At 38.8% G+C, this 106,712-nt stretch overlaps 1 protein-coding gene across 1 annotated transcript; it reads right to left on the bottom strand.

Annotated features, from left to right (window-relative positions):
* Window positions 1–26,820: 26,820 nt before the first annotated feature.
* LOC139732307 (uncharacterized) lies at window positions 26,821–69,539 on the bottom strand. The gene is made up of 12 exons (XM_071643177.1): window positions 69,165–69,539; window positions 53,651–53,702; window positions 40,702–40,773; window positions 39,847–39,882; window positions 39,059–39,112; window positions 33,267–33,842; window positions 32,207–32,677; window positions 31,710–31,820; window positions 31,342–31,470; window positions 30,967–31,113; window positions 28,567–28,739; window positions 26,821–27,452 (listed from the first exon to the last, which is right to left on the bottom strand). The coding sequence occupies exons 1-12, from the start codon at window positions 69,537–69,539 to the stop codon at window positions 26,991–26,993; spliced, it is 2,658 nt and encodes an 885-aa protein (XP_071499278.1). The 3' UTR covers window positions 26,821–26,990.
* Window positions 69,540–106,712: the final 37,173 nt, after the last annotated feature.

Raw genomic sequence — 106,712 nt, 5'->3', positions numbered from 1 at the left:
GTTTGCATGAGACAGCAATGTCAGACAAAGGTAACAATGTGTTTGAGATCACATAATGCCAACAGGAGCAAGAAATCCAATTCATCATGATAACATTAAAACGTCACTAAGAATTTTAGTGTCATTGTATCCTTAGTTTAGACCAGTTCGTAATTTCACTTTGCGCATGAGCAGAAAAAGGTCATTTGTACCAACAGGCATTTTGGTTTATTAATTCACTGAGATAAGCATCTGTAATGTGATGATTATTCATGTGATCCTTATTTAAATGGTGCTTGCCAGCACATCCACCTGACAGCAAGAATGGTATTTCGCAATATAAAAGGAAATAGGCTGTTATTGCATTCAACGTAAAACAATGAAATGGATGCCTGCTAAATTGTCAACTGATGGAGTATTCTAATCACCTGATCTAAACGCAAGTTTATTCTATGTTTGAACATGAATTCCATAAATTGTTACGTCAGGCAAGCTTATGCATTATGCCGCTTTAAAAACGAGTGAAGTGCCTAACCGACTTAGAAAAAAGAAAGGTCATGTATACCAATGTGTACATGCATGAGCTAATTACGAACTGGCTTATTAAAGAGACATTTTACTGTATTCTCAATATCATTCCCACGCACGCGAAAGGTGTATATACACTGCGATCTCTACGTGTGTGACCCTACTGACGAGTCGTCGACTTGTAGAGAGGCCTGTGAGCGCAGCTACTTACCCTCCTCTCGAAGACGGCGTGATGTCGCAGAGGACTCCGTTCCTGAGACCAAACGATTGACTCGAGGACCAATCCTGTTCCGACGCGCTCCAGAAAACTACCCCACAGTCGGAAACAACGGTAACCAATGGTTCACATAATCTCAGCAATATTCGTTGCTCCCTCAAATTAGATTATTTCAGAAATACGTTGTATTTCCACTTTATTTGTTTATATCGTGACTCGCAGAGCCTTTTTAAAAGATTTAGCCTTGCTACAAAGATTTTCCATCATTTTGATAACTGAGAAGTACGACTGACGTAATACTCGAAATGATTGAAAAAGAGGTAACATTTTAAAAAGAATAACAGTGTACTTTCAATTTCTTCCTGGTATCAGCGATCAAAACGGTCTCTCAGCGAGATATACACTGCTTTCCAAAGCTTAAATAGATTTTTTTTTTTATCAAGCACAAAAATCTTGTTTATTTCTTGATGTCCCCATGTTGTAGTAACCTATATAACAAGGCTTATTCCTGATGGGGAAAAGGCTCGTATGTGGTGTGCAAGACATATCATTAATGGAAACTGAAATTTAAAAAAAAAGTAGAACTGATTAGAGACTGACTTGAAAGGTTCGTTAGTTCTCCAAAGTGAGTAGATTCGTTAATTTCAGTCGGGTGATAAATACATCTCATTATAAAGTCTACCAATGTATCTAACTCTCTGATACCAGACCACTTCGAGGGGAATAAAGTCCTTAACCCTCTGGTCCTGATTGCCGTTCTGATGGCCATCACCATCGTGGTCCTTCTTGCTTCGTTGGCGTCGGTCGTCACCTTCAGAACAACTGCGACAAGAAAGGAGACACCAAACATGAAAACGGAAGAATCCGTCGAGCTTCTACAGGACTGGAATGACGACTAAGTGCTATTGATTTGACCTCGCCAGGACATTTCATTTTGTTGTTGTTGTTGTTGCTTGCGTCAGTTTTGATTTTTTTTTTTTTATTCATTGCATTTTTATTTCAATATGTGATAGTTTGTAAGTAATCTGTTAGGAACTATTTCCTGTCTCAATCGTTTTGAAGGGGCCCCCACGCCATTACCTAATAAGTCATGATTTGGATCATTATCAACGGCATCAACAAAGGCAGAAAATAATCATATCAAAACAGCTTGATAGGTTTAAAGGAGACCTACGAATGATTTTTAGATTTTAACATTTGAACAACGATAAATTACTTATACTGAGTACAGAGTTTCAAAATTTATTGTGATTGGGATGAGGAATGAGAATGTTTTCAAAATTTATAACAAATTGCAATGAACAAGGATGATGACATGGCAGCCTCACCATAAGAATGCATTAGTTAGGGCTCAATTAAACAGAACCAAAGAAGAAGTTATGCTTACTTTCTACACAGGTGAACTTGTCAATCAAGCAGTATTGTAATGGAATTACAGTGCTACATTTCTAAAATACGTGAGGCTCTATGTAATCAAGACTGCTCAGTGTGATTTGTTTAAGATTTTTCAGAGTATTGGTTTGTCTGCTCAAAGACCACAATAAATTCCAAAAATCTATACACGGAACTGTTGATTTCATGACTATGCGAAATTATAGATATCGTCTGGGATGCCCCTTTGATTAAATAGTTGTCGCACCGTTTACAATATCTGTGTAGTCCCCAGTCTTTCCAGACGTTTAATCCGGTTGTCAAAGAGTGTCGGTTTGAAAAATGCTTGACTGATTAAACGGACGGTATAGTATTGGTAGAGATGATGATTGAGCTTTTAATATTTTGCCCCATACTAAGAACCACTTATGAAATGTTACAAGCCATACCATTCTTAGAGGAATTCAAAGTTTATTTGATGTAAATCGGTTTTGAATTGGCTGAGATATTTAAAAAAAATAGCAAAGCGATCCCAATAAAAAGTGGGTCCAAACTTTTAGGATTGCTTTATTTTGAATATCTTAGCCATTTCAAAAACAACTTTCATCAAATAGACGCTGAATGCCACTTTGCATTACACGCTCTGTCATATTTCATAAGAGGTTTCTCATTATCTCACCAAAAGAGTTAGAAATCTGGAGCTAGGTTTTAACCAGTAGTATCCCATCCCTTTAGATTGTCATGTGTCTTCTCATCTCTTCTTCGTCATTGGTTTTATTGTAGATTAGCTTATTTTGCTTTTTCTGCATTGTTCCCTAAACACTGACCTGGGAAACGTCAATAATGTTGCGTATTACCCAATGACGTCAAAGCGGAACAGGGACAAATAATTATGGTATATATTATGCAGTATGTTGTACTGGAGGGCGTTTACAAGACTGTTGGCCAAAGGTCGAGTTTATTCTCGGTCATATAACGTAGAAGCCATTATTGCCAATGAGTTACTAGTGATTATGGACTACGTGTGTGCATGTATAGTAGTTATGTTAGTGTAAATGTAAGCAGAGGGAGTTGTAAATAATAGAAGAATATAAAGTAATATGAAACCAATTCTTTACGAGCATGAGGGCCATCCTACCCCCGCCCCCTAAACACACACACGCACACACACACACACACACACACACACACACACACACACAAAAGATAGGTGCTGCAGCCTTGTAAGAATATGCAGATTTAAATTTTCTGCAAGTCCCATGAAGAAGAGAGAAAAATCGAAGTTATTTATTCATTAATATTCATTAATTCCATTTCAATGAATTATTTTGTTTCATTTTCAACCAAAAGCAATTAAAGCAAAACATAATTAATTGCACAAAATCAGCACAACGTTGGACTACACCTTCACTATACTGACATTAAACCGATATATCAATGTTGTTCGAAATTCAGGGTTTATCATCTATCTTACATATATTATTATTCTTACACAAACGTCATAGCAGTGTCTAAGCTCATCTCCTACATTTCCACAACTGCCAGCTTGATGCTATAGTCTTTTCATTTCATTGGCGTCATTTTAAGTCATAAATTATGTTAACAGTGAGTTTGATTGTCTTTCCGTTTGTTTTTTGCCTATTGGAAATAAAGCATGCAGTTTACTCCTACTCTTTGTTTCTTTTATTCAGAAAGTATGTTGATCATTTTGATAAAAACAATTTTTCTTACTAATGGTAGAATTGATCACGTGACATACATTTTTACAACATAAGCTAGCATCATCCCCAAATGTCAAAGACACTATATACGACTATCGGGATACCGGGTGATGTTCGTTATTTCGAAGTTGCATTAATCTGAAAATGAAATAACTTCGTTATTCCGAAAGTTCATTAAGGCGAGAATGAAGCTTCACACTTATGAAGATGAAATAAGCTTCTTAGGAACGAAGATACGTGAATTCGGAAATGAGTAAAGTTTCCTTAACCTAAACAGAAAAGCACGTGCTTATGAATCTTCGGAATTATAAATCTTATCAAACTTTATTTTCGGATCGACAAATCTTCTATTTTTTTTTTTGACAACGTCATGTCATTGCATGTGGGTGCAGATTGTTGTATCATCTCCTTTTTACCTAACAAACAAACAAAGAAACAAAAACAAAACAAAACACCAGAGTACAACAAGTGGCAGTGGATACCCAAATGACATTTCCAAGAATTACAACTGGAAAAAAGGAAGGCATACAGAAATGATTATCAGAACAAATGTGTTAGTGTTCCTCAGTTCCACTTCATTGCATTAAATGGTTTCCGTATGGTACAAATAATCAACTATGATCACTTTCAGAAATATACACAGTGGTTCATAATAATTCATGGCTGTCATTTTGCACATGAAAGGTAAGCAAATCATTGTGACAGAGAACGGGGACATAATAAAAGAAAAAAGTCAAGGCACCATACAGGAGGATCCCCAGTAAGCCGAGCTTAGTATTGGGGTCTCATGCACAAACAGTTTTAACCAACTAGGCCTATCGACTTACTTAACTACAACAAAAACAAACTATTTCATACAACAAAACATACACCATCATGTACATAGGTGATGCTAAGACAGAAAAACAAAGAAGAAATGGATAGCGATAATTAAACCAAAAAAAAAAAAAGAGAGAAAGAAATAGAAAGACTCCTCGTTCACTGTACAATAATACGCTGTGCAAATACAATACTATTGCAGGTGCATTCACCCTGTTGCCAGGTAACGGCTGGGTGAAGCAACGTACACACCAGTTACTTACATCTGTACATGAAAATAGAAAAAACATTCCATGGCATGCCTACGACAGAAGGCAGAGTAACACATAGAATGAAGGTGCTTCAAGTAATAAAAGAATTCATATTCTGAATATGTGAATTAGGTCACTGATATTTGGCAATTACAAGCATGTGTTTAAAGAATCTTTTACAGGAACCAATTATTATTCAGCGAATTGCACGGGACTGAGATGGTAAAGAATTCCATACACGGTGTACGTCTGGACCGCTGTGCCGAATTGATTTTTATCTAAACAAGTTCTGGGGTATAGGGTATGGTAGGGTAGGAGTGGATTTGTTTATTGAGTTGCTTCAGTATTGTGAGTATGAGCATTTTGTGTATGTGTCCATTCCAGTGGTGGATAAATGGCCAAAGAGGACTTTGATATCATTACCAAAAAATCTTATCAAAAGTAAATTGGGAGAATATAGTTTTTAGGTCATAAACGAAATGCGTTCACACTGACCTTGAAGTCTTGAGACCAACGCGGTGGAAACAGAATTTTCGAACTTCTCAGTCGAAATCTTAAATAAACTCACGATAAAATGAAGTTTCCTACTTTTTTTGTGAATGAACTATCAAAATAATGTCAAATGGACCATGAACAAATTATATTCACTCAATCAATAGTGAGATGATAATAATCTCGCCATTCATGTGACAGTGTCCTCTTTCGTGTAAGTGAAATCACCTTGGTATCGATTTGAATAAACGACGTCTGAACAGACCCACACAAATTGCGAGAAAATGTAAATGGTGCAACGGTAATGAGGCCCAAAGGACACCAAATCGCTACTTTGATGGACATAGTTTATACACACGCCAGTCCTCGATTAAACTCAAAACTCGACAGATTGAAAAACATGGAATCATGGTTGTTGGAAATCTTGCCTTTTTTCTGTTACTTTCTACTGGTAAGTGTCCAACATCAATGCATTCTTCTGATTGGTTTCTCACTATATATATCCATTATAACAATTAGTGAAGTTTGGGCCGAAGTCGGAGACTGAATTCCTGCATAGAAATCATTGCAAATGTACGGAAATATCGGCATCTGATAGTCAAACATTTACTGTCTTTTCTTTAGTTCTACTTTCAGACTCTAATAAGCTGTGGCATATCTATAATATTCCATGTTACTTTTAGTTTATGGAAGATTGTAGTTGTAAAGGTTTACTTCTTACATTTAGTCATAATGTCTTGAGACATTACAGTGGTGCGGACTAAAATGATATATCGACTAATTTATGTTTATTGCAAATTATCTTTATCTTTATATTTCACATATTTGATAACTTTGTGGATGAGTTTGGTATCCACGTGTGATGTTCGTCTGCTCAAAAGTGATTTTATTTAGAGCACCCAGTCATAGTATAATTACTTCTGTTTCTGTTTATACAATGTGACAACCGGATACTAATTCAGAAAATATACCAGGAAGAGACACGGTCATGATGTTGAGCGAATGATCCATTCAATACAATTTATTGTCTAGTCTTTCCTGCTCATTTATAAAAATGCATTATCGCCTTTCGACGCCAATGAAGCCACTGAAAAATTAAGGAATTGTGTGTTGTTGTTTTTTTGTCACAGATTTAACGGTGAGCAGGTCTACACTGTTTTGTTCTGCCAAAGTAAAGAAAAAGCAGCGATGATGGAAAGATCATAATATTGTTGGTGTGTAAGACTGTCTGTTATTCAATAGTTTAGACTGGATTGAGGAATGTATTGCCATATATCCTATTTTCCCAATTCTTCCTGTCCACAGGTGCACTCGCACAAGGTATGTTAACTGAATTCTTTTACTTCTCATTGTATTTCCATATCGCATAACAAAATGTGCCAAGTCAATTGATATTGATCGCGAGACAACATCAATAAAAATTGACAAAGTATGAAAGCTGCACGTCTACAAAACAATAATATTTTATTATGAGGTGCCCGTAATACGTGCTTTGGGAAGAATTAATATTTGTACAAATGAAAAACAAACACTCAAGTCTTTGAGATTGGGAGAACTATTAACACATTTTTTGTTGTTGTGTGATGAAAGTAGGTTCAAATTCAACGTGATGGTTCTCTCTTTTTTTTTTTCCTTTTCTTTTTTGGCTCCACAAAAAAAAAAGAAAGTGAGCAGTATGCATTTGACTTTTGAGTCAATATCAAAATAACTGCGTGACCAAACGGTGTGTAAAATAAGGCTACTACCAAACAGCCTGCTCCAAGTCAGCCCCGAAGGCGTGCATCTTAAGAATGGAAATTTCCATTCAAATCTATACTAAATGTCATGCTTGAAGTCATATCGGCTGAACTGTTTGATACCTGCTCGAGTGTGGGTGGGGACCCTGTGGCAAAGTGGATAAAACACCCAACTCCCAATAAGAAGACGCGAAATGGGTACCTAGTAACGCTATGGTAATAATAATACGAGGGTTGAATGGCAAAAATATAAACAAGATAAATTGTGGAATTGTGCTAAAGTTAAAGCAAGGAGTTAAGCTATTGCCTTTGTCTTATTCGAAAACAGCGTTAATAATGATAATGGCAAGACCCTCTAGTAGAGGAGTGCCAAAACTAAAGAGGCTACTCTGGATACCTAAAGGAAGACCTTATTATTAACGCTGTTTTCGAATAAGACAAAGGCAATAGCTTAACTCCTTGCTTTAACTTAAGCACAATTCCACAATTTGTCATGTTTATAATCTTGCCATTCATAATGTCTTTAGTTATTTGATAGTACGGAGTTTTATTTCTATTATTTTGTTGATGTCTGCATGTAAATGTAACATAGATTAATATCCCGGATACAGAACTATGATAATCAATGAAATTTGCACCTTTCACTTAATACTAACACCCTCTGACGTCTACATAAAGTGTCAATACTGCGATAAGATTATTTTGCAACAAAAGAGCTCACAACAGATCAATTTGTTGTCAATAAAAGGTGGATGACCAAAGTAACAGCAGTGTTACTTTATTGCATATGTAGGGGAAAAAACGGTCAAGAGAAAAAGAGTCCTGATTCCTGGTATTTGAATAGCCATGTATCAAAACATATCAATGTAAATGACATTTTGAAATATATATTGATACCTGTGTGTGAACCACTTCCTCCTATTCCGTTACTCCGCCAAATTAAAAACAATATGATTGAGATGAAGATAAAACAAATGCACAAGAAAGTGAAAAGAAGAAAAAACGCATGAGGAGGAAAATTATGGAGATAAACCGGAGAAAGGAGGAAAGAAAAAAAAGGGATAGCAGGAAAATGAATGATTGGTGTTTTTTTTTTCCAAACAGCTAAGAGTTCACTGCATAGATCAAGACTTCGTGTGCCATATACTTTCTTTATACCAGTATTTGGAGCCGCACAAGTATATGGCAGAAAACACACCAAAAAGGAGGTATGCCTTCCTGCTCATTTATAAAAATACATTATCGCTTTTCGACACCAATGAAGCCGCTGAAAAATCAAGAAATTGCTTCTTCTTTTTTTTTGTCACAGATTTAAGGGTGAGCAGGTCTACACTGTTTTGTTCTGCCAAAGTAAAGAAAAAAGCAGCAATGGTAGAAAGATCGTAATATTGACAGTGTGTAAGACTCTGTCTGTTATTCAATAGTTTAGAGATTGAGGAATGTATTAATGTATTGGTTTATATCCTATTTTCCCCTTCTTCCTTTCAGCAGGTGCACTCGCACAGGGTAGGTTAATTGAACTTTTTTAGTTCTCAATGTATTTCAAAATCGCATAACAAATTGTGCCAAGTCAATTGATACCGATCGTGAGACAACATCAATAAAAGTTGACAAAGTACGGAAGGTACACGTCTACAAAACAATAATATTTTATTACGAGGCACCCAGAATACGTGTTTTTGGAAGAATCAATATTTGTACAAATGGAAAACAAACACTCGAGTCATTGCAAGCTTCTGAGATTGAGAGAACTACGAAATTTTGTTGTTGTTGCTGTTGTGTGTTGAAAGTAGGTTTCGACGTGATGGTTCCCTTTTTTTTTCTTTCTTTTTTGCTCCATAAAATAAAGTGAGCAGTATGCATTTGACTTTTGACTCAATATTACGTGACCACGTGTGTTAAATTTTACGTGTGTAAAATCAGGCTACTACCAAACAGCCTGCTACAAGTCAGACCCGAAGGCGCGTATCTTAAGAATGGAAATTTTAATTCTAAGCTATTTTTTCTTATAATAGTATGCTTTAAGTCATATCGGCTGAACTGCTTGATAGCTGCTTCATTGTGGGGACGCTGTGGCAAAGTGGATAAAACACCCGATACGACTCCCAATCGAAAGACGCGAAATGGGTACCTGGTACCGCTGGGGTAATGATAATGACCGGACCCTCTGACAGAGCAGTGGCAACACTGACGAGGCTACTCTCTTCATGGATACCTGAAGGAAGACCTTATTATTAACGATGTTTTCGAATTGCCGACAAAAGCAACAGTTTAACCCCTTGCTTTAACTTTAGCACAATTCCACTAATTGCCATGATTATAATCTGGCCATGCAACCCTCGTATATAATTATGAACAGTATGTTTTTCATATTTCTTTCATTTGGTCGTTTCGTTAATAACTGGCAACGACTGAGATGGAATATACTCATAATGTCTTTATTTGATAGTTTTGGTGGGTTTTTTTTTCTATTTGTTCATGCCTTCATGTAAATGAAACACAGATTAATACATAATAGGTATTCCGGATACAAAACTATGATAATCAAATAAACTTGCGCCTTCTCTTAAGTACTAAAAACCTTCTGCCGCCAACATAAAGTGACAATACTGCGATACGATAACTGCAATAAAACAGCTCACAACAGATCAATTTATTGTCAATAAAAGGTGGATGATCAAAGTAACAGCGTTATTATTTTATTTGCATAATTAAGCCTGTGTAGAAAAAAAAAAGTTGAAGAGAAAAGGGAATCCGAATTCCTGGTATTAGAATAACCTGGTATCCAAACGCGTCAACGTTAGTGACATTTTAAAATTAATAGACGAATGAGAACCATTTCCTCTAATTTCGTTACTCAGCCATAATTAAAACAATATGATTCAGATGAAGAAAAAAATAATTCAGAAGAAAGTGAACAGAAGAAAAAACGCATGAGAAGGGAAATTATGGAGATAAACAGTAGAAAGGAGGAAAGAATGAAAGGGATGGCAGGAAAATGACTGATTTTTTTTTCAAACAGCTAATAGTTCACTGCATAGATCAAGACTTCGTGTGCCATAAAGTTTTGTTTTTTTTTTTTTGTTCTATACCAGCAATAATTGGAGCCGCACAAGGATATGGCAGAAAAATGCAACAAAAAAGGAGATATGCCTTTGGTTCCATTTTTTTTTCCTACAAACTCCCTTTTTTTAGTGGCAGAAATAATGTAAACAAGACAATGTGCATTGAACAGAGTACACAGCAATAACTGGAAGCTTATACAGTAACGATACACTGTATATAATAAGTACTGAAGTAATTAAAGTGAAACATCTCCATACATTTCGCGAAAAAGGAGGGATCCACAGGAAAATAAAATGATTGAAGAATGTGGGCCTCTCGATGATAAAAATTCTTTCATGCTTGACCAAATCACTCGAGTTTCTACGATCTCTCCATAGACTGTACTCTGTCTATTTCCTTATTATCTTATTGTATCTTACCACATTCAAAATCGTGTGTTGTATAAGTAGTCCCTTGTAGTGAGCCACCTGTGATTCCGAACGCTCATCGCATTAGCCAGGAAAATGGAACCGAGTACTACGCCATCTACGAGTGCTATCCGGGCTACGAGTTGCCTCAGGAAATGAGTGTAGCGGTACTGGTCTGTGATGTTCCCTCTGGAAATTGGACAGGGAACGTTTTGTCCTGTGACGGTGAGACTCGAGATCTAACAACGTCTGAATTTAACCCCATGCTTTGGCAGTCTATCTGTTTATAACATACGTTAATGATATGCTTGTGTGATATGATACGACACCATCGAAACACAAGATTATGGCCATAACGCAGGAAAATCGCAGTTCGAAGATTTGTTCATGGCTTAGATACCGATGTAGCGTAAATTTTTATCCTCAATGAGGGGTGAGCAAATTGATGATAAAAAGAATGATGCAGAAGGTCAATGAAGGTATGGCTCTGTAATCATAGCAATGGAGCCCAAACATTTTAAGGTATCACAACTATTGATGACAAAGGGATAATGATCATGTCTTCATAATGTATATCTTAATCTAAGGACTGATATTGGTATGAAAATAACTTGAGTCAACGACAAACTGGTGCAAATTTTTTTGATAGAACATACAGTGTATCTATTCTGCATACTTTATATAGTGAAGTGATTATTCTCTGTCTTTGCAGTACGACTAAAATCCCTCCAGACTTTTTAAACAAGTTTGTTGTGTTATCATTGTGGTTGGAAGATTTTATAACATTGGCAGTTTGAACTTGTATTTATACTTTAGATAGTGTATTACTTTATTTATTGTCCATTTGCAGTCATCGCAATACGCTCCATATCAAATATCTGTTTTCTGTTCCTGAAGCTCTCGAGTGTCCAGAGCCAGCCAAACCGAACCATGGATCAGTTCAAGGAAGTGGGCGTAGATATCTTGACGTCATCACTTTCTCCTGTGACGTAAACTACCGTTTGTCAAACTCGATGGCATCTAGGACGTGCGGCCAAGACGGGGAATGGACAGACGATACTCCTGTTTGTATACGTGAGCATGGATTCATTTGAATTGAAATCATTCTAATTTCCGTTTCGTTCCATTTGCTTCTTTTACCTTTTTTTAACATACACATTCATAGACAATAAATTAAATAAACGAAAGGAGAAAATACTCATTTGAATTATGAAACAAAAGTATGCATTGAATTGACACTAAAAGAAAGAATATCATGTATCTTCAAGCACATTAAAGACGCCTTTACATTACCACTGTTAGTCTGCAGTAGTGGCTGTGAATGGGTAACGCTTTTTTTGGAAAGCATGCGACAATGGAAAATTGCCTGAGCTGATTTATATTCTGTCAGAGGGAACTTGAAAATGGTCAGGATTTTCACTCTAAATGCGTACATTTAGTACTTTCTTAGCAATTAGAGACTATATGAATTTCAATGTGCTGGTTATGATAATTAAGATATTTGTACCTATGTATTCTTTGAAAATCGAAAATGCCGTATGATACGAAGGGACTGTCAGAGTAATGAAAATTTAAATACAACAAATTTCGTTGCGACTGGCCGGATGAAAATGAAAGTCAGGGTTTTGCTCCGTTCATGGAAAGCCCGTTTTAAGAAAGGAGATGTGGAGGGGACGTGGGTGAAAACTACTGTAATGGAAATGAATGTAATGGAAATGTCAGGTAAAACGGATGTTTACATGGAACGACTGGCAGTATAAGTCATTACAATCGAGATTCATTGACAAGGTGAAACGTCGTTAAAAAAATGGCACAAACATGATGTATAGATATCATTTTTTTTTTTTTAATGGTAAGATATTGCAAAAGTGTATCATTACTCTATACAGCTGATGTTCGTAGTACCGAAGTATGTCCTTCTGGAAGCTGGATCTACAACAATAGGACTTGTTTCCTGGCTTCCGACAATCGCGGTACTTGGGGCGCTGCAAACTACGCTTGTGGAAATGCCGCCCCCATCGGCAAGCTGGCCGTCATTCCCGATCGGAGAGTGCAGATCTTCCTTGAGGACAGATTGCTGGAGAGCCAGTCAGGTTTGTCTTACTGGATAGGAGCGTCGAACGGATTCAGCTGGAGATGGGTTGGCTGTGAGTATGTCTCTTATCCGAAGCATCATGATAGAACGTATCACTCGGGAGGAATACAAGAATGTATGATTCAGAGAAATTTGCTTTATCAAGTTGTCTTTTCAATGCCGCACCACCATTCCCCAGGGTGCTGTTGTTGTTTTAAAGAAAAAGGAAGAGAGAGAAAAAAAATTGGGGCCCTATACAAATAATTTGCCCCAGACAATACTAACATAAAACAAACATTATAAATCTTAGCGATATTAAACAAGAATATTGAATATACCATGTCTCCACGAGGGAGGTCATTATTATCGTCTCCAAAAGGGAGCTCATAATGGACGTCTCTGCAAAGGAGCTCATTAAGTCTCCCCGAGGGAGCTCATAATATTATAGAAAATACAACTATCAAAATATCAATCATCCCTTGGTGCACAAAGGCCTGAAATAACAAGTACATGCAAAGTAACTTCCTTTTACATTATTGGTCTTCCACCACCATGTCGTAATGTGTAACGCAATGGAAGTTTCGCAGGTCTTGCTTTTTCTATCTTTCTTCCTTTCTTTCCTTCGTCATAAGTTAGTTTTTGTTTGATTTCAGACAGTTATGAGTACATGGCGTGGGATACACACGAAAGAATGGTCCTACTATAATTTCCCTCGTGTAGATGGATAACTATTTTAATCTATGAACTCCTAAGTTGGATTCCTTAGGATGATTTGTTCACTGTTTCCCTGTTTTTTTTTTTTCCTTTTTTTATATATAATGACAGCTGGAGACGTTATTTCGTTCTTCTCCTGGGCTCCCGGAGAACCAAACAGCATGACTGACCAAGAATTTTGTCTGCAGCTAAGCAGCTTCAGTCACATTCCGACTTCAGCAGCACACAATTACTCCTGGAATGACGAGTCGTGCTTCTCCACGAATGACCCACGAAATAACTACTACATCTGCGAGTTCGGTAGGTTCGCTGACAATTTTAGCAAGTGAGTTAAAGTGTGGGTAATGTACTCAAATAAATACCAATAGGTTCAGATTCAGGTTATTATAGCACCTCCACCCCTCCCAACATATCCACACACCAACGCACTCATACACCCAAGAGAAAAATCTGGAAAAAATGAAAGAAAAAAAATATTACCGCTTCCATGAGTTCCTGTCAGAGATTTTACCCGTTAAAATGGAAGGGAAGAGGAAGAGGTGACGAAGCATCATCACCCAACCACGAGCACTATCCTTTGATCCCTGTGTTTTATTTTTTATGTTCAATTCACTCCGAACGTAAGTCCTGGGCCCCGTTTCATAAAACTTGTTATCAGTGACAGCTGCCATATTTCTGGACAAATTTGCACTCAGCCAATCAAATGCGGGAATTTCAGTAGCGTACAACAATTATGACAACTCGTCACTGATCACAGGTTTTATGAAACGGGCCCCTGATTTCTCCAAGAAGACCATTCCAGCCTAACGAGTATTCATTCCATTCCTTGGCTCTGCAGACACAACGTGCCCGACTGCGTTCAGTGGGTCTACTCAGGTGTTCTTCGATGGCAGGTGCATGGCCTTTGTGGAGCAAGCAAATAGCTGGTATAACTCAAGGGACTCTTGCTCGGGGAACGGGGGCTGGCTGGTGAGGATCGAAGACCAGGTGAAGCAGCAGCTACTGGTGGACACGGCCAACGCCCTCAACGAGGGGATTAATCCAGGCTCGGAACCGAACTGGTGGATCGGGGGCAGCCGCGATACGTCAACGCAACGGGACTGGATATGGTCTGATGGAGGTACTGTCGGCATGCAAGTTCAAGCTTTTGCAGAATGCATATGTTTCCACACAATACGTTACACCTGATGGACGTCATAATTTCCTTTAATAATTTAATTCGAAACGGAAAATCATTATCAAAAATATTCTAAAAAGAAAGAATTATATCAAAATATCAATCTGTGATGTAGAATACATGTTTTAACATAACCTACAGAGTATCAAATATCAAACATGCCACAAAATGATAAGATCACAATAGACTATCAAATAAAATCTAAAATACTCTGTTTCTGTGCAATATTGATCACAAAAATAGAAACAATGATCATGACAAAGACAGAGAAATGATAAGGTTTTTCAATCCCGATTGCATTTTGACAGATCTTGTTGGCAACAACACATTTTGGGGCCCAGACGAACCAAGCTCAGTCAGTGAGCACTGCGTGGACTTACTCATTAATTTCAACTATTTGTGGAACGACGAGAATTGTGAAAGGACAGACAATTCTCCCGGCCATATCTGCCAATACCGTAAGAAAAGGGGAATGGGATTAGTTAGCTCTTCCATTCAAAGTTGATAATGGTAGTCCCACTTAGAAGTACTCTCTGCGTAAGACAATCTTACAATTTTTACTGCCGTTGTTATCACCATAATAATGTGCATCGTTTGACTTGTATCCTGTCAAATATTTGTCAATTGCACAATCGGAATATGAATAAAAGAAAATAGTAATAGCAGTTGAAATGTTAACCGTAGGATTAAAATATATTGAAGAATGTTTGTAGAGCGGCTATCTCTCATAATTATGATTATGACAATGTTCATTGATGTTAGATGGTATAGGTTCTCAGGATAGTGTCATATTTTATATAGGCCTACTTGCATTGTTCTTCCGTTCGTAAAGATTTGTTAACTAACATGGATGAAGTTGATGATACAATCAATTTGAGCCACACAATATTGCAAGATGTGTTGGATTCGAAAGATCAGGAACAATATCATGCCATAATTCATAAAAGAAAACAAGGTCAATGTCAGTAATAAATAGCACACTTCGTTATCCATTCTTCACGGCCCTATCGTACCAGCGGTCAACAGAGTTCCTATCCAGTGTAGTGACCCTGGAACCCCTCGACACGGAAGTTATACCTCAACTCATCCGGATCGGCTGTTTGGTTCCACCTTGACCTTCTCTTGTGACGTCGGTTTCGATCTGATAGGGGAAGATCAACTGGAATGCATGCTGGATGGAACTTACGACCTTCCCGCACCAACTTGTACTCGTATGTATCCCAGAGTTCTGTCCTCTGCGAGGGCGCGTTCGTCTTCGAGAGTGTCCTCTCAGGATACTATCTCATGGGATGCAGGGGACAATACTTGGATGGCAAAATATTTCGTCAAGCTGTAATCAACTCGTTTAATATGTTGAACAGTACGAGCCCACGAAGATGTACCCCCACTGGTCAATGTGCATTAACGTTATTTGTATATCTATTTATTTATTTATTTATCTATTTATTCATTTATTCATTTATTTATTCATTTATTTATTTATTCATTTATTTATCTATCTATCTATCTATCTATCTATCTATCTATCTATCTATTTGGAGGTGGTGGTGGTGGTGGTGGTCGGGGGGGGGGGGGTAATCAGTCCTGCTCTCTCTTCGAGAATAAGCAACATCAACCAAAAACCCAAGAAAACTGGGTAATATGTATTTTCGTGTCATCTCTTACATGTCTTATGTCATCGAAAGGGTGGGAGAAGGAGCTCTAATTGAAGTGATGTTTATTTATAGGGCGTATGTGACAGATATTCGTCGATTTCATTTTGGCGTGCTTATAGATCAAAAAGGATTTCGCCATTCATCTACATTTGTGACAAAAAGTTGTCAGTGTATTTGTTTAGTTAAAGGCCGTGTCTCACATTTCCGGCAAAGCTACGCGGGCTTGTTGCGGGTAGGGATTTTGCAGTTCGCAGGAGAATTTTCCCCGGGCGGACAAGAATGTTTGCGACTTTCGCACTTGTGCCTTACCTGCTAGACGCGCGCTACTTACCTTCTAATTGAGTGTATCCCGTGTGACCTGCGTGAGAGCTGTTGAAACCGATCCGTTTTCTTTTACGAGCGACTTACGGGTACTGCGAAGTACCTGCGTTGGAGTTGCCTGCGAAGTGCTGCCGGTAAGGGTCTCCTACTGGTGTTCTGCGTGTACCTCTGCGAGCAAACCCCCACGGCTCACGGAACCTCTGCGAGCAAACCCCCACGGCTCACTCGGAACAAGTTTAGAGCATGCTCAAGGCCTTGTCATACCGTATCTGGGGAAGTTTTGCGGGTTGACTTGCTGGGAAACAAATTTGCTACCCGGAGCTCTCCGCAGTTGGTCCGCACCTGACAGTACCTAGCGCGTATCTCGCCCGTAGTTGCCCGGAGGTGCGCACGCAAGTCCGATTTATCCGCAGCCAGGTTTTGAGCATGACCAAAATCTTTTCCGGGTGAGTCGCGGGGATTGCCCGCAGAGGTCCATGCAGAACGCTAGTAGAAGGCCCCTTAGCGGCAGCACCTCGCAGGCAACTCCCACGCAGGTACGTACTTCGCAGTCTCCGTATGCGGCCGAGATAATGACATTCTGTGGGACTTCTGCCATTCCTTCAGAGGAATTCCTTCTCTGAGTTGTCAGTCCCCACGAGCCTGGCACACAGGTCACACAGAATACCCGCAAGTAGAACTTAAGTAGAGCGCGTCCATCAAGTAAGACGCATGCACTGACTCGCCCAAATCCTAGTCCGCTCTCAGAAATTGTCCGGTATGTTGGAAAATCCCCACAAGCAAAAAGCCCGCGTAGCTTACCCGGAAAGATGTGACAGGGCCTAAACAGGGTTGCGGGTAAAAAGATCTGCGTGCGCACCTCCGGGCGACTACGGGTGAGATACGTGCGAGGTACTGTCATGTGCGGGTCATCTGCGGGGATCTCCGGATAGTAAAAATTATTCTTCGCAAGTCGCATGCAAGGCTTGCCCGGAAGGTGTGACACGGCCTTTAATGTCAATTTTTGTTCATCTCTTCGGAGTCCTATGTGTCAATTACATATATTTTTTTTTTTTTTCACTGCGGAGGATAATAATGTTTGTTTCATTTTTTGGTTACTTTTCCCCAAAGCTATAACGTGCGGATCGGACATACCTCACGTGAACAATTCTGAGCCTGTGCTCATTGACGGAAACTATTACGGCTCGCATGTAGTCTATGTGTGCAACGAGGGATATTACCCAAGTGGTGACGTCACGTCAGTTTGCCAAGCAAACGGAGATTTCACCACGCCCACTGGTACCTGCGAAGGTAAGAGGGCGTCCTGCCTGATACCACGGGACCTCTCTTATCATCAGACTTGCAGGTCTAGTACTTCAAAAGGGAGTTGCTTTTTAATATAATTTTATTATAATTCAGTTTCATTTAAAATAAAGCATTCTGAATCAGTTTTGAGAGTAAAACATCATTGTTTATAATAGTCGTTGTATATGGCTTTCATGAAGTGCTGATGTATGTCAGTATCACTATCAGTTTATCATACAAGTATGTAGTTAGTCGAAGTTGGGAAAAGAAGAAGAGGATATAGGAAAATCTGGTAGAACAGCAAAGAAGTAATGTTTGGAAGAGGGAGAAGAGAAGGAAAAGAAGTCAACTGGAAGATTATTGGAAACTAGAATGTCTCAATCATAGTTTTTCCTCAGTCGGATTGAATACTTTAAAGTTTCCTACCATCACAACGTGAGTGCAATAATAAATCCAAACATTCCTATCATACCGCTTTCAACAAGCTAATCTTATTTTGAAATTCACAAATAGCCAGAATAAAATAACTATCACTTACCGCATTTTGTGCAGTTTTCTCTGAACAAAACTTCTTGTCTGCAACGATAGCATTGCCAATGAGATATACTGTACACAGAGGATGTTTATGGTTGCCAATAAGAAACTGTCAGTAGTAAGCTTGTCCGAATAATATTCAAAGTTATTTCGATAACGAATTTATCTACAAACAGAAGTGTCTTTTCCGATTTGTCCCGATGAAGGGATAACGTAACATCACTGTCAGAGATCGCTATTGATCAAGTTTGCTTCCTTCATATTATTCTCGCACAGTGTTACCCTCGGCGGCATCGACAAATTCCCCAGGTAAGGCTTTCACCACAATGCAGTGTTGGTTTAACACTGTACTCGCGTGGCACCATTCTTACGGAATGTTCATGGGAGGTTGATTTGTTGGCGAAGCAAATTTGCACCTTTAGGCACATAAATACGGCTGACATCTTGTTACCATGTTACCATGGTGTCATGATTCGTTGGGAAACTGTTCAACTAAATTATCTTCTTGAGTTTCTCCATTTAAGAAGACAATTAACCAAAATGAGATCTAGCCAGCACTAATAATGGACTAGTTTTCTTGTCTGTTTTCTCGGAACAAGGTTCTTCTTTTCTTTTTTGTTTCCCTTTACAATTTTACCAACAAGAGGATTATAAATACATTTAAACATTATAATATGTCACCTATATGGGTACATGCAGACACGCATATTGTGAGGGGGGTTGACAACAAAGTTAAACGTATGCTTACAAGATTCAAACCATTGCTTGGCAAATTGTTTCGTCTATACGGAGAAAAGAAGTGAATAATTTTGGAACGCTTTGTGAAGAGCACAATGAAACAACTGCGAATCTTATTCATCCCTTGATTAATTTTCAAAATGTCTCTGCTTCTGTTCCACAGGCACCAGTAACTATCAGACAGCATCTCCACGCGGTACAACCGATAGAGGGATGACATCGCCCGTCACAACAACAGTTTCAAACCCGCCAAGTAAGGACAGTCTTAATCTTTATCATGTAATTGGTTTGTGCCTTTGACTATCAAAAAAGGACAGCGGTAATTATCTTCTCTTTGTTCGGCGTTCAATCTAAAACACATTGTGTTTCCACTTTGAAAATCCCACGCTGCATGGTCATACATGCCAGGGCCGGCGCAGTGTTTTCAAAAGTGTGGGGGCCCACTTCCGGGTTTCATGAGCTAACAAGCAAGAAAATAAAGAAATAAAAAAAAAGGTTCTCAGCTCATCTCTTCCCGTCCACTTTCGGGTTTCTTCAGCTGACAAGCAAGTGGAAAAAAAAAAGGTCCTCAGCTCATCCTCTCCCCTCCCATTTCTGGGTGTTAAAAAAAAAAAAAAAAAAAAAAAAGGTCTTCAGAGAAAACACATGACCTTATCGCCGCCATACTTCAAGATCTCTATCTATTTCTGTTTTAGTGCCACTTACGTACTTCCGGGTTGAAAAAAGTGTGGGGGCCCAAAGTGATGACACCTTATGTATTCCTTTGTATGGTGCACAAAAAGTGTGGGGGCCCGAGCCCCCACGACCCCCACGGCTGCGCCGGCCCTGCATGCTACCAGATGTTTTGTTTCCGTGTAAGTCAAAAGGTGCAAATCTATGAAAGACCAGGTCTGTGAGAGACCGATTTACTACATGCATAATTAATTTTTTAAAAACCAAAGAAAAAGAGTATCGTTGAAATAAACTTATCTGCGATAGCTTTATTAGCATGCTGATATTTGTTTATGATATCTTTACGCCGGCCGCATAAACCTCACTATTTTGTAAGTCGATGTATTTGTGCTTGCATTTAACATCAGAGTACAACTCGGTATAAAGTAAAGTTGAATAATGCCTGTTTAATATCCCAGAAATCAAGTACACAAAGCGTATTTTCCCAACAATGCAGCTTACGCCAGAGCAATGTTATTATATATAAGGGAGGTTAATTCCTTCTACAGTTCGTAATTTCGAAACACTCAAATTCCGTATATAGCTAGATATTTGTTGGTCCGAAAATGAAAATAGAGTTCGACTAGCAAATCGTATTTCATTTTCGGACTGTAGAATCTTCGCAAGATTTTTTTTTTTAATTGTCGGACACACAAAGAAATCTTCGGCACGTTCGTAATCACGAACCTTTCGCATAATGAACTGTAATCGTATTTACCTCGGACAAGACCCACGACAAAACGTTTAAAAATGCATTTTCTCACATAGGTACTAGGGGGAGCCAAACATCACATCAAAATACCACGACCAGTGGAAGAGGGACAACGCCCATGGTAACAACCCCTTCAAGCCAAACATCACCTCAAAATACCACGACCGATGGAAGAGGGACAACGCCCATCGTAACAACCTCTTCAAAGAAGCCAAGTAAGAGCGTTTCGAGATTGGTTTTAAAGCTCGTCCCTTCTGTGATGTTTTCAGATGAATAAGCAGGAGCTTTCGTGGCTTACACGATGGGCTTATGCACACGTGATGCTCGAGTCCCGGCCTGGCAGTAGTGTCCTCTGACAAAGGAGCTTCATTTCTTAGTTGCCAGCTCTTTTGGAGTAGACTGAAAAGGATTATATAGTTTCATGACAATTGGAAACTAATGGTGAAGCGCGAAATTGTTTTAGAGATTGCGAAATTATACACGCTGTCATGAAACACTGATGGCGACGGCAATAATACTTGCAGATTAGATCAGTCACTGCCAGGTGCAAGATGTTACCTCCTGGAAAGTCTGCAGTGGACCTACACACGAATAATCACTAGATATCCCTTTTTTGGAACAAGACTGAAGGAGAAAGAGAATGATTACAACTTTCGCATCAAATCATTGTAATGTGGTGGGAACCTGATACCAGGGGCTCCAGGAGTGATGATTTGCTATTAAGAAATATGATTGCTATCATGAATGCTCTTTATGAATGTTCTCTGTTTCAAACCAATAGGCCAGGGATGAGGAAACCTCAAGTGTGCTGTATACGGTTGCAACCATTTCATTCTCTCGTGTAAATGTGAATGTGATCACATGAATTCTTCAAATTCCATATGTCACGTTTAATGTTGGATTGCGAGAATGCTTCTTCCACTCTATTTGAATGATTTTACTTGTATTCGTTCAGGCAACTTGAACATAGAGTGGCATTATACTTTCGGATTTCTCAACCTCCTTTCCACAGGTACCAGCGAATACCAAACATCAACTCCCAAAGACACCATGACAGCCGGTGGAGGGACCTCAGTCTTCCCAATTACAGTTACAAATCCACCCGGTAGATATGATATCAATCAACAATTTTTTGAGAGTCAAATTAAGTGCATTTAGGTGATAACTGTTGACGTAACACAGTGGAACACTTTATTTTCATCTTTCTTCAAAAAAAATCAGGAATATACTATTTGAAATATCACAATACTGTTATTTCTGTCAGCTGATTACAATAAAATCTTGCTCAGGATATCCTACCTTCGAATTCATAAACCAAATGTTTAGCTCACTATGTCCCTCTCTGATCGAGGTTTAAGAATCGGAGCAAATAATGGCAGGGCCGTCAGGAAGGTCGACTGGTAACAATGAATAGGCTGCCATCCCTATGCTGGAAAGAACAATATTCCCACATTGTGTTCACAGTGTGATCACAATTGTCGACTGTGTGAAAACGGTCGAGATGATTTCACACTGTGGTTTGGTTTTCACAAAGGATTCACATGGTAATGTTTTGCGTCACACTGTGAATTGATAATTCATGATGTGTTCAAACTGTTACAGCTCAAATCTAACAGTGTGAAGACTGTGTTCACACTGTGTTCACAATGTGTTCACATCTTATCAGTGTCATGCAAAGCTTGACAATGATAAAAATAATGTGTGAATTTCATTAATGTTAGGAGTCATGTGGTGGCTTTAATTTAACAGTGCTGATGTCATGTATATTACGGTGTCCGTACTGTCACGCAAAGTCTTAGCTTGACAGTATGGACACCGTAATATACATGACATCGGCACTGCTAAATTAAAGCCACCTCATGACTACTAACACTAATGAAATTGACATTTTATATTTCTTTGATGGAAAGCTTAGGAACATTTCACATTGAGGCATTATTCAAACATGACAATCCAGATTACCGACCACATCTGCAGATTTTAAATATGTGAAAAAAAGGATGCCATACCTCCTTTCACTTTGTATGTACATAATGGAACACAGATAACGAAACTCTGAAATGAGAAAGAGAATAAAAAGAGCAAAAGAGGGTGCTAGTATCAGTGCAATCCATATTTCAGACTTAATTCAAACATTCATTAATTCGTAAACCAAAACTGAATCCAAAGAAACTTAAATAAGTTTTCGCATCAATGTTTTTCACAAATCTACAGTTTCAAAGTAACACCAGCAAATGAATAAAGCAAGATGATCAGTATTGCCCGTCATTGTCCGTCATGCTTGCTTTGCTTTTATCTCAGAGACCTCTCTTCGCATCAACCCGTGGATGTTGGTTTCGGTTGCCCTGGCAACAACTGTCCTCATCCTGCTCGCTGCTTTTGCAGTGGTCCTACACAAGATGGCGCCTCTGCTTGCTCCTCGACGCAGCAAAGACTCCTCGGAAGTACTTCTTCTGGAGGACCGTGACGTCAAACATAAATGTTAAGCGTCCATTGCATTTTAGAGAATGGGGAGGAGCTTTCAAAATTCTCCTCGAGATTTCCAATCCATGGTTTGCACACATATGGTACGAATGCTTTTAGTATCAGCAACGCTCCATAGTCTTTACTGATCTTGACTGATTGTTCTGATGCTATGATGCACCTTTGATTTCACGTAACGGATTGATAAGTCGTCATTTTTGAGAAGCGTGCACTCATTTTTTTCCCTGCTAACGCGAACTAAGTACAATAATACCCTATCAGAGAATGTCGTTTTCATCGGCTTATTTCTATTTGAAAAAAAGTGTTACTTTGAAACATAAGGAAAGCAGTAAGAAAAATAAAGTATAATTGTTCAACCAACTACTTTTGTAAAAGGCTACGTTTTAATGTTTTGTAGTGCATTGTAGATTGTACAAAAAAAAGGTAGCAAACTTTCAATTTCCCGGTTTGTATTCAACATTATAATTGTCGACACATACGAATGCAAAAATATAATAGTCCACGAGTGACCAGTGGTTTTAATAATGGTAATATAACAGACAGAGATATAGTCTTCACCGGTTCTGTAGACAGTGACCTTTTTATGTAAAAATACGTAAGTAGAAATAGAAGTTACATTTCTGTAGCAGGTGCAATGCCAGCAATCATCTCACTAGTCGTGAAGGATTGCCCTTTATAAAACAGCAGCAAAAGTTGTTTAATCCCCAGCTGGTTGTTGCAGCCAATCACTTCGCTGACGATGTTCTGCAGCACACTGGACTCACATTTGGCTACTGAGAATAACCTTGCAAAGGCTATTTTCCTCCCGGTACAAAGGATCTCCATGAATGTTTAGTTAAAAGGGAGGTGTTAATTGAAATGATAATGCACAATAACATTTGAATCACCACAGTTTATTAAAAGTTTGATAACTTGTTGTTTTCTTCATTCTTTGCAATGGATATTATCACCAGAATGACAAAGGGCGTGTGTGATACCTCCTTGGAAATGTCAAAGAGGTATCCTCATCAGCCGCAATGTGCCGAGAAATCGCGCCTGAAATTATACCATTAGATATATACGGGTGTTGTTCGTTATTCCGAAGGTTCGCTATTCCGATGGGTCGTTAATCCGAAACACACAAATTCCCTATATACCTAGATGTTCGTTAATCCGAAAATGAAAAAGGGTTCGTTAATCCGAACATTTGTGGCGATATTCCGAAGGTTCTTTATTCCGAAGATTCGTTAATCTGAAAATGAAATTCGGAACAATGAACCTTCGGAATAACGAATCCTCGGACTAAAGAGCCTTCGGACTAACGAACCTTCGGAATAGCGAACCTTCGGAATAACGAACTGTAACCATATATACACATTATATATGCATACATACTATTATGTGCATATACTGAGTATATATGCATACATACCCACACACAAAAAAAAAAAACCACTATGTGTTGATTTGGGTGACCTCAGGTAAATAACTTTCATTCAACAAAATCGATACATGTTTTCTAACTTTAAAGACTGACACAGATATCACATAGCGAAGTGAAAACTTGTTAGAATAATTTTGTGGCGATTTTATTTGTGAATATTATTATCTCCTAGAGATAAACCATATACAAGCATACACACCTTCTATCACATTATGCTAAGAGAATAATAAACGTGTCTACACATTATCTTTCTTTTCTTTTTACATTATCTCTGTATGAATACACCATGCTGAATACTGAATTATGATACTAGCCAGCAGTATTACATTCATGACCAAACTGCAAAATATTTACACTCTATCGTAAGAGTAAATTTCTTATTGTCAATTTGGAGAACAAAGTAGCTTTACATGTAACATCAGGTATATACATGAAACAAAAAATGTGAAGAGTGTTTGCAGGTTATACGACAGCTGACATGTCATGTACTGTCTATTCAAGAGAACATACAAAATATGAAAAATCGAACACAGCCGGGCAGTGATAGTTATTGGGATAAAAAGTAAGTGCATAACAAAGATACGGTGCAGATTAGTATACTTACATAATGATAGGATCCTTAGGCCAGCAATGTAATGTGCAGTATCATGTCACTGCCCAATGCCAGTCACAAGATTGACTTATAAGACGCTAACTCTTTCAGACCCGTAGGCGACATTACTGTGCAATGTCAATAGGATTCTACAATGGCAGATCTGAGAGGATTAAACTGCGCACTACATGTAGTGCCACCTTGAAGTCCCCTGCACTGGCTGACAACTCCGCTGGAAGAAGAAACGAGATATCGTTCTACGAGCTAGAAACCCAAGAGTCATACGTCTCATACGATCTATGAGTAGGCCTATATCCATGAGACATACACAGCCCACGGGTCATACAGCCTACGAGCAAGACACCAAGTGCAACAGGACCCTAAGATAGACACAAACTATGGCAAATAAGGCCCACAAGCCCGACACTACGTAAGAAAAAAGGTCCACTAGTTCGAAACTACGTATATCAAACTCATTCATGTGTAAGGTCGAGTTCATCGGACTTTCTTGCCTAATGTCGAGCTCGTGGGTCTTGTTCGTCTTGTAACTAGCTCGTGGACTGTATAGCTAGTGAGCTTTTTTGAATCGACATAGAACTCGAGGTGTGAATTGTTCCCCATAGTGTCTAGCTCACGGGCTGTATGACTCATGAGCTGTATGACTCGTGGGCAGTATGGCTCGTGGGCTGTATGACTCTTGGGTGTCCCGCTTGTGATGTGCACCAGAAGAAATGATGTACCAGCAATGTGCTATCACATCTTCATATTTCTGTCTCTTTGATTTGATAAGTCTCCATAGAGTCAACAAATAGCACACCAAGTTTCATTTTCAAAGCGTTAATCACGATTAAAACATGTTCTTCCTAAATACTGATGAGACAGACGCAAATTTGATAAGTCTTGATTTTGATGATTATGTTACCCGTAGAGTAAACACGTGACAAACAGTCCCAATATGCTAATGGCTATGGGAAATCATAGTGAATTTGCTCGATAGGAAGATGCATTGTTATCATTTCATTGTTTTCAGTCACCGAGGGGGTATAATAATTGGCGTTATGACAAACTCACTCCTATAATCTCGATCTGTTGTATCATGGCATTACTGTGTTTGAGATCATGTCGTTACTAGCTAATAAACAGTCCGTTCTACTCGTAGCAGGGTACCAGTTTTTTGACCAATATTAACAAAACAACAAATGGAGCAGTATACTACCATGTAGAACTTCACGCATGCAATGATGACACATTCTGCCAAGTAAAGAAATCCTTATTACAAACGGAACAGATTAATTCTTTTTGCAAGTAATAGTTTAGTAACAGAATGTCTCAAAACCCTTTTGAGGCAAACATGCATACGCGCATTGCTTGTAGTCATTGACCCTTGACCGCTGACTGTAATTCCCACTCCATACACTGCACAGTTCGAGAGGTGACGTGAGGAAATGTGTCAATATTTAATGAACTATGTCTCCCTCTATAATAGTGACGCCCCTGTCGCTGATAACTATTGGTTAAACTCCAGTGAGCATACGGATGATCGAAGAGGTGCTGCAAAAACTTTACATAATTATACGAGTATATTATGACAACCATGGTTTGCTGCGAGATAGATTATGACATGTTACTTCAGTACGAGAAATATGTGGAAAAATTGAGATCCAGACAATTAACAATGATAAATACATTGTATGACATAAAGATATAGCAGCTGGAGAATTGGGCAATTTGGAGTTCAGCCCAAAGAAGTTACGGTATACAACCATGTCTGTTGACGACACCATAACTTTGCTTTCTTTACATTAGTCCATTACTTCACAAAGCATCAGCTCGGCAACATTGGTATCCATCACAAACTTCGGAAACCTCTATCTGTCCTTAACAATTAAAGTGCATGATTTACATGTACATGTACATTCAACTTTTAATATGACGACGCCACTACCAAATTTTTCACCGTGCAGTTCAAATGTTCTTGTAGGGATCAGCGTTCTTGTTCATTAAAGTGCAGCTGAAAAGTGACCATGCGACCTTTATCCCACCCATACAGGAGTCCATCCCGTGGGTTGTATGATAGCATCACTGTCTTGCGGTACCTGTTGGCGACTACCAACCCCGTATTCTGGAGCTCAACTTCTCTCAGTAGGTCGTATGCAAAATCGATCTTGGACGGTCGGCTGTTCGGCCCTTTGCTGGTGTAGAGAACGCCACATATGATGAAGGCATTTGCCGTCGATTGGAAGTTGTGATCTGTTGTCACGGTGGTAATAATCTGTAGGGTGTCTGGGTCCAGCTTTGAGACGGCAAGCTTCCCAACCTGTCCGCCGCGCGCGAGTGGGTACACCGCCCAGAGGCCGTTTTGGTCCACAGAGAAGTCTACGTTCGTATGCCCTGAAGACATCTGGAATGGCCCTTCTAGATGATAGCCTAAGTTTGGTATCACCCTCTGCAAACGTATCAAAAAACAGAAGTATACTCACTGGCCGCACAGAAATTCACCAAGTTGCACTTACACCAAACGCGTAACCAACAAGAATATTAACTCATCGGCCTATACGCAGGCCGATGTATTATCATCGTCATCGTTATCATAATTTGATTCATATTCACGAATGATGAAGACAAAATGTTCTGTTATGATTTGATGAAGGAATAGTCAAATTTGATTTTGTGCGTGTATGTGTGTGTGTGTCTTCTTTTATCTCTGTCATGTCTGTATTTCAACCAATCCAGAATGCTATATGGAGCATTATTGGAAAATGCGTGCGTTTCGACTTTTGCGACAGATAATGCAAATATTATACATTATAAAATGGGTTCAAGAATGTAGCCAATTGGAAGCGCTGAAATGAGTCACGTGTGCGTGCATTATTTTCTTCAGGTATGCACTAAGAAGAGTCTCTCTTCCACCTCCCTGGCCTGACGTACGTCACAATGTTTTACACTAGCAGTGCGCACTCAATCAGTTGTTACAAGTGCGTCACGCGCTACTATACGCGCTGTCAATCCTGTAAACAACTTCTAGTTCGGGCCGCGGGCTGCCACAACAGCCGGCGGCCTTTCTTGTGCATAACAGTACGTGGCGTACGTATACTCTTATACGTACGTACAGTACTTATGTGCGGGATTTCCGAGTGTGCGACGTGCGTAAATGTTTGGACATGTTTGGACAAATCTTCGGACATCTTGACTTTTGAGCGAGTGCTACATGTAGCTGACTGGTATTGACCCACAAAGGTACGTGAATAATGCTGTTAGTTTTCGACCCATTTTATAAAACAAATCATGCACAGGATTATTTCGTGGCGTTAGTGAAGGTGCGGCTCACTCTCGAGTATTGACAACGGTTGCAAACATGCACTCGGCTGCGCCTCGTGCATGTCGCACCATTGTCAATACTCTCGAGCGCGCCGCACCTTCACTAACACACTCTATCCTGTGCATCATTAGTATAGTAATACTTCCAATGTTCGAAATTTATGTTGCAGTCAAAGTCTAAGTCGAAGTTTACATCGCAGTATAGGGGAGGGGGTCGCGGGGATGTGGGGTATTTTTCTTACCCGTGTGGCAACAACACCATTAAACAGGTTGTACTTGACCATGTAGGCTGTGTCTCGCTGGTGGTAGAAGAGCGAGCCGTTGTAGACCACGTGGCCGTTGCCGTCCCATGGGAAGGGAAGTGAGAAGGTGGCGAACGGGCGACTGGCTTTCACATCAGCCAGTCTTTTGTATTCTAGCAAGAAAAATGGAATTCGGTATGCTGTAATATCATTTTCATTTTCTCTTTTTCACGTCGTTAATATGCTGTCGTAACCTCAGTGAAGTTTTTTCTTATATCGGACCATTTTGCGAAACAAAAAAAAAACACGCATCTATTGTCAGATAAAAAAAAAAAACCACACATTTAGAAAAAAATGGAGTCTATCTGCTAAAACGCCCTTGTACCCATTTCGGAGGGAAAAATATTTTTTCTGGTAAAATATATGTTACAACGATATTTTCATGAAATGAAAGGGCTGTTAACTTTTTTTTTTTTAGAAGGTCTGGTCGAACTTATAGCTGAACACGACGAAAGAGAATTGACACATAGAAATGACACAGAAAAGCTAACAGACAAGGAGGAAAAGAAGAATGAAGAAGGAGAAACCATCATAATCATAAAGATTAGTGAGACAGACGGTGATGTGGGAGTTCATTCTGTTCAAACCGTCTTTAAAAGACTATGACATTCGCGGTGTTCTTTAACAAAGAAAACATTACCGCGCGGCTTTAAACTCATGCAACGAAAATTTTAGAAATCAAGTAGAGAGAAAGAGAGATATAAGAAAAAAAAAAGACAGACCAATATAGGTCTAAAGTCATGGATAACAGATCATCTGTACAGAAACAACTTGAAGTTTACTAAATATATATATGTTTTTTTGCCAAGTGTAGTTGTTGATATACAAGTCCATGAGCATATGGTTGAAAAGTTATTTCCCAGCAGGCGACCAAACATTTTCATGATAAGATTTGCATCATAAAGTCATCAATTTCACGGTTGTGAGTGTACGTCCTTAGCAATACACGTGATGTCAATCTTGCTATAGGAATTGTTACTAGATTATAATGATAACGCACAACACAAGCACTGTAATGTTAATCTGTATTTCGAAACATAATAGACATTCACGTTTTAAGTCGCAAAATATTGCAACCTACAAATGTTATATTTCCCTAGAGTGGTGTGATTTGGAATGTGAAGGGGCACAGCGGGTCGAAAGGTGAGTCAAACACACGCCCACCATGCGTCTAAGATGGAATCTTGTGCGGAGATAATCGCTGGGATAAGGAAGGGCGGCATGGTTTCCTTCCATTTCAAATCTATGACAGATTGCTTTGATCTTTATCTCCGAAATGCTATACAGCAACAACAATCAAACCCATGTGTATGTATATTCCTCTTGTATCATAAATCTATTGATAGACGAACAACAGGACTGGCATTCCTTGGTGCTGAATAAGGGGGGTGAACGTTAAGTTTAAGAAAGTGTTATTCGTGACGTATAAAAATAATGATGGAGAATTTGAAATGCGCCAACTCCACAAAGTTAGATGCTCAGGGAACATTGACTAGATTAAGTAGATTATTGTGTAAATTATGTCTTCTGAGCAAGCATGCCTATCTCTTCGCTTACGACATGTACGACGAATAGGTAAACAGCAGAACAAAAGAAAATATATTCAATGCAAATTAAGGAAGCAGTTAAATCAATACCTAGGAAATTATTCATTTATTATTTGCGATCTCAGTTTCCCTGGCTGAGATGCAGGTAGTGAAATGAGACAAAAGATTCTGCAGTTAAGTTGAAGCAAAATCAAATGTGCCGATATTTTCGAAAGTACCCTCAAATCTTTAAGTTGCGTTTAGACCCCTTGTAAACTGGTAAGATTGTCCATTCAAATCCAGGTAGTTGTATAACTATATCATTTTCGCCCAAATGTGTGTAATATCAGCACGAAATAAACAGAGATGTCAATGTGAAATAAGGAAAAGGAAATAACTATGCACTGATATTTTTCTGTAATCTCCTAAAAAATGAATGCAGTAATTTATAATAAATTGACAATCTAACATTCGACATTCCTGTTTCAAAAGAATAACACGGAGTCAGGTTGCCGACTTATGAATTACCTTTAGCGTGTTGTCGATAGTAAGTGAAATTGGGCGGGGCATGATCAAACGCATGCGCATAGCTCACATATCTAACCTATGATTATGACGCTATGTTCAGATTCAGATTCAGATTCATTTATTGTCCATTTAGAAAATTCTTCTTGGTGGCATGTGGGTGTACAATGTATATACAGTTCATTACGCTTACCTAACAACCTTACTGACCGGACAATCGTGAAAACTTTCCTTTCGGTGTGATAAGTACCAAGCTATTTCTTTGATAAGTAACGGTGTATATACTTACCAAGTACTACAGCTCCCTTGTGGTGCATGGTTACCCATATCTTGTCCGGTTGCGTGGTGTTGACAAACGTATCTTTCATCCATGTCCCGTAGAACTGCACCATCGTATGGATCTCGTTCGGTTCTGATATTTGCGTCAAGTGGCATTCTGTGTATCAAAAGTACTCATTTTACGAAATCGAAGCATACCAATATGGGGAAAAGAAAGCACCACATGCAGTCAATGACACAAATTCATAACTCAACGTTCCACTGACATACGTAATCAAAGTAACATAGTCATATTAGCATGCTTGCATTCTACAGGCAATACGAAAAAATGCACAATGTATAACACCGCAACAGTTGCCGGCCGTCAGATATCACGGGAACTCACGTGACTTCACAAATGGTTCGTCGATTTTCAACATCTTTTCCGTTGGATCTATGATCGTTGGTTTTGTCGTAAGACTTGCAGCAGGTGGCATCCCCATGGTCACCGACGGTGTAGCAGTAGTTCCTTGTACTAACGAGAAATATGAAAAGGAGAAAATATTAGTTTAGGGAAAATTTATTCTGGGAATGCGTAATGCACAAGCATGAAAAGGTGAATACAAAGGTGGACCACAATAAAAAAAAAAATCACAGAGCTCTACGTGTTCACAGGTTCACGATACATTGTCCAATCACCATTAGTTCTCTTTGAAAACGATGCTGAAGTCACGTCAACTTGTTAAGCTGTCATGGCTTTGTTTCACCACTTACCGATTCTGCCCCGGTCATCCTGTCCCATATTGACTGTCAACCGTTCCCCGGGTGAATCGTGCGAGCATGGTTCCCCAGGAGGGCCACGTGGGCCAGTTTTGCCGATCCTTCCTACCGGGAAACACAAATGAGGATGATTTTGTTGTTATCCAAGTTACGAGTGGCACACGCAGAACGCATGGAAACTACACTGTACTTGTTTCCACAACAACAACAACAACAACAAAGAAGAGTATAAGAAGAATACGATTCAGTTATACATTTCGTTCCCTACGAACAGTATCAATATTTGATGTATTAGAAGTTGCCTACGCGATGGATTTAAGTGTATTCTCCATGTGACAAGGGTTGTCGGGACAGCTGTTGTTTCACGTTTCATAATTATCATAGACTTGTCAATGATACATTCATAAGTAACAAAGAAACAACAAACATCAGTGAATTACATGTATTACATCTATTTATATCTTGATGATTTCACGAATAAGACTCTTTACCAGGCTCTCCTCGTGGCCCAAACGGTCCCGTTGGACCGGGCGAACCTTTTGGTCCCATGACGCCGGACTCTCCTTTTGGTCCTTTGGGTCCAATGAAGCCCTGTTCACCCATCGGCCCCACTAGCCCCATCTCCCCGTCATCTCCCTTCATACCCTCAGGTCCCATTTCTCCAGGCTCTCCTTTCAACCCCCGCATCCCAGGTAACCCAGATGTGCCCGGGGCCCCACTGCGTCCTTGTGGCCCTGGTCTTCCAGCAGCACCTTTCAGACCATTCTCACCAGTGTCACCCTTGTCACCCTTCAGGCCAGGTATCCCTGCTGGCCCAGGACGGCCTCGCGGTCCTGGCGGGCAGGGACACCCACAATGGCCCCTGGAGGAAATGGACATGTGCACGAGGTTGATAAGGGATTCCATACTTCTGTTGGCAGTCAGCTCGGTGAGGCGTTCAAGAAGCGTGGATATATTGATTGCTGCAAGGAAGTAGATACAGTAAGGACGATTAAGATGGTGACACCTCAAGACATCATGTTCTCACTTGCAGTATCATACAATTGTATCTTTTGGTTGTGTTTTACCTCCATGGTCCAACGTTTTAGATTCATCTATCTGTCATTATCTTATGGAGCTACATATTAAGCCGACACCTTTTACCCTTTTAACCAGGTCAACTTATTTCTAACATATTTATGTTTGACGCATGACTCCCTTGTAAAGCAGAACTTTGTGGCTATGATGGGACTACCGTGCCTTTCAAAGAAAGACGACGGAATATATAGATAAAATTGTTGAATCTAACTTTGGTGCCGCTTTCTTTACACATGTGTTTGAACTACTGCAAGCACAAGAAAATTATGCTCGATGTTGCTAAACCTATCTAGTCTTGATTAATGAGATTTTGGTAGTTGATTGATGATCAGGTGCAAATGTACTAGAACTGTACCTTTCGTTAGATGACATGAGTATTAAAAAAAAATCGTGGTGATAATGCTCACAATAATTGCGATCTCAGATTAGTCGACTACTCGAGCCAATCATACACCTCAACTACACGCTTCTTACATCTTTGCTCGTCGCTTTCCATATGAGTCCCGCCAGAGAGTCGGTGTAGTAATTGCGTGGGTCTCGACGTCGCGTTTGTAAAATGCATCTTGGTTTCTTCGGTTGTGTCATCCTCACTGTCGGCGCTGAGGGCACCCCACTGGGAGATTGAAGCAATGTTTAGATCATTTGGGTCTCTACGGATAAACCCTTCCTCTTCCTCCGTTATACCTGGAGAGACATCCGACATAGCCGTTGGAGCCGAGAGTAAAATTCCTCCAGACGAAAAGGAGTCATTCATCTGTATCTTCCCCACGTCGTCCGGTGAGCCACGGCCTCTCGCGTTGTTAGGATTACTGCGATGATGATGGTGGCGGTGGCGGTGTTGGTGGTTAGGTGGACGGTCGGTGGTTCTCGAAACGTTCAAGTTGGGCAACTGTTTCATACCCGAGTTACCGTCATCATGCAGTCTGGAGTACTCGTGATTCGCAGCATCCCTTGATTCATCTCCATCCCGTTCAAGTCGGGATTGATCTCCCCTCGATCCAGGCAAGACGAAATCAGACTGCGTGGTAGATCTTGAGTCAACATCATCTCCTTTTGGGTCAGATGATGCTGGATCCCCTGGTACCTGAGTGTTCTGCCTCCCACACTTCTTACAGTCATCAATCAGAACCTTTGTGTCTTCGGAGGAATGATTGGCAACCACTGTGCAAGAGATGGCTGACTGGAGAAGCAGTTTTCGCATCTTCTTTTCCAGCTCGCCCAGGCTGATGTGGCCCTTTTCCTGTTGAGGTGTATATGCCCTTCGCTCTAGTCCTGAAAACACAACAATAATACATTGTAATAGGACCGATCTGAATGACACACTGCAATCGTCACATAAAAAGCTTGATGAAAGCGTATCTGTGCCGACTGCGTTAATGAGCTTGTCCTCCTCATCACACATGATATATATATATATATATATATATATATATATATATATATATCACAGAGACTCGCTTGTGTTATCAAGTCAAATAAGACAAAAATTCAATGATTATCGACATAGATGGTATTCCATTTCACACGTAGGAGAATCATCATCTAGAACAAAGTTGAAATCAGCGTAAAACGACAACTTTAGCACTACAGTCAAAATGGAAGGATGCAATGATAAGTTCTGCCATGGTAGTAATCATTGTATAGGGCTCGAAAGTTTTTTCCTTTATTTTTCCTTGTGTGGACAGTGGCAAAAAGAAGAGATACTTATGATGTCTTATTATAATTGAATCCACATGATAGTACAAATAACAGTATTTGGTTTACTCAGCAATATTGAGAAAATGTCTAGTCAACCAACAGTGCTACAAGTAGAGATTATATTGTGACAAATTCAGATAAATGCTATCAGAAAGGGCCTGAGCTATAGGATCAAAAAATCAGACTCCCTTTTGACTCCTTTGTACTCTACTGACTCGCCACCCTTATAGATAAGCAATTTTCAGCAGTTTTACCCCCTCCGTTTAGATTTAGATGGTGTGACATGACGACAGCTCGACGTTTATTATCACAGACGAGTTAAGCCTGCGAATACAAATGGAAACGTTAGAACAAAAATAGAAAAGCCTTGACAGGTAAAATTGCAACGTTATAGTTTGCTTTTGTTTTCGATGTCGGTTGTTATTCAGTGATTTGTTTCGTTTTTTCCCTTATTGCGGGGAGAGGAGAATGGACTGTGGGGTTATGCTGCAAATTTTGACGGAAAAATATCGGCGTACCAGCACATGAACAGTTGTGCACCCCGCTGGGCCCGGGCGGGCCGGGAGATCCGGGTGGACCCTGAGATCCTTGTAGACCCATGTCTCCTGTCAAAATGTAATCAGAAATAAAACGAATGTCACAACAACAAAAACAACAACAATAGATCCTCAACCAACCTTAATATATGACTGACTATCTTTCGGCTACTACTGTGGACTTTCTCGAGGCAAATGATTCTTGTCACATCTTCGCCGCCAATCTGGTATAATCTTTTGTATTCACTGGAGCATAGATGGGTGACAATACGCACCCAGCATATCCAGAGCCCTTATTCAAATCTTCGACTTCCCTTGGTCAAAAGTAGGATTCTGCGTCAATTTATGTGATTTTGTTTTAGTAATTTTGCTAGTGATTATTGTCTAAAAAAGTTGTTTTAAGACAGTAAACCGAGAACGAATCTTAAAAAAGAAAAAAAAAATCTTCTCATTTAGTCAGCTTTTGAATCAGTCTTTCCTACGAAAAACAAAGATGGAAAACAAATTAGTTACATAATATTATGTTAGTTACATATTATACTCTAACGTTGCTAAATTTACGGAAGTCGAAATGTATGTTGAACCAAATGCTTTAACTTTGTGGGAAAGATATTCGGTAATAAAAAAATATGAGTATTAGTCCATAATGAACAGAAGGTGTGAGCGGCTGGTTTCTCGCACGGATATCACAGAGTTAATTTTGCGTATACCATTCATCGTAATGCTTTACATCACGCAAACAAGCTTTATAGAGAGACAGAGTTCTGAGGATCTATAACTATGTTATTCCTTTTAAAAGTCCAAACACAGTAAGCGTTACTATAATTTTGACTTATTTTTCTTTTATTCAATGATTACGCTTCGATTGTAAAAACAGATAAAAAGATAAATATATAAAAAGTGTCTTTGATTCTGCTGTGCACTAAATTTTGGATAAATCATACTTATTGAACAACGTATTCATAACCAACGAACTATCTGTAACACTATCGACTTCTCCTTATGTGATACTTAACCCTTGAAGAAAACCAAAACCCAAAGAGAAATGCGAATTGTGAGTGAAAGCAGCAACATTAGTACAGCACACCAGTAAAAGTTTGAGGAAAATTGGACAATCGATGCAAAAGTTACGAATCTTAAAAGTTTTGATATTGGAATCACTGTAGGAGACTATTTGAGTTTATGACATCATGTGTGGACAACAGTATACAGAAAATAAAAGAAAATTCAACATGTTTTCACTTTTTTAGCGTAATGAAAGAGCACTTCACTAACCGCTTTCAGAGAGCAAGGGGAACAATTACTATAATACCCTTAATATAAGAATGTCAGTATCAAGTTGAAGGAATGTGAAATTTTCAGGGAAAAAAAGATTTGTTTAATTCTCTTTTGAACTCTTGTAGTCTCCTTATCCAGTCATTACAACACGAAAACTTTGAAAAAAAAATCATAACTTTTCATAGATCGTCCGATTTTCCTCAAACTTTCACTGATGTGTTTTACTAATGTCGCTGGTTTCACTCAATCCACATTGCTATTTGGATTTCTTTAATAACCAGCTGCAAGGCTATTGTCGAACTGAATCATAGCACTTAACAAAGAGTAATATCGTCAACCGATTTCAACCGTACAATGCTTCTACAATTCTTAAAAAAAAGTAACTCCTGCAATGAAGACTAATAGAAGTGTCAGGAGCCGACCATCTATCACATCGATATACAAACAAAAGTACCGTAATAAGCAACGAGTTGTCTTTTGTCATGAGGCGTTCAGGGGGAACAGAAGACAGAATTTGGTCTTCCTCACTTACCAGGAGTAAACGTATACTCACATTCCAAACTTTGGGTTTCGAATATACATCTTCTTCACAAGACACTTTAATTCATTCACATAGTAATGTATGTCACTCATATCTACCTTGATTTTTTTTCGCAGAGTGTATTTAGAATGTATGTATCTTTTTTTGTACTGATCACGTAGACATGAACATTTTGTTAATCCTGTCTGGTTATGTGCTGCATTTTGTTACTCCCATGTCAAACTCATAATATTGTTTCTTGGACATGCTGTTGGAAAAAAAAAGTGAACATAAAGTTTGAATTTAAATTTGAATTTGAATTTGATATTTTCATTGACAATGGTTGAAGGATGTTGACTTGACAGGGAAAGATACATGTAAATTGCTAGCTGAAGACTGTGACTTCCGGAAAATTAACGTACCCAGTACTGGTCTTCGTATTGTTCGGTAACGAGGAATTAAACCGATTTCTTTCCTAAACCTCACACGCTGTTGAACTTTTCCTTCTCTGAAAGTAAAGATTCTAGATAGGCCTACAGCGCTTTGTAGTAGAATACTGCCTGTAAGAAACCACGACAATAACATATCATTTAGAAAGTAACTCTGTTTTCGGCCCTTGTTTTGATCTTATTTTTTGGCTGTTTTTTGTGTCGCCCATGATCAACAAGAAGAAACTCAAACTGCAATGTGTAGAGTGTCGTTTTGCTGAAGAAAAAAAAATGATACTTTAAGAGGCTTTCATTCAAACATGCGAATTGCTGTTGAACCAAATTAAGAGAAGACGAGTGTCCAGGGAGCGCAGGTATGTAGGTAAGGAGCTTCTGATCGCCTGGTCGTTGAACGGATTCTTCCAGCAAACATGGCGGAGTGTTTGCATTTAAACCTGGGTCATGGCGGAGGAAAGTCACACAAAAAACTGTTTTCACAATCAGTAAAAACCCAGAATGCCTACAGGCCAACTTTTGTTGTATATTTTCGTAAGAATATCAGCTTGCAGGTCTGGTGCCTTTGGAACAACACTGACGTCACCGGAGAGCAAATTGCTTTCAGTAAGAACTAAAACAGAATAAACTGGCACCAATAAAGTTGACCAATTCCCTCGTTTACACGGCCTTTGCACATCGCAGCTTTTGTAGGGAGCGAGAGAACATGATGTACGTATATACTGGTTGTGCATAGGGAAGGTGAGATTGACCAAGAGAAAGAGAAAAGCAGATTAAAATGACAAGAAATAGAAACACCTGGAATTTAATGGCACAAATTAGTACAAATTTGTACAGAGATATCTAATTATTCGATTAAGTACCTTGTTTGGTGCGATAAATTGAATTTTGATTAATACAGAGGGCAAGACTATTGCAGGCATCATTGGTTGATGCGATATCATCCCTTACCCCCTCATTCCAAACTGTTTTATGATGAGCTTTGTCAGTCAGTATAATTATTACGAGGTTGTTCCCTTCGGCAACAAAGTCTGATATTATTGGAGCATTTAAGCTTTGTTATCAGGTCAATACAGCAAAAGTAAGAATTGTGACCAAAAAGATCCTTCGCATCTATTGTATATTTTTTGTTTGCCAAAAGACAAAATGATTCTCTGAGTAGGCAGAAGTTCCAGCTCGTTCCCGATACCATGAAGGAACCTGTCACCCGGTCTGATTCCAATGATCTAAATCTCCACTTATACGCGAGCCTTTTGTTTGACAAGACATATTCTATTTCATCGAAACCAGACAACGGACGACATTTTATGATGCACTGGAGCTTTCGAATGCAATGGATTTGGAAAAGTGTTTCATGATAATACGTAGGCTTACTGCGACAGTTTCAAAATATCCTAATGCGATAAGAAGTTCAGACAGCCAGGCCATCAATGACATATTTCGCACGCTAAACCTTTCAAAACCGTCAGCCCTCTTTTGCTTCCTCTACATTTCTACACACGAACAAAGCAGAAACAGGAACACTTGTTGGCAAAAGTTTGAAAAGCAATCATATATATAACTGTCGTGATGTACATTGTTTGTTTGCTTTTTAGACAGCTTCCTTGCTTCCAAGTGCTTTTTACATGTAGTAATTGTTCGATACAAACAGGTCGTGTTGAACCCGCACGAACAGCGCACTGACGGGAGACACATTTCGCGCAAGACCCTTGGGGCCCGTAATAATAGCAGCTTCTGCTACAGTCGCTATTTCTTAAAAGATTCTGAGCGCAAGACTGAAGCCACGTTTACCTTTTTCACCTCGATCTCCGCTGTCACCACGCGCACCTGGATGGCCCATGGGTCCTGCGGCAAAAGAAGAGGTATGGAAAGTTGATGAAACGAAATCTCAAGAAACTGAGGAAGCCGTTGATAATAAAAAAGAAAAAAAATGGCAAATTTTTCGACAAAAGAGAGACGGGGAGTGATGTTTATAGACCGAGTCGTTAGAGTATTATAGTTCGTTTTAGTCACTTTGGCTGTTTGGCTATAGGATTAGACTCCATACACGAAAGGAAGCACGTTTCATGAAGTTGACAAAAACCGCTAGAATCTGGCTAGAATCTGGCAGGAATTTAGGAGCAAAATTGGAAGACTAAGTACTTTAAAGGACAAGTAATTTTATACGACTTGCAAGTATATTCATAAAGAGTATTGATATATCGAAACAAACTCACAAGAAGACACATAAATACAAGTTTATCTATAGAAACTAAACTTGTGTTTTGAAAGTGTCCCAGCAATTTCTTAGAAATGTCGGCAGCTTTGCATGAAAACCCATAGAACTATCAAAGCTAAAACATCACAGCATTTAATCTAAATATAGGTTGCGATATGCGATAGAATAGCAATCTCATGCCAAAAGTGTTAGACTTTTTAGTGTTTTTTCTTACAACCAAAAAAAAAAATGGTAGTGGTAAGACAATGGTGTAATTGAGACTGAGTATGCGTTGTACCCGATAGTGACGTACCACATTGCAAACAGAGCATTGAAAAAGTTATATTAAACAGTGAAAAAGGCAGGTGGTACATTTACTAACCTCTCTCGCCTCTTCTTCCTTTAGCACCCGTTTCACCTGGTGGTTTGAAACAAAACAGACAATACATCATTATCACATATGGAATATAAAGTGACTAAAAGATAAATATATTTGAGTGTGAGAAGTGTGATTTGTGTGTGCGTACGTAAGTATCGTGACGACACGGGGAGACTACACGCTGAATTGCATAGAATGAATGCAAATATAAAATAAATGAATGAAGAGAAATGAATGTTAAATGATGACAATGCACGCTCACATCATAGATACCCTACTACGTACAGATTGTCCAATGCGGTCGTGAAACAGGTACGCTCATTATTTCTAAAGAGGTGTTCGCAGAGATGAACGTTCTTTGCTTACGTCACACTCACAGCCCTGCTGGTTGAATCGAAAGGAAAGCCATGAACCTGGGTAGGACATAAGTTTGTGAAAAGCTTTGCAACAGCCTGAAATGGCTGGTCAATGTTGTCGAAGTCAGAAAATAAGGGCATCATCGCCAAACATTTTTACTTTGCGAGTTAATTTTCCCCCTTTTTTCCCTGTGTCATAATATTCAGTTCGTTTCACTCCACACATAGAAAATCATAAAGTAATCAAGTGTTCGATGATTACTCGCCGCTGTCCGGTTCTTAACTGGAGAAAAGTGTTTCTTTTTTCTTCGCTTTGTTTTCTATTTTTATCAAGCAAAGACGCGCAGGCTAAATGAGTACAGTTTAGAACCATAATATTGCAACTCTTAGCATTCTCCAACTAAGATAGGACCAATTCCAGAATCAACGAATAAAAAAAATTGACAGGTCCCTGTCTATTATGGATGGAAACAATATGCCGTTTTGATGGGCTGAACTTTACCTTTTTGTCCAGGAAGACCCCTGTGTCCAGGTAGTCCTTGTCGACCCGGTGGTCCTGGTTCACCCTGTGGTCCTGTAATTTGAAGATTAGAAAAAATTATGTCTGCAATTTATCGCACAAGTTCAGCTACGAGTTGCAGTGTACATTCAATCACAAGTTTACGAGTCGCTCGTTTGGTTCATGGCAATGACCTCGGCATTCCTCTGCAGTACCTGACGGTCGCATTTCTGCATCAGATTGAACTTTGCCAAAAGCTGAAAAGTGCAACCTGTGGCATCTTTCAGTGAACTGTCAATCATTTCATTCGAAATGCAAACTTTTTTTTTGTAAGGCGAATATAACTTAATTGTAAGAACATTTTTTGTCCAACATGCACTTAAATCAACTGCTTGCTTCATATATATACACGTATATATATATATATATATATATATATATATATATATATATATGATGCATTGGACAAGTTTTTGTGGACTTAATTTTGTAACTAAATTAACAGACATGGTAGATAACTAGAAATAATTTGTTAAATTTTGACTCTTATTTTCCAGTTAAACGTAATGATACAGAATCCCTAAACTCCATGCAGTATCCTCTTCGCAGATCATGTAACGTTTTGAATTAAGTAAGGAAACCGCTCCAAAGTTCTTGTTTGTTCAGCTGCATATGTACGACGAGCATTCGTTTCATTCAGATCTTTATACAATGATTTACCCTGTTCCTGCCTCATAAAATTGTAATCTAAATTCAACGTTAATCTGATTGTCTCTAAACACCCTGATATTCCGCCAAAATTACATATCTTCCTCGGAGGCTTCTGGAGATATGTTGTTTCCGACCTGACAATCAAATTTTGAAGTATTCACAATTTTATAGTAATGCCGCAATATCCCATATTCGTCAAGTAACTCAGGTAGTGAGGTGGTACCTCGGGGTAGTTGGGAACCCGTGCAGTGTGCATCGATATACACATTCAAACAAAGACGTCGAGGAATGTCTCTGACCGCACAACGACGGTCACGGTGCAGGTACAGAGACTCCAACTCTCCCGTTTTCGACGGGAGATCTCCCGCCGAAAACCTATTTTTGCAAAATCTCCCGTTCTCCCGTTTGAGATTTAATTCCTCCCGCCCTGGCTCTGTATCTCCCGTTGGAAAGGATTTCTTACTTATTGCTATTGTATGTTGAAATAAAATAGCCTTAGATAGCACCAGAGAGCATCTAGAACCCTAGGAACTTCGCGCTTCGCACACATCGACTTGGAGTCTCCCGTTTGCTAGGGGTTTCAGGCGGGAGAATCTCCAGATCAGAAGGTGCTTTGGGTTGGAGTCTCTGCAGGTATGAAGAGAACTCAGCCATACACACGCATGACCCAACACTTAACGGAAACTGAAGAAAAAAAATGAATAAAAATATGGAAAGGTGGCATGGATTTCCAAGGAATTGCACCAGATATTTACCCAAGAATGTGTGGATGGAGAAGGACTTCTAACGATTATATTCTTTGGTTTCTCCGCTAAAATCTGTGTCAATCAAAGTGTACGTCAATTGTGTGTCTACAAACGGCTTCTAATTAGCTGCTCTGGGCTACACTCCACTTTAAGGAGTTAAGTGGTCTCGTTGACCACTTCCCTCCTGCAGGTCAAGAAGAATACATTGTAATAGACCATGGAGTAGTACTGTTGAAGGCACAAATGGCGATTAAATAGATGGAGTGTGAGAAAAGCTGGTGATTAACCATGGCTGTCCAAGAAAATTAACGGTTTGAGAGCTTCTGTATCAACTCATCGCAGTTAGTACATAACAATCTAATTTAAACCCAATTAGAAGCAATTAGTTCCACATTAACCCCATCATGGTGCACTGAGCTGAATGAATCTTCGCTCCTCCAATAATGACGTTACCGAAAAATTTCTTTCGGTCGTGTTTGTGATTGGCAAACACAAAGTTCATTCTTGTCTACGGTTGGCGCAGGGAGGTGGGAATTCTTCCCATCTCCCTGGTTGGCGGCAACGATTCACCCTTTAGCTTCTGCGCATTACAGTTTTAATAAGGTCTACATTACGATTGATCTTACTCGAGGGATTTCTAACTTGCTCTGAAATAAGTGGCTTAATAATGCCAATTCATTACATTCAGCGAAGACAAACATTCTTAAAAAGGGAACGCAAACCTAAAGAGCAATGTGGATTGACTGAAAGCAGTAACATCAGTAGAACACATTAGTGAAAGTTTGAGGAAAATCGGGCAATCGATGCAAAAGTTATGAATTTTCAAAGTTTTGGTGTTGGAACTGCTGGGTAAGGAGACTACCAGAGGTTATGACGTATGAGTGGACTACAATATAAAGAAAATATAAAGGGAATTTTAAAAAAAAAAATCATTTTTCATGAAAATTACACATTTCATCAACTTGATACTGACATATGTTAGGGGTAGCACTTATTCCCCCTGCTTTCTGAAAGTGGATAGTCAAGTACTCTTTCATTTTGCTAGAAATGTGAATTTTTGTGGAATTCCTTTTATATTTTCGTTATATTGTTTTCCGCTCATACGTCATAACCTCTAGTAGTCTCTTCATCCAGCGGTTCCAACAACAAAACTTTAAAAATTCATAACTTTTGCATCGATTGTCCGATTTTCAATTTTTACTCAATCCACATTGCTCTTTTGGTTTGCGTTCCCTTTAAGGAATAACCTTCATTAGCTGACTTTCTGGGTACGAAAGTTATTTCCAGTTGAACAATCTGCTTGTAATCTGAGAAGAGCAATATCAAAATTAGACGTACCATATCCGAGGACAGACTTGAAGGAAACAAAGTGTAAAATATCGCGTTGCCAAACTATGGGACAGTCTTCCACATGATGTAAAGTGAAATATTTCTTTGTCTGCTTTTAAAAACATGATAAATGGATCATACTTGTTTTAATGTTATGTATTGAACTATACGACAATCATTTTTTTTCTCTTTACTTTATTCCGTTTAGTAGTCTTAACTCATAATTGGTGGCATTTTTTGTTTGCTCGTTACGTAATTCTGTATTTGTGTGGGTGTGTTTTTTGTTTTGTTTTGTTTGCTCTACCATTGTAGGAATGACTTTTTAAAGGACAAGTTCACCTTCACAGACATGTGGGTTGAGTGAAAGCAGCAATATTAGTAGAGTACATCATTGAGAGTTTGAGGAAAATCGAACAATCCGTTCAAAAGTTATGAATTTTTGAAGTTTCTGCTCACTCAAGGCTGGATGAGAAGACTAATATAGCTTGTGATGTCACATGAGTACAACGATATAAAGAAAGAATAAAGAAAATTCAATATATTCTCACTTTTCTCGCATAACAAAAGAACACTTGACTTCTCTCTTTCAGAAGGCAGGGGGAATAATATTACCCTTAACATAATCTATGTCAGTAACAAGTCGAAGAAATGTTCACTAAATTCAAAAAGTAAAGTTTTGTGAAATTCTCTTTTTATTTTCCTTATTATAGTTGTACGCATGTGACATCATACACTGTAGTAGTCTTCTCTTCCAGCAGTGACTGCGCAGATACTTAAAATATTCGTAACTTTTGAACGAATTGTCCGATTTTCCCCAAAACTCTCACTGATGTGTTCTACTGATATAGCTGCATTCACTCAATCCACATGTATATGAAGGTGGACTTGTCCTTTAACTACAATGACTCACATATGAACAGCCATTGGCTGAAGCGAGTGAACCAAAATGGTTATACAAAAAAGAAAATACTAAACTAAAGCTCAAACTCTGAGGGCTGACGAAACCATGGAGATAAACAGATGAAAAACATTCTTGACAAAATATTCGACTCTCGTGTGACAACTACAAGCGTAAACACATGCCCGAGTCAGGCCTGGTATATTGCAGACGTGAAGGTCTCGAAAAGTTGGCAATATCTTCAAGAAGAGGTATGTGACCGGTTTTGTGACTACATCTCATGTCGCTGCGCCAGCTCATATAAAATGTGTTTAAAATCTGAAAGCAGAAATGTCTTTGTGAGGAGAAAACATTCTTGGGCTGAAAGGTAGCATCTGCTAAAAAAAGTGAGAACAAAAAGATAAGAGGAATATAATTCTTTACAGAGCATTTTACATGTTTTGAACTCTCTCCCCTTCTCTCTCCCTCTATCTTTCTTTAGTGTTCTACGAAGAAAGACACTCAAGCAACGGAATGTTTGACTATTTTCTTCTCCATAAAGAAAAACAAAATGGCCCAATGATAGTGCACTTGCACCAGCAATATCTATTTCATAACGTAATTTTCCAGACAACACTACCTGTGCAACTCCAGCGAAAGCGGGTACAAGCAGGGTGGTGGATGAGAGAGTGAATCTAATAAGTCGAACAAACATCTGCTAGGATTCGTGAAAATGTGTCTACCTGTCATATGCCTATTAATGCTTCTGTTCTAAGGACAGACCATATCGAGAGCAAGGGGGGGGGGGGGCAACATACCTTACTCTGACGTTTGATCATGACATCGTGCTTCCTGAAGGTCCACATCAACCTTCCAATGATTGTCAGAACTGAGCTCTTTTATTGCCACTGATTAACATATTGCCCTACACGACGTAAATAAGGCAAATTTCATGAATTTGAACTGTGCTCTTAATTGTTGTATCTATCTTGGCTCTTTTTTGCTGTTGCCTTCTTTTTGTTTTTTAATGAATGGCGAAATGAATCTAACTAAACCTGAATGAAATCAATACAAATCTTATAAAAACACGCAATTCGGTAATTATTTTAGACTACAAGTCTTCATGCAAGCAAGTTTTTAATTCAATCTCGTTAGAGGTTAAATACGCTGACGGAAAAATTTAACGATTGGATGCGAGACTACAATAGTTTATCATCCTGGTCTTGATATATTATTTCCTGAAACCATTGTCATGATAAGGGCCAAAAATTATTTGGTTCCTGTCATGCCCCTTGAACCGATTTGACGTCTAGAGAGATTTACGGTTTGTCTATCAGAGCAAGAAAAACAAAATGTGATTCTTGATGTTATCATCCGCTCGGCAGTTGTTATTTCGACGAAAATTAGAGGGAGAATAAAGGCCACTAGCTTTCTGTCATATTCTGTAAAAGATATATGCATACACACACACACACACACACACACACATATATATATATATATATATATATATATATATATATATATACATAATATATATATATATATATATATTATGTATATATATGCATATATACATAACGGTGAAAGCGGTATTACTATTAGCGAGAAATGAAAAAAAACACAACAACAGCAAACAAAAGCAAAATGGGGCAATTAGGTAAAAAATAAAAGGGTGAAATGTTTATCAGATTAATTAACAGTTTCGTGAATTAAGCAATCATGAAATCAATATCAAGGGACTTGACATAATACATTATCGTTTGATACCCTTTAATACATTACAATAACCCCATGTCCAATGACGAAGAAATTATCTTTCATTAAGTATTCAAAACAGAGGCTTTTGCATTCGCGCGAGTTAAAGGACAAGTCCACCTTCATATACATAAGGATTGAGAGAATGCAGCAATATTAGTAGAACACATCAGTGAAAGTTTGAGGAAAATTGGACAATCCGTTCAAAAGTTATGAATATTTTAAGTATCTGCGCAGTCACTGCTGGAAGAGAAGACTACTACAGTGTATGATGTCACATGCGTACAACTATATAAGGAAAATAAAAAGAGAATTTCACAAAACTTTACTTTTTGAATAAAGTGCACATTTCTTCGACTTGCTACTGACGTATGTTAAGGGTAATATCATTTCCCCTGCCTTCTGAAAGAGAGAAGTCGAGTGTTCTTTTGTTATGCGAGAAAAATGGAAATATGTTGAATTTTCTTTATTCTTTCTTTATATCGTTGTACTCATGTGACATCACAAGCTATAGTAGTCTTTTCATCCAGCCGTGACTGAGCAGAAACTTTAAAAATTCATAACTTTTTAACGGATTGTCCGATTTTGCTCAAACTCTCACTGATGTGTTCTACTAATATTGCTGCATTCACTCAACCCACATGTCTATGAAGGTGAACTTGTCCTTTAACAACCTCTCGCAGTTTGACTAGATGTATACAGGGAAAACAAACCATTAAAAAAGAGAAAAAAATAGCATGTAAATAAGGTCATGCATGCTGTGATTTTTCTTTCTTCGCACAATAGTAATCTTTATTCTATGCTACTCCTCGAATAGCGTGGAATCTGAATTATTTAGTTTCCAACGAAGCAGTTATTTCTTCGTCTTTTCGTATAGGCTGGCACGGCTCAATGATTGTTTTCATACATGTTTCAGAGGCCAGATAATTGCATGGATACACTCGAAAAGGTCAACGTCACATCTTTGCACACATGTGCGATGTTTGCTTGTTTTAGAAATAATAAATCCAATATTTTAGGTGAGTGAGTTAGTCAAAGGTACATACTGAGGGACCTTTGCGTGCACTGGAATAAACTTTCATTAGCTGCCCTGCATGGTAGAAATATAAATCAGAGTTACTCATTAGTGGCGCTTGCAAGTATAGCTGCTCACTGGCGTGATCTGGCGTGTATGGTGAGTGGTGGTAGCTTTTGCACAGCGGGATTCCGATCGTCACGTTAATACACGCATCTAAAAGTATCTGTCACAAATATTCGTGATCTAATAAATGGAATGGACGGATACCATTAGTGCGGACTCTCCGTAACCCAATTTCTAAGTGGTGAAGCCAAGATTCTCGCTCAAAGGAAACTAAAAAATATAATAATTCCCTGTAACCCGATTTGCAGGTCACATGACGACGTCCTTCGCTTGACTAAAAACCAAGGAAGATCCTTCTGATATTCAAAATTCTCGATATCATAATAAGACAGAGAGAGGCTGTTAACACGATATCTAGATAACAGAAAGAAAAAAAGTGCTTCCACTTGGAGATATCCATATAAATGTGGAGGACCACACAGTAACGGTGATTGTGATTGATATGAAAAATGGGAGATGTATCATTTTATTATGGAAAATTTTGCCATGTTTGAACCAAAGCTTTCTCACAGAAGCCGACCGTCAAAAAAAAAAGAGGTGCAGTTTAAAATAGAAACAGAATCAACGGCATAGTGTTAAAATAATACCAAATGTATATCAAATCTTCGTCATCATTGTTGTTGCTTCTGTCAAAATTGCTGCCAGTGCCACAGATAGTAAGAAAATTATAAGTATGAGCCATGATAACCGTACTTTGACTGGCAACTGACAACAGTCCATCACTTCAGGGAAAGGCGTGGCCTCCTCCTCGATGTCAGAATTTATTGATTTTAAGAAGAAGGCCATGGCAACATTTTTTTTTTCTTGGCTGATGAATATACAGATAAGTAGGAAGTGCAGAATTAACGTACCGAGCACCAAAAACGATGGAGAAATAAGAAAAGCTGTGATCACCCATAAACGAAGAGAACATGATTCAGGAATGACGAAGAGAAAGCGAGGTACCATGATATAGGCCCTATATCTTTGGATGTCACCTTTATACAAAGAGAGAGTTTGTTTCTCCTTAATGTTTCAGATACAGTGTCATCTATATAATCTTTACACACACACATATCGCACATATAAGAAAGAGAGATGAAAGAGCGAGAGAGGGAGGGAGGGAGAACGCTCTCGTCAGATTTTGTCGGATTCTATCGAGACCGATCGTTACAAAACGTTTTCAGGCCATTGTATGCTTGAGGGCCATGATAAGAAATTGCGATCGGATTTCGTTCTTCTTCGAGTCGCCAACGACAAACGCCCCTTCCCCTCACAGGTTTTCGCAGGCGCTGTCAATTAGCTAGAGCAGACACACATACAAAGAAATGACTAAAATGAAAGGAGCCAAGTATCATATACACGCGTCACGTTTGTTCGCCTAGAGCTTTAGATCGCGAGTGGCATCACAAACGCTGCAAGCACTTGACCTTAACGGGTTGCGTACCAAGAGGAATTCCAGTCTGATTTTACGCTTAAAGGTTCAGACCTACCAATTGCCTACGTGATGATGAAGCATGAAGCATGCAGCATGATGAAGCATGCAGTCTTACCAAGGAGGTATTATAAAATGGGTTCAAGAATGTAGCCAATAGGAAGCGCTGAAATGAGTCGCATGTGCTTCCTTTATTCTAGTCTCATTGCACTGCGTGTTAAATCCTATTGCCGATCGTCTGTGCGCGCGGCGGCTCCTTTGAATTGCATGCATACGCGCTGTCAATCCTAGTATGATCCTGTAAACAACTTCTAGTTCGGGCTGCCGGCCGGCCGGCCTTTCTTCCTTTGTGCATAACATGTGTGGCGTACGTATACTCTACTACAGTATGATTACGTACACTTTGTACAGTACAGTATAGACCAAGCGTTGTGGGACCGGACGCGTACATGGAGTCACTTTGAAGGGTAAATCCAACGATTTAGCAGGTTAATTCTCACGCCGTTTTCAGAGTATGTTGTCTAGTAGGCCTATATGAGGAGTCTATCTCAAGTCTTTAAGGTAAAGGGTGCATATTCTATGTAAAATAAGTAAGTTTTCATGCGGGAACTTAAGTGTCCGGAAACCCAACCCCCATCATACTTATACTGTATGTGCGGGATTTCCGAGTGCGACGTGCGTAAATGTTTGGGACGAACATCTTCGGACGTCTTGACCCACAAAGGTACGTGAAAAACGCTGAAAAATGTTGTTAGTTTTCGAATTTTCGACTCATTTTATAAAACAAATGATGCACAGGATTATTTCGTGGCGTTAGTGGAGGCGTAGCTCACTCTCGGGTATTTACAATGTAGTGCAACATGCACAATAATTGTGCATGTTGCACTACATTGTAAATACCCTCGAGTGCACTATACGCCTACACTAACGCACTCTATCCTGTGCATTATTTGTATACTATACATAGGAATGCATAGGGTGTCACCACTTTGCCCCCCCCCCCTCACTTTTTTTTTTTACCTCGGAAATGCATGGCATTAGAAATAGAACGAAACCTTGACGTATGAGCGCGCCAAGGTCTTGAAGAAACCCGGAAGTGGCATCACAAGTTGCGCTGAAAACCTTTAAGCAAAATCTAAACGTTATTTGTTTTTTAATCCTATATTTAATTACTTGCCGTGATTATTTGATAAATCTGTGCTTATTCACAATGATGCCTCGCTCGGATGACTACATTTGTTTGATCAATATTGCAACTTTATATAACATTGAAACCTTGAGTTTTATCATGAACATTATAAACTATTGAATTCTGTACATTCCGTACATTTTTATTATAATCTCGACATATTGAATTTCGCATGTGTTTCATCATTTTCGTAATTTGCATGTTGTACTAAACGCTTATATTATTACTTTGGAACCGAAACCTTACAAGCATTGCTTTTTGCTATAGTAGGTTCCTCCTATTACACATCATTATAATATGTGTCCTTATACATTTGTGAAATCATGTCTAAAATTGACTGCTGTGTTAAACATATTTCACTTCGAAATCAAATGTAATATGAAACCTGAATATGAAATGTGGAATATGGAACATAAAAAAAAAAAATGTGTACTCACTAAAGATGAAATAATGAAGTTTCAAACGTCACAAGAGTCAGTTCGGGGAGTCTGTGAAACGACGTGAAACAAGTTTAGTTTTGTGCTTAAATCAACAAATTGAATCACTAAATAAAGCATGATTGAAATTTCATGTCATATTAATAATATATCTTTGTATGTCTTGCTTCATCTTTAAAGTGTGCTTTGTAATACTCAACAACGAATAACGACTAAGTCGTATAACATTCACATGCTGTTCCATGATGATAGCAATATCTGATGTCATTTCTTTCAATAACCTGAACGACATTTTGCGATTTTAAGACAATAAAATACAGCCATTCCCCCTTAAAGTTATGCTTACTTTATAAAGAGTTTAAAAACAAAGAGAGAAGGTATCAGAAATATATTTGGGGATCAACCAATTGAAAGTAAGACAACAACAGCACGTGAATTATAATACTAAAAAAACAAATTTTTCACAATGTTATTTCACAGCCCCCCTGATCCCCCATAACTCTTGTGTCTTTTGAAATGTGACCATTCTTATTATTTAATGTGTGCCAACTCATGCATAAATTTACAGATCATTCTCATTTTTACATAAAAAAGTCAGTCAATGAGTGTAGAAACACCCCTGCAATTAAATATCTTTTTTTTAAAAATAACACTATTTTTTTCATATTGGACAGTTCTTATTTGTTGTATGAGCAAATCTTATGGTATTTGTGCATGTATATATATATACGCATACATTCTGGGCTTTTATAATGATTATCATAGGATTATCTTACAAAACCTTGAAATAAAATCCATGTATATATATATATATATATATATATATATATATATATATATATATATAGAGGCATACATTCTGGGGTATTATGATGATTATCATAGGACTATCTTACAAAAGCTTGAAATAAAATCCAAGTACCTCTCCACCGCTCGCGATAATGCGAAATCGGCCAGTTTGTGGACGATTCGTATTCGTCGAACGATGTAGAATCATGACGCTCATCAGGATCTGTGTGATTCTCTACACTGTATAAGAGGTGAATAATAATAATATGCCACGTTGTGTTATCACACTCGCGCCACAAAGCGCGAAGAAATACGAACCATGGCACAGATTTTAATTTCACTCCACGTTAATATCAAGAGTCAAAGTTTAGGGCTTCTTGACTGCGATCGACGTAACGGAGCCAAACCTTATCTGCACCCACTTTCCAGGCTCATTCATTTCCCTCTGTACTTTGGAGAAGATAAGATAGATACGTGCAGGCAGGAATAATGTGAGTGAAATGGGTAAAGCCCCTTCGCACACATCGGTACATCCGTTTCGCTGCGAGTCGTGTTCGGTAATACAACTCGACACGACGCCTTAACCTGGTAATGAAATAGGCATTGCTGGGAGATAAGCCCCGTTCAGAGGATCAAGACGCTCGACCTACCTACCATAAGAGCGTCTAATTTGGACGGAAGAGATTTCCAAATTGGGTTTGAAGAGGATGGCCTCTTCTGGACGATAGAAATCAGGCAGTGACGCGTAAATTCCCGAAAAATGAGATGTCTTGTTCCAAAGATAAATGCGATCTCCATGTGTTGTTCAGGGTAACGCCCGCAGGAGGACTCGCACGAAATCCCGAACGTCATTTTTTTTCCGTCAAGCAAAGGATGAACTCGCTCAACGATTCCCTATTTTTCTCGCAAGTGGAATATTAGTACCAAGTCTATGACAACACCATTCTATGGACCTGCGGATGACAAGATATTTTGGAAACAACGTTTGAAGCTTGATTAAATCATGCTTTAGTTTTACCTACCAATGATACTATGATAGATGCAAATCCATATAAACCTCGTTATATTTTGGCGTTGAATAACGAAATGCTAAGTCAGCCAACTTTCCATAATATCTCAAAGATGTCGGATTTTCACACCCGTACATAAATATATGACGTCAAACAATGACGGAGGTCAGGACAAAGATAGTAATTACGGCGGGATGAGGCATCGCCAATGTTGGTTTTACTGATATTCTTTGATTGGTGACGTATAGGGGAAACGAAAGTTCAATAAAATTTGGTTTACATTTTATTGCATATACATTACAAAAACCTACACAAGCCTTTCTGGAAACTGTGTGGCACTGACAATGCTCAGAGGCAGCCTTGTTTGTTTGTTTGTTTGTTTATTTGTTTGTTTGTTTGTTTGTTTGTTTGTTTGTTTGTTTATGTGTTTATTTCCATCTGAGAAGATGGCTTGATAGCCCATATTCAGCTATGCTAAGCTGGTCTTCCATGGGGTCCAGTTGGATGTGGGGTGGGACCACTTCACCGGGTTAAAGGACAAGTTCACCTTCATAAACATAAGGATTGAGAAAATGCAACAATATCAGTAGAACACATCAGTGAAAGTTTGAGGAAAATCGGACAATCGATGCAAAAGTTATGAATTTTTTAAATTTTTGTGTTGGAACCGCTGGATGAGGAGACTACTTCAGCTTGTGAGTCATATGCGTACAACAGTATAAAGAATATGTAAAAGAAAATTCAACATATTTTCACTTTTTTCGCATAATAAAAGAGCACTTGACTTGCCTCTTTCTAAAGGCAGGGGGAATGATATTACCCATAACATTTGTCGGTAAGGAGTCAGGGGAATCCATCAAAAGATGGAATTTTGTGAAATTCTCTTTATATTTTCCTTATATTGTTGTACGCATGTGACATCTAAGTTATTCATGCGTTGCAGTAGTCTTCTCATCCAGCGGGTACTGCACAAAAACTTCAAAAATTCATAACTTTTGAACCGATGGTCTGATTTTCCTCAAACTTCCAATGATGTGTTCTACTAATGTTGCTACATTCTCTCAATCCTTATGTTTATAAAGGTGAACTGGTCCTTTAAACACCCTGCTCTTTGCGATGAATGAATGAAGCGGGATCTTTTACGTGCATGAGTTGTGACTCTCTCATACACGGGACCTCCATTTTATGTTTTATCCGAGGGACAGAGTGTTTTGCCTCTTGCTATAGAGGGGACGGTATGATTACAAACAACATTGCTCAGTCCAGACTAAGGTTCGAACCCGGCTCCTCAGGCACTGTTAGGATCGTGAGGCAGAAGAGCTACCGACTGAGCCAACTCACCGCCTTGAAGAACAATCGCACTTTTTACACTACTAAAATCAAACTCATGAGTCAATTAAACAAGTGGATAAAAAAGTCCTTTTATCTTCACTAACCTTTGTCATTACCGACCTTTTCAGTTTATTTACTGACTTTTTCATTTTAAGTCACAGGGAACACACATGCACTCCCAAACACTCGACGGCCCGAAGAATTTTAAGATCATCTTACCACTGGGGCATCCCTCATTCGTCCAGTTACACACGTTTGCAATGGAGGAGAGCTGGGCAAAATAGACAGAAAAGAAAAAGGAAAAATATTACAAACACATCTGAAACGGTGTCGGACTACATCATGTCTATTGTGCTAACGATCTTACAAATTGTGTGTGAACTTAGGAAAATGGATACGTTCAGCCTGAAAGAGAGATGTCTTCCCTTCGGCAATATGATATTACCACTTGTGAAATAGAAGTCCGTCTCCCGCAGGATATGTGCATAGGATGCCAACAAATTGATTGATATAGAGTTGCCAAGACATTTGGACAAACATGTAATGCCAGGATAGTTTTCTTGTCAATAGATCACTCTGACACTTCTGCTCTTATAAAGGTTAGCATACAGTGAGAGAGAGAGAGAGAGAGAGAGAGAGAGAAAGTCAGAAAGGGAGACACTCTTTCATGGATACGAATTCATGAAAAGAGAGCTCTACAATACTAAATGTTGAAGACTATTATAAATCAAACTAACAAACAAACAAACAAAATGCTTAAAAGGATGAAATAGTGATGAAATCAATTCTAAAGTAGTCGCTGCTGTCGTTTATTATGGGCCTCCTGTTGGTGTTATCAAAGTTTTAAACGTTACTTTTCAACACTATATCATTTTCCAAATTCGTGACTGTGCCCGCAAAACCAATTATCATATTATAATCATCATTATCATGGGCCTTATGTAAGTGTTGATCGAATTGATATAAATGTGCATGTATGTATGAGTGTGTGTGTATGCGTGTGTGTATGTGTGTTTTTGTACGTTCATTCGTGTTTCATCAGTCGTGTTTGAATATGGTAGATTTAAGGTTTACCGCAGGAACTGTTTACAGCAATGCCTCACATTTCACTTTAAAATACATGATATAATTATGAACTACATGTGAAAATCCACGTTGCGCACTAACTCTCTCAAGAAATTTTAGACATAATGCAACTGCAAATATTAAAGAGGAACTTTCACCAAAACCATGAATTCAGTGTATTTCAGGATATTGGAAGGATAAATTTAAATTCAAATTTAAATTGATTGCTTGGAAAATTATTTCATTAAAGCTGGCGTCATGCGGTCCCGAAATAGGAACATAATACGGATATCGAATATTCAATTTCGCGCGGAGTTGGTTCTGAACCTAGTTAATAGCTGATCAATTATACCCAGAGCAAGTACGGCTTTTTGCTGTAGCAGCCCGAGAAACTCTACCAGCAGTTATACCAAGGAGGTACTAGCTCATTGGTTATACGATGTAGTTAAGATGCCCTCACGAATAAGACGATGTTTATACGCTCAGAGCCGAACTGGACCATTTCCTTTATCATGTGTCCATGTATGCTCAACTTCGGGACAGTAGACAATGGTAGACGGGGCTTGCGTTTAACTCATCCTTAGCAGCGCGCAGGCTGAATTGAGGACCTTTTTTTTTTCTTTTTTTTTTCTTTTTTTCTTTTTGCAAAAACCAGTTTGAACACATAGAAATGTGTATGAAGCTCAATAAAAGATAAATACAATGAAAAGATCTTTAAAAGTTCATCTTAGATATTGCGCAATAATACATGTAGTGAGCCTTTACTGAAGGGGAGTTTTAGGAGAAAAATAGACAATCCGTTTAAGATGCATGACTTTGTATAATGCTTTGGTTAGGGTTTATCAAGGTTTTTATTGATACAGAATATAAAGTAATGTCCAGTGGTTTCATAAAAATGCTTACCCAGTTGCGCTTTCATTTCAACATTTCAAATAATCATGCCGGGTGATGTGTACGCGCTGTGACGTATAAGGATCACAGTGGTTGACAAACTGGTTGATTGACGAAGTTCTCTCGAGCGACATGTCCATGTACCAGGCACTGCATTCATTGATTCATGTTTGTATATAATTGCGCCACGCAATCATCTGGAGGTCTCCTTTTTAATCAACATGCTATAGCTTCTGAATCGTTTTCTTGCAGCATTCATTTTTTTTTACTGTATAATAGCGGCTTATCGGAGTATCCAAATGATATATCACAAATTCACAACTTACGAACAGCTTGTAAACGAACCTGGAGCTTCATTGATTTTTTTATTTTGTCGAAATCGATATTTTAACAGAGGAAGATAAAATCGTACACTTTTTGCTACGAAGATTATAATAATAACTGTGATTTATTAAGCGTATGATAATTGATCATTCTTCATTTTCTTTCTACCTTTTTGCGGTCTAGAGTGAGAGGGAGAAAAAAAAAATCTTCGAAAGACCCGACATTCGCTAGCAATATCGACCTAATTTTTGTGACGTCAAAATGTTGAACACGCTCTCTGCCACCTAACTGCGCTGTCACACACACATACATACACACACACACACACACACACACTTACACACACACACACACATCACACACACGCACATCGTATTTATATATAATAATAATGTATATATATATATATATATATATATATATATATATATGATTATAATATGCATAATTTATATACATGTTTACTAAAGGTAATATCAGACAGACACATAGAGAGGGGGAGGGGTAACGTATATACCGCAGGCTAATTAAATAGCACAAGCTGTGCATCTATCAAATCTAGGTACGAAGAAACATCTCTGATTTCCATACTGTGATTGAGTATAAACAATATAGGCCTGAAGCATCTTTTTTTTTTTCTGCCAGCCCCAAAACCAGATATAAGTGCGTGAATTCAGCATCTACTAGGTAAACACACACACACTCACACACTCACACACACAAACACACACACACATACACACACACACACACACACACACACACACACACACACACACACACACACACACACACAAGCAAGCACACCTGTGATATAAAACGTAGTAAGCCCAAAGCAAAATGTCTGAATAAGAGGCCTGTTTCATAAAAAACGAAGTGTTGCAATTCATAGTTTCCCTCTGGGGAAAGACAAGCGTTTTCTGGCGGAAATTGTTTGACAGTGACAGATTGTATATGAATAGTACACATCAGATTGTTCCCTGCGTCGGAAGTGGTCATGTAAGATTCATGGCTTCTACAGCGTTGATTAAGGTAAAAAGACACGACTCAAAGGGATTCGAGTTTACACCTTAATTTCTGGTGATCCGAAGCTGCCTGCCCGCTTGTTGCGTTGTTCGATGGCAATAAAGAAAAGCACCAACAAACACTGTCCGAAGTTCCGTAGACTCTAATGGTGGACTTGTTGGCAAAGGTGCTTGATTACTGGTACAGTGTATTTCCTAATGCTTTACAGCAGCTGCACCATCTACTCAGTAATCCGAATGCTGGCGCCTCTGTCTCAGTGGAGAGCCTAATACAGTGCATTTCCCTTCATATTGTTAGCAAGCGGGTCTTATGCCTGTGCATACTATATGTGTACAAAAGTTGACGATCTCAGTACGCTCCTTTGACAGTATAAGAACTCTATGCAACGTATCCCTGTGATCATAATAGGTATATATATGCACTGTAAAATAATGTATAAACATAATCATGAGTAATTTATGCACGATAATAGGAGTTACATAAGTTCTCAATCATCGTACGTTTCTCAAAGTACAATAGAATAAGGTCTCCTTGCAGCTACTCAATACTGAGACACAGCGCGAGTTTTCCCCACTCCTCTTGCATAATGCATATCTGTACCTCCAGAGACAGGAGAAGAAATTCATTTTCCCCACACAGATTCTCTTTAATTTACCCTCGATTCGACTATTTTTATCAAACCTGATCATTATAGATGTGTTTCATCGGGGTCATATCCCACGAGGCCGACACTCACGAGTTATACGGCCCACGAGCACAACATTAAAAAAGCAAGCAAACAAACAAACAAACAAATCCTTGAGTCACACAGCCCACGAGTCATACAGTCTATGAGTCATGAAGCCCAAGAGCTCAACACCAGGCAAATAAGGTCCATGAGTCAAAGGAGGTGCTACCTCCCTAATGAGTCCGACACTAGGTAAACAATTAAGGCCCACGAGTCCGACACTAGATAAGAAAGGCCAAGGAGACCGACAATGCTTATTTTTAGCCCCGCGATGTAATGTCGGTCTGGCTCGTGTCGGACTCGTGGGCCTTTTTTTTTTTCGTTAAGCGTCGGACTCATTGGCCTTGTTTGCCTACTGTCGGACTCTCGGGCCTTACTTGCGTTGTGTCGAACTCGTGTAGGCTGTTTGACCGCGACAGTGAGCTGTATGCCTTGTCGGACTCGTGACGTGCACCCGTTACAGCGACGCTCCTCTGTGCAGATAATGTTTGTATAGAGCAAAAGCAGATACGGAAGGCTGCAAGATGTCATAAAAAAAGTTATATTGATGACAATAGAAGCTAACAATGATGTCCGAATAGATGCTGTTTTACCACCAAATGTCAGTGTAATTGGCCTCTTCCCCCTCCTTCTTGGATGGATGTCATAAAACACATTGATGTGTATATTCAATAGCAGATATTATGGATATTGATGTAACAGCTTTGATGTAGCTCACAATTAGAGTGCGACGTTGGTTTCAGTTGAGCCATGATAGGAACGACAGTTAGTTGTATGTGGTTCTTGAATACTTATTTTATTTGTGGGTTGTTAAGTCTAAAAGGAACGACAAAATGTTTTAACTACGATCCAATTTGAATGTTAGATCTCGTCTGTATTAACAAAATGCGTTAGATCAGAAAGCCGAGAAAGGAAAGTCAGTTACTATTAGTGGACCATGGCAGACCAGATGGCATGCAGGAGAAGGCCTCTCTCAGCATATCTGAATTATGTATGGTATGTTGATATTGGTCCCAAAACCTGCCCATCATATTCACAGTCACAAACCCACGTATCATAACTTCCTCGTCGTCATGGCAACGCGTAGAGATCATGTTCAGTGCCCTTCATGCATGAATGCTACGAGTGAGTGGACTTCACTCCTCGCTTCCGAGGCTCCGGAGGGCTGCGGGGGGAAATTGAGTCGGGACCTCTATTTCTCTTGACCCTGTACGTGTCCCGCAACAGTTCTAGCTCCCGAATGTTAAACCTGGCTGTATGCAGCTTCAGCAAAATGTCTTGTTTTATCTAATTTACACAAACAAAATCATGGTTTGACTTTATAAAGAGAGTTACAGAGGACATACTTATACGTACCCTTAAAGGGGTATATCTCACTGAGCGGCGAATGCTTACGAACGTTGCGAATTTTTGATTCGCCAATTTTCTGACGAATGTTGGCGAAAATTAGAGACATTAAGCGACTTTTGGCGATTTTTAACAACAACTAGCATAATTTGAGCGAATGTTTCTGAAAGTGTACGCAAAAGTCAGTTGGCCACTATTAGCGACCGTAATCAAATGTTAGCGACGGCTTTTGCTGAGATAAGCAGCTATTTGCCACTATAAATTGTAAACGTTTGGGAACTTCTGCTTGTAAGATTTGCTTGTAAGATTTACTAACCCCTGGAAAAGTCCCAAGCGAATCTATGAACCCAACCTCATACAAAGGGTGAGCAAACCTTCCCCATCATTCCAATTTCTTCTGACTGTAATCGAAGAATATTTTCAAAATGGATTTCCAGAATCCGAAAGGAAGTTCTGCCACGAAGCGGCCCTCCGTGCTGCCCTTGAAGACCCGCTTTGCCTAGCTCCTGCTGCTAAAAGATGAGGAAAAATAACAGAAAAGACGAAGTACGAGGAAAAGAAATCCTGTTTGGGCCAGAGAGTGGTTGCTGCAGAGAACAGACTTCGGTTAATTATGAAAGGCTCCTGCAGCAACTACATGATCTTGACCTACAGCAAAATTTCTCTCAATGGGTAGATTTTATACCGTAACCATAATTATGGTCACGTGTCGGTAGCATTTTGACGAAGCAGAAGAACTTCAGCGAAACCGTCTTAAACCATTTGCAAAGACTGTCTTGCAAACGCTTGCAACTGTTTTCTGAAAATGTTCAAAATTTATTTGCGATAAGAAAAACTGTTTGCGACAAGGAAATATGTTTGCGAATTTTCTTGCAACTTTTAACGAACCTTTTGCAACTTTTTACGAACCCTGGCGAAATCCCAAAGTCGCTATAAGTTCACAAGTTCACAAGCATCAGCCGTTCCGTGAGATACCCCTTTAGCTGAAGACATGAACACGAGAAAGAGAGATGAAGGGATAGAGGAAACAGAAAACGCGAAAAAAAAACACAATTAGTTTACGAAGTGAGAGGATCTGTGTAACAGTTTGTAAGGTAGGTATGGGTCTTCCTTTTAGTTTTCATTCGAGGCAAGAACTTTGGCTTCAGACACAGACGAATACTGCATACACGATTTCAATGTGTCGCGGAAATCTTTTGTCTTATGCCTCGAAGGCAAAAGTTACGAACGATAACCCGGGGTAGGTTTGTTGTGGTTGTTGTTGTTCTGGGTTTTTGTTTGAGTGTGCGTGCGTGCATGTGTGTGCTGTAATGACTGACAATCTGCACCTACTGTAACAAAGAAACAATAGGAAACACTGGTCCATTGATAATGAGCTCTAATCTGATCCGACTCAAAAGGGCGTTCTTGCAATTTGTTCGCTAAGCCACATGAATGGCAAAACAATTTGTCGAATTTGAAGTGACCATGTAGTATACCTAAAATGTTCTTATTTATATCTTGTTATATCTCCAATCGACAACTGCAGACACGTCCTTTGACATTCATGATGATTATATTTCAGGGATAGAAATTTCTGACAATTCTGCTTTGCCCCTTCCCACCTGCATTCATCCCTGTCTTGAAATCTCGCATCTAACACCAGCCTACTGACCTGCAATCTCTTTCGTTTCAAGGGGTCTACGGCAATTACCCCCTGGGCAATTACCCCGGACCCTTCCCCTGGCCCTAATCCTAATCCTGAACCTAACCCTAACCCTAACCCTTACCCTAACCCTAACCCAAACTCCTAACCCTAAACCTAACCCTAATCGTTACTCTAACCTAACCATCAACCAGTATTTAGCCGGGGGGGGGGGGGGGGAATTGCCCTCTGGGGGTACACTGCCCTCTGGGGGTAATTGCTCGGATACGAGTTTGCAGACCTCTGTCTTTTATCTCAAGCAACTGTTTATATGCCAAATTCTTTAGTTCCAATCTCCCTCTTTGTCGCCAAAAGAGACAGAGCGAGAAAGCCTTTCAACGAAGCTAAATGTTATAGGTTTGTGAATTTGCAAAATCATATTTGCTTTGTTGTATCTATTATCTAATGCTACAAAGCGATACGTAATCGACTTACCATTACAATTGTAACAAAACAAGAATAATAATTATAGGATCATTAATACATCTCATCATTAAAGCGCCAAAACTCGTACGCATTATGACATTGCATATGAATCGTATACATCATTTTGTCTACTTACCAGTTATCGAAATACCAAGCTCCATGTAACCAAATTGCGCAGTTACTTTATTTACTGACAGTGTAAAAATTATCAGCTTACACTGAACACGAAGACGGGGTAAAATAACGAACTTGTAAGAAATCAAGAAAGATCTCGTAGTACTCGTTTGCTCTTACTCTGTCTAGCAAAGGGAAGCACATGACAAATCAAGAAAATCTGAGATATAAATGTTTTTAGATTTCTGTACTTTTAATGCTGGGTGTTTGTTTGCTTGTTTTTTGCGATAGTCGAATCACTGAACATTGCACAGATGTCAATACAAACATATGGGATACCCAATTGCTCATTTATAGCAATTACAGTACTACTTTTGGCGCATGTAACTTGCTTCCCTTCGACAAACTAAAACAGTACTCACTCAAACTTCAAACCTCCGTCACAGCAAACGTGTTGTACAGGATATGTCCTCTGCACTCTGCGCCGGGTGTTGGTTTTTACATCATTCCAGGAGCACCATCCTTTGGTGTGGGGAATGTTAATTGGATCCGCTAGTATGGTGGCTGGATTTACAGGAGCCACTCCGTGTTTGCTCACCTTACGCCTCGAATAAATATCGGATGAGTAGAGGATGCTTAACCTAACTAACACTATAACCAGCTTGTGGGAAGAGAGAAGGGGCGGAGCTATAACAAGAGGTCTGCATCGTGACTTAAAAAGAAGAAGTAGAAAGGAATATACAGTTGTGTTACTGTGAGACAAGATGTTATAAAACAAGGGTCGTGGTTCAATTTAGGATGAACATTTGGATCAAAAAACGCGGAAAAGATACGTCAAATACATTGTCAGAGCTGAACTAAGAATTTAACCTCTTTGTTTCTTTCTTGTCATTGACATTTCATGACGTTTATTCTTGACAATGTACATGAACTTATAATTTCACAGGAACAGCAGCTCATTATTTCTTACAACAAATTCAGTTTATTTTCTTAGCCACCGAACGATTTCGCAGCACTACTCTACAGACGAGAATACAGCCATCATCAATCCAATAGGAGAGAACAATATGTATGATTTTCCTGTTCAGTTTTTAATGGAAATTGAAAGGTTAAAACATGACACGGAATCTTAGAAGAGGACAAAATATTGGTTTCAAATGTTAAAAGTAAGCCGTTCCTCTCCGTTGCTTAAGTTCACAGGACGCTTATCTCGGGACTAGACAATTGCTGTAATCAGTTTAGGAATAAAACGAATGTATGAGCGTAGAATTCGGACAAGATTAATAACCGTGTCATTTCACATTTTCGCATACATCCTCCTCCAATGAAGACTAGAGAAAATGTGGATAAAGAATGTATCTTCACAATGACCATGTCACTTTTGGTTTGTCCATTGACCATCAAAGACTTGGTAATTACAGGCTCTTGAATAGCTAAGGATAACAGCATGTGAAGTGTCACCGAAAGAATTGGCTTTATCCCCACATATCGCACTGGCTGGGCACACATATTCTTTCTGCAAAGTATCTAATGCTGCTAAAAAGAAGGAATGACAAATTAGGACACAGATTTCTATCATCACCCATCGCTGCATAATTCGCGTGTTGACGTATCTTCTCTAAGTAACTTATAAAAACGGTCATTTGAAGACACAGAGAATTGTATACCTGCTGAAGTGTTAGGGTTATTTGCTGCCAATTTAATGTGATTTCCGCAATTCATCATCCTTATTTCAGGAAAACAACATTGATGTGATCATGGCAGAAGTTTTAATGGAGATCATACATGTTTTCTTCTATTTACTGTATGAACTCCATTGCAAAGTCAGATCAAGAAGGTCATTCAGGAAAGCCTACCTTGACACTCTTTTAGCACTTTGCAAGGTAAGAGAAAATAATGGATTCACTCTATAGTTAGATTTTCCGATGCTCATTCAAAATAGATCAATGGATGTGAGTTATGATGTAACGTAATTCTTAACTCTTTAGAAACGCCGATGTGCTTACAAGTCATTTGAAATAAACCAGATTACAAACGTCTATGAACACTGGGAGTAAAATATATACATGAATACGGATGTAGGAATGTTTTCCCCCTCGGGGTAAAAAAAAAAAAAAAAAGGAAGGCCGTGTACGCCATGAACGTGGTGATTTTGGCCGTCGTAGAAACGTTAACATGTCGACTACTGAGTACTCGTGTGAAGTATATCAGTACCACGACGGCGAGTCGATCACTGTTTACGTTAAACTCTTTATCGAGACATTGCACTTGATGTATTTCCTCCATGCAAGGTGGGTGGCTGGAGGAAAATCGTAAACAGAGATGCCCTTTGTGCGTTCCCTTTGAGAAGATGGTACGGAGGAAGGTTCATCTCACCTCCCAGTGATGATACCATCGTGTCACCTTGGCCCACTGCTTATCACCATCTCTTTTAGGTTTGCACATATCCTTTAACTCGTGCAGGAATAAAGGTTGATAAGACATTATACTTAAATTTGTACACGTATCCACTGGGTCTTAAACAGAAAATGTATCATTGGCAACTGTTGTCGTCTGTGTATGAGATTTCTCTTCCACATCTTTCTCCATGATAGGCAATGATATGTTATCGAGTCGAGAGATACAAACAAGTCAGAATGTTGCTTGCAAAGTATGCTCAAAATTTCAAATGAAAGATCTTCATCATAGGTCTGTAATGATTCTCCAAACCTATTTATGATTTCTCCTTCTCTGCGTCATGTCTTTTTTTCCAGATCCATTTCTTGGTCCGCCTTCAGTGTCATCCGTATTTCCAATGTGTAACTTAAACATACTGACATCAGTTGAACATGTTCAACAATTCATGTGTTATGAGGAAAAAATATTACCTTAAAGGGAAAGCCATTTACAAAGGAACAAAATATGAAAAAATTAACATATACAAACATTTTTCATTTTCTAAATGAAAGACCATGCTTGACTTACCTCTTCGAGAAAGCAATAATTATAATAATCACAATAATTAGCAACAATAATTATTATTCTATATATGTGTGTGTTTGTACGTTTGTTTGTTTGTTTTTGAGAAGATGGCTGCATAGCCCATTATTCAGGTGCACTTGCTGGTCTTCCATGAGGGCCAGATGTGTTTGTATACTGACAAGGGAATGTCTTTTTCATAAAAAAGCGTAAAGTCTCCTTATAATTTTTGTTATAAAATGAATTCAAGAATGTAGCCAATTGGAAGCGCTGAAATGAGTCACGTGTGCGTGCATTAATTTCTCACTAACATGAACGGCCTGACGTCACAATGTTTACACTAGCAGTGCGCACTCAATCATTTGTTACAAGTGCGTCGCGCGCTACTATACGCGCTGTCAATCCTGTAAACAACTTCTAGTTCGGGCTGCCGGCCGGCCTTTCTTGTGCATAACATGTGGCGTACGTATACTCTTATAGGTACAGTACTTATATGTGCGGGATTTCTGAGTGCGACGTGCGTTTATAATGTTTGGGACGAACATCTTCCGACATCTTGACTTTTTGACTTGAGCGAGTGCTACATGTAACTGACTGGTATTGACCCACAAAGATACGTGAAAAATGCTATTAGTTTTCGACCCATTTTATAAAACAAATGATGCACAGGATTTTTTCGTGGCGTTAACGCACTCTATCCTGTGCATCATTTGTATATTTCTGTATCGTGTCCTGGAGTGACGTCACAAACCGCTGTAGTCTCATAATCCAGCGATGAAAGAAAAGTCCTCGGCTGTCATATCTTGTCAGTCTAGTAGGTGTGCATCAAATTTCGTTGCGTACAAAAGCTTGGATATCAAGCAACTATCTCATTGTTATCAAAAGGTAGATACTGACGTGAGGAAGGTTTATTGTGAATGAGGAAAACAAGAAAGATTCTGAGTATGAGGAAAGGTTACTGTTGTCAATTTATTTATTTTTTTTTCAAACAACCATAGTTGTCTTCTTCGTTTGTAATGGTGCAATGACCGGGCACCCTAGAATGATTATGTGTGTACGTGTTTTTACTGCTTGTATAATGTTGAGTATTTTCGAAGAACCGAAGGTCCGTTTTATAATCTGAAATTGAAATAAGGTTTGTTATTTCGAAGGATCCATACCAAAATGAAATGGGATTCGTTATCCCGAATGTTCCTTAGTAAGCATTTTTTTAATTGCTTTAGGATGAACGAACCTTAATCCATTTTCGCATAAACGAACCTTAATTCATTCTTGGATTAACTGATCTTCGGAATAACGCCACAAATGTTCGGATTTCTGAATTTTTCTTTATTTTTGCATTTAAAGCAAATATCTATAGGTACAGGAAATTTGTGCGTTTCGGAATAACGAACTTTCGGAGCAACGAACATCACCCATGTTGTATGTACTGCGACTTCCCACCTCACGTTGTATTATATCGCATGTGACTGGCAAGGTTTTTTTTTTCTGTTTTGTATAGTTTGTGTGTACGTGGGAAGGCCCATCTGAACTACCTCTGTCCTGTAAGCTCAAAAAAAAAAAATCTCATTGGAAAGGCTAATTTCGGGAAAATACATTAATGGTACGCCATTTGTCATTGTGCTGTTGAAATACATCAAACGCTAATGACATGAATTGCAAACGTTAACAAATAAATAAATAAATAAATAAACTCATGCTTTCATCAATAGGCGTATACACAACAATTAGTATACAATGTAATAGTGTGCAATGTAGTCACATGTAGTATGTATTACGTAGAATCTATTTCAGAGTGGAGCGTGTTGAACTTGCTCAACTTTAATGAACATAAAAAAGACAATCTAGACTTAATAGGCCCTACCATTTGGTCCTTTTGAAGAAAAAAAACTACACGTACGCTACGCATCACTTTTTCTGTGAAAACAGAACACATACACTCAGCAAAAAAGAAAGAAAGAAAGTTTATACTTCATATTTGGTTATATATTGATGTTATTATACAATGCTAAAGGTGATTTTAATTGGCTATCAACCTGGTAGATCAATAAAAAATGAAGTTTTTATACGTATGAGTGAACACATTCGTTTTTCTCTTCCAAGGAACACAAGTAAAAATTGCAAATATGGCAAGTTCTCATTCATGCATACATGCTTTTCCATTTAACAATGAGAACCAAAAACAAATTTAACATTAGAAGAAACACAACTTAGTTTGCAAAAATTACCCACTGATTACTATCATGTCTTTGTATCCCCCAATAATAAAAAAGGAAAAATAATGGAGTATGTCTTCTGTCAAATCCAGATTCAAATGACATTAGAAAAGAGGCAATATTTAAAAAAGAAATGGCAGAAATTTGTTTTTTTTTAATAAAAAATATAGTACTCGGTTTTTAAATTTGTCTCATGAATTCTAAAATTTATCAGTTGAAAGAATGAAATACAGAAATTCTGTCCATTTCATGACTTTTGCTGCTACATTTGAAATTGAGTTGACAGAGAATTCTTATTTTCCCCCTTTACTTCCCACTTTCTTTTTGTTTAAGGATATAAAGAGATTACAAGGAAATGAAAACTTATACTTGTCAGTCATTCATGTCTTCTATTGGTCTAGCTTGGTCTTATGTTATCGTTGCTATCTTGAAAGGCATTTGCAAATGAATGACAAAATGTCAATTTCTGCAATTTTTTGTCACTTTCCTGCCTTGGAGGACAAGAACGAATGTGTTCAGTCTAACATTCATAAGATATCTCTTTGTATTAATCTACCAGATTGCTAAGCAATTAGATAACCTTTCATATGCAGATATGGTATATGACACAAAAGATTTTTATCAAAATCTGCTACGAAAAATATGTACTGAAAAAGCATTTACTTCTTCTTTTTTCTTTTTTTTTTTGTCGAGGGTAAAACATAACTAGTACTTCCATAATCTCACCATCACAAAGATGTGCACATGAACCAACTCTGAATTGACTACTGTCACGCTCAGTGACGTTACTTCCTTTGAAAACAACTTACCAGTAATTCTCCAGTGGCGTACCTCATAATGTTGCTATGAACTCTGACTATACTCGCATCGTGCGGAAACATTTCGGTTAGCAACGTGTACAGTCAAGGTCATACCCTTGGATGATAACATGAACCAGTCTCCAGAAAACATTTCCTCGATAAATCTCTCTCTTTTTTTTCAAACTATTTCAAGCTTCTATCCACAACCTTTCCTTCATCCTCAGCTGCGATTGTTTCCTGCGAGTCGTTTCCCGAACAACCTATCCCAGACAAGCCGGTCCTTTCTTCATGACCCCAGTTCGGATGAGATGGGTTATAAGGTTCAAAGGTGAGATGAGAATAACGGTAACTTTGGAAGGCACAGACCGGAAACATAAAACATTCATTGAGGTAGAAAGGAGCGAGAGAGAGAAGGAGGAGGGGTGGGAGGAAAGAGGGAGAGGAAAAGTGAAGGAGAGGGAAGGGAGGTGAAGTTGTTGGGATGTTCCTACGCGATGTCTTTCTCATGTTTTGTTTTGTTTGTTTTGTTTTGTTTTTCATTAGAGGAAGTACGTCTTATATTTGTATCCCTGTGCGTTCACCCCCTCGCCTTTTACAGATGCCAATATTGATAAATTATTAACGATGACTTATCATGTGGGGGAAAAGTATTTGTCTGAAAGAGAAAAAGGAAAGTGTATAACTCAACGAGAATTTTCTTTTTTCTTTTTAACAGTATTGAAATAACTCGTTAATAACATCTTGTAATCAATTTTACCAGAATGAGATGCCAAGTAAATTTCGCTTTGATATGTTGTCTCAATGACGTGCGAGAATATTATTGGACAGGATTTGGGTCATCAACTACGTATACCGCTTGTCGATGAAGAAAGATCTAGCTATACGTATGACTCGACGTTGCCTCGTCCTATTTGCTGTCACTGGCAATGGTCTAGGTAGAAGGTTAAAGTATCATCATACAGGTGGTCACGTTATCTCGTTGTCATGGAAACGCATATTCTTGATCGGCCTCATTTAGTAAACACAATTCGTTTCTCAAGTTTGCAGGACAACCCAATCGACAGCTTTGCTCTCATTGCAATCTAAGCCCGCAACGGAAGAAAGGTGAATAAGATTACAAGGCACACTCGCTTGACATAATTTTGGACTGTGTTGTCTTTCTGTAGGCCTATTAACGTATCTCTTGAGAAAGAAGGTTCAGACTGGAATAATAGATAAATAAAACATTTTTTTTTCTTTTAATCAAACACCTAAATGCTTAAGCATCTAGATCTGGATTTAATAGTAGAAGAACTCAGTCGAACATGACAGAGGTGAATGACCTTATTCTCGGTCTTCCGCCTCAGGAAGAAACAAAAAAAAAAAGATGGAAACTGTAAACTACACGCGATATTCTTTTTCTTTCACATGCTTTTCTTTTTCACCGTTCATTTTATGCATTATGATAATTATTATAATTATTCGGTACCATTCTAAGTACTGTACTTCGCGATGTTGAGCTGACACATTGACCCTTTCCGTCAAAGGAAGACCCTTACATTCTTTTCTCTTTTTAGCATTATTTTTGTTGACTATTTACATAAAAGCCTCGTTTTCTGTACATTGGAGCAAGATAAACTGTACGAGTATTCACGTTTTTAGCAACATTTTGTAGTCTTTGAGATTGGTCTTCGCAAAATTGGCGGAGATTTGTACATTAAAAGATGTAACAGGGATAAGAAAAATAGAAAAACAGACTCGTTATATGGAAAGAAAGGAACTTATGGGAAGAGATGAGTCCATGTTTGTACGAACATCTCAATTCACCCCTAATGAAGTTTGTCCCTTTGTACCATTTCTACCAAATGTAGTTGAAACAATATAAAAAGCACCTGGTGGGGTCGCTTGCGATTTCGAAAACGTGAATTAATGTCAATATAGGAAATTAATGTACGTTATTGGATTTTATTTTATGTTACTTTATTTCATTTTACTACAAACTGTACTTTATCGTATGTTTTATCTAATATAGCATCATAGTGCTTAGTGCTCTTTCATTTTGATTTTTATCATTACCCAGCTTAATTTTATAACTTTTAATAGTTTAACTATAATTGCCATATTTATACATAATACCTGACTGGCCTGATAGATATCGTAGAAGCCCGAAACTCACCGGTATGGAAATGGGAATAGTGGCAAGTACGTGCCTTCTCCCTTCATCCGACCGTCCGACATCTCTTTTAGAACGACTGTTCTCCGACTTCCCAGCTTCCTTTTCTTGGTTAGAGTGGTCCTTCCGTAATGCAAGTTCGATGATCCTTTTATTCCCATCAAAGTTCTTTGACATATCATCAGTATCGAACAGCCCTTCCATCGCGCGCCGTGCATTTCCGGTACCATTACGCACCGCGTCGTGGTTGGCGTCACTGCTGTGCAGACTTTGGTGTAAGGTCGCGGTGCCCTGAACAAGTGCACGGCCAGGAGCATCGGGCATGCATTTCTCGGTTTCGCGCAAATGGGAAACATAGCCGAAAACCAGCATGAACATAGCCGTTGTAAATAGACAAAGAAAAGCGAATGCAGTGTAGAGAATTTTGATATGAAGAGCACACGGACACACATTCTGACTGGCCTTCGCCATACTGAATCACTTGGTTTCAGAGGAGGAGACTTGGGCAATGCCTCTGTTTCTGAAAGTGATGTGCGTTCCACGGAAGACAGAACCAGCACTCTGACAACAGAATGATGAGCTCTTTCTCATTTTTTTTTAAGTGGTCGCTGGATGCAAAGCGGAACGACCTATTGGGAGGGGAAGGTAAAGAAGGGAGAGGTAGGGAGAGTAGGGAACAGGGGAAGGGGTGAATATTGGCGTGGATTGGGAAGTGTTTGGAGGACAAGGTAAGCTAGAGGGGGAGAGGGGGCGAGGGCTGAAGGAGGCGAGGGGTGGGGTGATCGGGAGAAGAAACGATGATGAAAGGGGTAAGGTGGCTGGGGGTTCCTGGGGAAGGGGAAGGGAGACTGGACGGCGAAAAGTGGGAGGGGTGAGGAAGGCTAGGGAAAAGAGAGGATTGGGATGGGAACTGAAATGGGTATGGGTGTAAAAGGCTATGGAGACTAAGAGTATTGACATAGGAAGGAAAGAGGAAGAAAATACTCTATATAGGACAGGGAGGGACATGACGATAATCTCTTTTAGCAATGCTTCATTGGTATTACAATGGTATTGATACAGTAGATTTTTGGACTTCTTTATTAACAATGTGAAAGCTTAAATCATAGATAAAAAGGAATAGTTATTTAATACTATGGCTTTCATAACTGAAATTTACCCTCGTATATAAATCAATAAACCTTTTGATAGCTAGATATGACCACACTATAATTGAAATCCAGAGGTTCAATTACCTGAAATTTTAAAGTAAACACCATCATATCACTTGTCCATTTTTGAAGACGAAACACATTTTCTCTGACAATCAGGCTTTATTACTCAGTAGCCGGCTACTGTATAATTCTTTCCCAGTTTCGAATTTGGGAACTTTTGATTGTTTACTCATTGCCAATAGAACGGACTTGGGGTGACTGTTTCCTGTCTTGTCACCACGATCACGAGTGTAAAATTGCTGTCGTAGGTGGCGCCTCTTCATGAAGACGTCCGACTCGTCATTAAGTTTTGAAGTTTACTGCGCCAGCACTGTCAAATTTATGCTGTAGGGCTCACACCCATAAATATTTCCCCATAGGGATGTGTGTTAAAAATCAAATTTCAAAAAATTCTGTAAAATAGCTGGGAGAAATGAGGTGTTTCAGCTTCACTAACCTGGATAAGTTAGATATACCCTTTCATCCATCAAATTTTCAGGGTGGATTCTTCAGTTCAAATTCTGTCCAGGGGTCCGCAAAGCCAGACTACGGGTTCTTGTCACTCAAAAAATCACCCACTTTCCGTACACGTACCCAATGAAATATATTCCCCTCAAATTCCACCAGAAAAGCTTTCATCTTTCAACCAAAATGCAATTTGTAAAGGAATTCATACTCAATATCTACAGCTATTCATTTTTTTGCCAAACTGCATCATTGATTTTTAATTAATTTTTTTCTTCATTTATTTTGGTATCTTTGGTACGAATTTGTGAAGGGGTCTGGGACATTCCATTGTATTTACGGGTGTGAGCCCTATAGTGGAGGTCATATTTCTCATTTGACTTTTAAACATCATAAATGTGTTTTTGATGATATTTGCACCTACATCATATGGGAAATTACACATTCAAGGGTTATAAAGCTTCTCAAAGGGACATTTTTGAAACTCATGCCCTTTGAGGTTTTTGAAAAAATAAAAATGTAGTGTTGATCAGTTCTTCATAAGATGAATACCTAGATGCAGGCAGTAATCTTTGATTATGGGGGTGTCATCATCACATTATTGCCTACAAAATACTTGAAAAGACTTTGTTTTGTCAAACAGACTAACTTTATGAATTTTGACCTGTTTCAGTGGTAGCCAAACAAAGAAATACATTAAAAAAACACAGTAATTCAAAGTTGTGTGATACTGATGACTGCTATGTACAAAGATCTATCTATACCACAACAACATAATAAGAAAACAAATTGTAGCCAAACAGAGTGGGGGGGGGTAGAGGAGAGAGGTGGGGGGGGGGGGGTAGGAAGGGGAAGGGGGAGGGAGGAAGAGATCTGACACAATAGATCAACATAAACCAGCAGAGTTTGTATGGGATGAATACTTCCCATAGACTTGTGTGCATTGCATGCATCCTCTATAGGGCTCACACCCATAAATATTTCCCCATAGGGATGTGTGTTAAAAATCAAATTTCAAAAAATTCTGTAAAATAGCTGGGAGAAATGAGGTGTTTCAGCTTCACTAACCTGGATAAGTTAGATATACCCTTTCATCCATCAAATTTTCAGGGTGGATTCTTCAGTTCAAATTCTGTCCAGGGGTCCGCAAAGCCAGACTACGAGTTCTTGTCACTCAAAAAATCACCCACTTTCCGTACACGTACCCAATGAATAGTCCCCTCAAATTCCACCAGAAAAGCTTTCATCTTCCAACCAAAATGCAATTTGTAGAGGAATTCATACTCAATATCTACAGCTATTCAGTTTTTTGCCAAACTGCATCATTGATTTTTAATTAATTTTTTTCTTCATTTATTTTGGTATCTTTGGTACGAATTTGTGAAGGGGTCTGGGACATTCCATTGTATTTACGGGTTGTGGAGCCGGGAAATGTGCAAACGCCTGGAAATGTGCAAACGTTTCGCCGGGAAATGTGCAAACGCCGGGAAATGTGCAAACGTCTTGCCGGGAAATGTGCAAATCTCTAAATTTCATCAACGGGAAATGTGCAAACGTGACACCGGGAAATGTGCAAATGTTCAATTTTGCAGGGAAATGTGCAAAACGTCGCCGGGAAATGTGCAAACCATTCATTTCACCTATATTATGTAGAGATGGAAGAGAAACTCTCAATCAAAGCTGCGCACGAACCATTACCATCTTTACCACCTGTCTTGATAGCGATCATCTGTCTTTTTATGCCTCGAAGTGGTGCCGGAGGCATTATGTTTTGGGGTTGTCCGTCCGTCCGTACGTACGTCCGTCCGCTTTCGTTTACGCAATAACTTGAGTAATATTGACTGGAATTTTACCAAACTTGGTCCAAGTATAAAATATGATAGGGCAATTATCTAATAAGATTTTGGGTGAAATCGGCCTAAGGTCAGAGGTCAAAGGTCAAGGTCAAATCATGAAATTGTATCTGTTTACGCGATAACTCAAAACTTGATGAAACTTTGTCGGAGGATGATGTATGATGGGGCAATTAGTTTTCTAGTGAAATCGGTCTGAGGTCAAAGGTCAAAAATCAAGGTCAAATCCTAAAATTTATCTGTTTACGTGATAACTCAAAACTGGATGAAGCTGTTTTCACCAAACTTGGTCCAAGGATGATGTATGATGGGATAATTAGTTGAGTAGATTTTGGTGACATTGGCAAGAGGTCAAAGGTCAAAAGGTCAAGGTCAAATGCTAAAAATGTTGCTATTTCCCCCATATCTATGCAATGCCCAAAGGTATTTTCTTGAAACTTAGTGTAGACATGTACTACTGCGTAAAGATTCTTCAAAAAGAGTTTCATGTCATAAGGTCAAAGGTCAAAAGGTCAAAGGTTAAGTGAAAATGTTGCAGTATCACTTTTCTCGCAAATGGTTCAATGTATTTTCATGGAACTTGGTGCATACGCATGTACTGACTGGCAGGGATTATCTAGGGAATTTAGGGGTCGTGGGTCAATAGTCAGGGGGTGAAAGGTCAAGGTCAACTCCTCAAAATTTTACTTTTTCCCTCATATGCTAGTATATGCAATGCTTGCATTATTAGTTTTAAAACTTAATATGTACGTGCATTACCTAATGGAGATTCTCCGCGAAATTTCCAGCCAGAAGGTCAAAGGTCAAATGTTAAGGGTCAAGGGCCAGGTTTCAATGCCCCCCCCCAAAAAAAAAAAAAAAAAAAACTATTTTGTACTGTAATTACATTCTTTTTTCATGCCTTGGAAATTGCTCAATGCATAAACCTATAAAAGGGTCCGTCAGAAGTCAAGTAAAAATTCTCAATTCCCTAAATATGTGTACCTGCACTCTTAGACAATTATAGCAAACCCAGTTCAAGGAAAGTGAACATTCAAAATATTTCTGACAAACCTGTCATTTCAGTATTTTGCCAGTTATGTGAAACTGTCATCACACATTGTGAAGACACTGTACTATACACCTATTGGGAGAATCATGCATTATGGCGGCGGCATCAGTCGCCATAGCGACATTTCTAGCTTTTTATTACATTTTCAGCATTTTCTTGCAAACCCTACGACGATTTTTCACCAGATTTGGCAGATAACATCTAAATGGTGATATGATCGTAATTTGTCAAAATGAGCCCCCCCCCCCACACCAGTCCCAAGGAGGGGGGGGGGGAGGAGTTGAAGCCTCAGTGTCCCTATACCATGTATAAACGCTTGATTTTTTTTTTCTTAATCTGTCGAACCGAAAAAGAAAGAGCTAAGTTAGTGCTATGAAGACATTAATGAGTAAAATTTCATGTTTGATTATGGCGGAACTAGGGGTGCCCTGATCAGGGTTGAGGGGGAGGAGGGGGAGTCTCACATATTCTGCATCCTCTTGAGAAATCTCTGCCGGATTTCCACCGAACGTGGGAGGTAGCATCTCTAGGGTAATAAAATCCCACTTTGTTCGAAGGGGCAACAAGTCCAAGTTGTTCCCCTTCCCCAAAGCTATGGATAAGACCAGGGTAGCCCCCACGTCATTTAGTAAGCAGAAGTGAAATTTCATCAAAGTATAGATCTACCTTCTAAAAATGTGTGATAAGATTGTGTTCTATTACTCTTGGTTATATAGAAAATTTCTTTAAAAAGTATGTATTCCGTTTTTTTTCCCAAATGTATAGGGTTTTCAATAAAATTCTGAATTCCACCCGAACGACCTCACCCCCCTCGTGTTGGTCCCTTTCAAGTTCAAGGGGCGGAGATGAGGTAGGGGGCTCCATCTCCTCCCACTTTAGGGGTTGGGGCAGTGCTCATTTAGACAAAATGAGGTCATATTACCAGATAAATACGCTACGCTATGTTTCACTCTTAGCAAATATCTATTATATAAGGGTTTCAAGAAGAAGCTGAATATGTGACAAATCCGCCTCCGCCGCACTTAACATTAATATTCATGAATTAACTTACCATAACAGGTACCAGCACTCTATTATCTCCATTATTTTTGTATAGAAGGTTGTTGATGTTGTTTTTTTTTAAACTGATACTGTATATAATTTTATTATCCGAGGGATGCATCTTGAGTTTTCAGGAAAAAGACAAAAAATGTAAAAATTAAGCCTCCTTCCTACCCACTCACCTTTTTGGGCATCCCTTCATCTGTCATTGTAAACTTGAGCCTACATCATGCATTAACTGTATTTACAGTAGTATCACCATAAAGATGCTATGGCTAAGTTTGGTGAAAATTCGTCATAGATTTTTAAAGAAGATGGAGAAAATTTTGAAAATCCCCCTCCTCCCCCTGGTTTCAGCTCGTTATTCCGAAGGTTCGTTATTCCGAAGGCTCTTTATTCCTAAGATTCGTTATTCCGAATGTTCATTGTTCCGAATTTCATTATACGGATTAACCAGTCTTCGGAATAATGAACCTTCAGAATAACGCCACAATTTTTCGGATTAACGAACCTCTAGGAATAGGGACTTTGCGTATTTCGGATTAACGACCCTTTGGAATAACGTACCTTCGGAACAGCGAACCTTCGGAATAACGAACAGCACCCCCTCCCCCTCCCCCTCACCTACCCCCGATCAGAGCACGCCTAGACCCGCCATAATCAAACATGAGATTTCGGTCATTAATGTCTTTACAGCACTAACTTTTTCGGTTCGACAGAGGGGGAGGGGGATTCAATTTAAAAAATTAAGATCGAATCACCATGAATATACTATCTGCCAAGTTTGGTAAAAATCCGTCATACATTTTACAAGACTATGCAGAAAATGTGGAAAATCCCCCTCACACCCCTTATCAGCGCACTCCTGGACCCGTCATAATCAAACCTGAAATTTTAGTAACTGTAGTGTCTTCATATAACGTAGTTCCATATTCTTCGGTTCAACAGAAGAAGATTACAGATTCCAGAGTTTAGGGACCTAAAACTTCAACTCCTCCTCCCCCCCCCCCCCCCCCCCCCTTGGCGGTGGGAGGGGTGGAGCTCATTTTACCACATAAGACCATATCACCGTAAAGATGGTATCTGCCAAGTTTGGTGAAAATCCTTCTTGGGATTTATCAAAAAGATGCAGTAAATGTGGACAATCCCCCATCCTCTCCATCACTTCCCCTCCCCCCACCTCCAATCAGGGCACCCCTGGATCTGCCATAATCAAACATGAAATTTCAGTCATACAAGGCACTAACGTAGCTCTATCTTTTCCTCTTCTTTTTTTTTTTTGTTCGACAGAAAAAGAGTTTTAAGAATCCAGAGTTTAGGGACTCTGAGGCTTCAACTCCCCCCCCCCCCCCTTTTTGGCCGGGGGTGGGGGGGGGGGGATTGGGGGCTAATTTCAATTCATAAAGATCATATCACCGTAATGAGGCTATCCCTCTCCTCCCCTCATCCCCTCCCCCGCGATCCGGACACCCCTGGATCCGTCATAATCAAACATGCAATTTCAGTCATTAATGTCTTCATAGCACTATATAGTTTAGGGACTCTGAGGCTTCAATTTGAAACCTCCTCCCTACTTATGGCCCTGTGCCCTGCATCCCTGTATCCCATTAAACGTGAACTCCTGTCATCAATATCTTTAACCCTAAAAGGGCCGGGGGCGGAATCCGCCCCCCCCCCCTCCCGACGTTTCGCGCTATAAATCTGTAACGCGAGAAGGCCTCGTCGCGAGGCTTCTTGACTTTCTTCGTTCAAGTCTCGCGCAACTTTTGAGACCAAATTTGCAACGTCCGCGCATACTTTTGCGAAGCCACGCCCATTTTTGTAACGGAATGCCGCCCCAAAACGGGCACAATTTTGTGATTTTGTGCACATTTCCTATATGCAAACAATGTTCTGTCATGAAAGTCATAAAAACCTGATTATTTTTACAATTAATCACTTTCATATATTAATTCTATGCTAATTATGGTAGAAGAGTGGTCAGTGACAATTTCCAATGAAAAAACAAAGAAAAAACAAAAGTTTAAAAACAAAGAAATACATAAGAAATTCTGAAAACAATGAAATACATAAGAATTGAAATGGGTTTTGGCAGTTTTTGTGATGTACAATTGTTGAATATGCAAAAACAGATTTACAGATCAAAAATTAGACTCTCAATGCTTTTAATTAGGCTAAAATATCATCTTGAGCTTAATTTGCATAATTAATTAATTAAAATTAAAAATTGAATGTTTCAAAAAATCTTATGACACAATCTTGTAGATTATGACGTGGGTCTCACGCATGCCAAATTTCATCGCGATCGCACCACCAATGGCCGAGATCTCATGGGGGGGGGGGGGCGGAATCCATTCCCCCCCCCCCCCCCCCCGCTCTGAGCATAGCCAAAAAAGCCCGGCCCCTTTAGGGTTAAAGAACCATCCTAGCTCATTCTTATTTGGTTATATGATACAAGAAGAATTTCGATAACACCGTAGTTCTGTGACTTAATTGAGCCCCCCCCCCCCCTTCTTTTTCGGGGGGGGGGGGGTGGCTACTATATAAACAAATTGAGATCCCATTGCCATAATCGTGCTACCTGCCAATTTTGTTGAAAATCTGTCAAGGATTTCATTAAGAAAATCTAAATGGTGGAAGTTCATGGGCAGTTTTGTTATGGAGTCTATCTACTATCTTTGTACACAATATCGCTAAAGTAAATGATTTGCACATTTCCCGGCGACGTTTTGCACATTTCCCGGCAAAATTGAACTTTTGCACATTTCCCGGCGTCATGTTTGCACATTTCCCGTTGATGAAATTTGCACATTTCCCGGCGAGACGGGTGTGAGCCCTGTAAAGTATAGTACAGTGTGCTGAGTATGACACGATATATGCAGTACAGTATCACATGTAATGAGAAAAAAAAAAAAAACATTCACCAAAAGCAATTTCAGAGTGCCATAGAAACAAATGAAGGGATGAAGGGGTGGGGGAAAGTGATGACTGACGGTTGCACGGATTGTTGCGACGATTCCCGTGTTTACATTTCGAATAAAATGCATTGATACTTGATATCCGGTGTGATTACTGCCTGCTGATTTAGTTTAAGACATTTTTGTTTAAAATAAATGAATGTGTTGGATGTTCCAATCATATCTTATGAGAACGAATAATTTCACTTTACGATTGTGAAACTTGTGTGGGCTGTTATCAACCGAACAAAATCCCGGATTCTGCGAGTTGCAGACAATTGTCTTTAGATCTAATTAGCACATGATGTAAATGTATCATAATGTGGCATTACGGCGTCTGTCATCTAAAATTACGGCACCCTGTTGAAGCAGGAAAGTGGAACAGCTCTCCCACCTCCCTGGTTAAACAAGGTCTGTACCAGCAATGTTAAATTATACTATAAGAATGTTGCTATTCGCATTGACGTTTTGAGGTAAATTACAATTGAAATTAACAAAGATACTGAAAATGGTAGTATTATCAGAAAGCTAAAGGAAAAATACTAGAAGGAAATTAAAAGGGTCATTCAAAGATGCATTGAACAAAATAATATGATAACAATGCGCAATCAGGGAGTGTTTGGTAGAGAACGTATTTTGACTTCTAACATGCTGATGTGTTGGTATATTACCAACGGCTCAAATAACAATACCATATCAACTTTCAATTTCTTCAAACCTCTTTCTTCTCAACTCTGCCTGACTTTTTACAATGCCAGAAAGATAGGTCTCTAACAAAATCCAATAAGTTTTTATACTTTAATGTACTAAATTTCTCAAATCTACATTATACTCAGCACAACAAGTCCACTCAGCATTGATCAGAAGCCATTTTGGAAACATTACTCAGACAATCTCTCAACATGGCCATGATGAAAGAACCAGAGCATAAACGTGACAGGATTCAAAATGATAATGACAGCATAACAGACAGATATTTCTTGCAAATAGAGTTCGTCTTATCTACGAGACCTCCACCTTATTGATGGTACGAGTAATACGAGTAATACGATGGTAATACGAGTAATACGATGATACAGGTTCAAAAACTTGGCTATTCATAGATCAGGTCCCTGTTTAAAAAGTTATAATTATTGTATCGTATGGTGGGAACCCGGTTTTACATACATGTTTTCACCTGTAAACATTTCAGTGGCCCGAAATAGGGCTCGTTGGCACAATGTAGCTAACTTGACTTCATTATCATTGTTGCAGGATGCAAATTTGGGTAGGAATAACGAATTTACGCATTTGGCCTACTGGCTCTATTATGCATCCTATATTGAAATAACTCATACTGTACAACAATTTTCTTAGCGTGTGCCCCATATAAAACCGTGATCAAGAGGTGAATTTTGCCATAAAAATGAATGCACATAAAATTCTAACTAAGCGTTTCATAATGCTATTTGCCACTGATTTCTGTCATTAGGATTTCAGAGCATTCTCTACCGTAGTATATAATCTCTAAATTGTCGCTTTTCCTTTGGGCAACTTCTTACAGAACAGACGATAGTGTTGCAAAATTCATTCCATGTTTACATTTAGACTGACATTAATTTCACCTTCCTGTACGAATATGAAACAAAATTAACTTTTTTTTAACAAAACCGGTAATTATTAACAAAGTAACAGAAACACGCTAATTACAAAATAACAGAGATGCCAGCTCTAGTGTAAGTGGGCTACTGCTAAATGTAATGCCTGATACATACAGTCTGAATGTATGATATTATGACGTTGAATTATTCAATTTAATTCAATTCAATGTATCTATTTTCATACTTTCATTTATGAATATTTCATCAGAAATACTACAAGTCCTATTACCTTGTCAACAATCTGCAAAAAACAAACAATATACATGGTAATAACGCAGCAATTGTAATGATAACTGGTCGAAATCGAAATGGTTTTGAACAAAGAAAATTATAACGGGACCTACATGAAAGCAAGCTTGTTTGGCTGTGAAAAAAACAAAACAAAACGGAGAACGGATAGAAGATTAAACCAGGCGGTTCAATGGTACCAAACAAGAGGAGAGGGGTATGCCTATGTGTTTAAAAAGAAGAAAAAAAAAACTATACAAAAAATGTGAACCATTGTTGTGACCGAACTATCATTCCGTTTCCGGAGCAGAACATGATTTGCATGTAGAGCTAACTTTGGTATATTTTGGAATAAGACATAGTAATGCAGAGGAATCAAAGAGAACTTAACTTTCCCATGCGATAAGGTAAATGTTACTCGCTACAGTGATAAAAATCTATTAAAAAGCTATTAGGCTTGTACATAGATTTTTAGGGAGAGAAAGATATTGCAGTATCATGGTCCAGGAGAAACAAACAAGTGGAACATAGAAACATGCAAACGCACTTGTAGGTGTACATGTATGAACATGATACCCAGTAAAGTACGTAATGCATCAATCAACTGAATGTTGATGTACGAATAGATAAACACACAGATATACACAAAACCTCCATTAGCCAGCATTTGATTTTTTGATATTTGATATTTGATATTTATCTATTTATCTATCTATCTATCTATCTATCTATTCATTCATCTATCTATTTATTCATTTAAACTTTTAAGGTGCATTGTACTCGTGTTGTGTAAATACCAGGGGGAATGGGAAGGAACAAAAAGAAAAACAATACGCAAAGACTGCTTTAATACAAGGGAATGTCTTAGAGATAGCCAGAAATACCCACATCTTTGTAGTTAGTTTGCTTTTTGTTTTGCTTTGATTTTCATTAAATGGATACGAAGGGTATGCAAACCATTTCAATTCTTCCATTTATACCAAGCAAAACAAAGAAACAGTATGATAAAAGTTCTCCTTTTCGACCAACTAAAAAAGGGGGTCAATGGGCATTAAAGAACTGCCTGAGAGTTCCTTAAAGATTATTCCATGAATAATTACCGTCAATATCCTGTCACTAGGCATGATATAGAAAGTGAAAGTGGCCGATTCACGATCATGAATAGTCGAACAATTTCTTACAAAATCGAACAAATTGTATTCCCTTGCTTGCTCCTCCCCGGACATCCTCGTATCCACTCTTGAAAGGTTTTTCCAGGGAAGCCATTGATGTTGATGTTGGGGGCTGCCTGGCAGTACGTGAATGCTCGCACTCCAAACTTTTCCTCTAGTTCTGCAAAATTATGAAGTGTGTATGGATTTGTATTCATCTTTTTTACAGTACGTAGGCATGAATGGGAAGTAGTATGCACCATGCATGAACATGCAGTTGACAGATAGATGACTGTACTGTAAGCTGTATATGAGAGATGCAGTTGATCGGTCATCACTCGTACAATAAATTGTCTAATAATTGAAAAATTGGTGCATGTAGCCGTCTTGTATGTGCACGCTATATCTTCCTTGAAATTGCAGATGTATTAGTTAAAATAATATCCATCGTATGATGGAGATATTGCTCAAAATATTGACATGATTGGACAAATCCCACATGGTGAAATATCTTGAAAATATAGAGAGAAGTACATAAAGCTTACCTAAGATGTCTTGCGCGGACAATCCCTGGGACATGGATTCATCAGAAAGTAAAGCACACACGTTATCGAGTTTCACGCCTTTCAAGGAGCCTGCAGGAGGTAGGTAAAAGTATTATCTTTAAGTACTTTTTTTAAAATAATCACACGGTAGGCAGGTACACTATCGGTTATCATATCGTTATTGTAGCAACAATGTTCCTCACAATATTCCTTGCAGCACGTACTTATAGGTCCAGAACATTTAGCGGACTGTATATAGGGCCTACAGATGAAACCTGCATTCCGTTTTCATGCATAAAGACGTGCTACATTCCTAATTTCACTACTATGAAACTTTTAAAAAAAAAGAAGAAAATTGGTGCAAGCATAACAAACCGGCAATGTCACTTGTACACAGATTTATTCTTTACTATTTTTTATCATACTGACTGTACAAGACCCATAGGAAGGGATCTTAAAGGGTTACGGCTTTAGTTAGTCTGGTTTCCAGACCCTTTGCCAACTGGACTCCGTGGCGACGAAGTCGCAGCCTTTGCCGAAGGCCAGGACAAAGCCACCTAAAACTGCACAAGTTTTCGACTTTGAGGGTGTCAATATCCTGTATAGCAAATTAGTACGAGCAGAAGGTGCGGAAGCCTGGATAGGCTTCAGTGGGAGTCTGACCAAGCAGGGTTCAGGGGCGTTCAGGGTCGACCATTGGTTCTCAAGATTGGGGTGGGGGTGGGGCGGGGTGGGCGGGAGGGGGCCTGTGCGAGGTATAAGTGGAACGTCCGAGCTGGGGAGTAACACGACAAAAATGTTGGCAATCCCCAAAATGTCCCCAAAAGTCTATGGAGAGGAACTAGGGTAAGGGCAGAGTGTGGGAGTTGTTGTTCCCACCCCCACCCCCCCCCCTAAGGGTGGGATTTCACGGAGCACGCGAACGATTTGCGAATGACGCGAATGGCAAAATCCAGCATTCGCATTTTAGTCTGCAAAAGATCGCCAAACAAACGTGGGGGTTCGGAAGCGTCGTCAATTGTTCGCGAATGTCGTTTTTACTTCGGCGAGAATTTCAAAAAAGTTTGAAATTTTGTGCGAACCTTTTCCGCACACTTAGTCGGGATTTGCTCGTAAATTGTTCTCGAAAGTGTCTTTAAAGCTTCGTCATAGGCGCAAGACCTTCGCAAGACACGCGCGATATTCGCAAAATGTTCGTGAAACCCCAAACAGACTCCGAAACTTTGGAGAATGTCTCGCGTATATTACGCGAAATCTGCGAAGTTTTTCCGATCATTTTACGACGTAATCGCAAACTGTTCGCGTACCTTTTGAGACATTCTCGCGAACGTTTGCCGCACGTTTGGGGGATGTATGACTTATACGTTATCTACAGATAAAAATCGTAGAATACATCTAAACATCAAAGAATTATTAACAACTATAGTAACAAAAGAAATTAAAAACTAGCAAAGAGAAAGAAATGTTTGATATAATATTAAAAAAAATCGCAGAATACACTTAAAATTAATCTCAAGTATGTAAAATTTCATTTGAACTATAGAGATTATGTGTGGGAGGAACTGCTAAAAAATCAAATGCTTTACTAGTGGAGATAGGGAAAAAAATGTAGGCAAGCACACGATAGAGAAATGAGAGAAAAAGAAAGGAGAAACAGCAAAGAAAAAAAAATTCAACTGAAGACAGCTTCCACCTCTCCTTGGGTACATTTTCTCCCATGATTATTAAAAATTTTTCGTTCGCATTTCCGTCGCGTGTTCTTCGTGTACGTAACATACTGTACTTTAGCAATGATACACACGACATTCGCACATACGTCGTGGAAACTTCGCACAAATTGCGCAAGAATAGTTTTCGGCTTCATTGTCGGAACACATTCGGAGAAAAACTTTTCCGAATGTTGGATTTTGTTATTCGCGTCCTTCGCAAATCGTTCGCGTGCTCCGTGAAATCCCACCCTTACACACGTACGCACACGAACACACAAGAGGGAGCTTTTGAATGTGTAGAAGTGGAATTCAATTTAGTTTTAGTTTCAATTTAGTGGAATAGGCCCTATTAGGATATTTCTAAATCCCACAACGCCCAAGTCTATATATTGAGAGGGACCGAGCAAGGAGTGGGTGTCGGAGGGGTGCCCCCTCCCACACACGAGACCTTTTACATTAGAATTGAAATTCAACAATATCTGAAAATATGTAAATTCTGCGAAGTGTATTAAGTCCATGGAGGGAGACGGAGCGGAGAGGGTGTGTGTGTGTGTGGAGGGGGGGGGGGGTTGGGGATTCCCGCTCCCACACGAGGGAGCTTTTGCAGTTTTAGAAGTGAATAAACGATCTGGTACACACTTGAAGTAGAATATAATGTGAAAATTGGTCAATCCCAAAAAAGTACAAAGACTATGCTGGCGGACTGAACAGGGGCAGGGTGTGCTATGCGAGAGTGTATTTCCCCTCCCACACAAGGGAGCTATTGTATTTTCTAAGAATCAAAAGTAAACGACGTGGCGTATGTTATTATTTTGTGTGTGTGTGTGTGCGTGTGTGTGTTGTGTGTGTGTGTGAATCGGAATATTTGCAAATCCCCAAAGTGTATATACCAAGTTCATTGAAGGGAACAGAGCGGGGGATGGCATGGGAGAGGTACCCCCCCCCCCCACCCCCGGACACGAGGAAGATTTTTGCTTTCAGTTTTAGAATTGAAATTCAACGAATTTAGAGTATCTTAAAATTTGTATATCCGAAAGGGCTCTAAGTCCATGAAGAGAGACCGAGCAATAGGAGGGTGAGGGAGGGGGTATCTCTTCTTTACGACGGAATTGTAAGCCTGAATTGAAAGGAAATTATTTCGTGCAGATGTTTGATGGAAGATTTGGGCAAAGAAAAAAGTGTACTCAAATCATGGAGGGGGTCCTAGCGGTGGAGGGTTTAGGAAGGCAGATCCCCCTCCGCCCTGACCCCATCCAATAAGCAGTTGGGTCAAATAGCCCCGCAAAAGTCCTTAAGCCCTACTTCATCCAGGACAAGTTCACCTTCATAGACTTGTGGGTTGAGTGAACGCAGCAATATTAGTAGAACACATCAGTGAGAGTTTGAGGAAAATCCGACAATCCGTTCAAAAGTTATGAATTTTTAAAGTTTCTGCTCAGTCATGGCTGGATGAGAAGACTACTATAGCTTGTGATGTCACATGAGTACAAAAAAAAAATTCACCTTATTTTCACTTTTCTTGCATAACAAAAGAACACTCAACTTCTCTCTTTCAGAAGGCAAGGGGAATATTATTATTCTTAGCATACATCAGTAACAAGTCCAAGAAATGTGCACTTTATTCAAAAAGTAAAATTTTGTGAAATTCTCTTTTTATTTTCATTATATCGTTGTACGCATCTGACATCACACATTGTGCTGTAGTAGTCTTCTCATCCAGCAGTAATTGCGCAGATACTTAAAAAATTCATAACTTTTAAACGGATTGTCGGATTTTCCTCAAACTTTCACTGATGTGTTCTACTAATATTGTTGCATTCACTCAATCCACATGTACATGAAGGTGAACTTGTCCTTTATTAAGGACGGGAAGAATGGTGCCCAGATGATCGTGTTCTGCAAGGCTTACGTTGGATTTAAAAGCAGATTTATTTATAAACAAATGAATAAAGAGGTGACGAATACGAGCAGGAAATTTTCTACAGGCCTAACCTACGAGGTTTCACGGTCATGTATTGAGAATGCGATTTCTAAGATTTACTTTTGAATGAAAAAGTTTATTGCATACGGTGTTCATAATGTGTTTCATATACTGCAATATGGTAAAAAGGCAGAGTCACTTCGATGACTCTGTGGTACGGTCAATACCGTTCCGGCAGCAGCGGCTCAAACGGGCCTACTATATTGTCTCTAACTTAAGGTTCTTCACATGATATTACTATTACTAATAACGAAATTTTTTATTAGCCAAATGTAAAGTCTTTCCTTTACCGAGAAATATTCGAAATGTCAAGGCATCAATGGTAAACTAGAGATTGTAATTTGTCATTACTGACAAATTAAGGTGATCCGATTTTTTTTTATCAATGATTCGAGTCCTGATCGCAATACGCATGACCATACAGGTTTCATCTGTGTTTAGAGACATTGGCCGTGTGATGTTTGGATTCTCATTTAGAAAAGGGAGTCATATCTGCCATCCTTGGTACTAAATTTTGTATACACTAGATAACGAAGATACAGCAACAAATACATATGACCTTTGACCCACCTTTACACTCCCAAGATGGCACCTGAGGAAAAGGTGGTTAATTTGTGAAATGATTCTTGCGATATCGTCTATAAGTGTGCAAAATATGGCAAAGATAGGACAGGTATTCACCAAGATACAAGATGAAACAGTTATGACCTTTGACCCTTATTTACATACCCAAGATGGCGTCTGATCAAGAAGTCGATATTTTATGAAATAATGTAGGTGACATGAACTAAACATGGGCAAAATATGGTGGTGATAGAGCATGTTTTTCTTGAGTTTTTGCAAAGAAAGTTGCGCAAAGAAATATTTCAATACATCTTTGATGAGCTTTAATTTCAACCAAGTATTTTGACGTGATACCGACATCGTGTGAAAAAACAAAGGGTTACTTATATGATAGCACAATGTCTCAGCTACAACATATTAAAATCTGGGAGAAATTCAACGTAGGATAAGTGAGATAGTGCTCGAAAAAGACAGTCATGTTAATTTTCATTTCAAGAAAAACTGCACTCCTATAGAGATAACTCGGAAATTGGTCAAATTTGACAAGGTTACCGTCAATCTATTTTTACGAGGTGAAGACTTCATCAAGCGAAATATTTGACGATTAAAACTGATAGAGCATTAAATAAGCTACAGCATACTGAAATCTGGGTGAAAATCGGCCAAGGATAAGTGAGATACGCTCGAGTAAACTTGAAATTTGATGACGTCATTTTGAAAATTTACTTTTTTTACTTTATTAAGAAATTTGATATCTTTTAATCATTTTGCCAGCATCGCCAACCCATGAAATAACATGTACAACCCATCAGCTTTCAGAATATGTCAAGAAAACGGGGGGTCACCGTCCATCCTGACGAGTAAAATCGGATTTGAAATTGGCATTTTTTTGGCATCGTTGCACTGTATATCGCCATTGACGCGAGCACGGAATTTCAACTTTGACGGGCCCGTATGACGTCATATTGAGTCGGATCGACTTGAAACTTGGTAGAAATATTCCTTGACATTTTGGACATCTGATCCGTTTGAAAAAACTGAAAATTTCTATTGCATATGAGCTGTGTGTCCGAATATGTGCGCGCGCGTACGCGTCCGTCCAATTTTTTCAATTTTTCAAAAAATGCTCCAAATGGTCTGAAACGTGTGCAAAAAAATTTAAAGCTCAATTTGAGCATTCAAATATTTCAACGCGCGCGTACGCGCGCGTCCTAAGCGTAAATATGAATTTTGAGAATATGAGTGGAATGCGCTTGACTTGAAATATATGTGACGTAAATTTCATTGAGAAATTCCGTTCCATTAATGAGATATGAATGAGAATGTGTTTTCATATAATGACGTCATAGTGACGTCACGGTCGACTGATCACTTTGCTTTTAGTTCGATTGTCGTCTTTGGGACACGATACATATATGGTATAAGTTTGACATTGGTAGGCAATGCACTTTCTGAGCTAACCTCTGCACAACTTTTGAGGAGAAATAAAGAAAGAATCAGTACAGATACATAAGGTGATCCGAAGGATACTCGGATCACCTAAATATTTCAGAACTTTCTGGTGAAGCTCATCGTTCAGTGTAACCATCCCACACCGGTGTGCACAAGTTGTAGTACCGCTTGAATATCAATCTTTGTTTATTAGGTGATCCGAGTATCCTCTCGGATCACCTTCTGTATCTGTACTGATTCTTTCTTCTTCTTTCTTTGTTTCTTTCTTTATTTCTCCTCAAAAGTTGTGCAGAGGTTAGCTCAGAAAGTCCTCTTCCTATCAATCTCAAAATTGTACTATATATGTATCATGTCGCAAAGACGACAGCGCAAGTAAAATCATAGTGATCAGTCGACCGTGACGTCACTATGACGTCATTATATGAAAACACATTTTCATGCATATGTCATTAATGGAATAGATTATTTCAATGAAATTTACGTCACATATATTTCAAGTCAAGTGAATTCTACTCATATTCTCAAAATTCATTTTTATCTCAAAACGCGCGCGTACGCGCGCGTTGAAATATTTGTATGCTCCAATCGAGCTCAAAATTGTTTTGCGCATGTTTCAGACCATTTCGAGCATTTTTTGAAAAATTGAAAAAATTGGACGGACGCGTACGCGCGCGCACATATTCGGACACACAGCTCATAAGCAATAGAAATTTCCCGTTTTTTTTACACGGATCGGATGTCCAAAATGTCAAGGAATATTTCTACCAAGTTTCAAGTCGATCCGCCTCAATATGACGTCATACGGGCCCGTCAAATTCAAAATTCCGCGCGTGCGTCAATGGGGATACACAGTGCAACTATGCCAAAAAACCGCCAATTTTAAATCGGATTTTACTCGTCAGGATGGACGGTGACCCCCCATTTTCTTGACATATTCTGAAAGCTGATGAGTTGTACATGTTATTTCATGGGTTGGCTATGCTGACAAAATGATTAAAAGATATCAAATTTCTTAATTAACTCAAAAAAGTAAATTTTCAAAATGACGTCATCAAATTTCAAGTTTACTCGAGCGTATCTCACTTATCCTTTGTCAATTTTCACCCACATTTCAATATGTTGTAGCTTATGAAATGTTCTTTCATTAATGTACCAACACAATTTTGATTGGATGACGGCATCACCTCGTAAAAATGGATTGAAAGTAACCTTGTCAAATTTGACCAGTTTACGTGTAATCTCTATGGCAGTGCAGTTTTTCTGGAAATGAAAATTGACATTACTATCTTTATCGAGCACTAGCTCACTTATGCTTCGATGAATTTCTCCAAGATTTTGATATTTTGTAGCTGAGACTTTGGGCTATCTTTAGTGTGGTTTTTTTTCATACGATGTCGGGATCACGTCAAAAAATTTGGCTGAAATTAAAGTTTATCTTCGATGTATTGAAATATTTCTTTCTTTTTGCAACTTTATGTGCAATAACTCAAGAAAAACATACCCTATCACTCCCATATTTTGCACATGTTTAGTTCATGTCACGAACATTATTTCATAAAATAACAACTACTTGATCAGACGCCATCTTGGGTATGTAAATTAGGGTCAAAGGTCATAAATGTTTCATCCTGTATCTTGGTGAATACATGTCTTATCTTTCCCATATTCTGCACACGTAAAGACCATGTTACAAGGATCATTTCACAAAATAACTACTGTCACAGGGGACTTTCCTCTGAATGTGGGGAACGAAAGTCCTCCCTGCGACTGGGATCTTTTCTATATAGTCAAAGGTTGACTCTCTCAAAATGCAGCAGATTGTTAGCAGACCATTCATTCAACCAACTCTTTCGACTTGTGCAACTACAGTGCCTCGAAAGAAGTAGTCAATCACACCGTGTTCTTACAATATAGCAATCAGTAAGATTTATTATACTGGTCTCAAATTGTGGTCGTTTACAACAATAACATAGTACAAACTTGAATACAGATATCCAATTCCACTTGATCTTGAGCTTGGTTGCTCTGCTCGTTGGTTTATTCTAGAAGCTCCCGTGCTTGGTTGCTCTAGGTTGTCGACGATGCCCTGCCTGAAGTAGCGGGTCGTCTCCCCTGACTTCTGGTCCTCTCTGGAACCCTAAACTTGGTCCTCGCTGGAACCCTAAACGGTGGCTCTCTCCCTGGAACCCTAAACACCAACAGTTGTTGGTGTTTACAATCGAATCCTCCTAGATTCTCTGCTGGACGGTCAGGCTGTCCAAGCCGAAATGCAACAATCCCTGAATCACACTGATTCCAAATAACACTCTGCTACTCTCTAACTTCGCAATCTCGAAGTAACGTAGCCTGGTCCTGAGTGTTCCGCAAATAATGTGGCATCTGAATTTTATGCCCAAACACTGCATATTTATACATTTGTGGGACCATAGGTCTCCATGTAAAATTAATTAACTGAAGTCAAGTGACTTCCTAGAAAGTTTTCATAGAAGTCCTGCCCCCTTTTCTTATTGGTTGGCGTTTTCTGTCTGTCAAAACTTTCTTGAGTATCTCATTTTGCATTGGTCAAGCCCCTGCTTGACGTCATCACTTCCTGTCCACGGAAACCAAAATTCTTTGAAGTGGTCCTGTTTTGACCTAGCTAGAAACTTGTGTTTGACGTCGTGAATGACGTCCACATACCAGATAGTATGATGCATACTACCAGGGATACCCTTTCCTCGTGTGTTGACGTCATGTAGGGTTTACTCATCCCCAAAACATTTAATTCCAAATCACTCTCTTTTACTTTGATTGTGCATCGCAACATCTCCTTATATGGTTATTTTGATGCAAGCTTTTGTCTTTAAAGCTGCACTTCTTTTGTAACCATTGCCATAACATCAATTTCTTACATGAGCTACATAATAAACATTAGTACAATGAGACAAATTATTACGTGACAAATACAAAATATGTCATAGCATGACAACTACTTCTTGCTCAGATGCCCTCTTGTCTATGCAAAGTTGGGTCAAAGGTCATATGTACTTCTTTCTTTATCTTCGTTATGACGTGGTATCTCTATGGGAGGGAATTTTTTTTAATGTGAAAATTGACATGATTGTCTTTATCGAGCACTAGCTCACTTACCCTTCGGTGAATTTTTCCTCGATTTTAATATGTTGTAGCTGAGACTGTGCGCTATCGAATGTGTGCCTTCTTTTCTTCATACAATGTCGGAATCATGTTTAAAAAACTTGGTTGAAATTAAAGCTTATCTTCGATGTATTGAGATATTTCTATGTTTCTGCAACTTTCTTTGCAATAACTCAAGAAAAACAGCCCCTATCACTCCCATATTTTGCACATGTTTAGTTCATGTCACGTACATTATTTCATAAAATAACAACTACTTGATCGGACAACATCTTGGGTATGTAAATTAGGGTCAAAGGTCACAAATGTTTCATCCTGTATCTTGGTGAATGCATGTCTTATCTTTCCCATATTTTGCACACGCAAAGATCATGTTACAAGAATCATTTCACAAAATAACCACTTTTTGCTCAGATGCCATCTAGGTTGTGCAAAGTGGGGGTCAAAGGTCATATGTACTTGTTGTATCTTCGTTATAGTGTATACAGATTTGGTACCAAAGACAGCAGATATGACTCCCTTTTCTAAATGAGAATCCAAACATCACACGGCCAATGTCTCTGACCACAGATGAAACCTGCATGGTCATGCCTATTGCGATCAGGACTTGAATCATTAATTTAAAAAAAAAAATCGGATCACCTTAATTTGTCAGTGATGACAAATTACAATCTCTAGTTGAGTCTTAAGGCCGTGTCACACCTTTCCGGGCAAGCCTTCCTTACGACTTGCGAAGAACAATTTTTACTACCCGGAGGTCCCCGCTGATGACCCGCACATGACAGTACCTAGCACGTATCTCATCCGTAGTCGCCCGGAGGTGCGCACGTAAATCTTTTTATACCCGCAACTATGTTTAGGCCCTATCACACCTTTCCGGGCAAGTTACGCGGGCTTGTTGAGTGTAGGGATTTTCCAGCATACCGGACATTCCTGAGGGCGGAAAAGGATTTGAGCGAGTCAGTGCATGTGTCTTACTTGCTGGACGCGTTCTACTTAAATCCTACTTGCGAGTATACTGTGTGACCTTTGTACCAGTCGCGTGGGGGCTGACAACTCAGCGAAGGAATTCCTCTGAAGGAATGGCCGAAGTCCCACAGAATATCATTATCTTGGCTGCATACGGGACTGCGAAGTCCCTGCGTGGGAGTTGCCTGCGAGGTGCTGCCGCTAAGGGCCTCCTACTGGCGTTCTGTGGACCTCTCCGGGCATTCCCGCGACTCACCCGGAAAAAATTTTGGACATGCTCAAAACTTGGCTGCGGTTAAACCGGACTTGCGTGCGCACCTCCGGGCAACTACAGGCGAGATACGCGCTTGGTCCTGTCAGGTGCGGACCAACTACGGAGAGCTCCGGGTAGCAAATTCGTTTCCCCGCAAGTCAAGCCGCAAAACTTCCCCAGATGTGGTATGACAAGGCCTTGAGCATGCTCAAAACTTGCTCCGAGTGAGTCATGGGGGTTCGCTCGCAGAGGTACACGCAGAACACCAGTATGAGACCCTTACCAGCAGCACCTCGCAGGCAACTCCAACGCAGGTACATCTCAGCAACTGTAAGTCGCTCGTAACAGAGAACGGATCGGTTTCAAACTCTCACGCAGGTCACACGGAATACACGCAAGTTGAAGGTAAGTACTACGTGTCTAGTAGGTAAGAAACAGGTGCGAAACTCGCAAACATTCTTGTCCGCCCGCGGAAAATTTTCCTGCGTGCGGAAAATCCCTCCTCGCAACAAGACCGGTTAGCTTGCCGGGAAAGGTGTGGGCCCTGTCACACCTTTCCGGGCAAACTACGCGGGCTTGTTACATGTATGGATTTTCCAGCACGCAAGGTAATTTTCTGCGGGCGGACAAGGATTTGGGGTCCACGTTTGAGGATTGTCTTGTTTCCCTGAATATTAGGCCAATCTATTTATGTATTCAATTATTCCGTTTAAATTTCACAGTAAATACAGTAAAATAAAAATATACGTATTACTTACAAACATATTTATGGCCTTTTGCAAAAAGAAAACGTTTAAAATTTTACTAAAATGTCACACTATACTACATTCACCGTTGTCAGTATGATATGACCAATGGGATACAAGTTATTCAGGGGGAAAGGGTTTTGAATAAAGGCTCCATTAGCTTTGATTATTTGCCCATTTAAACCTAAGCAATCGTATGTAACGTATGGTTATAAAGATAAGAATATACATACTCTTCAGCGCTTTGGTGATGATAGACGTCAACCAGTGGTCACCACTTCTATGAACATGATGAATTACCCCAACGTGTACGAGGAAGATGTCAAACAAATGCAGGTTCGAAGAGGCCATCTTCAGATCTTCACAATACACCATGGTCCTCCCCAATAGATACCGCTCGATTGCCAGAGATTTACCAAGTGGAGGGCATGTCACGTCTACGAAGGCAACCAGATTAGTAGACATGTCTTTGGAAGACCTAAGTGAAATAGGCATATCTTTTTTTTCATCCTGTCCTGCAGACGATGAACCCACAGGTGAACTACCAGCGATTTTTGAAATAACCTCAGCCTGAGAAACCTGTTCAGTCCCGATGGCATCAGAGGGGCTTAAACTTTGATTGTCACTCTCTGAGGACACGTCTGACTCCGTCTTAGGCCGATCCTGCTCAACTCTCCTAGCCCTGCTGTCTTGATCCGTCGTCATTTCCTGACATGATTCATCTCTACTCTTCTGACAGCCCGAGACCGACGGAGGTGAGCCTTCTTCGTGTTTCCTCGTGGGTTCAGGGAATGCTTTCACTCCAGGCAAAGGATGATTTTTTATGTCGTCGAGAAAATCGAGCAATCTGGTGAATTCTTCTTCAGGCATCTCAGCTGGGTTACCACACTGGATGACGCAGGCGGAGCAGTCAAAGGTTGTCGGCTGTGATTTCCTGAAGATCATCATCAAGGCATCCTTGGTTACAGGGTTAAAGCTTGGTATGGAATGAACGATGACTCCTACACGGTTGGATCCTGTATGGTAGAGGAGGAGAATTGGCGGGAGCCTGAAGCACATTACGTAGGCCTACTTCTGAAAAAAGTAATCGTGGGCAATCAAGGCAATGATTAAGTGCAAGCAATTACCTGAATCAGTTCTTGTCACTGTTTGTGTTAGTTTTTATTTTTGTTTGTTCGTTTTGGTGTTTGTTTGTTCGTTGTTGTTGTTGTCTGTTCTTTTGGCGGGGGCGTAAGAAGATTAATTTTGATTCAAGTGTTTGAGTGAGACTTTGCAAATAATGAGCTATCATCAGCTTGATATCATATTACTCTATTAACCAATGATACTCATTTAAGACTTTTACAATGATAGTAAAAGCAGCCGAACAATACATCCCATTTTAAAGAAAATCCATGCCAGATAACCATAACTTACAGAAGGTTGAAAGGAAATTTACCTCAAATATACATGGATTCCATAAAATGTAATTTCTTCTGAGTCGTATATGTTCGTTCGACCTGTTAGTGACATGCATTAAGGATAATCAGATATCATTCCTCTGCCTTCTGAAAGAGGTAAGTCATGTGCCATCTCATTATATTAGAAAAGTGAAGATGATGAATTTCCTTTATAACATTAAGTTTTTCTCTGCACCTTTACCCTACTGTGACGTGACGAATTGTTGCAGTCTCCTTATCCAGCGATGACACCGAAGGGATTTAACCAAGACTTTCGCAATCCTAACTTTAAAGGGATTGTCCGATTTTCCTCACATGTTCTGCATTCACTAAATCCACATAGATTACATATTTAAGGTTTATTTTCCTTTTGAATTGTCAAGCACTTTGTCTTTGGTTCATGTGCTCTGATTAACCAGTTTAGATTGCTAAAAATGCTTTCGTTGTCAATTACATGGAGAATTGATAATGGTCCTTCAAAACTTTATACAGTGCAATCCCGTTATAACGAACAGGGTTATAACGAAATTCCGTTTACAACAAAGTAAAAGATCATGCCGCAACGTTATCCACTCTATGTAATTTTAATTGTTTATTTGTTCGGTTATATCGAAATTTCGATATAACGGAAAAAAAAAAACTGCCGGTCCCGAGGACTTCGTTATTACGGGAGTCCACTGTAAACGGTGAGCTGGCTCAGTTGGTAGAGCGTCTGCCTCACGATCCTAAGGCCCGGGTTCGAACCCGAGTCCGGACTGAGCAATGTTGTGTATATTGTATAAGCATACCGTCCCCTCTAGCAAGAGGCAAACACTCTGTCCCTCGGATAGGATATAAAATGGAGGTCCCGTGTATGAGAGAGTCACAACTAATGCACGTAAAAGATCCCGCTTCATTCATTCATCGCAAAGAGCAGGGTGTTTAACCCGGTGAAGTGGTCCAACCTCACATCCAACTGGACCCATGGAAGACCAGCTTAGCGTAGCTGAATTATGGGCTATCCAGCCATCTTCTCAGATGGAAGTGAAAAAACAAACCAACAAGACGTTATCAACCCGCCGGCTAAGAATATCTAGATTTATGTGTACCTGGGTCATTTATTTCATCATGACATTTCTACTATTTTTCATCAGATTACTTGGATAAGCCCTCAAAAAACCTTCCAAACCAAGATTCTGTCAATAAAATCATTTGTCAATCATTGATTAACAATGCACCTTCCCCTATCGACTTTGCCATAACTTGCAACTTTCCCTGCAATATATTGTAATGATTTTTTTTTTCTGAATTAGCGCGCTAATTTGCATGCGGTGACGGTGTCCGGGTGTGAACCACTGAACTCTATAGTGGAAGGGGCGCTGTGCGCACTTCACGCGCACTACACACCGAAAAGCCACTACGCTCGTGTTTCACTGTGGGTAAACAATATGTGGGTCGACAATATTATTGATGCGCTTACTAAAAAGGAGCACATAATTGGAGTCTTTATGGATCTTATTAGTAAAGCATTTGACACCATCGATCATGACATTTTACTTGAAAAATTACATAATTATTGCGTGAGAGGGATTACTTTGTCGTGGTTCAGAAGTTATCTAAGTCATCGAAAACAATAAGTTGCATTTAAATCCAGTCACTCATCATATTCTAACGTGTCATGCGGTGTCCCTCAGGGATCTAGGGATCTATCCTCGGGCCCCTACTTTTTTAAATTTACGTTAATGATATTATCAATTCCTCTCCTCGTTTAAACTTCATCTTATTTGCAGACGACACCAACGTTTTTTTTATTATTATTATTCCCAGAAGGACATTATAACACTGGTGATACACTAAATATGGAATTAAGCAACATCTCGAAATGGTTTAGAAGTAACAAGCTTCCATTGAATATTGATAAGACAAGTTTTATACACTTTCATACGCTTCATTCCCAACCCACCCTTCCTCAAATTATTTCTATTGATGATACAATCATTGCTGAGAAACATTCAACCAAGTTCCTAGGAGTGACCCTAGATAGCAATCTAACTTGGAATACTCATATCCAGAATATTACAACAACAACATCTAAAGCAACTGGTGTTTAAGGAGAATAATATTTTAATAATATTATATAACACCTTATTTCTACCATATGTAATGTACTGTAATACTGTATGGGGCAATTGTAGCAAAACTAAATTGAACACAATTTTTCTTCTCCAGAAAAAGGCTCTTCGTATGTGCACACATTCAAATTTCTTGGCTCACACTGATCCCATATTTTATCGCCTAAAAACTCTAAAGGCCCATGATATACATTTATACCTAACTGCCATATTTATGTATAAACACACTCGAAATTTATTACCATTTTTTTTTCATAATACCCTAGTAACCAATGACCATATTCATTCATACCCTAGATACCCGTCGTTCCCATGATTTTCATTTAAGTAATCCAAAGCTTCTACTTGCTCAAAAGTCGATCAGACATCACGGTCCGGATACATGGAACACTCTTCCTGAGGAGTTGAAACAGTATGCCTCCTTGTTTTCATTCAAAGCAAACTTAAAGAAGCACGTTTTATTGCAGTATACTTAAAAAACGAACTAAAAGCAAATAATCTATACGACTAATGTTGGTCTCCCGATAGCAACATGGCATATCGTTCCCTCTTCCAGAAAACCAATTCTATTATTCCAAACTCCAGCCTATCTGCCCTTGTGCACCTTCAAGCACTTGCACACACATTCACCACCATCACACATCAGAGTTTATTTTCCCCTGCTATCTTCGCAGCAGAATTTGTATTGATACTTATCTAGTACGTCCCTACTTTTTCCTCGGGCCGGCCATCTTTTCAAGCAATGCATACAATGGCGGCCCTCTGCGAAATAGATTCTTAACTACAATTGTTATTGTAATCCCTGCTGCATAGGCATGCATTATACTGTACATCATATCATTAATTTCCGTTTATATCGTTGTTTATGCAAGTCAAACGACTCTGTTTTAAATTTACTTTGTATGTTTCTCACATGTTCATGATTATGTAACTTATGTATATTGATTTGCAGAAAATAAAGTATCTATAAAACAAGCAAACAAAAAAATAGTTTAAAGTCACCGGAAGTGCTGGCCGGTGGCGGCAATTTCGGGACTTTACTAAGAGCACCAATAAGGTGCCAAGTGTCACATGACTATTTTGTTACGAAATGAGTAATTTTGTCTACAAAATGGCATTTTGAAATCATTCATTCCGTTGAAGAAATGTGCATTTTGTCATAAAACCAGTTGTTTTGTTAGGACATGTTCATTTTGTCGACTAAAGAGCCACTTCGTAATGAATTAGCCCATGCAGTACTTGGCGCCCCATAATTTACACCAAAGTGACTTTCCCTCTGCACAACAGTAGCGTATAGTAAAGTGGGCGGGGCCTAAAGGTGGAGTCCTAAAATGGCAGCAAAGCGCTGGCTTCAAGCACTGCGCGTAACGTCACTTCCACTATAGAGTTCAGTGGTGTGAACGCTGGACCAAAATCTCGAGCTTTTATATCCCATCATTCAAAGCGCACATCATCATCATCATCGATCGGCATCTAGCGGGCTATTTCTGTCCCTGTGAACGCTAACAAAAATATCGAGATTTCGAGCGCGATCGACATCCTGCTATTTTTTTTTAAACATGTGAATGCGGCTATTGAAACTTGCAAGTTGAGCTCAGTCCAGGCATTGGGATAATGCATTCCGAAGTCATTTTATAACGATATTAGTACTCTAAAAAGTGATTGCCAGATGATGTCTTTGACAGAATCTTGGTTTGGAAGGTGGTGTTTTTGTTGTTTTTTTTGTGGGCGTATATTATCCAAGTAATCTGAACGAACATTGTAGAAACGATTACTATGAAATAATAATGAAACGTATTTAGATTCATTTGGCCACATATTAAATGATGTTGAGGTATCATGAATCAACATAAGACAACATGCATTTGCATTACCTATAGTTCCTTTAAGGTGAGCTATCCATGCTCACGTCCTGACCCCTGGAATAATAGTTTCGCAGGAACCTATATCCTAAGTTTGTACTTACAAGCAACATTTACACTTTTTCATCGCTAGATTGTATGTAGTGTAAAAGTTCCCATATAGTAGGCTTGCTAAGGGCGAAAAGGGGGCGATCGCTGCATTTTATAGTACAAATGTTCTAATTGGCACGCATGTTCTTCGGTAAAATTGGATTTTTTTCATCTAAAGAGACAATCTGTACTTAGGCAAATAACCCCTAAATGCTTAATTTATGCAAACTGATTTGTAAACGATGAAAACCACTTAAATTTCATCCTAGATAGCTATGAAACCCGTTAGAAACACTCTTTGAATCAATATCGATAATTGAACTCTCATTACCACCTAATTTACATAATTACTAAAGATAGTCAAGTAAAAACATTATATTATTTAAAGTTTTTTCTTACAGTCTAAGACCTGCCTTTTATGATTAAAACTACCAAAGTAGTATGCATATCCTTTAGTCAAAAGGAAATGGTTGAAATATCAAAAGACTATTTCTCTATGCAAATACCACCTAATTAGCATACTGTGTATTTCAATACCCGAATATACTTAAGTCAATGGTCAAGGTCGACTCATGAAACAGTTTTCGCGATAACTCAAGCCTAACTTAAGCAAATATCACCAAACTTGGCCCACGGATGACGTATGATGGGGCAATAAATCAAGCAGTTTTTAAGTAAGATCAGCAATTTCTTTCTTTAACCTCTGACATCTTTACACAAAATCAGTTAACATAATTATTTTTGGAAAAATCTTCCAAGACCATGTAGGTCATGATCATCTATACAGATATTTGCTGGTACATGTATGTGGTGGAATATAACATTCTTTGGACCGCCAGAGAAGTACATTATCCTAAGAGAAAATAATCACAACCAGTAGTCCAGTCAAAATAGGGTTTCACCCACCACTAATTGCAACAGTACGAATTTCACTGCAGTGCAACTTGTTATGGGCTCCTAAACACCATACTAAAAGTCCCAAGAAATCCCATGGGGTAAAGTGGCTAAATTTGCATAATATGCAAATTAGCTCCCATAATGATAAAAATACAGTGTTTACATGAAAACTATGCTTCTAGGTTTCAGATTGGAAAACCGAAAGTGTTTTAACCTATGTTTACAATGTCAGCTAGTGCGATGCAAACATTTCCATGGACATGATCTGGTCCTCATTTGCATAATATGCAAATTAGCTCCTCATAATGATAACAATACAGTGTTTCCATGAAAACTATACTTCTAGGTTTCAGATTGAAACACCGAAAGTGTTGAAACTTATGTTTTCAATGTCAGTTAGTGCGATGCAAACATGTCCATGGACATATTCTGGGCCTCATTTGCATAATATGCAAATTAGCTCCAATAATGATAAAAATACAGTGTTTCCATGAAAGCTATGCTTCTAGGTTTCAGATTGGAACACCCAAAGTGTTGAAACATATGTTTGCAATGTAAGTTAGTGCGATGCAACCAATCCCATGTCCATATTCATGGCCTCATTTGAATAATATGCAAATTAGCTCCAATAATGATAATAATACAGTGTTTCCATGAAAACTATGCTTCTAGGTTTCAGATTGGAACACTGAAAGTGTTGAAACATATGTTTGCAATGTCACTTAGTGCGATACAAACAATTCCATGTACATAATCTGGGCCTCATTTGCATAATATGCAAAGGGTACCGAGCCAACGGAATGTTCAAATGCACCAAAGTGCCCGATATGAGCATATCAAGAGTGTTCAAATGTGATATTTCAGTTTCTCTTCACCAAAAACAAACTTTTCAGCATTAGAAACCTAGCATGAATAATTTTAAGCGAATAATAGTTTGTTATCAGACAGATAATGATAGCTTATCCATTAATTACGTAGAATCAAAGTACGAATATAAACAACTGTCAACATCTATAACCTGTCCAATTTGGAGAGTTGCTTATTCGATTCTGGATGATTCAGCTCTTGCACCCTTGAGGGTTTTGAGATATTGAAGATAGCACAGTCAAAGGAAACTCTGTGGGTAGTGACCAAAGTTGCCCCTATCGATCATACACCCACGGCCATTTGCAAAACATGCATCAACCAACGCGATTTCCGTTGTTCTAAGCGTACAAGATTTTTTTTTTTCTTTAAAGTCGTTTGGCCGTCTAGCAAAGACTATTTCCATGAAAGTACATCTTTAAAAAGTGGTGCACATGAGTCAAAGCGACTCGGAGGGAGGTACCCGAATTTATCCCTATACCATCACAGCCCGGTACAAAACACAGTATATACACGTGAATACAGCTGTTTGAAGCGAAAAAACAAACAAACAAACAACCCTCTATAACGTCCTTTTCGTTTCATTTCCATTAAATTTCAGTGGAAGTTATAGAAGAATTATTGTTCTACAATATCTATAAGATGAAAAGGTGAAATCCTAAGGGCAATGAAAAACATGCAGTATATACAACGGCGAAAAAAAAATGTTCCATGGGTACATGCCTCTGAAAAGTTCTTCCGCCTGTCTAGCACATACTCTTTTATTTTCGTAAAATGCAATTCAGGTAATACAGGAGACGTTGCTTTACAATATCTATATTGTCAAAAAGTTGGACATTCAAACGCAAGCCCTTGGGAAGTGCCCAAATCACCCATACCTTGACCTTCGTGGTCCCAAAACAGGTTAACAAAACATTATATGCCAAAGCAAATTCAGTTGTACATGCACGTAGAAAGTCGTTTTGCCGGGTTGTAAATAAAAACACTTTACTTTTCATGATTTTTAAATGGTAGAGACACTGCTTTTCAATATCATATAGTCAAAGGGGTGCACAATCAAAGCCCACCGAGTGGGAGGTGTTCAAATCATCCAAACCCCTGGGGCAATATAGGAAACATGCACTATCATTTAGCACGAATATGTTCCAATTTTCCAACGGTTGTACAGCAAGTGCCCTATTGTTTTCAAGAAATGCAATATAATTAAAAGAAGAAAAAATTGCTCTACCTTAATTTTATTGTCAAAAGGGTGAACATTTCACATCAATCCCTTGGGAAGTGTCCAAAATTACACCTCTGCTCAAGACCCGTAATTACAACACACGGATACTATGAACGCAAATACTGACGTTCTTTGGTGCATGGTCTTAGAAGTAGTTCCGGCAATACAGCTACACACTTTTATATCGATAAATGTCGTGGAAATGATAGAAGAAGCATTGCTTCACAATATCTATTCAGTGAGAGGATGCACATTAAATTCCAATCCTGTGGGATGTGCCCCAAAGTACCCCACCCTCACGGCAATATAGAAAACATTGAATATCATTAACGCGAATATACTATATGTTCCAAACGTACATGTTTGTTTTTCTTTTGTTTTCAAAAATACATTGTAGTTAATAGAGGAGACATCCCTTAACGATATCCATATTGTCAAAAGGGTGAACATTAAAGGACAATGCCTTGGGAATGGTCCAAAATTACACCTACGCTCACGCACCCTTAAGACAAAACACAGATATTAGCAACGCAAATACCGTTGTTCTAGCGTGAATGGTTGTAAAAGTAGTTCCGGCAATACATCAAATACAATTTTCATCGATGACAAGTTATGAAAATGATAGAAGAAACTTAACTTTACAAGATCTATACACTTAAGAGGGTGCGCATCAAACGGCAACCCTGTGGGATGTGCCAAAAATACTCCACCCTCACAGCAATACAGAAAACATATAATATCATATAACGCGAATATATGTTCCAAACGTACATGTTTTCGAAATTCCATCGTGCCGTATAGCAAAGGCACTTTTGTTTCCCAAAAAAATGCAACTAATTAGTAGAGGAAACATTGCTCTACAATAACTACATTGTCAAAAAGGTGGACATGCAAAGGTAATCCCTGGGGAGGTGTCTAAATTTACACCTACGCTCACGCCCTTTATGACAAGATACGGATATTAGCAACGCAAATGCAGTTGTTCTAGCGTGAATGGTTTTAAATGTAGGTCCAGCAATACAGCAAATACACTCTTATATAAATGAAAAGTCATGAATATGATAGAAGAAGATTTGCTTTACAAGATCTACACAATAAAGAGGGTGCTTATTGAAGGGCGACCCTGTGGCGTGTGCCCCCGAAATGCCCTTTATCCTCTTGGCAATATAGAAAACATATAATATCATATAACGCGAATATATATGTTCCAAAAGTACATACTGTCAAAATTCGATCGTGCCTTATAGCAAGGGTATTTTTGTTTTCAAGAAATGCAATGTAATCAATACAGGAGACATTGCTTTACAATACTTATATAGTAAAAAGTGGTGCACATTTAAAGCGGCCCCTTGGGAGGCGCCCAAAGTTACCCCCTCAACCCCGCGTCCCCATATGCAAAACGTGCATTATGCCAACGTGAGTACTGTTGTTATGAATGTACTCTTACAGTTACCGCTAATTTGCATTTTATGTAAATTATTTTTGTACGACCAATTCGAAAAGGCATCTGTCGTGTTCATTGACCTACAAAATATAAGTTTATACATTTAAATCTTTAAAATTGGATAACGGGAAGCTGAGATCTGTCAATTTCCTCTCATTTCAGGTGCTAATTTGCATATTATGCAAATTTTACTATTTTACCCCGCTGGATTTTTTGGGACTTTTAGTATGGTGTTCAGGAGGCCTCAACGACTTGCTCTGCAGTGAAATTCCTACTGTTGCAATTAGTGGTGGGTTACCCCCTAAAAATCGCTAGATTGACTGGACTACAGGGAGAATATGACATTTACGGTCCTCGCAAACAGTAGCATGTGACGATCTGTCGCCAAATCACATCCTATGTAAAGGCCATCTAATATACTCCCTTATGGCTATGAACATATTATTTCTGCTTTGATTTATTGTTGAAATGAACTGATTTAAGTCAGAGACTAAGATCATTTGACATGAAGTATAACATCTCCTATATTCTTCACATGACAATTTTTGCATAAATTATGGCCTTCTCACGATGTTATTGTATATAAATTTACTAGCACAGTTTCCATGCCATAGCAGCTCGTAGTATACTGAGGGATTTTTTTTTTCAGAAACAGATTTTGTTTCTAACTCAAGCATGTAAGTTCTTAATGTGTGCAGATATCCTTGCATCCTCATAGTTTGCACAAGTTTATAATCAGTTCGATGTGAAAAGCCTCTTATTCGCTTGGCTGACTACAAAATACAATGAAAATCAGAATTCACACTTTCCCCAATGGTAGTAATTTTTGTAAGGATTTTCTAATCATGATCTCAGTTGTGTACTGTTTGAAAGGAAAAAAAGTTCCTTTTCTTTAATAGCAATGTTGTTCTGATTTGCATAGGCCTATATCAGTGCTGCTCCAGTGTAGGCCCTAATGTGATATTTGCATGATCATATTTAAAGAGTGTCACTATCGATTGCTATATTTCCCACTCTGCAAAGCATTTATGCAATGAAGAAAACTTGATAGTAAAAATGGTTTTAAATATCGATATGTTTCGCAATTTCGCGTCTTGTATACCTATTTATTTTATTATCAATTTATGCATAAAATGTATAAGTTAATCAAATAATATGGAAACATTTCAAGCAACTGAAGAGTTTTGTTGCGAGAATATTGTCTTATTCTACTACCTTTTGGATACTAAGTTCAAAGCGATTTAAGACATTGTCACATGATTATCCGATTATCTATGTATAGGTATTGATATGCATATTATGCAAATAACAGGTTGTTTGCATAGGGACAGTTTGTCCCTTTAGATGAATCATTTGTTTTTGACCCAAAGAACATCCATCCAAGGTTCAAACTTTGTACTACAAGATGCAGTTCTTAATAGATTAGAAATTCTTTCCAAAAACGCAGATTGTACATAATTATGCAAATTTTATGTTTATTTACATAGGTATGAAATCATTTTTTGCAGAAATTGTTTCCACATACTCTTTAGCTTACTTCTACCAAATTAGGTATTTCTGCTGGATGCACATATATATTTTTTTTGATGATTTATGTGCATTTTTGCATAAATAATGTAAATTAAGGATGCATCTCAACATTTTGGTGGTATAGAAAAGAATGTGATACAGATTAGGAACAGGTTAGGATAGGATTAGATAGGATTAGGATTATGGTACATTAATCCCAAATTGTGCCTGTATAATCTCATAACTATATTTTTTTTAATATCCAATAAGATAATAAACATTAGACGTTCTTAAAAGCTTTTCTGGACGCTCTAGACAGATACGAAAGGTTCTCTAAAAGTTCTGGAACGGGTCATAAGACCTTTTAGACATTCTTAAGGGTTTTTTTTTTTTGAACGTTCTAGACGGTTTTCAAAGGTTTTTTGCAGGTCCTTAAAAATTCCGTAAGGTTTTTTATTGGTTTTGTTAAACGTTTAAGAAACGTTTTATTACTTTCATTTGAAACGTTTTAAATACGTTGTAAACCTCCCACAAAAAGACGTTCTGAAAATGTTTTGACAAAACGTCCAAATAACGAATTTGGAACGTTTCAAAAACGTTCAGAAAACGTCCAAATGTTAGCTGGGAATCTATTTCAGGCGTTAAATAAAACAAATAATAATGCCCCGTCACTGACCAGGCACGCTAACCTGGAAACATTAAACTGCACATATCTTGCAAATGAGACCATTCTGAAGCAAATAATTTTCACACAATAATAGATCTATAATGTACTCTTAAATGAATCCCATAAGGATTGGAACCATCATCCTCCAGCATTCCCACTGATTCCCACTGATTCCCACTAATCAGTTACTAGCCATCCCCTTTAAATAAGATAAATAGTACTTTTTGGTAAGATGTTTGAAATATCGCGCAGCTAGAAAACAATAACGACATACTCAATTTGTAATCGAGTTTGAATGATGGAATCGAAATGATTTTTTTTTTTAACAACATAAGAGACTATCTATAATTTGGAAAATAATCGAAATAGAAAAAAGACATCAAAATATTTATAAAGTTAAAACTGAATATGTTACAGTTGTTAGATCAATTGTCATAATTATATTGATATGACGTGATTTTTACCAGTCTTAATGCTTGTGACTGGTCGTAACGACGTCATAACGACGTCATACGATTTGTTGCTGTATCGATAATGAATATTCATGAGATTAAATTTAATATGCACGAACTAGTGAAAATAAGGAAAAACATTGATAACTACAGTGTTTATATTGTTTTTAACTTTAAACTGTGTCAGAAATTGTACATTCTATTCTTATCTAAATATTCGAACTAATTCAACCTTGACTTGTGGAGACATATTTTCATATCTAACTGGGTTCTCACAAAAATTTTGGTATAGTTTAGTAACCATGTCATGAAGCATTACAACTTTTTGTTCGTTTATACCGTATAGAAACGTGATACAACTGTTCAGTAACTAGGAAAGGTGGTAGGCATAGGCATAGGCATAGGAATAGGATTTAGGACTTTAGGGGTAGAAGGTTAGATTCGTAGGATCGTACCAAAAGATGCCCACATCTTTGTTAGATCGTGTAATTAACATAGTAATTAATATACCTCGTCAAACTGACGTTTTTTTCTTTTGTTTATTTTCGTCAAAGTGACGTCTTTACGACGTCTTTTTTCTGTACCGATACACGTAAAAAAGTTCGAAAATTGACGTGTAAATGACAGGTTTATGAAGTTATTCTGACGTGATATTTTGTCTTTCAAGTAGTAATCTTAACGTCATTAAGGCGTCTTTGTATGACAACCTAAACGTCAGACAGACGTCACAAATATGACGTCTTTTTGACGTCTTCCATTTGAGCAAAGTTACATTTTGACGTCAGTCTAAGACGTTTAATGATGTCCATTATCTTTGTTAATATACGTCGTTAAGACTACATATTACGACGCGTTTCTGATGTCTAAATATGACATCTTTTTTACGTCTTCCATTTGAGCGAAATTACGTATTTTTGTCGACAGTTTACGACGTTTTTCTGACGACAGCGCTGACGTGAAATAGACGTCATTCTGACGTGTCTCTGCTATCAGGATAGATACAACGGCAGGAAGGGAAATAATAAAGATTCTCATGCAGGGTTATAAAGCGTGTCCCAGACAAAACGAAACCGAGTTTAATTGTAAATCTTTGCGATCATAATCAGATATTTGCTTTCTGAGTTGTACATGGATTGAAAGATACACTTCTCTTCTTTCATTTGATGCACAACTCATTGTTACCTCCGCCAAGGGGGGAGGTTATGTTTTCGTTATCGTTGGTTTCAGTCAGACCGCAACACCCTGAAAAGCCTTCGCATTTATCGTACGCGTATGCATGGACCTCTCGGACATGAATACGTAATGAGCTGGAAGACCACATTTTTGTAAATCTAAACGACATTACCAATCTACATGATTTGTACATCGATAAAAAGCTGAAGAGTTGTACTTTGATGACATCCGACCACTTGAAAGGTTGTGACATATAAAATATACTGAACAAGGAAATTATAAAACATAAAATTTGCATATTTTCCATTTTTCTTAGGGGGTACATTAGAACAATGAAATAAACGTGGACCAAAATGGAAGAGTTATGAAATGAAAGAGGAAATATCGTACTATGAAAATATAATGACTTCATGTGGACTGATTCTTGGAACGGGTCAGGTGATCGAATAAATCATTGCGTTGTACAATTAATTTATGACGAGATTTCAGTTTGCCGCGAATACGCGTTTCTGATTGGTTAATTCCCTCTGAGTGGAGAGTTGAACGGCGCGGAAGGACAGTAAACGTGTACCGTACATACAGTAATACTCTGTGTGTAGATGAAAGTGTAGGACCCTATGTGTGTGTGTGCGTGCGCACAATATATGTATACCCGCTCGGGCTCCTCACATTCAGGCAACTGCAACTAAGATCTCTACGTAAACAACAAGAACAACACTCCACTCTGATCGACAGCTCAACTTTGGCTTGGATTTCTTTACTCAACTAGATACAGTAACTGTTGCATTAATGAAAAGCTTATTATTAATCAATAATAAAAGATCTAATCGTTACTTTGCACAAATAAGTTCTTTGGGGCTCTCTATTGTGTATTACAATAATCATTTC

This window comes from Diadema antillarum, unplaced genomic scaffold (genome assembly GCF_040938485.1).
Source record: "Diadema antillarum isolate AM-2024a unplaced genomic scaffold, OU_Dant_1.0 seq00000413_RagTag, whole genome shotgun sequence".
Taxonomy (NCBI): Eukaryota; Metazoa; Echinodermata; class Echinoidea; order Diadematoida; family Diadematidae; genus Diadema; species Diadema antillarum.
Note: the sequence above shows the minus strand (reverse complement) of the source record. Positions and strands in the feature narration are given on the sequence as shown.

What these genes read in the sequence shown, in the direction of transcription:
- LOC139732307 (XM_071643177.1), bottom strand. Translation starts at nt 69,539, where the DNA reads ATGTTCATGCTGGTTTTCGGCTATGTTTCCCATTTGCGCGAAACCGAG. An exon ending in CGGAGATCGAGGTGAAAAAG is followed by an intron (nt 33,843 to 39,058) that starts GTAAACGTGGCT and finishes CTGACCCAAAAG; the next exon opens with GAGATGATGTTGACTCAAGA. An exon ending in ATGGTGTTGTTGCCACACGG is followed by an intron (nt 27,453 to 28,566) that starts GTAAGAAAAATA and finishes ATACGTTTGCAG; the next exon opens with AGGGTGATACCAAACTTAGG.